This window comes from Spinacia oleracea, chromosome 2, assembly GCF_020520425.1.
Source record: "Spinacia oleracea cultivar Varoflay chromosome 2, BTI_SOV_V1, whole genome shotgun sequence".
Lineage (NCBI taxonomy): Eukaryota > Viridiplantae > Streptophyta > Magnoliopsida > Caryophyllales > Amaranthaceae > Spinacia > Spinacia oleracea.
The window spans coordinates 91,239,091-91,383,269 of record NC_079488.1 but is presented as its reverse complement, the minus strand read 5'-3'; the positions used below and the strand labels follow the sequence as shown (position 1 = coordinate 91,383,269).

The following is a 144,179-nucleotide window of genomic DNA, read 5'->3' as shown; positions in this document are numbered from 1 at the left end:
GTTTAATTTAATTTCAGTCGTATTTAAATTAATTCATGATTTTAATTTTAGTAAAATAATTAGAATAAATAAAATTTATTATAATTACAATATTCAAAATTAAAATCCAAGAAAATAATTTAAATTATCAATTTTAAAATTAATTAAAATTACGTAAACTGAAAATTTCAAATTAAAATTTCAAAACGATCTAATCGCAACGCAACAACCCCACGCAACGCACGCCCATGGGCCACACGCACACAGCCATCGCTGGCCATGTGCGCGCAGCCCATGCGCTGCCTCGCATCGCTGCTGCTCACCATCGCAAGGCATCACGCAAGCTGGTGCTCGCTGCGCGCGCCAGCGCTCGACGCACGAGCATGCTGCCGCAGCCCATCGCTGGGCGCAGCGCTCGTCGCATGTCGCAACAAGAACTCGCACGCCATCGCTGGGTGCAGCACTCGCCGCACGCACAACAAGCACTCGCACACCATCGCTAGGCGCAGCGCTCGTCGCACGCACAATAAGCACTCGCACGCCATCGCTGGGTGCAGCGCTCGTTGCACGCACAATATGATAGGTTATGATACATATGAAAATTCATAAATCATGCGGAAAAACCATAAAGCCAGGAAAGCATATTATATTCACATAATCATTTAGCATAGAATTGATGCATACATGTTGTAGCGTGCATTCCCTAGCTGCGCCCGAACCGAACAAGAACAAGTCTTTAGGACTCCAAATGTCGTCCCTCCGTAGATAGTCTAAGTACGTCCGGATCCGCCTCAAGTTAGACCAACTAGAATCGCCCTTAAGGTTACTAGGAATTTCGGCTAGTGTTTGCAAGTGTATGGTTAATTTTATTTCAAAAACTTACCCTTTGAATACTTTTATCGTCACTGTAAATAATGACCCTAGGCACTTATTTATAGAGGTATGGAAAAGGAACTGGAATCCTATTAGGATACTAATTAATTTAATTAGAATCCTGCTAGGACTCTATTTAAATAAACTTTATCTAATAGGTTTAGGATTTAATCTTTTATCGAATCCCGATAGCTTTAGGATTCGCACACGAGCATCGCACGAGCACCGTACACCCGCGCAGGCCTTGCGGCCCACGCTGAGCGCACAACGCTCGGCCCATGCTACTGTTCGCGCGCGCCCATGGCTTCGGCTGGGCCTGGCTTGCGTCGGGCCTGGTCGAGGCTTTGGCGTGTGTTGGTGATGCGTGTGGCTTGCTGGGCGATGGCCTGGCTTCGTGCTGGGCCTTCGTCTAGCGAGCCTCGTCCGATGCTAATTCGTATGATACGCTTCCGATTAAATTCCCGATTTCGGAATTCATTTCCGATACGAACAATATTTAATATTTCCGATTCCGGAATTAATTTCCGTTTCGAACAAATATTTAATATTTCCGTTTCCGGAATTATTTTTCGATTCCGATAATATTTCCGATTCTGACAATATTTCCGTTTCCGGCAATAATTCCGATTCCGGCAATATTTCCATTTCCGATAATATTTTCCGATACGTACCATGTTTCCGTTTCCGGCAACATCTACGACTTGGATAATATTTATACTTCCGATACGATCCATATTTCCGTTTCCGGCAATATCATCGTTTCCGGAGTATTCATTTCTTGCCTGTGACGATCTCAGCTCCCACTGAAACCAAGATCCGTCGATTCCGAATATCCATAGATGGAGTATTTAATGCCATTAAATACTTGATCCGTTTACGTACTATTTGTGTGACCCTACGGGTTCAGTCAAGAGTAAGCTGTGGATTAATATCATTAATTCCACTTGAACTGAAGCGGCCTCTAGCTAGGCATTCAGTTCACTTGATCTCACTGAATTATTAACTTGTTAATTAATACTGAACCGCATTTATTAGACTTAATATTATATGCATACTTGGACCAAGGGCACTATTTCCTTCAGTCTCCCACTTGTCCTTAGGGACAAGTGTGCATTTCCTAATTCCTTTGTCGCTCGATGCTTGCTCTTGAACATAAGGTAAGAGTTGTCATCCTTATTATGTCCAGAGGTGTTCCTCGGTTTCAGAGTTCAACTGATCAAATAAACAGATAATCATAGCCTATGATTCATCCGAGCACGGCCATGCATTTCACAGTTTCTAGCTCTCCGAGTGGCCTTGTACAACTTTTAAGCATCTCATCCCGATTTATGGGAGGACAATCCCAATCTTGCGATCTTGAGATTAGACTTCGTTTGATAGGTGATTACCTGAGCGTTGCCTTTATAGCCTCCTTTTACGGTGCGACGGTTGGTCAACGTCAAAGCAACCAGTTCTCAAACAAGTAATCTCAAATCACTCAGGTATTGAGGATTTAGTGTCTAATAATTTTAATGAAATTTACTTATGACAGATTTTCATCTCTTACAGTAAAGTTTCATAGGTCTGTCCGATACTAGTCTTCTCAAAGTAAGTATCTATGCAAATGATTATGACATTGCCATGTCCACATAGTTCAAGAAACAGAACTACTAGTCATCTTGCATTCTAGTCGTCTAACGTTTTCTATGCGTCCAATTTTATAGAAAACTCCGACCAGGGACCATTTTCAACTTTTGACATTTAAGTTCACTTGATAGACATTTCTTAGTCACAGGACTGGTCCTGACAGTCTATCTTGAATATTTCGTCAAATTGAAGGGACTCATCATTTAATACTAAACCAAGATTAAATGGAATATGAAAATACATTTCATATATGATAAATGTTCAACCCCATTGTTTTACAACCATGGGCCTCAAACCCATCTTTAAAACAGTTCATGGAATTTAAAGCTATGCTTGATTTCCAGTGCTACAACGTGAGTGTTGCTTCTCACTTGTTGCATAGGTTTAGTTATCACGCTTTGCCAATCTTAATATCATTTTCATCGAATGTTCTTCGAGATAGATGATAAGATCTTTTGAGTATGTTTACTTTGTGATCTAGTCTTTTCTTGCTTCAAGAGTGGTTCTACGCATTTTTCAATGAAGAACCATCAAGCCAACAGACATGTGATCTACACAAGTTCAGTGAAGAACTCTTTAACATAAACAACCCTGTTTTATTGCTTCTTAGGCAATAAGTACTTTTACTTCAACTGTATAGGTTGCTAGTGATGCTTTGTTTGGATTTGCTTATCCAAGCAGTTCACAGATATGTGGAAGACTTTCCAGATGTATCTTAGAACATAGAAATTAATATTTTAATTTCCCACGCAACAACTCATGGTCTCCAATGCATGTTGCCATTTCGAAACACGATGCTCTTTAGCTCGTCCTTGTCAATGGTTAACTCCAAAGGGTCTTTGCTTGATCCTTTGCCAGTGTTTATGCGTGTAGCATCAATATTTAGCATGTCTTTATTTCCTTGAATCAAGAACTATTCCTATGTACCTTTTCAAGTACCATAAGTATTCTTGATCTCAATCTAGTTGATCTTTACTTAGATCAATAGAGATTGGTATATGTTCGTCATGCCTAAAGTCATACGATACGTTTTTGGCGATCCTCATATTATATCATACATGATAAATTCTTTTGCAGAATAATTCCAATTGAATTCTATTCATGTAACTTTAGCTCATCTAGTTTCAGTAGATACTAAATCCAGCTAAATTCTTTGACATATAATATAGGTTAAGAATCTTACTCAGATCCTTTGATGTTTAACTTAGTAAATGCTTATACATAGTTCAAAAATTCTTTACTTAGATTTATTCACATGGGTCGAATATCTCCAATGGAGTATTTCGTGTTTGATTTAGTAAATGCCATTACTTAATCCAAAACAATAATATAAAATCTTTGTAAATAGATCTTAATACCCAGTATGTACTAAGTTCCGCCATGGTCCATCATTGATGAATAATCTCAAATCTAAGTCATTAGCATTTGAATGTTATTTCTCAATAGAGAGATATGTGTGTGATACACATAGGACCAATTAAGTTTTACGTACTCCCACTAAACTTCTTATAAATCTATAAGAATCATGTACATTTTATGAAACTAAAATACTTATTAGCTTCACTAAAATACAATTCCAATTCCCAATTGCTTGCTTAAATCTGTACTTAGATTTTATAAGCTAGCTTTCCTTTTCAAGCATTTATTTGGATCCACAAATCCTATGACATACCATGTACATAGTTTATTCCAACATTTGATTGAGGAATACGTTTTGTCATCCAATTGCTATATGTACCAATATGCAATCATTGCTTGAATTATAGACTTGAGCATTACGATTATGCATGAGGTTTCAACACAATCCACACCGTGAATTTGCTTGTAACCTTTTAGCAACTAATCTAGCTTTGTGTTGTGAACACAATTTCATGTTTGATGGTTTTTATCCTTAAAACAAACTTGCAACCAATAGGTGTGAAACTATTCTTGCAAATCAACAAATTTTCAATTTTGTCATCAAAACATTGAGTATGTTTTATGGCCTCTAACCATTTAAAACATTTGGGTCTATATATGGCCTCTAACCATTTTAGGGAATCTGGGTTTCGTCATAGCTTTCTTACAGGTCACAAACTCATTAATAGTTTGACTGCAAGTTGTAGGTTTCTTTACTATTTAATAGAAGAATCTCATAGTTTCATTGACCTGATCTCTATGTTTCTTCACTATCTAATAGAAGAATCTCATAGTTTCAGTGACTTGAATTCTATGCCTACTTGGGTATAGAACATCAAACAATAGAATATCAATAGCCACTTGAAAGTCCTTTGAATATTCTGTTCTCCTTGAAGCACTTGTAAAGTCTTCTAAGAGATGTCTATTCTTTAAAGCCACTTGTAAAGTCCTTACAGAATAAGTTCGGATTTTCTGAAGCACTTCGAAAAGCCTCCGGAATGTCCGTTTATGTTTGTTGTTCGCCTCGAAGACTTTCGAGGTCTATTTTCTCCCACTTGCCATTTTGGAAACGAATCTCCAAAAGGACATCATTTCGAGCAAACAAACATTTTGTTCTCAAAAATTCGTGGTAGAAACAATACCCTTGTGTCTCATTTGAATAAATCACAATGAAACATATATCTATACTTGGGCCTTAGTTTGTCGAATGACAAACACTAAGCTCCCACTGAGTTTTGCAACTCTCTAGATATATTTTATGAAAAGTTATTCTGAAATTACTTTTCAATAGCTTTGACGAATTTGGTTTAGTTTGGTGGTAGTTGAGCATTTTGTTTTAGAAATTATAGGAAAAGTCTTTATGATTCATCATTGATCGAATCAAGTACTAATTGAATTCGATCATTCCAACGTAGATATGCCATATCTTATGGAGTTAGATTGTGAAATTACAACACACAATCATTGATGATCATATTTGGTCTCAAGTAATCATCAACATGATCTAACCTAGATCTTTATGATTTCTTGCCAAGTGGATTTTATACTTCTGAATCTTTGAACTAGCCAAACAGATTCAACTTATATCACATTTGAGTAAATAAACCTATATTCACTCAAATCCATGTGAAATAATAAAGTCATAAAATCTTTCTTTAGCTTTGACCTCTATTGTCTAGGCGTTCTAACAATAGTTCATATCTTTTGTTACTTTCAACAAGTAAGACTAGTTGTCTTAAATTGATTTAGAAATCAATGAACTTTCAAAAGTCCATCAAAATAGAGCTTTTGAATGTTAACTTGTTGATATGGTCTAAGCAACAATGCCAAAGATTAGTGGAACTCAAATCAAGGGGTTGATTTGAACCTAGTAAAGTTCCTTAAAGAGTTGTTTGTTTTAATCAAGCATATTGACTCAACCCGTAAATGACCATTTTATTCAAATAAACAAACAAACAAACAAGAATTGTTTTTGTTCTTCTGAATGTGAGTCTTTCTGTGTTTGAAGCAGAAATTTAGGTATGCTGATTATGGAACAAAATAGCCATTAAGTTCCAGCCTTGAAAGGACTTAAAACAAACTATATGACCCTACAACTAATGTAGCATTTCCATGCTTCATTTCCCACTTGTAGGCCATTAGTGTAGCCTAGCTTCCATTGTTTGAGTTATTACCGAAGTAAGAACCTCAAGCGGTATATGATACCAAGGAAGTTTGATTGCTAGGTCACTACTCTTTAAACATAAACTTATAGGTAGAACCGGAATCGTAAATTCCTTTCATTTGTTCCTTTGTTTTCCTATTTCTTGTACCCTTTCTTATAGTCTTAAGAATTGAATTCTATAGTGTTGACTTTTATACTTTGTTATACATGTTTGCTTAGTTGGGCTGGCCTTGTTGCCACCTTCCTCTTTACAGATTTGGCGCCAGTTTGCTTAGTTGGGCTGGCCTTGTTGCCACCTTTCTTAGCATTCCTCTTCTTTCCAGATTTCTTGAACTTGCCCCCACGCACCATAAGCACATCCTGCTTATCACTTTTGAGCGTCTTTTCAGCGGTTTTCAGCATACCGTGAAGCTCAGTGAGCGTTTTGTCCAGACTATTCATACTGTAGTTCAGTTTGAACTGATCATACCCGCTATGAAGAGAATGGAGGATGGTGTCTATAGCCATTTCCTGAGAAAATTGCTGATCCAGCCGACTCATATTCTCAATGAGTCCAATCATTTTGAGAACATGTGGACTTACGGGCTCGCCTTTCTTAAGCTTGGTCTCAAGAATTTGCCTATGAGTCTCGAATCTTTCGACTCGAGCCAGATCTTGGAACATATTCTTCAACTCACTGATGATTGTGAAAGCATCTGAGTTGATGAACGTTTTCTGCAGATCCGCACTCATGGTGGCGAGCATTAGACATTTCACATCCTTGTTGGCATCAATCCAACGATTGAGGGCTGCCTGAGTGACCCCGTCGCCTGCGGCTTCGGGCATCGCCTCATCTAGGACATACTCCTTTTCTTCCTGCATAAGAACTATTTGCAAGTTCCTTTGCTAGTCAAGGAAGTTTTTCCCGTTCAACTTCTCCTTTTCGAGAATTGATCGAATGTTGAATGAATTGTTGTTTGCCATATTAAAAACTACAATTGAAAAGAATAAACAAATAAATAACCATTCACAGTTTCTCTTAATAAACTTAAATCCTAGCATACATGCATAATTCAATGTTTATTAAGCATTTTATTCAAGTTATTTGTTCCGGCAGGTGTGAATAAAATGATTCCAAGATCCTAAAATCATTGAAGAACTAAGCACAGTTTGTCGACTTAATCCTAGAACATCTTAGGTAAGCAAAAGCCTTTTGCTAATAGTCTAGAAACTATTCTTGGTTGATAGGTACGTCTAAGAACTTATTAGGTAAACCTATCGATTTTGCCACGACATAAAAGGACTCCTTACTTATATCGTTGAGTTTCACCAAAACTAACATGTACTCACAATTATTTGTGTACCTTGCCCCTTTAGGACCAATAAGTAACACCTCGCTGAGCGAAAACTATTACTAGATTGATGTAAAGGATATCCAAGCAAGTGTATATTTTGGCATGGCACCTTATAACTCAATTTTTAAGTTTGGAACTTAAGGCTCTTACTATGTTGGTTAGATTTTAAGTGAACTAAAATCCTTAATCATGCAACATAATCAAGCTTTTGATCTCATGCATTTTAAGACATATTTAAAAGCAATAAATAACTTAAAACATGCATAAGATAAATGTGATCTAGTATGGCCCGACTTCATCTTGAAGCTTTAACTTCAAAGTCCGTCTTGAAAATCTCCGTGGGAGGCACCATTTTCTTCAAATAGGATAAGCTATAATTAAAACTAATTACAACTATTTGATGGTACGCAGACCATATTTGAATTGAAAAACAACTTTGGTACTTTAGACCATTTACATTCAAATTAATGGTACGCAGACCATATTTTCTATCCTATTTGGGCCATACTAGTCACTTCATAACCTGCAAAACAGTACATATACAATATATACCATTCACCCATTCATTATCATGAATGGCCCACATAGCTGGTTAGTAAAACACATTATGCATCACGTAAACATTTGCAGCAATTAATCAAGGGCACCAATAATCTACCAATTATTCAGTCCTTATTAATTCTAATCAAGTTGTTTTAACCTTAAGGATTTGTAGACCTAATCAAGAGTTTATGACTAAAAGCGCTCCCACTTAAACCAATAAATTCATATGCTTTACTAATTTTAAACATAAAAATGTATTTCTAGTCTAACCGGAAACATACAAATTTAATTAAAATTTAAAGCTCATATAAATGTATAATTGAATCCAAAAAGTTTAATTTAATTTCAGTCGTATTTCAATTAATTCATGATATTAATTTTAGTAAAATAATTAGAATAAATAAAATTTATTATAATTACAATATTCAAAATTAAAATCCAAGAAAATAATTTAAATTATTAATTTTAAAATTAATTAAAATTACGTAAACTGAAAATTTCAAATTAAAATTTCAAAACGATCTAATCGCAACGCAAACACCTCACGCATCACACGCCCATGGGCCACACGCACACAGCCATCGCTGGCCATGTGCGCGCAGCCCATGCGCTCGTCGCATAGCTGCTGCATCTCCATCGCAAGCCATCGCACGCTGTGGTGCTTGCTGCGCGCGCGCCAGCGCTCGACGCACGCGAGCCATCGCTCGCTGTGCGCGCTCGCCAGCGCACGCTGCGCGCGCTCCATCGCTCGCTGTGCGCGCGAGCCATTGCTCGCTGTGCGCGCGAGCCATCGCTCGCTGTGCGCGCGAGCCATCGCTCACTGTGCGCGAGCAATTGCGCGCGTTCAACGTTGGGCGCAGCGCTCGTGGCACGCGAGCTTGCGCTCGCTGCGCGCGAGGCTGCGCGCGCTTGCGCGAGGCAAGGCGCATTGTGGCGCAGCTCGCTTGCTGCCCACACGCGACTGCCATGGCTTGCCTTTCGCCCATGCCCATACGTCCATAGCTCGTGGCCCACGACACAAGGCAGGGCTGCTGCCTTGTGCTCGTGCACCATGCCTTGCTCATTGCATTCGTGCCGCATGGGCGACGAGCTCCCTTGCTCGTCGTCGCATGCCCGCACTATACAACACCCCTTAAGGGTAACACGAAGCGTCCATTGCTTTGTGCGTGCAAGTTATATGAACGAATCGCATAAAAATTTAAAATTTATTGTTATTCCAGTAGGAACACGCACAAGAGGGGGGGGTGAATTGTAATTAGAACTTTGATAAAGTTTCTTGCGGAACTTAAGAAACAATCAAGGAACTGAGAATAGAGAAGACAATAACAACAATTGTGAAAACTTCTTGACACTAATCAAGAAGAGAATTCTTTTATTATAGTAATGCCTCGATTACAATAATCTCTCCAACACAAGTTCCTCTCAAACTTGTGTTCCTCACAGTAATCTACTCTGATTACAGCTCTTTCACTTCTCTCTCTCAGACTTAAACTCTAAGTCTCAACAAGATAACTCTATCCTTACTAATACCAAATACAATTCGTGTTTGGATAACTCTAGATATTAATGATGCTTTCGTGTATATATGTCACTTAGGAACTTAGGATTAACTAGGACACAAACTGTTTTTAGAAAAATCTTTGACAATGCGTTTTTAGGAAAGCAAGAACTCTTAGAAAGTTTGTGTGTTTTTTTCAGAAAACTTCTTGGCCTTATATAGAGTTTTGTCCTTAGGGTTTGTTCCCTTCAAAAACTCAACTGCCAACAACTGACACTTTGATTTTCACGTCCCTAGTCTTGAGGAACAAGGGGAGACCACTTCCCACACAACTTCCTCAACTGCTGGACGTGTTTAAGACTATGTCAATCACTGAAAAATGTTTATTTATTTTGTCAAAATATTTAGGAGAAGTTTTAGGAAGATAAAAACTGTTTTTATTTAAATAACAGAATGTGATGAAAATCTTATTTTTATTAAACAGGAAAAGATATTTTATTTAAAGTATTTTCCTTAAAACTGTGTTGCTTGATATTTTGACAAAAACACACGAGTAATCCAAGTTCCTCTAGTTCCTTATATACTACTTAACATATTAACATATTACATATAATCTAAGCAAGATAAACTACCTAGACATATATGTCTTTCCTTTGGTGAGGCATTCAACTCTGAAGCTTCACTTGTTCCAGCTCAGGAACATTAATGAGTTCCTCTTATGTTTAAATAGGAACTCGTGGCCATGAGTCTGTAATAGTTCTTGTGAATATTCGGAACTCTTGTTATGTAACTGTGTTGCTCCTCTTGTAACTTCAAACTGGAACAAATACAACTTCCAGCTCTGGAACTCCAGTGACTGTTCCAAGTGTATATCAGGAACTTCACCATCTGATTCAAGTTCCTATCCTAATAGAAACTTGGGCATTTACCTGTTCAAAGTCATTTAGCAACCATAATCAGGAAGTTTGCAATATGTGTGTGTCATCAACCAAAACTTAGGAACAACAATATTCCCCCTTTTTGGTGATGACAACACTTGCAAACTTTTTACAAAGAGAGTAAGTACAAACAGGAACTTATACAGACTATTGTGAAACAGAACATAAAAATTGAAAAACAAAAGAGAAAGATTAAAGAGAAGAAAGAAAGAAAGAAAAATAAACTTACAGAGAGATTCAGAGAGATTGATGCAGGAACTGGGATTGAGTGTGCCTTGGAAGTTTGCACCCTTGACTTCCCCCTGTTGACATCAACAAAAAGCATAGCACGAAATATAGCCATTCCAAACACAGTGCCCCACGATCAACGTTTGGCAAGTTAAGCTAGCCTCAAAGTATTAAACCAACTCAGACAATAAATTGAAAGCAAGCAGTAATGATCAAAACTAGAAAGCACAGATAGGTGTAACCAAGCAAGTCAAAATAAGATGGAACAAATACCCAAGTTTGAAAATTATACAAACCAAAAGCAAATTAAAAAGATTGTTCCATGGCAAAAGATAAAAGAAACATGGGATAGGGTGATTAGGCTTGGGATGGGGAACCAGAACCAGCAGTTTCTTCTATCACAGTCTCCTCAAAAGATTCCAGATTGTTGATCTTGGTGAGGATTGTGGCACGAGTTGCATTGGCTTGTTCTGAGTAGTGGTGAAGAGTGGTTTGGAGAGTCTTGACACTGGTAACCAATGCACCTATGTGGGCCTGCATTGAGCTAATCCTGTGATCTGTTCCCTCCTGCAGTTCCACCAGACGAGCAACTGTTGCCTTCAGCTCCAATATCTGATCATCCTTTGTGTTCCAGGCACCCCCATGATCTTGAACATGTTCCTGTTCAGATGGAACACGACGAGCTTTGGACTTTTTGGAGGATCTGGGTGTCCTTTTTCTTGGCCCAACAGTTTCAGGCAGTTCCTCTTGATTCAGTGGAACAGCATCCTCCTCTATGGGCATCTCCTTGACATCCCCTTCCTCATTTATTTCCATGAAGACAGGCCCTCTTTTCTTGTTCTCCTTCATTGCCACCCTCAAGCTCTTTCTTTTTCCTTGGGATCCTACACTCTTCCTGTTCCCTCGAGATAAAGGGACCTCTATTTGTTCGAGTTCCTCCTCCTCCTCCACTTCTTCTTTAACTACAGTTCCTTCCTGATCTTCCTCATCTTGTTTCTCTTCCTTTCCAGCCCTAATGACTTTACCCTGAACCACTTTAAGATTTAATAGATGGAGCATTTCAAGTTGAAGGATTTGGGTGGATTTTAAGGGAATCACAAAGTATGGGCTAAGGTCAACTGAGAAGCTTTTGAAGATTTCTGTAAGAAGGGAGGAGTATGGAATTTTGAATTTGGGGATACAGGTGGATAAGTGTTTGATCATGATTGCAGGAAAGTTTATGGGAATTTTCCTTTCAAGACAATACATGAGACATGCATCAAACAGACTTGCTATGTTCCTTTTCTGAGTTCGAGGAACTACACCTCTCCACACAATATTAAACAGTAACTTTTGAAGAGGTGAAAAGCAGTTGTGTGAGGTGGAGGTGGATACTTTAGAATCTCCTCCAATGGAACCAACTATATCTTTCTCATCTACATTATCTATGGTCACTGTGATTTGACCTTTGAGCCACATATCAAAACCCCTATTGGGTGTACCAAACAGCTGTTCCAGATAAGAGGCATCAAATTCGATGCGAGTTCCATTCACTTTACTTGAACATACATTATCAACACATGCAAAGTTCTTGCAGAATTCTTTCATAGCTTCAGGAATTAAGGGGGATTTGGCATAGGTACTCAACAGACTTACCCATTTTTGTTGTTCAAGGATTTCCATCAACTCTTTAAATTTCGTGGCTTCACACCATGTTGAGTTGATTGCGAACCCCTCGACCAGGTTGTTTTCCTTTGCAGTGAGTTTCTTGGACCCTTTTGCTTCCCCCTGAGTTTGAGCATTTTCCTCTGTTTCCTCGATGTTTTCACCAGAAGCTTCCACTCGTCGTTTTTTGGATTTTCTTGTGGAGGATCTAGGGTTTGAGATTGGGGATTTCATTTCGATGTCAGTGTCGGTTTGTTCCCCCTGAGTGATTGCGAGCATTGGATTGTGGGATCGAAGAGGAATTGGCGATTGAATGGGTGAGGTATCCATGGGAACTGGAGATGAAGGGTTTCTCTTTCGTTTGAGGGAAGTGAGATCAGTGTTGTTGCTTGTGAGAACCATGGTGAAGGTTTTTATAGGTGAAAGGAGAGGTGATGTCAGTGGAGAAGGCGTGTGGGAGAGAGAGAAAGGGGGTTGCATGGATTGAATGTGGAAAGGGAAGAGTTTCTCCTATTTATTGCCAATGGAACCGTTCCAAACATTCTTTGAATATGGGTATTCGGTTTTGAATTTTAAAAAATAAATAAATAAAAATAAAAGGAAAATGTAGAAAAAAAATTGTGTTTGACTTTGACTTGCTTAATTTCGTATCTCTGACTTAACTAGTTTGAAAGGAACTGCTTACCTTGCTCATTTGGAGTGTGAGTGAATTTGCCACGATGGTAAGCTTCAACTATGTTTGCACACAAGATTTTGTGTTTGTAATAGTCTATATGTACCATGATTTTTGCTTTTGCCTTAGAGGAACTTCAATTTAGCAATTACCTTAGCTTGATCATTCCGAGTTCCATTCTCATTTTCTCATGTTTCTCTCTGTTCAAAGGCTTAGTTAAAATATCAGCAATTTGGTGATCAGTTTGGCAAAAATCTAATTTGATCAAGCCTTTCTCAACATTATCTTTAAGGAAATGGTGTCTAATGTGGATGTGTTTGACCCGGGAATGATGAACCGGATCTTTTGAAATACAAATAGCACTAGTGTTATCACAATAGATAGGAACACAATCATAGATAATACCAAAATCTCTTAGCTGTTGTTTTATCCATAGAATTTGTGAGCAACAAGCTGCAGCAGCTACATACTCAGCTTCAGCTGTGGATAGAGCAACAGTGTTCTGTTTCTTGGAACCCCAAGAAACCATGCATGGACCTAGGAACTGTACCAAACCTGATGTGCTTTTTCTATTCACTAAGTCACCTGCATAATCAGCATCCGCATATCCTCTTAGCTCGAAAGATCCACTTCTTGGATAGTATAGGCATAGGTCATCAGTTCCTTTGAGATATCTTAGTATTCTTTTCACCGCAGTTAGATGGGACTCCTTTGGATTTGATTGAAATCTTGCACATAGTCCTACACTAAAAGAAATGTCAGGTCTACTGGCTGTTAAATACAATAGTGATCCAATCATACCTCTGTATTTCGTTTGATTCACACTTTTCCCATTTGGATCAGTGTCTAATCTGGTAGCAGTTCCCATGGGAGTGTGATTTACTTTGGCTGATTCTAGCTCATATTTCTTTAGGAGTTCCTTCACATACTTTTGTTGGTGTATCATGATTCCTTCCTCGGTTTGCTTGATTTGTAAACCAAGGAAGAAATTGAGTTCCCCCATCATACTCATTTCAAATTCACTGCTCATCAAGCTTGCAAAATCCTTGCACAAATTTTCATTAGTTGCTCCAAATAATATATCATCAACATAAATTTGAACTACTAACAAGTCAGTTCCTCTAGATTTTAAGAATAAGGTTTTGTCTATTCTACCTCTTTTAAAATCATTTTGAAGGAGGAACTTTGATAATCTCTCGTACCAAGATCTAGGGGCTTGTTTTAGTCCATAGAGAGCCTTATCTAATTTGTAAATATGATTTGGAAATTCGGGATTTTCAAATCCAGGGGGCTGTTCCACATAAACATCTTCCTCTAAGAAACCGTTTAAGAAAGCACATTTAACATCCATTTGATAAAGTTTAAAGCCCATGAAAGCAGCAAAAGCAATTAAGATTCTAATGGCTTCTAATCTAGCAACAGGTGCAAATGTTTCTTCAAAGTCAATACCTTCCTGTTGGTTATAACCTTTGACCACTAACCTTGCTTTGTTCCTTATGATTGTTGCATGTTCATCTTTCTTGTTCCGGAACACCCATTTCAGCCCTATCACCTTCTGGTGCTTTGGTTTGGGTTCCAAGTGCCATACCTTGTTTCTTTTGAATTCATTTAATTCTTCTTGCATGGCTATGATCCAGTCAGCATCCTCCAGAGCCTCAGTGTGATTTCTTGGCTCAAATATGGAGAGGAACGCGTGGAATGCGCAAAAGTTCCTTAGTTGTGCCCTTGTCTGAGTTCCTTTTCTGATGTCACTCACAATGAGTTCCATTGGGTGTGACTTTTGATGCTTCCAAGGTTTAGGTTGAAATTGAGCTACTGGTGTTGTGGCATTTTCGTCAGTTCCTTCTATGACCTGAGTTTCCTGTTGGTCATTGTGGGGTTCCTCTGGTGTTGTTTCTGGATCTTCTTGGTTTTCTGCTTGTTCCTCTAGTACGGGAACTTCTTGATTTTGTTGAGCAGTTCCTCTGGCTGTGTGTTTGCTTGGTTGGAACTCCTCATCATTTTCTGCAGCACGAGATAAACCAATCTCGAAAAATTCTTGTTCCTGTACTATATCAGTTTTGTTAGATTCATCAAATATTATATGTACACTTTCCTCAACACACATAGATCTTTTGTTATAAACTCTATAAGCCTTACTATTCAAGGCATATCCTAGGAACACTGCCTCATCGCTTCTTTCATCAAACTTCCCCAAGTTCCTTTTTCCATTGTTGTGGACAAAACATTTGCTACCAAAGGCTCTAAAGTAAGAGATGTTGGGTTTTATACCTTTTAGTAGCTCATAGGGGGTTTTGTTTAGGATTTCTCGAATCATAACTCTATTTATAATATAACAAGCAGTATTGACTGCTTCAGCCCAGAAGTTCCTAGGCAGGGAACTGGCTATTAACATGGTTCTTGCCATGTCCTCTAAGGTTCTATTTTTCCTCTCAACAACTCCATTTTGTTGTGGAGTTCTGGGAGCTGAGAAATTGTGGTCCATACCTTGTTCCTTGCAGTATTCATCGAATTTGTAATTTTCAAATTCTGTTCCATGATCTGATCTTATATGGATCAGTTGATGACCTGTGGTTTTCTGAATTTTCTTTGAAAATGTAACAAACTCATCAAACGTTTCATCCTTGCTTGTTAGAAATATGACCCAAGTAAAGCGAGAGTAATCATCAACAATAACTAATACATATTTTTTTCCACTTCTGCTTTGAATTCTCATTGGTCCACATAAGTCCATATGGATGAGTTCCAATGGTTTTGTGGTGCTTACCAATTTCTTAGATTTAAAGGAACTTCGGACATGCTTGCCTTTTGCACATGCATCACACACTTTATCAGTTAGGAACTTGATTGAGGGGAGTCCTCGAACCAGTTCCTTTGATCTTAGTTTGTCAAGCAGAGAGAAACTAGCATGTCCAAACCTCCTGTGCCATAGTAGGGAATTTTCTTCAAGGGCACTGAGGCAGGTTAGATTGTTCCTGGGAACTGTATTGAGATCCACAGAATATGTGTTCCCTTTACGAGTTCCTTCCAAAATAACCTTCCCAGTGTTATTGTTTATGATTTGACAGTTTTCAGAAGTAAAACTTACAGAGTTTCCTTTGTCACAGAATTGAGAGATGCTTAGTAGACTGTGCATCAAACCCTCGACTAAAAATACATTTTCAATGGCGTAGGAACTTGACCTTCCAACTTTTCCAATTCCAACAATTTCTCCTTTCATGTTGTCTCCAAAGGTCACAGTTCCTCCATTGTAGGCTTCTAGTGAGAGGAATTTAGATTTGTCTCCTGTCATGTGTTTGGAACACCCGCTGTCGAGATACCACGAGCTGTTCCCCTTCACTAGAATCTGTAAAGAGATCAAAGGTTAGTTACAGGAACTCGGGTTTCCTCGAGTTCCTTTTCAACTATAACTTCAGACTTCTTGACCCATTTTTGCTTTACATAATTTATGTTTCTTTGATCCTGTTCCTTCATCTTGGAACACTCAGTACTTATATGACTTCCACTTCCACATGAGAAACAGACTTTTACACTAGGAAGATCCACATACTTTTTCTTATGACTAGTTTTATGGTTAAAGCCCAATCCTTCTGTTTTCTTAGATTGAGCATTCTCAATCCATTTGGGAGGAACTTTAGGTGGTTGTCTCTGTGCCCTGGCCATGGATAGTTCCCTTTCCAGTTTCTCTTTTTGTTCCTTTGTGGTGATCAGATCTTTGTTTAAATTTTCTAAGTCGATGTTAAAAACTCCCATGTTGATCTCCAAGGATTTTGTAGGATCTAAACTTAGATTAAACATCTTATATTGACTGAGTTGAACTTGTAGAAGGATGTTTTCATTTCTAATTTTTTCGAATGACTCATTAATAGAGGTATTTCTATCTAGTAATTCAAAGAACCTGCCTTGGACATCAGATCTAATATTGTTCAGATAATTTATGTGGTCTTTACTGAGTTCCAAGGCTCTATCACTTTGTGCTTTTAATATACTTAGCTTTTTGTAATCATCTAGAGTTTCTAGCAACAGTTCAATTAGTTTTGACTTTGAGAGACACTGAAGAGTGGAGGAACTTACTTCTTCTGATGGAACTTGATCAGTTCCTTCTGTTCTAGCCATAAGGCAGAGATTTGCAGTTTCTTCATTTGGTTGTTCCTCATCGTCTTCTGAGTCTGTTGCTTCGCCCCATGCAGCTATCATGGCCTTCTTGAAGTTTGGTCTGTTGAAGGTAGACTTGTTAAAGAGATCTTTGACCTGTTCCTTCCCTTTTCCTCTGGTCTTGTCGTTCTCCCACAGAGGGCATTCACGAATTTGATGATCAGTTTCTCCACATTTGAAGCAACCTTGCTCAGTTTTGGAACTAGTGATTTTCTTGGCAAAGTTCCTTCCTTTCTGGTTTCCTGGTTTGAAGTTCCTATAGAGCTTTCTCATTCTTCTGACCAGCATGGCAGCCTCTTCTTCATCTGGTTCAGATTCATCGAGTTCCTCAGCCTTTAGAGCAAGTCCTCGACTTCTTGAGCTCTCAGGAACAGCAGCTCCAAGATGCAATTCGTGTGTCATCAAGGAACCAGCAAGTTGTTCAATGTTGAACTTGGTAAAGTCCTTGGTCTCAAACAGTGCAGTGACCTTTGTTCTCCAACGATCATCTTGTGGCATGCTTCTTAGTATTTTTCTTACCTGTTCATCTGTGGGAATGATTCTACCAAGAGAAACTAATTCATTGGTTATGTTAGTAAATCTAGTGAACATTTCTTGAATAGTTTCTTTTGGAAGCATTTCAAATCTTTCATATTTAGACATCAAAAGGTCAATTTTGGAACGCTTAACTTCATTAGTTCCTTCGTGGGTTACTTGAAGTAGTTCCCAAATCTGTTTTGCGTTCTTGCACCCCATGACTCTGTTGTGTTCATGAGGTCCAAGCCCACAATGCAAGATTTTGACAGCCATGGCATTCATCTCATATTTATCAAAGTCTTCTTTAGAAAATTCAGACATTGGTTTAGGAACTACCTCGTTTTCAGCATTGGTCTTTGTTACCTCGAAGTCTCCAACTTCAATTACACGCCAAACTTGGTAATTTTCAGCTTTGATGAATATCTCCATTCTATTCTTCCAGTATGAGTAGAACTTGCCATTGAACATAGGTGGCCTTTGTGTCGAGTAACCTTCTTCCAGTTTCTCTTGTGAGTTCATACTTTCAGGAACTTGACTCAAACAGGGTTTCCTGTGTTTTAGTGAGTACTGGCTCTGATACCAACTGTTATTCCAGTAGGAACACGCACAAGAGGGGGGGGGGGGTGAATTGTAATTAGAACTTTGATAAAGTTTCTTGCGGAACTTAAGAAACAATCAAGGAACTGAGAATAGAGAAGACAATAACAACAATTGTGAAAACTTCTTGACACTAATCAAGAAGAGAATTCTTTTATTATAGTAATGCCTCGATTACAATAATCTCTCCAACACAAGTTCCTCTCAAACTTGTGTTCCTCACAGTAATCTACTCTGATTACAGCTCTTTCACTTCTCTCTCTCAGACTTAAACTCTAAGTCTCAACAAGATAACTCTATCCTTACTAATACCAAATACAATTCGTGTTTGGATAACTCTAGATATTAATGATGCTTTCGTGTATATATGTCACTTAGGAACTTAGGATTAACTAGGACACAAACTGTTTTTAGAAAAATCTTTGACAATGCGTTTTTAGGAAAGCAAGAACTCTTAGAAAGTTTGTGTGTTTTTTTCAGAAAACTTCTTGGCCTTATATAGAGTTTTGTCCTTAGGGTTTGTTCCCTTCAAAAACTCAACTGCCAACAACTGACACTTTGATTTTCACGTCCCTAGTCTTGAGGAACAAGGGGAGACCACTTCCCACACAACTTCCTCAACTGCTGGACGTGTTTAAGACTATGTCAATCACTGAAAAATGTTTATTTATTTTGTCAAAATATTTAGGAGAAGTTTTAGGAAGATAAAAACTGTTTTTATTTAAATAACAGAATGTGATGAAAATCTTATTTTTATTAAACAGGAAAAGATATTTTATTTAAAGTATTTTCCTTAAAACTGTGTTGCTTGATATTTTGACAAAAACACACGAGTAATCCAAGTTCCTCTAGTTCCTTATATACTACTTAACATATTAACATATTACATATAATCTAAGCAAGATAAACTACCTAGACATATATGTCTTTCCTTTGGTGAGGCATTCAACTCTGAAGCTTCACTTGTTCCAGCTCAGGAACATTAATGAGTTCCTCTTATGTTTAAATAGGAACTCGTGGCCATGAGTCTGTAATAGTTCTTGTGAATATTCGGAACTCTTGTTATGTAACTGTGTTGCTCCTCTTGTAACTTCAAACTGGAACAAATACAACTTCCAGCTCTGGAACTCCAGTGACTGTTCCAAGTGTATATCAGGAACTTCACCATCTGATTCAAGTTCCTATCCTAATAGAAACTTGGGCATTTACCTGTTCAAAGTCATTTAGCAACCATAATCAGGAAGTTTGCAATATGTGTGTGTCATCAACCAAAACTTAGGAACAACATTTATATTTAAAATTAATGACAAATTAATAAATAATATTAATTTCATAATTTTAGGGCGAAAAATCGAAAATTTATTATTCAATTGATTTCCGATTGTCATGGATTCAAGTCTAGGTCATAAAAATTTAAAATTTATCATAAATTTACAATTTTTATGGTGGTTTTTAATCATAGGTTTCTAATTAAATTATAATTAATTATGAAAATCAAATTAATTCTAAATTATTCTAATTTTCAACAAATTAATCATAATTACAAATTAGATTGCATAATTAACAAGGCTAGGCATTCAAACTTGTTAAACATATACAGTAGGTCAATCAAAAATTCAAGATTTATCAACAAGAATCGCAAATATTTAATTTAACATCTTAAATTTACGAAATTTTGCATTCGAAAAACTAAAACCTTCGAAAAGTCATAGTTAGGCTTCGAATTTGAAAATTCTGGGTTCGGCAGAAAAAAACTATTTTTGTCAAAATTTTAGAATGCCTTTTATATGCGGAATTGACACAAAAATCACTCGATTTGGATGAGTAACGAAGAAACTGCCGAAAAACTGCGTACGTATAATTAAATAAACGCAATTTGCAATTAATTAACAATTACGAAAATTAATCACCCCTTTTAATTCTTGCAAATTTGTAATATTTAACCATGTTCATGCAATTTAGATTATGAAAATAATAAGGGGCTCGTGATACCACTGTTAGGTTATGATACATATGACAATTCATAAATCATGCGGAAACAACCATTTAGCCAGGAATACATATTATTTACACATAATCATATAGCATAATTTAGATGCATACTCTTTGTTGCGTGCCTTCCTTAGCTGCGCCCGAACCGAACAAGAACAAGTCTTTAGGACTCCAAGTGTCGTCCTTCCCTAGATAGTCCACAGCATGTCCGGATCCGCCTTAAGATTGACCAACTAGAATCGCCCTTAAGGTACTAGAATTTTCGGCACTCTTAGGTAAGAAATATGGCTGAATTTTTCTCTCAAAACTCACTTTGAATACTTGAATTAATCTCTGAAAATATGTGACCCTAGGCACGTATTTATAGAGTTATGGAAAGGGAATTGGAATCCTAGTAGGATACGAATTAATTAAACTTAGAATCCTATAAGAACTCTAATTAATTAATTTTATCCTTTTAGGAATAGGAATTTAATCATATACTAATTCTAATAGTTTTAGGAATCGTGCATGAACACAAACTCACACACACACACGGCAGCCACGAGGGCCGCCCATGCGTGCGTGCGAGCAGCAGCCCACGCAGCGAGGCCATGGCCTTGGTGCGCGCTGGGCCTGCCTTGCGGTGGGCCTGGGCGCTGCCTTGGCTGGGCGCGCGTTTGGCTTGCTGGGTGATGGCCCGACTTCGTGCTGGGCCTTCGTCCGGCAGGCCTCGTCCGATGCTAATTCGTACGATACGATTCCGATTAAATTCCAGGTTCCGGAATTCATTTCCGATACGAACAATATTTAATATTTCCGATTCCGGAATCAATTTCCGTTTCGAACAAATATTTAATATTTCTGTTTCCGGAATTATTCTCCGATTCCGATAATATTTCCGATTCTGACAATATTTCCGTTTCCGGCAATATTTCCGATTCTGGTAATATTTCCATTTCCGATAATATTTTCCGATACGTACCATGTTTCCGTTTCCGGCAACATCTACGACTTGGATAATATTTATATTTCCGATACGATCCATATTTCCGTTTCCGGCAATATCATCGTTTCCAGAGTATTCATTTCTTGCCTGTGACGATCTCAGCTCCCACTGAAACCAAGATCCGTCGATTCCGAATATCCATAGATGGAGTATCTAATGCCATTAAATACTTGATCCGTTTACGTACTATTTGTGTGACCCTACGGGTTCAGTCAAGAGTAAGCTGTGGATTAATATCATTAATTCCACTTGAACTGAAGCGGCCTCTAGCTAGGCATTCAGCTCACTTGATCTCACTGAATTATTAACTTGTTAATTAATACTGAACCGCATTTATTAGACTTAACATAGAATGCATACTTGGACCAAGGGCATTATTTCCTTCAGGTACCAAAGACAAAATTCAAACTATGCATCAATGTAATACCCCAATATTTTATGATTTTATACTATATATTTTATAGAGAAAATGAAGTTATAAGTATTAATAAATGATATTTCCTTTTTAGTTAGTCTCTTTTAATATTTTATTCAGAAAATTTAAAACACTATTTTATTATTAGTAGCACTCTTGTGGGGAGTTATAAATACCCATAAACCCTAATTATTTTGTAAAAAGACAGGTATCTTGGCCTCTGCCGTTTCTATTTCTCAATCCAAGATCCTTGTGCATGAGTTAATTAGCATCAAATTCATCTTCTTTACCTAATCATCAAAATCACCAATTGCATCACATAAACACCTCACGCTGATTTCCTCTAATCATAAATTTGATTTCCATTAGCAAACCCCAAACAAACTACACTTCTATGATACGTCCTTCGATCTACTTTTTATCGACAATTCTCCTTTCGATGAGTTTCTAAGCCATTCATCTTTATAAATTGTTGTTTTTCGTAATAGGAAAAACTCTAACGCCGGTTGAGTTTGATACTCGAAAATGTCACCTCAGAAGGTAATCACACGTACTTAGTCTATTCGAATTATCTGTATATGTAAATTGTAATCACGCACACTTAGTCTCTCGAATCGGTGTGTGTATCATTAGTTGTTATCATGCCTATTCTTTAGAGATTTTATTTATATTTATCGTTGGAATTGTATTGAGTATACCTGTTGTTTATCTGATGTTGGATTTGTTGATGTCTTACAAAAGTGCTTATGTGTTTGCAATTATCATGAAAATAGTTAGTTGTATGATACTTTTGTGCGATAATCACAGCAATTTGTGATTCTTATGCTCTATAATAATGGTCATAGTTATATTGATTTTGTTATTATCATTTAAGGGAGAATATCAATTAACTATGAAGGACTAGCTAGTTTATCTAATAAGTATTGAGGACTTAGTCGCATGTATTTTTGGGATTGTTTAGAAGTTTTATTTGGGTATTGATGTTGTTCCCCGAAAAGGTTTGAGATGTTTCATAGACAAATTATGTCGTATAATATTATTTGGGAGTCTATGCTGTTTTTGAGAAGTATAGATTATTAACCAGGAATGGGTATTGATCATATGGATAAGATTATTAGAAAATGTTAGAGAATGATTATTATATTTTTGGTTTGAGGCTCGGCGTTATACACCTTAGTCCATGACATGTTTGGTAAGGAGATGATAACCATTAGTAGAGGAGCAAGATACAATCTTTATTATTTTCTTTATATCTCCAAAGTGGGATTTGGTCCAAAAGTGGCCTTGACTCAAAGAGTCTTTCTAGTAGCTATTGAGAGTTTCAAGTTTTTATACTTGTTGGTTTATTATTCGAATTACCCATGTCCAAGGCTAGGTATAGAACAAAGAGCAAATATGGCACCTATTGGTTTAAGTAAGTTTAGTAGAGGAAAAAGATTATATCAATATATTGAGGTTCAGTTGAAAGGAAGATCTAGAGTATCTATAGGCTATGGAGCTAAGTATTCTTTTGGGACTATACTTGAAATGTAGTTTCATACTACATTGTTTAAATGAGCATTTATTATTCTATATTGGTATGTTTTTATTTCAGGTGATTACTCAGCCTTTTGCTGACGTGTGTGTTTATTTGCTATGTGTGTTTGCGGCCATGTCTTTTTCTTATGGTGGCCCTGCGACGATCCTTTTGGAATTTGTCCTCTATGGTGAGCAGTCAAGATGACTGGAGCAGATTGATCGTGAAGGATTGCAGTTAGAAGTTAAAGGAGCTCAAAGTGTTACCGTTAGTCTTTTATAACAGTTACGTAGTTGTAAATAGATCACCTAGTAATTGAGTTGTAATAGTTTGAGTTTTGTAAGCCTTAGCACTTGACAATGTGGTCAAGTGTGGCGGTGATACCTCCGATTTAGTTATAAGCTTCCGCAAAATTTATTATAAAGCCTTTTATATTCTTATTTATTTATAGTTAGTATATCGGGGGTGTTACAAAATGGTATCAGAGCCTATTCGGTCTTGAATTCACACAGGGATCTTCATATCCCAGTGTTTGGTTCGAGTTTTAGGATTAAAATGACTAACTAAGAGTTAAGCTTAAAAGTTATAGGACAAGCCGTTTAATTTATAAAGTATCTCTTTTTATGTGTTAGTTATGTGTTCCTTGTGATGTGACTATTTGACTAGCTTTAAGTTCGGGGACGAACTACCTTTTTTTTTAAGGGGGATAGAATGTAATATCCAAAATATTTTTGTAGCAAAGTTGGTATAATGTTTTTTTTAAAAGCTTTTGAAATTAAGTCACAAATTAAGTTTTTCTAACTTAAGTTCCGGGAAATACTTCTTTTAAAGAGGGTATATTTTATATTCTATATCTTTCTAATTTTAAGTTTCGGGACGAAACTTCTTTTAAGGAGGGTAGATTGTAATACCCTAAAAAAAAAATTCCCAACTTTAAGTTTCGGGACGAAACTTCTTTTAAGGGGGGTAGATTGTAATACCCCAATATTTTATGATTTTATACTATATATTTTATAGAGAAAATGAAGTTATAAGTATTAATAAATGATATTTCCTTTTTAGTTAGTCTCTTTTAATATTTTATTCAGAAAATTTAAAACACTATTTTATTATTAGTAGCACTCTTGTGGGGAGTTATAAATACCCATAAACCCTAATTATTTTGTAAAAAGACAGGTATCTTGGCCTCTGCCGTTTCTATTTCTCAATCCAAGATCCTTGTGCATGAGTTAATTAGCATCAAATTCATCTTCTTTACCTAATCATCAAAATCACCAATTGCATCACATAAACACCTCACGCTGATTTCCTCTAATCATAAATTTGATTTCCATTAGCAAACCCCAAACAAACTACACTTCTATGATACGTCCTTCGATCTACTTTTTATCGACAATTCTCCTTTCGATGAGTTTCTAAGCCATTCATCTTTATAAATTGTTGTTTTTCGTAATAGGAAAAACTCTAACGCCGGTTGAGTTTGATACTCGAAAATGTCACCTCAGAAGGTAATCACACGTACTTAGTCTATTCGAATTATCTGTATATGTAAATTGTAATCACGCACACTTAGTCTCTCGAATCGGTGTGTGTATCATTAGTTGTTATCATGCCTATTCTTTAGAGATTTTATTTATATTTATCGTTGGAATTGTATTGAGTATACCTGTTGTTTATCTGATGTTGGATTTGTTGATGTCTTACAAAAGTGCTTATGTGTTTGCAATTATCATGAAAATAGTTAGTTGTATGATACTTTTGTGCGATAATCACAGCAATTTGTGATTCTTATGCTCTATAATAATGGTCATAGTTATATTGATTTTGTTATTATCATTTAAGGGAGAATATCAATTAACTATGAAGGACTAGCTAGTTTATCTAATAAGTATTGAGGACTTAGTCGCATGTATTTTTGGGATTGTTTAGAAGTTTTATTTGGGTATTGATGTTGTTCCCCGAAAAGGTTTGAGATGTTTCATAGACAAATTATGTCGTATAATATTATTTGGGAGTCTATGCTGTTTTTGAGAAGTATAGATTATTAACCAGGAATGGGTATTGATCATATGGATAAGATTATTAGAAAATGTTAGAGAATGATTATTATATTTTTGGTTTGAGGCTCGGCGTTATACACCTTAGTCCATGACATGTTTGGTAAGGAGATGATAACCATTAGTAGAGGAGCAAGATACAATCTTTATTATTTTCTTTATATCTCCAAAGTGGGATTTGGTCCAAAAGTGGCCTTGACTCAAAGAGTCTTTCTAGTAGCTATTGAGAGTTTCAAGTTTTTATACTTGTTGGTTTATTATTCGAATTACCCATGTCCAAGGCTAGGTATAGAACAAAGAGCAAATATGGCACCTATTGGTTTAAGTAAGTTTAGTAGAGGAAAAAGATTATATCAATATATTGAGGTTCAGTTGAAAGGAAGATCTAGAGTATCTATAGGCTATGGAGCTAAGTATTCTTTTGGGACTATACTTGAAATGTAGTTTCATACTACATTGTTTAAATGAGCATTTATTATTCTATATTGGTATGTTTTTATTTCAGGTGATTACTCAGCCTTTTGCTGACGTGTGTGTTTATTTGCTATGTGTGTTTGCGGCCATGTCTTTTTCTTATGGTGGCCCTGCGACGATCCTTTTGGAATTTGTCCTCTATGGTGAGCAGTCAAGATGACTGGAGCAGATTGATCGTGAAGGATTGCAGTTAGAAGTTAAAGGAGCTCAAAGTGTTACCGTTAGTCTTTTATAACAGTTACGTAGTTGTAAATAGATCACCTAGTAATTGAGTTGTAATAGTTTGAGTTTTGTAAGCCTTAGCACTTGACAATGTGGTCAAGTGTGGCGGTGATACCTCCGATTTAGTTATAAGCTTCCGCAAAATTTATTATAAAGCCTTTTATATTCTTATTTATTTATAGTTAGTATATCGGGGGTGTTACAAAATGGTATCAGAGCCTATTCGGTCTTGAATTCACACAGGGATCTTCATATCCCAGTGTTTGGTTCGAGTTTTAGGATTAAAATGACTAACTAAGAGTTAAGCTTAAAAGTTATAGGACAAGCCGTTTAATTTATAAAGTATCTCTTTTTATGTGTTAGTTATGTGTTCCTTGTGATGTGACTATTTGACTAGCTTTAAGTTCGGGGACGAACTACCTTTTTTTTTAAGGGGGATAGAATGTAATATCCAAAATATTTTTGTAGCAAAGTTGGTATAATGTTTTTTTTAAAAGCTTTTGAAATTAAGTCACAAATTAAGTTTTTCTAACTTAAGTTCCGGGAAATACTTCTTTTAAAGAGGGTATATTTTATATTCTATATCTTTCTAATTTTAAGTTTCGGGACGAAACTTCTTTTAAGGAGGGTAGATTGTAATACCCTAAAAAAAAAATTCCCAACTTTAAGTTTCGGGACGAAACTTCTTTTAAGGGGGGTAGATTGTAATACCCCAATATTTTATGATTTTATACTATATATTTTATAGAGAAAATGAAGTTATAAGTATTAATAAATGATATTTCCTTTTTAGTTAGTCTCTTTTAATATTTTATTCAGAAAATTTAAAACACTATTTTATTATTAGTAGCACTCTTGTGGGGAGTTATAAATACCCATAAACCCTAATTATTTTGTAAAAAGACAGGTATCTTGGCCTCTGCCGTTTCTATTTCTCAATCCAAGATCCTTGTGCATGAGTTAATTAGCATCAAATTCATCTTCTTTACCTAATCATCAAAATCACCAATTGCATCACATAAACACCTCACGCTGATTTCCTCTAATCATAAATTTGATTTCCATTAGCAAACCCCAAACAAACTACACTTCTATGATACGTCCTTCGATCTACTTTTTATCGACAATTCTCCTTTCGATGAGTTTCTAAGCCATTCATCTTTATAAATTGTTGTTTTTCGTAATAGGAAAAACTCTAACGCCGGTTGAGTTTGATACTCGAAAATGTCACCTCAGAAGGTAATCACACGTACTTAGTCTATTCGAATTATCTGTATATGTAAATTGTAATCACGCACACTTAGTCTCTCGAATCGGTGTGTGTATCATTAGTTGTTATCATGCCTATTCTTTAGAGATTTTATTTATATTTATCGTTGGAATTGTATTGAGTATACCTGTTGTTTATCTGATGTTGGATTTGTTGATGTCTTACAAAAGTGCTTATGTGTTTGCAATTATCATGAAAATAGTTAGTTGTATGATACTTTTGTGCGATAATCACAGCAATTTGTGATTCTTATGCTCTATAATAATGGTCATAGTTATATTGATTTTGTTATTATCATTTAAGGGAGAATATCAATTAACTATGAAGGACTAGCTAGTTTATCTAATAAGTATTGAGGACTTAGTCGCATGTATTTTTGGGATTGTTTAGAAGTTTTATTTGGGTATTGATGTTGTTCCCCGAAAAGGTTTGAGATGTTTCATAGACAAATTATGTCGTATAATATTATTTGGGAGTCTATGCTGTTTTTGAGAAGTATAGATTATTAACCAGGAATGGGTATTGATCATATGGATAAGATTATTAGAAAATGTTAGAGAATGATTATTATATTTTTGGTTTGAGGCTCGGCGTTATACACCTTAGTCCATGACATGTTTGGTAAGGAGATGATAACCATTAGTAGAGGAGCAAGATACAATCTTTATTATTTTCTTTATATCTCCAAAGTGGGATTTGGTCCAAAAGTGGCCTTGACTCAAAGAGTCTTTCTAGTAGCTATTGAGAGTTTCAAGTTTTTATACTTGTTGGTTTATTATTCGAATTACCCATGTCCAAGGCTAGGTATAGAACAAAGAGCAAATATGGCACCTATTGGTTTAAGTAAGTTTAGTAGAGGAAAAAGATTATATCAATATATTGAGGTTCAGTTGAAAGGAAGATCTAGAGTATCTATAGGCTATGGAGCTAAGTATTCTTTTGGGACTATACTTGAAATGTAGTTTCATACTACATTGTTTAAATGAGCATTTATTATTCTATATTGGTATGTTTTTATTTCAGGTGATTACTCAGCCTTTTGCTGACGTGTGTGTTTATTTGCTATGTGTGTTTGCGGCCATGTCTTTTTCTTATGGTGGCCCTGCGACGATCCTTTTGGAATTTGTCCTCTATGGTGAGCAGTCAAGATGACTGGAGCAGATTGATCGTGAAGGATTGCAGTTAGAAGTTAAAGGAGCTCAAAGTGTTACCGTTAGTCTTTTATAACAGTTACGTAGTTGTAAATAGATCACCTAGTAATTGAGTTGTAATAGTTTGAGTTTTGTAAGCCTTAGCACTTGACAATGTGGTCAAGTGTGGCGGTGATACCTCCGATTTAGTTATAAGCTTCCGCAAAATTTATTATAAAGCCTTTTATATTCTTATTTATTTATAGTTAGTATATCGGGGGTGTTACAATCAAGGCCACCATAAAACAACCTATACTCAAACACCTACAATCTCGTATGGAGAAATCACCTCAATTTCTCCTACAAAAGAATCAACATTCAAAATCCACAACCCTTTCCTTCATAAAACACCCCAAACACTCAAAAACCAAGTGGTGCATCTCAATCACCGAGTCAAACACTCCGTTTCTCAAAGCCATACAAGTCCAACCTTGAGACTATAATGGATAATTATCTTGCCCACCTCGAGTCGGTTAGAGTTCGGGTTATCTCTGTCTGAGTCGATCCGGTATTCAGTTTAAATTGGTTCATGTTTAAAATGGTTTTTTTTACCGTTTTGACTTGGTTTGGTCGAGTTAGGTTCAAGTAAGTCTCGGGTTTACTGCGGGTAACAATCATGCTCGGATCGGATAAGTCTTAGGTTTAGTTCAAGTTTGGATCAGTGAGTCTTAGGTGTGGGTCAAGTCCAGACCGGACTCGTATTTGGATCAATTACGGATTGAGTTTGTGCTTCAAGTTTTGATCGTGTTAGGGTTGTATTCTTGAGCTCTATGGATCGAGTGATTCTCAAGTTTACGATCAACCATATCATTTTATTATTATTTAAACTTTATACCGAATAAATATTTTTAGACTTTAATTAATTCGTCTCCAAATTATTTAATATGAAACATAGAATAAATTTACATATATTGAATTGAATTTACGTTATTAATAGTTTGATATGGTTTACTTGAGTCAGATTAATAACGAGTAAATGGAACCGGGTTCAGGTTAAATCAGATATAATTTTATCTCGGTAGCTTTAGGTTATTGACTTATCGGGTGAATTTGGATGGATTTTTTGGATTTCAGCTATAATTGGGTCAGATTGACAACAATTCGGTTCAATTCGGATTCGAGTTGACACCGATCGGGTTAAAAATCGAATATCAAATTTAATTGGTTCAGGTCGATTACTATTGTAATCAGATACAATCGGTTTTCAGATTGCTATCAGATCGGATGCGGGTTCGATTTTGTTCGGGTGATAATAAGGTTGTGGGTCTCCTTGGTTGATAGTAATTCGGGTTCGAAACTTGCACTAACGGGTTAAATCATATTACAGGTCAATATTGATTTGGATCGGGTCGGTTTTAAAATCTCCATTTTTCGGATATATTTGATTAAAATTTCTGTTGATTTTGATCCGCTTCTCGGATCGGATAACTTTTTGACCGCCCTCCGGTAGAGGACTACATTCTATGATATACTTCCTCCGTTCCACAATAATTGCATAGTTTCTTATTTACGCACTAATCATCAATCAACTTTGGCAAATATTTTTTCACTGTTGTTGTGTAAGAAAAAAACATAGTCAAGTGAGATCTTGTTAAATTCGTATTAATGCAAAGATTCCAAATATCAACTTTTTATAATTTTTACTTATACGCATTTAGAGATATTAATGTTTAAAGAAGTATATTGAATTATTGATATACGTGCAAATAGAAATGATATCGTTTGCGGAACGGAGGAAGTAGGATTTATAGTCAAGCCCAAAACCCTTATTTTGATCATCTCTTCCCTCTTTCACTCAACTTTTTATTGTAGTCTCGAATCAATTACTACAATTTTCGTAATTTCACCATCTTCAAATTGATGCAGCTGTAGCAAAACTTTGAATTATTCCAATTACATCAATCAAATCGCAACAGAGTCGTCGAAGGCAGCAGAACTTTTTGTAGCAATAACAATGGAGGAAGAAGAGATAGAGAAAGCCGTGCTTGCGTATTTGAAGAAGAAAGGTTTCAGGCAAACTGAAGTCGCCTTTCAGGAAGAACAGCAACTTCAGCAACAACAAAAACACCCGCAACAACAACAATCGAAAAATTCGTCGTCGAATTCTCACACTGACCCAGATGTCGCCAAGCTCATCCTCACCTTTACCTCCGAGTACTTTCTCTCTCCTTTGACTACGAGTACTTGTTATTACTACTGTTGAGTATTTATTTTGCTGATTTCTTCTGATTCGAGCTTAATTTTGTTTTGTATTGGTGATTTGGGGATTTGGGTATTATTTAATGTGCAATTTAAGCTTATTTTTAGGGCATGATTGATTTTTTTCCCGTACTATCAATGCGAAATTTTGAATTTATCTGCTATGCATTGAAGAAAATTGTAAATTTAAATGTGCATTTGAGCAAGTTGGGAATGAAGGTAAATGTGTTTAATACCTCCAACAGCGAAGAATCGTCTTTGTTGACAACCACCGGTGTTAATATCTTTGGTTTATGCAGTCGACCCGTCTTATTGTAACTAAGGCTGTGACGATGTTGTTGTGGGGTGGGGTTGGGGGTGAATTTAATCAATTTATGAAGATGAATGGTGGAAACTTCTGAAGAGTTTTTTGAGTTTTTAGGGGAACATGGCTTATTTTACAAATTATGTGCACATTTCCTTGAAGGTAGGGATTTTCTGGTTGAGGGTGGGGGGTGTTGGTCACATAATCTTTTCCTTGTGATGGACAAACATACGGTTTTCTATCTACCCTTGATTTGGTGTGTGACAAATCTGCTGTTTTCAGAATTGGGAAGCATTGGCTCCATTGGAAATAAATAAAAAGAATTTAATCAATTTATGAAGATGAATGGTGGAAACTTCTGAAGAGTTTTTTGAGTTTTTAGGGGAACATGGCTTATTTTACAAATTATGTGCACATTTCCTTGAAGGTAGGGATTTTCTGGTTGAGGGTGGGGGGTGTTGGTCACATAATCTTTTCCTTGTGATGGACAAACATACGGTTTTCTATCTACCCTTGATTTGGTGTGTGACAAATCTGCTGTTTTCAGAATTGGGAAGCATTGGCTCCATTGGAAATAAATAAAAAGAATTGTTGCTGGCTAAGGGTAGTAGAATCAGACATCCGGGGATTATTTTGGACATAAAGCCAAAACTAGCTACGAAGTTAAATAGTTTAGTTGATGTTCTAGCTAAGATAAGTGTTGATTTAGCTGACATGTTGCCGCTAGTTGATGTTCTAGAAAATACAAAACAAGCTGCTAATAAAACTGTGTAGTAGTAAAGTAGTAAAATGTTGCTTCTCGTCCAAAACAGGAAAAAGTTTGAGCTCAATCGTCTTCTCCCTCTTATGAGCTCTGGCGCACATTACGGGTGCTTACTAACATACGATCGCCTCCATAGATGGCGAAGAAAAGAAGGTAACTCCTGTTGTTGCTACTCCATTGCCTGTGGAAGGAAATACTCCATTGAACTCTCAATTAAATGATACCAATAATGCTCAAAATGGGGCACAATCGATGAACTCAGAGGACATGATGCCCAGAACAGATGAAGAGGAGTTGATTCTCTCGTCTTTGGTTCATCCATCAGCTGGTAAGATCTCTAAAGAGCTTCATGCTGCTATATATTGACTATGAATCGTGCTCTAGGATTGACTGGTAATGGAACTATGCGTAGTAACTTGACCTCACAAATTGGGGGTAAATTTTTGGGTATTGTTGATATTGTTGGAGATCTTCATAGGCAGAATATCTCTGTAACCTCTATTGAACGTTATGAACGTTAATAGAAGATTGCAAATGGGAATTGATGAGGGTGCTACTAGCGAACCTTGGAAAAATCTCTTCACAAGTTCAAAAATGGCTGCAAAAGGAGCCTCTCTGGACTTTGTTGCTCCTCTGGTAAAAGATGGGAAGAAAGTGGCCCAACTCCGCAATCATCAATGGTTATGTATGTGGTGAGTGATTCACCTTCAACTTCTTCTGTAAAGAGGTTAGAAGTTTATGGCTGGGTGCACTTGTGACTCAGCCACAAGTGTTTTTCCATGATGATGGGTATTTCATACTCAAGTTTGTGAATATTGAAGAGAGGAATCAGAGTATTTCAAGTGGCCCTTATACTTGTTATGGGAAGCCTGTTATAATCAAACCATGGGCATCAAATTTCAACTTCTATGAAGAAGTTCTGAAAGTAACTCCATTGTGGGTGAAATTCCCTAACCTGCCTCTAAATTGTTGGGGTAGTGACTCCCTTATAGAATAAGCAACTTGCTAGGAGTCCCTCTTTTTGCCGATGAGTTCACTTCAAGGCAGGACAAGATATCATTTGCTCGGGTTCTTATTGAAATGGACATCACAACAACCTTGCCTGATCATGTATGGATTGAAGAATACATTGGGAGAATGTTCAAGCAAACTGTTTTTATGACTGGAATCCCTTATACTTCCCACTGCTGGCCATGGTTGTGCGAAGGCTCCAAAACCACCTACAACAAGGCCAATAGTTAAGAAGTTATGGTTGCCTAAAGCTATTCAAAAGCCACAAGAAATGGTTGCTAGTGTGCACACTCCACCACAAATGCGTGTTGTCCCTCAAGCTGAGTGGAAAATTGTTACTTAAAGCTATTCAGAAGCCACAAGAAATGGTTGCCAGTTTGCACACTCCACCACTAATGCGTGTTGTCCCTCTAGTGACCAAGCTGAGTGGAAAATTGTTACTTAAACTAAAAAACCTGCAAGAATGAGAACTATGAGTTCTAACAACCCTTTCATGAGATTTAGGATTCAAGGAGATCACTACAGGTATTATTTCTTCAAATTAGGAGGTCTTAGATCACCTAGCCTCATATAGTAATACTCCTTTTGATGAAGGTTAATCTCTACACCAGGAATGTGAGAGGCCTTAATGATCCTATTAAGGCTTCTGAGGTAAAATACCTTGTTAAATTGAATAATATTCATGTTATTGCTCTTTTAGAAACTAGAGTTAAAGTTATTTAGTTCTCTAAAATCTCTCGTAAATTTGGTAGACAATGGTGTTGGGAAGCTAATTATAGTTTTAATCCCAGAGGGAGTATTTGGTTAGGGTGGCCATACTTGGAGGTGGACATGAAGGTTTTAATCTGTCATTAGCAGTTTCTTCATTGTGAAATTAGAGATAAATCTGGAAATGTCTCTTATGTCTCTTTATACTTCACAGTTGTGTATGGTCTTCACACCATTGATACTAGGAAGGGTTATGGCGCGATTTTTTGCATGTTCTTCCTAGTATTGGAGCCAACCCTTGGCTTATTTCTGGAGATTTCAATTCTCCTATTTCTGGTGATGATAGAATTAATGGAGCTCCTATTTCTGCTAATGAAATTAAGGACTTTGATGACTTTATAGTGGTGCTGGGTTGTGCACTCTTAAGAGTGTGGGTCATTACTTCTCCTAAGGTCCTGGTATGGGCAAGACTGTTAGTAGGATTGGCCGGAGCTTGGGGAATTCTGACTGTATGCATATGTACAGTGGTGTAACTGTTGATTATACCCTTCAATATCTGACCACCCCCCTTTGCTGATTAATTGCCTTCTTATAAACTTGAAGGTGGTAGACCTTTCAAGTTTCTTAACTTCCTTGTAGAGAATAAACAGTTCATTCCTCTTATTGAATCTGTATGGTGGCGTAGCAGAGTGCAAGGTTCTCATATGTACAATCTATGGTGGAAGCTAAAGCAGGTTAAAGCTAAATTGAAGACTCTCTACAGAGAAGAATTTGCTGGCATTTCTGATAGGATCACTCAGTCAAGTTGACTCTGTCCAAAGTTCACTGAAGTCTAATCCTACTCCTGATGTGCCGTCGCAAGAAGTGGCTGTTTTGATGACATTCGAAAATGGATGAGAATTGATGAGATTGCTTTGAGACATAAATCTAGGATTCAATGGCTGCAAACCGGTGATTCCAATCAACAATTCTTCTTTTCTTCTGTGAAAAAGAGAGGAACAAATTGAATCGAATATATGTACTATTTGATGAGCATGGTAATAAACTGGTGGATCTGAGAAAATTCAGCTAGAGATTATCTCTTTTTATAAATATTTGCTTGGTGCTGCATCTCTTGGCGTTGTCGATGTTCCTACCTTATGAAGTGGTGCCAAGCTTTGATGCTAGGAGAAGTCTATGCAAGGATATCACTTATTAGAAACTGACCTTGCTTTGAAGGGTATTGGTGATGATAAGGCTCCTGGTCTTGATGGCTTTAATGCATTATTTTTCAAGAATTCATGGCATATAATCAAGGCTTTGTTTATGAGGTAGTTAAAGAGGTGCTTAGCACTAATACTTTGCTCCCTCGATATGAGTGCACTTCCATTACCTTAATTCATAAGGTGTCTAATCCTTCTAAACTCAAAGATTTCAGACTAATTGCTTGTTGCAATGTGGTTTACTAGCTTATTTCTAAAATCTCGACTTCGAGGATGCATGTAATCATTGGTGATGTGGTCAGTGAATTGGCAATCTGGTTTCATCTTACAACATTCTTCTTGCTACAGAGTTGATCAAGGGCTATACCAGGTCTCATCTTTCCCCTAAGTGTCTCTTAAGGGTTGATCTGAAAAAGGCCTATGACTCTATAGAGTCGTCCTTCATTAGAGATTTCATGCTTGAACTTGGTTTTCTGAATGTATTATTGCCTAGGTCACTACATATATTGTTGTTTTCAAGAGCTGATAGTATATCTGTTACTATGTTGTTTGCAGCCTTCAGCTTGTGGTCTGTAGGCAAACCTAGGTAAAAGCAACATCTACATTAGTGGTGTGGGTGCAGAGGAAAAGAATACAATTACAATGGTGACCTGTGTTAACATTTCCATTTCGTTAACTTGGTGTTCCCCTCTCCGCCGAGAAGCTAGCCTACCATGATACCATCAATGCAAACCTTTAGGAGGCGTTTGGTTGGGGGTCTTCATCAAAGGGAAAGGGAATCAACTAGTATGATTCCCTTTGTTGTTGTTTGTTAAGCATGTTTTGTCATTCCCTTTACCCTTTTTTCTGATTCACTTACCCCATAAATCCTTTACATTGAAAACAACCCCCCCAGGTATTTCGATTCCCATTCCTTCCTCACCACCCAAAATCGTTGACCACCATTGACCAACATTATAACACAACCGCCACCATCTGAACCACCTTCACCGGCGACCCATCCACCTTACCCCACCCACTCACCTTCTCCCTCGCCGCACCGCCGCCTCTCCATCCACCTCGCACCCACCTGATACCACCATGAAACCACCACGCAACCACCCCTCACCACGAGGAAACCTCCACACAACCACCCATCACCACCACGCAACCACCACCGTCACCCGAAACTCCAACCCGACCACCAACCGCCACACATCGTCCACCCAAAAAACTCCACCCATCGTCCAAAATACCCGAAAACCATGAAATATTACCTTTTTATCTTAATCATGGCTTCAAATGGTCAAATTCGACCATGAAAACTCCAGATCCGGAGTTTTCATGGTCGAATTTGACCATTAAAACCTCAAATTAGTAGAGAGAAATGAAGGTGAAGGCGGTGGCGCGATGGTGAAGAAGGGGAGGCAACGCGATGGTGAAGAAGAGGAAGGCGGCGTGAAGGGGAAGGAGGCGGCGTTGTGACTCTGCGAGGGTGATGATGGGAAGGCCGCGACGCTGCAAGGGTGAAGAAGGCAGCGAGAGAAGAAGAAGCCGGCGCTGCAAGGGTGAAGAACACGGCGAAGAAAGCGGCGGCGGCGGCCTCATGGGGTGGAGCAGAAAGAAAGAGATGTAATAAGGAGTATAGAATGAAAATAACCCAAACAACTCTTTAAATCAAAGGGATTCATTCCCATTCTCTTTCTTTCCCTTTCTTGATTCCATTCCCTTTACCCCGTGTGAACCAAACGCCCCCTTAATTGACAAGGTGGTGGGTCATTCTACAGTAGTCCAAGCACTTATCTTACATTGTCACGCTTCAGCTAGTCCAAACTATCCTACTAAGCTTGCAATCTTTTGGCGTCGGATCTTCATTCTCCCATAAAAAAAGCCATTAGAGAGATCCAGAACTACAGTAGAATGACCCATTAAGGAAATTTCTTGTTGCTTGGCATTCACTTTGCCTCCCTAGATGTGCGGGTGGACTGAATCTAAAGGAAATGACTATTGGGAACAAAGCAGCAATGGCTAAGCTCTCGTGGGCCTTCACTCATAAAAAAGACAAGTTGTGGTATAGGTGGGTGCATAGCTACTACATTAAAGGCATAAAACTTTTTTCACGCAATGGCCTTCCTCAATGTCATGGCCATTTGAGGAAGATATTAGAGTCTATGGAGTTGGTGGATGCTCTTGTTGGCTGCAACTTTGCAAAGATGGGAAATTTTCTACTAGAAGCATGTAGCCTAAGGTCTTAGGCATCCATGAGAAAGTCAATTGGAGAAGGGTGGTTTGCAACAATAAGGCTACCGCAAAAAGCTTGTTCATCTGGTTATCCGGAAGAGGTTGCCTACGTTAAATAGGCTGGTTACTTGGAAAGTGGTTACTGTTAATTTTTGCCCTCTTTGTTCTAATAGCCAAGAATCTATTCAATATCTGTTCTTTGATTGTAGCTACACTTATGAAATTTGGAGTAAGGTGTTGCAAGGCTTGCAGTTTTATAAGACTCCTCATTTTGATAATGAGGTGCAGTGGATTATCAAAGCTTCCAAGCGTACCGGAGATAGATGTAAGCTCGTGGCGGTGGTGATGTTTTTTGCTGAGTGTATCTACAACATATGGATTCAACTAGAGCTGACAATGGGTTGGGTTGGGTCGAAATCAGGTTGACCGGTTTATAAACGGGTTGAGATTTTCCGACCCAACTCGACATGTTTACTTAAACGAGTTGACATTTTCAACCAAACCAACCCGGCTATAAACGGGTTGAAGTGAAGTGGACCCATTTAAGTTTTTTTGTTTCTCTTTTAAGTGTCAATTGACTTGACTGTATAATTGCGGGGTGATTTTTTTGAGCTAAATCCTCATAGCAAAAATTAATACTCCAATATGTATTTGACATGAATCAAAATGTCAAATAATCATGGCAAATTTGCCAAAAAGGACCTTTTATAGCCCAAATCTTTCGAGAAAGGACCTTATATACTTTTTTGTGAAATCACACCTTAAGGTAATTTTTTTATTTTTTGCGAAAGACAACCAAAGGAATTTTCCGGTATTGATTGAGCTTTTTCGGCCATTGACTTGCACGTGAGCAGCACGTGTGGCTTTATTTGCTAACCACACCCAATTTCCCTCCAAAATTCTAAACTTTAAAACCTAAAGTTGAAAAAAAAATAAAAAAAAATTCAAGTTTGAAAATTCAAGACTCGGTAAAATGAATGTCTTTAGCCAATTTAAGTCACACGTGTTGTTCACGTGCAAGTCAATGGTCGGAAAAAATCAGTCAATGCTGGAAACTTCCCTTAGGTTGTCTTTCGTAAAAAAAAAAAAATTGACATCAAGGTGTGATTTCACAAAAAAATTATATAAGGTCCTTTCTCGCAAATTTTGGGTTATAAAAGATTAAAAGGTATTTTTTTGCAAATTTGCCATTATTCAATGTTGAAGGAAAGAATGAGAAATAAAATATTTCAAATAACATTCTACAGATGTATATTACATACTTGATTGAACTTAAACGGGTTAACCGAGTTGTTTTCGGGTTGACTCATTTAATTAAACGGGTTGAAAATCTTGACCCAACCCTTTATTATTGGGTTAAGTTTGGGTCGGGTTGGTGGGTTGAGTCAGGTTTTGCCAGCTCTAGATTCAGCGCAATAATAAAGTCTTTAATCAGAGAAGTAGGCGTCCAACTGATGTACCGGAGGACATCAGATTCAGAGTTGCTTGTAGAGCTATTGATAAACATGCTCAGCTTGTTTGGTCTTGTTGTGTTTGCTACGTTTCTATTGCAGTTAGCTTGATGCCTTCGGTTTCATTTTGTAACTGTTGTTTTGGAAGACTTGTGGTACCAGCTTTGCTAGTTCCATTCTTTATTCTTTTTGTTATAATATCCTTTACTTGCCCAAAAAAAAAAAAGTGTTGCTTCTCGGATATTATCACCCTTAAATTCTGTAGAGTTAAATGGTGCAATAGAGACACCAATCCTTCCACAGGTGAGCTACTCCGCTATTGCTAAAATATACCATCTTTTTATGATAGAATATCATATGAGATAGAGTTATGTTATATGATATGTGATAGAAGTTTATAGAGATTTAGAAAATCTACGAAGTGTAGGATATGTAGTTTGTAATATAAATAGAGACATATGCCATGAATAATATGAGACATCAATAATTTTCCTATAATTTAGCATTGTTTAAGAGCCTAGGGCTAAGGACCGTCTACAAAAAAATGTCACTTTGATTATCCCATCGGCAGGATTTATGGTTAATATAATACTCTCGATGTGAATAATTGGTAGAAGTTGAGTTTGTGTTGTGAAAAAACTCGTACTAGGTGATCACGTCCAACTCGAGTACAAATCTAAGTTTATTTTGCTTCGAAAAATCAATGAAGGGTTTCAAATTGGTTTTACTCCGAAAAATCAATAACGGATTAAGCATGATTTCGCTCAAGAGAAGAGAAACCGGCGGGTGCGAAAAGAATGACGTTCTTATTATGTTGAGATTTAGCCGAGTTCCAATAGAAAGGAGTTCTCGTCAAGAGAGATAAAAGAAAGAGAAAAATTGCAGGTTCGAAAAGAGAGGCGTTCTTGCTCGAGAATTATTTTTATTGAAGCCGACATCATTGGGTTGTGTATATCAACTTTAACATAGAAGTTGCAGTTTATCTGATTGATCTAGACTAACGTAGAAGATATTTTTAGGTTTCCAATCGCAATGTTCGTGAAACTGTCGTTACAATTGCGGGAGGGTTTTGAGGATAACGTAGTTATTATAGAGGATAGAATATCATATGAAATAGAGTTATGTTATATGATACTCCCTCCGTCCCAGATTAGTTGTTACACTTACCTTTGCACAAAGTTTTAGGAGATAAAGATTGTTTGGTTGTCAATTGTTATTTAATTGAAAAAGTAGATGTGATAGGAGTTAGTGGGGTATTTTTTTAATTGAATGAGAGAGGGTGTAGGGACAAAAAAAATTTGGTGGGAAGAGAGAGACAATATAATAATTGTGGGGTCATTCCTAATTTAGAAGTGTAACAACTTATAGGACGGAGGTAGTATGAGATAGAAGTCTATAGGACTTAGGAAACCTACGAAGTGTAGGATATTTAGTTTGTAATATAAATAGAGGCATACTTTGTTACCCCGACTTTTCATTTTACCTCAAACACCCGTGTTGGATCCTCGACACTCGGACATGGGTATGGACACTTTAACACTTCATTTTGGACCAAAATCATGCAATTTTTTTCACAAAATAGTCGTGTCGAACACTTTGACACGTACTCGTGTCCAATATGGGTATCTGAGTGCAGGTAACATAGGAGGCATATGCCATGAATAATAGAAGACGATAAAATACCATTTCCCCATAACAATATCACTATGTCCAAGTAAAAATGACTCAATAATTAGTAATCTAGGACTTAAAATCATTAATGTAAGCAACATTTCTGTTACCATTGGACGTATGGTGTCTAACTATTGCAAAGATGAATGAAAGTACCTAGCAATCTAGCATTGATTTCCTATTTGGTGTGCCTAGATAATTTACTTGTCATGTAACATGTTTGAGCCCTTGGGGAGAATGAAATCTGCTTGCAGATAAAATTACCTTCCCCCTATCCCTCTTTTAGAGGGGGGCGATAGATTCCTGAAATTTTTGCGTGTGGTATATTGTTCTGTGAATTCTATCGACATGTTTTACACCTTTGTTCAGCGCTAAGTGCCCCTTTCTTCTTGTCATTTCCTTTCCTATGAGATTAATGTTCGCCATTTTGCTTATACCAACTATGAGTTGCAAGATCACACTAACCTTGGCATTCATGTGAAAATTAGATGGTAATACTCCCTCCGTTTCGAAATAATAGAGACACTTTGACTTTTGACACTATTCACAAATTTCAATTTGACTATCATTTGTGATTTATGCGCAAAGAAAAATATAGTCGTGTGAGATCTTGTTTGATTCGTCTTGATATGCACTTTCCGAATATCAACTTTTTATAATTTTTACGAATACAAAATTAGAGATTAATGTCCAAACATTTACATAGGCAAGCGTGAAAAGGTAAATTGTCCCCATTATTTCGAAACGGAGGGAATACGTGCTAGTGTGCTATGCTGCTATAAGGTCTTTGATTTTGTACATGATTAATAATTTTTGGTAGATGAAGTGATGAACATGACATTGTTGTTGTCTGTCTTCTAATTACTATGTTTACGTTAAGTCAAAAGACCATTTCTATTTTACTATTCAGTATAAAAGAAAAAGGGAAGTTCATATAAATCCTTACCTTTTGTTCTTGCCAGGTCCGAGAGCCTTCCTGCACAATATTATGATGGGTACAGCAAGTTAAGATCATGGGCCCACAATTCCCTAGATTTATACAAGGTGATTTTCATCTTGTTTTACTTCCCACAAAATTCTTGCACTTTATCCGGAGTTGAATACTTGCAGATATTGTAAGCCTTTTATTGAACCAACTTTTACCAATTCCTTATTGTCTTCCTTTGTACTTGCTCCAAGTAGAAGTGCAGGGTTATAGTCAATTTCTTTGAAGAGTTGGCTTTTCCCCTGTGTTCTATTCATTGTATTCCCCCCACCCCCACCCCCCCCACCCTCGGAAAACTAAAAATCAACGACGTTCTTGAAGGGTTATAAATAAAGATTTTTTTTCCCCTTGTTTTTTTACTGAACAGCATGAATTGCTTCGGGTACTTTATCCAGTATTTATTCATTGCTTCATGGATCTTGTTGCAAGAGGCCATCTACAAGAAGGTGAGATGTCAACTTATCTTCATAATATCCTTCAGCTGCTCAATGCTTCTTGTTTGAAGAGTTCGCCAAATGTACGTGATTGTGGGAGTTTTCTTTTATTTGTGTTATTTCTACAGCCCGTAGTTTTTTCATTACCTTCCGTGAAGATCATGAAACTATGCATGAAAGAGATCTGCAGAAGCTCGAAGGAGTTCTTTCACCCTCTCATTTGAAGGTTAACTGCAGTTTAAAACTTTCAAACAAATCATTTAGTTTCTGATCTTTTCTATGTTTACTGAATATTTTATCCCCTACTTTTTCTTTTGCTTTTGATCCCCTCTGTCCAGGAGATGGAGTTTGCTCACACTTTAAGGCAGAGCAAAGTAAACATCAAGATCTGCCAGGTTCTTTCTTGACTTCTCCAAAGCGAAATTCATTGCATATATTTTTCTGTGTTACCAGTAAGCAACTTACAAATGTTTCTTGCATGGGAGGATCACCCTGCCTCTCCTCCCCCTAGTATGAATGACGAAGGCATGATACTTCTGCTACTTTGAACTTTGAAAGTTAATCACATCATGGAATGAAATATGTTGTTTGTTCCTGCAATTACTTCTAAAGTTACTAAAATAAGAGTCTGATAAGATCAGATATTCCGTAAGTATTATACACCTGAATTAATCATGTCAAACTTTCTTCTTACCGTTGAATTTTATGAAAAATGGGCCCAAACAAATCAAGTAGAGACATTCTGATTTTTATTTTATTTTTCTTTTGTGGAAATACTTTCCTTTGATTTTATCTTAAAACCATTTTTGCAGTACCTGGTGTAATTCAGCATTTATCCGAAAAGTAACTAAAGGTTGATTATATTTCAGCATCTATCCTAACTGACAATACTGTTTTATGAAGTTGTGAAGTTTTGCATGCAAGTATTAATCCAAAAGATGATTCTAGATCCATCATTAGTTTAACGATAGTATTACCACAAACTTATTAAAAGTTTGGAATTTCTGTAAATCCTATATACTTTATGCATGTCTCTCCCTTCTCTAAGATGCCTAAAAAGTAATTGTAATTTATGTCTCTTTTTTGGTAAGCCATAAGTAAATAATAGGCAGTTTGTTTGACGAATATTTTTGTATAAAAATATATGGTTTATCTTTCCTAAGATAAAAGTAAAAAGAAAAAGCTTCTTAGTTAACAATACAAATTACAGTATAATTATGTCACATAGAAGCTAATGTAGTACTACCTCCGTTCCTAAATGTTCTTTACGCTTACTATTTGCACGGTAATTAAGAAACTTGTTGATCATGTGATGGTGGGAATAACAAGTGGGAAAATGGATGGTTATAAATTGTCCAACAATACAAGTCGATGAAACTTAACATTAAAGTATTGTGAGTGAGTAAGTTATGTTTTATTTCAATAATAAAAAATATTGCAACTTGTATGTTGTGGTGGGACAAATAAGGGTGTAAATGTAAATTTTATATGCCAAAAATGGAACAAAGTAGAGTGTAAAGAACTTCCAGGAACGGACTAAAACGGAAAGAGTAAAGAACTTTCAGGAACGGAGCTAGTATGTAAAAACAGTGTAAAACTATGGGAAAATAAAAAAAACATGCCTACTTAAGCTTTGTTCACTTCACCTGGACTGATTTTTCTAGTTTCCGGTCTGGTTTGGTTCCTCCTGATCTGTTCTGGTGTGGTCAGAATGTATTCTTTGTTTGCTTTTTGCTTTTCTGCTCTGGTGTGGTCTGAATTTTTCTAGCCTGGTCTGATTTTTCTGATGTGGTCTAATAAGGAATAAGAATAAAGTGAAGAGAACATAGCCTTGGGCTTCTTCAATAAATGCATGTTTAGAGGCTAACAGGCAATAGCCGCAATACATTAATCTACAAATCAACCTCTTAGACTACAATACTTTAACTTCTGTACAACTTTAATACCAAGTCTAAAATCATAGTTTGGGGAGCCAGCAAGCCCCTCCTTAGTTCCATCAATGCAGCCAAGATTTCCTTAGTGACACGATGGATGTACTTGTGTACAATACTTGAATACTTGAGATTACTGCTGGCCAAATCTCAAATTGGATTTCTACTTTTGTCCGACCACCCATGGTTGAAATTATCAATGGCAATTTACCAATTTTATTTTTCATTTTCTTAAAAGGAATTCTGATCAACCATTGCTCCCATATGGCCAATTAAGTTGGATAAATTGGTTAATATTAGTTTCAAACTTTTGCTGTAGTACTCTCATGAGCTTCTCCTCCAGTATCTACTTAAAATTCAGTCAATGCTTGGAGTTGTAAATGAGCATATCAACTTCCAAGGTGCGGATTTCTTCTGTCTTTACTTTTTGTTTCTTTTTTACATTTAATGGCATGTCTGAGGCATTTGCATTTTGATTCACAGTTTGCCCCGGCCAGCCTGGAATCATATCTGATGATGCTGACGCTGTGACACTGGTTGATGGTGGCCAAGATGCGGCGAACTTGATAAATCAGAAAGAAATTCAGTGGGGGGTAAGATATCAAGTTCATAATCAACACTCGAGTCATAATTTTATGATGCTGAAGCTATGAATATCAGTCTGCTGGTTCCCTCAACTTAATCTGAAAGCTACAAACTAGCAGTTATTAAATTATCACATATTACCTGTTTTTTGTTTCTTTTCAAATCTGAGTGGGGGTTTAACATTGTAGACTCGTCAAAGTCGATATACCAATTAAAACCGTCATGGTGGAACAAGCCAAACTAGGATGGACATCATGCAAATGCAGAGAGTAAATGAAATTGAAGCTCCCCCCTTAATTCTTCCCTCGAGTATTTGGCAAATTTTTGTTTAGTTGAAAATGACATAATACGTTTCTATTAGTTACTTTATGGAGACATGACCTATTCTAATCAGAAAGTCAGTTTTTTAAAAATTAAAAGTACAGTGTCCCATATAGTGGATTGTGTTTTTGTTTAGCAGTTGTGCGACTTGTACTTAATTACTACTCCCTCCGTCCGGGTATACTCGCACCGCTTTCCTTATAAAGCCGTCCCGGATTACTCGCACCCTTTCTATAAATGGCAAACTTTTGTTAATATTATACTTACCCATGGATACTTACCCATGGATATTATACTCGCACCCGTGTGATAGCTTATATACCAAAAATATCAGTATTTTTTTTATACTTACGTATATTATTTGGTTCTTCAAGATGCACATGTGCACATTCCACTCATAGTTGAAGCTTTCACAAGTTATCCTGTAGTGCCCTATTGACTCATGGAAACTCCATTGGCAAATCAATCAATGTTCAACATAATCATGTAGTGCCTTTTCTTTTATTTAGATGCTGGAAGATTCAATAGAGGATCGCTTGGAGAAGGGTGGAGGTTTGCTTTTAGATTCTGATAAGGTAGATGGGGAAAACAAGGAAGGAGAGAATGAAGAAAATAAGGTGGTATTGCTGCTTCTTTGAATCCACCTCTTGCAATGTATGTATGCCTATACTTCGTACTGATAAAAATCTGCGTGTTTAATGTATAGAAAAGATCTGCTGACGGAGGAAAGCAAGCTGCACCAGTGAAAAAATCCAAAAAGGATAAAGTTGGAGGCGCTGGTGGAAAAGCTGCACGTCCAGAAGTGATCACTCCATTGGCACCAAGAGTCAAACCAGAGCTTACTTTGCCTGCAATGTATGCCTCATATATTAATATCTAGCTCTGCAACATACTTGGAAGCTCTAGAGTCATTAAAATGTATGATCTGCTATAGACAGAAAAACATAAGAGAGAGTTAAAAGTTAACCTCTACTTCTTGTTATTATTAAAAGTATAACACATTGCTGCAGGCCAACTGAAGTTGAGCATTCTATCCTGGAAGACCTCCGTAATCGTGTGCAGTTGAGTAGTGTGGCCCTGCCATCAGTAAGCTTCTACACATTTATCAATACACACAATGGGTAACTTCTTTGGCCTAATATCCTTGATAAATTAGTTTGTTGTTTCTCTTATTTCCTGTTCGCAACTAACTTCGGACCAACTTTGTGTTATATTTCTTAGTTTAAACTGTGCATCAATTTCACATGATGGATCCTTGGTTGCTGGTGGATTTTCAGATTCTTCCTTAAAGGTCTTATGGTTTGTCCCTAGAATTCCTGCTTCTTTATGTGAAAAAGCTGTCTGGTTGTGCTAATAAGAAGAGTTTATCTTATTTAGGTTTGGGACATGTCAAAGCTTGGGCAACAAATGGATAATAGTGAGTAATTATGCAGAATCTCTTTTATTTTTCCTGCTTGCTTTCACTTAGATAATGTCATCAACTCATCGTCATGCTTCCTTAAGAATTTGTTTCCTTCCATTTTCTGGTTGTAGCTGCTTTACAGGGTGAAAATGATACAGCTGGAAATGAACATATGCATAGTGCAAATGGTGGAAAAATACCCTATACTTTGTTTCAGGGTCATTCTGGGCCTGTTTATTCAGCCTCGTTCAGTCCTCTTGGCGACTTTATCCTCTCTTCGTCAGCAGATTCAACTGGTTTGTTCCTGATAATATCCTATATTTATCTGTGTCGTTCTTTCTTCTGTATGTTATGGATGTTGCATTTACCTTTAATTTATGAGCTGCAGTGCGGCTTTGGAGCACAAAACTGAATGCCAATCTGGTGTGCTACAAGGGTCATAATTATCCTGTATGGGATGTGCAGGTAGATTTCTAATTCTTGATCTATTTATAAATTGCTAGGCTTCAGTATCTGAACTTCCCCTTTGTTTCTCACTGTACTCATGTCTTTACTCTTGCTCTACTCCATGGTTGCAAATTTCATTTATATGCACTGATATCTCCTTAAACCGAGTGGTTTTATTCTTGCAGTTCAGCCCCTATGGACACTATTTTGCTAGTTGTTCTCATGATAGAACAGCAAGGATCTGGTCCATGGACAGAATACAGCCTCTGAGAATCATGGCTGGGCATTTGTCAGATGTTGATGTAAGTACTTCAATTTTGTCTCCTCTTCTCTTTGGCGGACATGGTTCCTTTCAGTTTCATCTTCTATGGCTTATTATGTGTTGTATGTTCAAACCTTGTAGTATTAACTAATTAGGAGGGATTTTTAAATTTAGTCGGGATTGTCTTGCTAAATTGAAGAAGAGCATCTTTTTCTCATGAAGCTCTAAAATTCAGGCGCTTGTTTTCATATTTGAATATGCTTACATGCCGTATTCTGCTTTTCCTATCTCATGAAATTGATGTTGCATTTACTTCGTTTTCAGTGTGTCCGGTGGCATGTAAACTGTAACTACATAGCTACTGGATCTAGTGATAAAACAGTTCGATTATGGGATATTCAGAGTGGGGAGTGTGTTAGGATTTTCATTGGTCACAGGAGTATGGTATTGTCTTTGGCAATGTCGCCTGATGGTCGGTATATGGCATCTGGTGATGAAGACGGTGCAATCATGATGTGGGATCTTGCTAGCGGTCGTTGCATTACCCCGTTGGTAGGTCACACGTCATGCGTATGGTCACTTGCTTTCAGGCAAGTATACTTCTCTCTTCTCAGCCGTGCTCATTTAACTGTGTGAACCTATATCTATTTATGGCTCAAATTCACGTATGTCCATGTACCAGTGGTGAAGGCTCACTTCTTGCCTCCGGATCAGCTGATTGCACAGTAAAACTGTGGGATGTCAATGCAAGCACAAAGACGCCAAGATCTGAGGAAAAGTAAGTTCATCTGGAATTGGTAAACAGGTGATTTCTAAAAAATTTAGAAGAAAAGGAACATACTATATCTCAGTTTACCTGTTTTCACGTGTAGGACTGGGAGCTCAAACAGACTCCGGTCGTTAAGGACTCTTCCTACCAAATCGTCGCCAGTTTACTCTTTGATGGTAATGTTGCAAGTTTTATAATGTCTCTTACGCGCCTTGTTCTCTTCAACTTATATGACCTTATCTAAATAAGTTTCAGGTCATATATATAATGTCCTATAAGTTCCAATAAGGTTTTATAAGTTCCAATGAGTAAAATATGTAATACTATGATTATTATTACCATTATTATATATTTCGTATTTGACTATTATTAAGTTGTTATATTAAGTAAAACATATTTATATTGTTATAAATGATTTGTTATATAATTTTAATATAAGAAATAAATAATAATTACTTTATTACTTTATACTTCGTAGTTGTTAATATTATAAGTATTTTGATTGCAAAAGTTTAGATATAATCTAATAAACTTTAAATAAGATATAATAATGTCGTATGAGGTTTTATGAGGTCTTATAAGGGTTCATACATAATTACATTTAGATAAGGTCCTATAAGTTTAGATAAGTTTACTTCTGAAAAGTTCAAGTATCTCGAGATGTGATTCAACTACTACCATTATCTCTGATTATGGTCCTTTCTTTTGCTACAGTTTTCGAGAAGGAATCTGCTATTTGCTGCCGGGGTTCTTTCTAAACGCTCATGAATGGATTAGCAGATTATGTTAGCAGTAGTAGTTTACAGATAAGCTTAGATGCCCGAAAGAGCAATTGGATGTCACAGTTTATGAAGGCATAGGTTGAGCAGCTTTAGCTGTTAAGAACTGCTTAGGTTGAGTTGTTTTAATGTGGAAATGAAGTGGTCGTGCTCTTTTTACTCTAATTTCTTCTTCTGTTCAGTAGTTGATATGAATTATTCTTTTTACCAAAACAAATACTTCGTATACTTTTCCGGGTTTTATTTTGCTTGGATCATTTTTCTTTTTTGGAAGTTGCATATTAGTTGCACTATTTTCTTTTATGGTATGTATTCACACACCATAATACATAATTTATATTTACCATTAATACCTATGGAGTACTTTTTTTTCTACCTAATTTGTTTGTGCAAGTAAAAAAAAAACGGTGGAAAAATGAAATATGACACTATAGTCAGATAAGAGATTAACCGCATATAAGTCTGACGTTTAATCCTAAAACCAATTGGTGATAGGTGAAGTAGCCAACTAATTTTATATGTTAATCAATGCCTCTTTATTTCTTCAATTTGAAATCATTAGTCTAATACCCACCTTAATTATACTCTTAACACATTTTAATGACTCTTAAATTATCTTTTAACTCATAGCTTTGGGGGCACTCCCTACTGAATATAAATCAAGCCACGTACATATTCTAATTCTAATTAATGATTGTTAGTTGCTTGATTGGCAATTGGCATCATGTTAACTGTTAAGATTCAACATAGTCAAATCATATAAATAATTAAGCAACATATGATTAAGGTCCACTAATCATGTGGCTCATGAACACTTAGTACTTCATCACTTAATATATAATTGGGTCGTCTTTACTAATCTAAACAATTAGTATGATCTAAGTCAGAGAGATGAGTGCCTTGTCAACCCGATTTTCTATCGAGTTATTAACTTTTTTATGAGTAAGGTTAAAAAGTCGCATTTGTATTGTTTTATGTTCAGTTTTTTGTTGTTTATAAAATTAAGTACCAAAATATGAAAATCACCAAAAGTTTTGTTGGTGATGATAAAGCTCGTAAATTGCGGCAATATTTAGTTGTCGCAATTTTACGTGTCAGAGTTTAATTAGTACATATAGGCGCTACATACGATATGCGTTATCATAATATTTTTCTATCAATGCAATATTTTTACTATGAAAACAAGTAAATAAGGTAGTCGATATGAAAAAGGAAACAAATTAGAATATTAATATTATCCAACTTTTTTTTAGTTTCCAAAATATGGAGTTAAATATTTTAGTTTCCAATCATGACACATGAGCATGACATGTCATCATTGTGACACGGCTTAAATGTTGCATTGTTTATAAAATTAAGTACCAAAATATGAAAATCACAAAAAGTATTTTTAGTTTTTTGTTGCCAGTTTTCAAAATCAATATGGTTACTACTCTCTCTGTATTTTATTACGAGTCACACTTACCGTTTTCGGCCGTATTTTTTATTATGAGTTACACTCTCATTTTTCATAACTTTTATACCCCACCTTCTAAGTATTTAATATATCTAATTTTCGAAGGACCACCACTACAATTATTCCCTCTCAACTTTGATTAAAACACTTTCCCCACGTCTTTTTTCTATTTTTTTATTACTCCCTCCCCACTTACTTTATTATTTCTATTACATTCTATTCTCCTTCCTTAATACGTGTGTCGGTCAACATGTGACTCCTAATAAAATACATAGGGAGTATTACGTAGTTATGCCTACTTTTTAGTTAGGATCAAATCATATTATATGGCTTTCAAAACCAAAAACTGAAAGTTGACCGTTATACCAAACGAGCCCTAATATGTTAAACTGTTCAATTCGTTTGAATACTTTTTTTTTTTGACATAGGCTTAATTTTGCATAAATAAACGAAGTTTACAAATTACACAACTAACTTACATAACAAACTGAAAATAAACTACTTAACACGAGGAATGCTACATCGCTGGTGGACAGCGACAAAAAGCGCCCATACCCAGGGCAAAATGGTATTTTCGCTACCTGAGTTGAAAAGTCAAACAAATTACTAAATATCGGTAATATGACAGTAATTGATACAACAATGACAGTATTTATGTAAATGATGATAATACTTATATAACCCTTGTATACATATTTTTATTTATTCATTGAATATGCAACACTTTTATCCGTTCATTTAAGTGATCCCTTTACTTTTTCTATTTCATTACACTTGTATACATAATTTCCTTTTTTTGGTTGATTGTGACAGTATTTTAATACAACAATGACAGTATATATATAACAATGACAATACTTATATTATCGATGACAGTATATAAGAAGTTAGCAACACTTGTACACATTTATTTAAGTGTGGGACATCTTTCCATTTTTTATTTTTTTTTAAAGTGGGTATGGGTCTTTTTTATCGCTGGTGGACAGCGATGTAGCATGCCTCTACTTAACACTACAAGGATAGCTAATTCTTCTCGGATGGTCTCCCGGTTGTTGACTTGACTTTGTTTACATTGCCAAACTAGTAATAGCATGCCAAAGCCATTCTTGATCGTTTCCTTGTAGAAGACTGAGATGCTGGGAAACTAAACTGGAGGTTCCCTTAATAACCTGAAACACTTGAGACCTAAAGAAAGAAGTAGAAGAGTAACTAGGAGTAGTATTTCATAGATTATTTTTATTTGTTTTTTTGCATATGATTAATCAATTAATTATTTGTTCTTAATATGAATGCAAAAGTTCAAATAGGAGTAACTTTGATAAGATTAGCTTTTTCGGCGGACTTCGAGATTGGAGTAACAATTTTTTTTTGTTTATAGTGGAATAAAAGTATCATAATTAGCTTTTAGGCAAAACTTTTAACATTTTTACACTTACACAACACATTTTTTTTCTTTTTCAATTAACAGCCTAGGGTTGTGTTCTATTCACCTGATTTCCACTTATTTTTTCTGAACTTATCTGAACTTATTAGAACTTATCAAAACTTATTTTAGTTATAAATTGTAGTTGGCCCACCCTTATTTTTCCTAAACTTATCTTATCTGAACTTAACTGAACTTATCTGAACTTATTTTTCCTGAAATAAGTGAAAATAAGGTGAACAGAACAAGTCCTTAATTCAACACAACCAATTAAACAAATGAAGATGTGGACAAAGTCACCAAAGCCGTCACTTAATTACAATAATCTGCCAATTTTATATTTTCAATTGACAATGATAGATAATTTATTTATTTTATTATGTATATTTCCAAAGTTACAAACCGTGTACAACATTTTGTCACATTCGCAAATATTTTATTTTAAAACAAGAAGAAAGCATATTACACATACGAGATTGTGATTAAGTTCAATCAATTAAACACATTATTGGATACCACATGATTAATAGAAGATTACTTGAATAATTGATCACTTTCTGCTGTCCGGCCATGAAAGGGGGTTTAAATTTATATTAACAAAATGCAAATTTTGGAAAATAAAATACAGAAAAGAAAAGAGAAAATGGTAAAATAAATAGAATTAGAGAAGCGGGGCAGAATTCAGAAAGCATTGAAAGAAATAGGCAAAATTGCTAAAAGGGGCCTTTTATAAGCCAGAATTTGCGAGAAGGGACCTTTTAAATTTTTTTTTGTAAAAACACACCTAAATGTAAAAATAATTTGCGAAAGACAAAAAAAAAGAATATTCAGGCATTGACTATTATTTGCCGGCGTTGACCCTCACGTGATAGTCACGTGCTGCTCTTTTTCACTCTTTGCACCCCTTTTCCCTCCAAATAGAAATCACAACCCCTTTTCCCACATTTCACGTTCTCCTTTCTCCTTCCTCTGTTCTTCTTCTTCCCCCCACCCCATGCTCTAAAAAAATTTCAATCCCTCTGCAAAATTAAGTTGAATAACGAATACTGCAAGCATCTCCATCAAGATTTGAGTCTGGGCACGAATTATCTGGTAAGAATTCCTTCTAAATTTGTGGAATTTGAATGTCGAAAAATTAGGGTTTTTTCCCCCAATTTTGTAAATCAATTGAATCGGATGTTGTTGATTACTTGTTGCAGTAATTATGGCTCCATGGAATGAAGTGAAATGTGGGTGTGGGTTTCCTGTAGCCAAGAGGATTGCTTGGACTCATGAAAACCCAGGGAGAAAGTTTATTGCTTGCAAATTCTACAATCCTGAAACTGGGCAAAGGGGGTGCAACAAATTTGATTGGCTTGATGAAGATATTGTTGAATGGCAAAGGGATGTTACTAATGTGCTTGTTGCTGAAAAACATAGGCTGTCCACTGATCTTGCAATTCTGAGGAACAGATTTGCTTGCATTGAACAAGAGAAGATTAGGCTAGTCGAAGAGGTTGACAGATTGAAGAAGAACAAGGGCATGATGATGGGTGTTTTGGGGTCTAAGAAGGCTGGCTTGGGTCAGAATCAGCTAATGGGGATGATTTGTGTGTGTGCAATTGTGTCTGTATTATTTAGTTTCACTGTAATCAAGGTACTTGGGTAGATGGTAGGATGAACTTTGTTTAAGGAATGTTAGGCAATTAGAAGCTAGGCTTGGTTTAATTCCTTGTTGTAATGCCTTTATGTTTAATGCATTCGTTGTTGTAATCAAACCATTGTGGTTTAGAATGAATGAAAAGTTTGCCTCCTTTATTTTGCCAAAATTATTTGTTTTGTTGGTATGAATCTTCCCGTATTTTGTTTCCGTATGTTGTTCCCGTATTTGGTTAAGTTGATGTTTATTTTTGTAGCCGTCGAGTTGAATATATTGTGTCGTGTTTAAGGTATGTTTAATATAATGTGTCGTGGTTAAGTTGATGTTTATTTTGTTTCCGTATTTTATTCCCGTATTTTGTTTCCGTATTGTGTCGTGTTTAAGGTACTTTGTTTCTTGACCAAAATGAAATGGACTTATATAAGATGACAAATTGGAGAGAAATACACTTTTATAACTTGTCAAATTGACATAATCTTACAAAAGTAGTCAAAATGACTAATGTTGACTTTAGCATACCAAAGTTGACTTCAGTTTCATGACCAAAGTAAGAGCTATAGACAAGCAAGCAGAGACAAGCAAGCAATCAGCAATTGTATTCATTTAACTTACAAAATACCAAAAACTAGGATTCCAACTGACTAACAACTAATCTAATCTATTCTTGTTGTTGACTTGGGTGAAGTTGAGGAGCACCTTGGGAGGATTGAACCACAGAAGGTTCTTGAGCTGCAATCTGACCAGGGGTTGAAGCTGCGACTGTTTCACCAGGTGGTGCAGGCATAGCACACTTAGGTTTGTAGTGTCCAAGTCCACCACATCTGCTACACTTGTTTTGCCTCTTTGCTCTCTTAACAGGCTGCTTGTCTTCATCCTCTCCAGCTGCCTTATGCCTCTTGTGCTTGCTTGGCCTACCTGGCATTTTTCTGTAAGGTGGAGGCAATGGACCAGGGTAGGGTGTTTGATCCCATTGATTCTGACTAGGCATGCCTTTGAATGGTGGGGCATAAGACTTGGCATAAGTCTGAACATGATAGGCAGGGTGGATGAAGTCTTCGTAGTTTAGCCTCTTTGTTTGAATACATGCCAATGCATGCCAGCAAGGAATTCCCATAAGACTCCATCTGTAGCATCCACATACTTTGGACTGTAAGTTGACAACAAATGTGTCCTGGTCATGGTCCACTTCGAACTCATGTAAGTCAGCTTGCCTGATTCTCATGTTATGCACTTGCGTAAGACCTTGCTGAACCATCTTAACAACAGAAGGCATAATGACACCCTTAAATCCCTTCAGTCCCTCCCTTTTTGAATTGAATCTCTCCATGACATACCTCCTAACCCACTCCATCAGCTGTAGGATTGGTTTTGCCCTTGCCTCCCTCAACACATTATTAAAACTCTCACAGCAGTTGTTTAGTAGCATTCCTGACTTAGAAGCAGTGCTAAACCCATGTCTAGACCAGTGAGCTATGTTGATGGCATCCAAGTACTTAAATGCTTCTTCATTCAGCTCTTTTATGGCTGCCATGTGAGTGTTGAAATGGTGCTGGCAACAACAGATGCATTGTGTTAGATCAATGTATAGCAGACAGACAGACATACCACAATATGCAGACTCAAAGAAAGCAAGTACAGAAAAAGAATACCTTTGTGGAAGATCTAGCTGCCTTCCAGAAATGCTCTTTGTACACAACACCAGGAAACTTGCCTTTGAAGTTAGCCCAGATATGCCTACAACAGTATCTGGTCTCTGCATTTGGCAGAACTGTTCTGAAAGCATCAAGCAAACCCTGCACACCAGGCAACCATGAATGCAATGACCAAGTCAGATGTGGAGATAAAGTTAAAAAAAAAATTCTAGACTCGGGTTTGAAATCGGACACGATAAAGTTAAAAAATGACAAATATATACAATTTTGAATAATTCTAGACTCGGGTTTGAAATCGGACACGATAAAGTTAAAAAATGACAAATTATGTCCAATCTTGAATAATTCTAGACTCGGGTTTGAAATCGGATACGATAAAGTTAAAAAATGACAAATATATACAATTTTGAATAATTCTAGACTCGGGTACGATAAAGTTAAAAAATGAAAAAAATTAGGGGAAAGATTGTACCTTCTGTCTGTCAGACATGTAGGTCACTTCTTCCTTCTCGTGAACCCAAGTAACAGAGTCAGCCACAGTGATGATGTCAGCTCTCAAAAGCTCCAAGAACCAGGCCCAAGTTTCAGCATTTTCAGTCTCCACTACAGCCCAAGCCACAGGGAAGATGTTGTTGTTCCCATCCTTCCCAACTGCAGTCAACAAGATACCTGGGTATGATCCCCTCAAATGTGCCCCATCAACTCCTATTATTGGCCTGCAGCCAGCCATAAACCCCTCTTTGCAAGCTTGCAAACACACATACAACCTCTGAAACAATGGAGGTGGGTTTTCTATGCCTTGTACCTTCACCACAGCTGTGCTTCCCGGATTATACTTCTTAATAGCTGCTGCATAATCCCACACCTTTTTATACTCTAAGCTAGCATCCCCAAAGATCATTTTCATAGCTAAAGATCTACTATAGTAAGCTTTGTAATATCCTATTTCAGATTTCACTTCCCTCCTTGCTCGTCTTATGAATCCCTTAATTTTTGTGTTAGGTTCATCCCTCCAATCCTCCAAGTATCTCTCAGCTAGGTACTTTGAGGTAACCTTAGGGTTATCAAACTGCCACCCACAAATATGTTTTGGCCTAATACTCTTTATTTGCCAACTGTTCTCACCCTTTAGTTTTCTACCATGGATCTTAAATCTGCACTTCCTCTTCTGCTTACACACACACTGCACAGATCTACCACCCTTCACAGGACACCCACATCTGTTTGCACAATACACAGAGACTCTATTGTTGTTGTTGTGCAAGTAGTAGTAATTATACCCTTTCTGGATGGCATTGTACCTAATTGCCTTCCTAAGAACAGTGTTTGATGGAAACTTCAACCCCTTAAACAATTCAATTGGCACTTTGAAATCTACACTAGGATTGAAACAAGGGTAATTAGGTCCTTCATCATCTGATCCTAGTATGCTAACAACCTCACCATCACTGTCATTAAGCTCAACATCATCACCACCAATTAGCCCACCCTCAATACAGTCTTCATCTTCTTCCCTTTCTTCCCTTTCTTCCCTTTCTTCCCCTGCTGCTTGCTGCAGTCCTCCTAAAGTCCTTTCAACTCCCTCAGTTATCTCATGGTCCACATATTTATGGAACAAGTCATCATCACTCTCATCTTCATAGTCACCCTCACTCAGCAAGACATCACTGTCAGTATCAGATTGACCCTCATCAATTCTCTCCTTAGTTCCTGCAGCATTTCCCTCACTCACAGTAGCTCTTCCTCTCTCTTCATTCTCAACAGCTGTCTCCTGATCTCCCTCACCCCCAGCTCTTCCCTCAACCACAATCTGATCAAGATTTTCAGCTCTCTCTTCACTCACAATAACTCTCCCCTCACTCACACCAGCTCTCCCCACACTCACAGTAGCTCTTCCCACAATTGATTTGGATCTCTGCCCTTTTTCAGCTCTCACTTCACTCCCAAATGCTCCTCCCTCACTCACAGAAACTCTTCCCTCACCCCCAGCTGATTTGTGTTTAAGCAGTGCCTCCTTTTCAGCAAGTGTTCTCTTAAAAAGGGACACTGTGGGAATTTTTTGTCTCACTGCCTGTTCTAGTAGTGGGGAAAATTTGGGAAATTTGGGTGTTGAATGAAGGGGTATTGTTGAAGGGGGTGGGATTTCCCTGGACAGATTGGATGGTGGGAGTGATTTGGACTGATTTGTGTGTGGAGGCAAGCTTTTAAAAGTGTGGCAATGTGTGGAGTGTTGACTGGAATTAGGGTTTTGACTAGTGCTGCTGACTGTACTGCTGACTAGATTCACCAGTGGGGCCCCCAGTGATGAGTCACCACTCACAGAATTGCTCCCTCCACCACTTGATTGGAGATCACTATCACTATACCATTTGACATGTGTAGGAAAACGACTCCTATCATCATACTCCTTCTCACCATGTACCACATACAATTGGTACGACCCATCCTTCTCGGGTGCACTCAAAAAATCGGGAATCTCAACATCACTCTTGATCTCTTTCCTTCCATTCCCATGTAAACTACACCCTCGCCTCCTAAACCAAATCTGACCTACTTCTTTGTATCCCAATTCCCTCCTAATCCAATCTGCAAATTCAAAGTAACATATCTCCTCCACATTTGTATGCAATGACATACCAGCCTTAGGATTATCACCCCTCTCATACGTAGTTTTGTTATTTCTAGATACAAATTGCCCCCCGTGAAACAACCTAATAGTAACAGGCTCCATCAATTTAAACCAGCTTTGTTCTACGTGAATCCTACCGTTAAACCTGATGCACATACAACGACACACTACATTCAATTTCCTATTTAATCACAGCTATGCCAACACAAATTCAACAATACAAATTCCAGTCATTCATCAAAATGTGCCAAAATATCCTAATTAATCAAGCAACCAGATTAATGAGGCCCAAATTTAACAACCAGAATAAATTTAACAAACATAAACCACCACATTAATCACCCAGAATCAATTTAACATAAACCACCACATTAAGAATCAATTTCTTGAATTTTCACATTAAACCCTAATCCCAATTAATCGAATTTTTAGGAATACTTAGTATAATATTACCAGCAATTAACAAATACCAATGAATTATTAAACTAAGCCCTAATTTTTACAGCATATTCAAAGTTAAAATATGGTAATTCACCTGTCCTTGTGGATCAGTCTGTAATTTAGGTAGTTGTTGACTATTGTCTCGTTCCTCTTCCTTTTCCTTGATGATGACGCCTTCCCCTTTCCATTTTTAGCCATGGAAGTACAGCAGTAGCAGAGAAGAGCAGAAGGTGCAGAGATTTTTGACAAAAACGGGAAAGAGAAATTCAGAAAATTTGCCCAGAAATGGAAAAAAGAACATGAATTTAAGTAGTTGGACCATTGATGATGACTTACTTGTGCTTATTGGTTGAATTTTTTGAACTTCATTGATGACGCTTCATTAATGAAGACCTCATTGATGGCGCAGACCTCATTGATGGCAGAAGAGATGAAGAGTTTCCCAGAATTTTTTTTTTTAGGTATCAAAGGGTTTATATACCCTGATATTTTGGAGGGAAAAGGGGTGCAAAGAGTGAAAAAGAGCAGCACGTGACTATCACGTGAGGGTCAACGCCGGCAAATAATAGTCAATGCCTGAATATTCTTTTTTTTTGTCTTTCGCAAATTATTTTTACATTTAGGTGTGTTTTTACAAAAAAAAATTTAAAAGGTCCCTTCTCGCAAATTCTGGCTTATAAAAGGTCCTTTTTAGCAATTTTGCCAAAGAAATAAGAAAAAGAAAATAGGGAATTTATGAGCTTATCCACCTACCTGACAAAAGCATTTACTTTTTCTTCTGCGAAGCTATGACTAAATTTAGCTAGAGGATGAGCCACCTTATTAACAGTGACGGAACTACTTCGTACTTCTATAACGTTGAAGAAACAAATACTCTGTAAGAATATAATTGAGAACTAAGAGATCTGTTATAACCAAGCACTGTTCACTTAAGTCATACTAAACAAAACTCAACCCCGCACATAAGACACCAAGTATAAATACCAAAAATTTTAATAAAACTAGAGGCCGGTTCTTTGAAACAGTCGGTCTCTTAAAAGTTTGAATAACAAACCAGCTTTAAAATTCAATTTAAATCTAAGAGACCAGTTATTCAAACACATGGTATCTTAATTTGAATTATTTATTTCACCACCCACGTAAACCCATAGAAAATAATTGTACTCCATCAGTTTTCGAATATTAGTCCCTTTTGGAATCTTGACACTATTCACAAGTGAAGAGAATCTTCTAATTTCTTTTCAATCGTATTTCAAAACATATTCATGTGAGATCTTATTTTGTTCGTCTTAATATGTAGTTTAACAATATCAAATTTTTATATTTTTCTAACATAAGTACTTGGAGATAATTACGTTTAAATATTAGTTGAAATGAGTTGAAATGTCAAAACATAACTAATATTTAAGACGGATGGAGGAATATTTTTGTAGGTACTTAATCGTAATATAATGCTACTTATTACTTTTAGAACAATACATTTTTTAAATTGTGCGTTGTGAACGATGGTAACACAACACCCTAAAAATCCTGGATATGCCGTTATTACCATCCCGCATTCCCGCTTAATATGAAAATTAAAATATAATCAAAACGGGCCAAAACCAGAGGGTTTTTTTTTTTTAGGGAAGCAAAACCAGAGTTCTCATTCTTCCTTTCTCTCCCCTTCTTGTTAACTGGTTAAGGTAGTGTTCTCTTCACCTGAATTTCACTTATCTTATCTTATCTTATTGGCCCTGAACTTATCTTATTTTATCTTATCTTATCTTATCTTATTGACCATTATCTTATCGTATCTGAACTTATTGACCCTTATCTTATCTTATCTTATCTTATTGACCCTTATCTTATCTTATTGACCATTATCTTATCTTATCTTATTGAAACTTATAGTATTACCTTATGTTATATTTACCTCACCTTATCTTATTTGATCTTATCTTATCTTATCTTATTGGCCCTGTACTTATCTTATTTTATCTTATCTTATCTTATTAGCCCTGAACTTATCTTATCTTATCTTATCTTATTGGCTCTTATTTTATTTTATTTTATCTTATCTTATCAGACCTGAAATAAGTGAAAATAAGGTGAATAGAACAGAGCCTTACTTTGATAAATTTTGTCAAAAATCACTTTGATACAGTCATAGAGACCTGCACTACCTAGCTTGCTACATCCTCTGCTTAATGACACTCTTGCTGGATATTTTACTAGTATGTACCCGTGTATTAGCACGGGATATTAATTACGGAGTAACGTAAGAATATTATTAGGAACCAAAATTACAAAGGGGGCTACAGAGTATAATTCTAAAAAGTATTACTCCCTCCGTTTTCTTTTTAATTAAGCCCTTATTTTTTTCATCAAAATCAAGGTACCCATTGAATTTAGGATATACAATTAGAAGTACTTCGTAGAAAATAAAATGTGTAATAATGACATGCATAAAGTAGTTTATGTGAGAGTAAAGTGGGGAACTCATTATAAAAATAATTCAGATATAGCTAGAGTACATGTTAGTATTTGGGTTGAGGAAAACAACTTTTGCGTATGATATACGAAGTAATATTATTACAGAGTAAAACCTTTATTCTACTGATATTACTCAATAGGTACATCAACATCATCCAAGAACTATAATATAAGAAAACATTTTTTATCCCCTATCTATCATAAGAATTAGAAAGTGCAATTAGTTTGTAGAATAGTCGCACCAATCATTTTCAAACGTGAAAAAATTCCTCATAATGATTATTAATTTATACTCAAGGATGTAAATATAAGAGACTATTCTTATATGCACGCGATGCGTGCGAAATTATATAAAAAACTTAAAATAGTATTATTACAACAAACCACAACAAATATTAGGCAAGAAAATATTCGCAAAGTTCATAAGACCAAAACATGAAGGTCATACTATAGGTTACTTTTGCAATCTAAGTTCATATTCAACTAATCACAACAATTACATCAATCAAAAAATCTGTTAGTGGCCAGCATCAGACCCTTGTGCATTACATTGTTGCAGGCCCTGATCCCCACCTTGCACCATCTTTAATGACAACTTGTTACCTTCCTTCTAGTAGCTGTTTAACATCCAATGATATCATCCTGGCTTCCTTCCTTCTTCCAATTCAGCTCCTTGGAGATAACTAAGTAGACCTTTATTTGATTGATTGTAGCAAATTTTGTGAAGTCAAAACAATGAAAACGTCAGGTCAAAAATATGACAATGTTAAACTCTCAAGCAGCTAGAAATTAAGATTTCAATTGTTTCAAGTGTCACCAAAACTTGATCGAGTGTCAAGGTGAGCAAGCACAAAAAAAAAACCCTATGAAGCTAGGTGGAGGCCAGAGGATGCTAAAAACTCAGTAGCTTTTTTATCCAATCAGAATCAAATGCCAAAAATGAAAGTTTGAGCAAAACCCTATTAAAATCTTCTTGAATAATGCCCAAATTAGGAGTATTAATCAAGATAGATTTACTGCAACATACACAGTGAAATACAGTAGGAGAACTCCCATTTTTAAGTTCATTTAGATGCTTCCTTCATGTATTGTCCTGAATTGTTAATAGGAGAAATAAATATAATTTTAGGCTTTTTTTTAATTGAATAGTAATCATGAATCCTAGAAATCAAGATATTAAACCAACTAATGAGTAACGGTCAAACACATTAAGTACACAACTGATATGATCACTCCTTACATGAGAAAACATCCAAACTTAGCATCAAAACTAATTGTAAGAACCAAAAGCTAAAAGGTTCAAGACAAAAATAAGGCCCAAAAGTTCTGGCATACAACAAACCACTAATTTAATATGGACAAAAAATATTGAAGGCCTCTAGGCTCCAAAGTCAACGCAACAAAGAATCCAGCTTACCGTGAAGGATGTTATGCAGAGATCCATTTGATGCAAACTCATAGGCAAGAATGCGTAGGTTGCCATCAACACAATAACCAAGCAATTCAACAAAATTGTCATGTTTTAGCCTTGAAACCATAGAAACCTGCAAACAGAAAAGTCAAATAAGCAGCTGAGCGTTAAGCAGATAAATACAGCAGGTATAAATTTTCAAAATGATTTCAGAAGTTCTGAACCTGAGCTAAAAACTCGGTATCTGGTTGTTTGCAACATCCAGTTTTTAAATTGCTGTTGCACGCCCATTTTAAGCACTCCCTCCTTGATAGCAGCGTCTGTGTTGAGCTTAAACGGGGCAGCACACGGTTAAACAACAACCAATTAGACGTCAAATTGAAGAGGAATAGCAGAACAAACGCAACAAAGTAAACCCAGAAAAAAATATTATCTTAAACTGACTGAACCGACTCGAGTTTTTACTAATTCGGATTCGGAACCTATTTAACTGCCAGTCTGCCACCAACAATTCAGAAAGATTTGGTATGTATATCACCATGAGTTGGCCAACCTACTTCTCCTACTATGATTTACATGTCAGGGTACCCAGCTTTGTTCAATGCCGACACTAAAATATAAAAATTGGCATCAAACACATTAGTGTAAGTCACAAATCCAAAGTTTGGAATAGTGATCAATAACAAAAAAAACACAATGCAAAAATTGTAGTTCTCTCACTATTCAGTTCAGTTCAATCAAGGGCTTATTTCAACCTAAAAACATTGTCCGAGCATAAACCCTAGCAGACAATCAGCTATTCTGTTGTATTGGATCTCAAATCACATCAAATTCACTTGTATCAGACAATCAGCTCTAATATGACACCGGTTTAAAGTTATCTTTGAATCTGAAGCCTGAAGTTTGTTGTTTGACACCACTACCACCTCCTAATGTGAGTTCATCTCATAATTCAAAATTGTTCAACAATTCCACAAATAAACATCAAATTCAATAAAAAAAAATAACCATTCTTGTAAAAAAATTACGTATACTCGGACCTTTCATAGGAGCCAAGCTCCAGACCCGTTCCCTGCACAAACCTCCATACTCCCATTCCCTGCATTCGCATCATCAACCGACCACCGTTGATTCATCATCATTGGGTACCTCAGTCCCAGCCAACCCTCTGATTTGAGGCCCCGTGAATCATGTATCCCAGCTAAACCTGATCGTTCAAAATCATCAAAATTTCAACATTTAGCAGAAAAATTGAACAAAACCCCCCTTCGAAAATCATTTTTCATTTTAAAAATCTCAAAAGTTAGTCATTTACCAATTATAAGAAGAACTTTCACGTGTCCATGGCCGTATGTTCTATAGAAAATCCAGGCACCATTCAAACGCATGATTCTTCAGCTAAAGAGAGAGAGAAAAACGCAGAAAATTCAAACATATCATCGATGATAATTCTGAGAAATCACACAACTTGATCGAAATCGAATTGAATTGAAGAAGCTAGGTCCATGATTTCAAGAATTCGTAACTTAATTTCAAAATTAAAACTTGTGATTTCAAACCCTAAAATGATAAAACCACATCTCAAAAATGCTAAACAAACACAATCAACAACAGTGAACCCAATAAAAAATCAGATTAAATTCCAACCAAAAAAACAAACAAAATGAAGCATTAATCTAGGAAATGAAAGAAGATAAAGAAAAGGGGAACAAACAAACCAACAGAAGAAGTAAATCCGAAGAATTTCGATTTCAAATTTGGGGAAAACAAATCAGGTGATTTGGGAGAGAGATTCAAAGGTTTCAATCAAATTACAGAAAATAAAGCTTACAATATTAACTGATTTCGCCACAGCTTCCTAGTCGTCGGAAAATCAGAGTTTCCGGTTTCCAATGTTGGTGAAGAAACAGCGGTGCATCTCCAATTTCTCCGTCGAATACAGAAATTAATTTCCAACCCCTATTAGTTCCGATCTTTGACCGCAATTTGATGAATATGCTTGAAATCGATATTCTTGAAGTTGGAATTTAAACATTGCAATGCAATTGAATAAGCAGAAATTTTCGGGTAGGGTTTACAAAATCCTGCCATTTAGGGGTGATTGATTGAGGGATATCCATTAACGATTGAATGAAGGGTGATTGAATGAGCAATTTAGGGGTGGTTGAAGGAAGGATTTCGAAATTCTGCAATTTAGGGGTGATTGAATGAGGGTTTTTGAATATTTGGAGAGAGATTCGAAGGGTTTGATTTTCTGAGTGTTTTCGGTTCAGAGTGTTTTCGGTTACTAATTGAATTGGGATAGCAGTTTTTTTTTAATTAATTTGTTTTTAATTACCAAGGCCTTAAGGGTGTAATGGATTATTTTAAGGTGGACAATTCTGTAAATTTAATGGGGGACACGAAAAGTTAATTTACAAAAACGACCTCTGCTTAATGACACTCTTGCTGGATATTTTACTAGTATGTGCCCGTGCATTAGCACGGGATATTAATTACGGAGTAACGTAAGAATATTATTAGGAACCAAAATTACAAAGGGGGCTACAGAGTATAATTCTAAAAAGTATTACTCCCTCCGTTTTCTTTTTAATTAAGCCCTTATTTTTTCATCAAAATCAAGGTACCCATTGAATTTAGGATATACAATTAGAAGTACTTCGTAGAAAATAAAATGTGTAATAATGACATGCATAAAGTAGTTTATGTGAGAGTAAAGTGGGGAACTCATTATAAAAATAATTCAGATATAGCTAGAGTACATGTTAGTATTTGGGTTGAGGAAAACAACTTTTGCGTATGATATACGAAGTAATATTATTACAGAGTAAAACCTTTATTCTACTGATATTACTCAATAGGTACATCAACATCATCCAAGAACTATAATATAAGAAAACATTTTTTATCCCCTATCTATCATAAGAATTAGAAAGTGCAATTAGTTTGTAGAATAGTCGCACCAATCATTTTCAAACGTGAAAAAATTCCTCATAATGATTATTAATTTATACTCAAGGATGTAAATATAAGAGATATCTTAGTATCTTGAATTTACAACTTTGACAGATCTTGATTTGATTTAATAATATGCTCGCTTAACATTTTCCTTCAAAAAAAGAGTAAAAAGTAGCAAGATTGCAAAATACTCTGTAAATAAGACATCAACCAAGCAAATACCTTTAACGCCATTATGATGATCGTACCACCGATATAATCATGCACAGTTCCTATTGCCATAGAATTGTCACGAAATCCTGAAAGAAATACTATTTGCTAACTTTAAAAAGAAAAAAACCAAAAGATGAATTGAAGTGTCCAAATCAAATGTGTAAGTGTTATTAACTAAAAACTAACAAATTAAAGTACTCTGTATGCAATTACCAATAGCTAACTGCTGTTCCCGGGTACAGCCAGCTCTGGCTGTACCCCCCAAAACGACACACTCATATTGTTTGTTCATTTTTGTCGACTGTTTGTTCTTTTTTATTGAACTGTTTGTTCTTTCTTATTGTACTGTTTGTTCTTTCTTGTTGTACTGTTTGTTCTTTCATGTTGTTTTTTAAATTCACCATCAAAATTTCATAATTGTTGTATTTTTTGTTCTTTCTTCTGGATTTTTATGTTCTTTTTTATATTGTTTGTTCTTTCTTGTTTATTTGTTTGTTTGTAATAATCATATGGTTAATGTTCATAATTAAACTCTTCATTGATCTTTTATTCTTTCTTTTTGTATTGATTGTTCTTTCTTGTTGTACTGTTTGTTCTTTCTTGTTGTTTTTTAAATTCATTCATCAAACTTATTGTTTGTTCTTTCATTTGGCTTTAAAATTCATCATAAAATTGTTCATAATTGTTGTATTGTTTGTTCTTTTTTCTGGAATTTTATGTTCTTTTTTATATTGTTTGTTCTTTTTTGTTGAATTATTTGTTCTTTTTTGTTTATTTGTTTGTTCACAATAAATATATGGTTAATGTTCATAATGAAATTGTTCACTTCATTGGTCTTTTATGTTTTTACAAGCGCCTATATTGTTTATTTCCAAATAAATAAATAAATGTTCATTTCCAAAATAGTAAATGTTCATTCCAAATAAATAAATAAATGTTCATTTCCGAAATAGTAAATGTTCATTTTTGTAGTTTATTTCCAAATAAATAAATAAATGTTCATTTCCAAAATAGTAAATGTTCATTCCAAATAAATAAATAAATGTTCATTTCCGAAATAGTAAATGTTCCTTTTTGTTGTATTGTTTGTTCTTTCATGTTGGCTTTAAAATTCATCATAAAATTGTTCATAATTGTTGTATTGTTTGTTCTTTTTTCTGGAATTTTATGTTATTTTTTATATTGTTTGTTTTTTTTGTTGAATTATTTGTTCTTTCTTGTTTATTTGTTTGTTCACAATAAATATATGGTTAATGTTTATAATGAAATTGTTCACTTCATTGGTCTTTTATGTTTTTACAAGCGCCTATATTGTTTATTTCCAAATAAATAAATAAATAAATGTTCATTTCCAAAATAGTAAATGTTCATTCCAAATAAATAAACAAATGTTCATTTCCGAAATAGTAAATGTTCATTTTTGTAGTTTATTTCCAAATAAATAAATAAATGTTCATTTCCAAAATAGTAAATGTTCATTCCAAATAAATAAATAAATGTTCATTTCCGAAATAGTAAATGTTCATTTTTGTACCAGTATATTAATGTTCATTTTAAACAACACAAAACGACATCGTTTTGGATGGGGGTACAGCCAGCTTTGGCTGTACCCGGGTATAGCCAAAAAATTGCGTGCAATTACTACTCAACGGGTATTGAGGATCAAGATCGAACACATTTACATCACCACTGTGATATTAGACGCTTCTCAAAACACCTTAAAAAGTTGGTTGTAATACTCACCCATATAAATCAATTGGTCGCAACTGGATTCAATTCATTAGGAATATTACAGGCGTTATAATTAGACAAATACCTGCATAGTAAACTAAAAATGGTAAAAATTATAGGAGTAATAAGTAGACAAATATCCGCATAGTAAAGAAAATTATTGCGACAATGAAAGGTACAATGCAAATAATTGAAATAAAATAATACCATAATTACCTACAAAATTAAATTGACTGGATATAGAATTCATCATACATTGAAGAATGAGGAGATGATTATCCTATTAGATTAGTTTTTTGTTGGAAGTTAGTACTTAGTAGTGGGAAGGAAACGGTGGAGTACCGTTTTGTTATAATATAGAGGGGTTCAATTCTTAGTTGGTTATTGCTTAGTATAATTTATTTATTCTTTGAAACTTATTGTTTAGCATTTCTTAGGATCATTTTTTTTGTTTTTCATTATTAAGGGAAGTTACACGGTTATTGTTTTTTAAAATGTATTTTTTTTGGAGGGATTTGATTGTTGTTTGAATTATTTAATGAGTTTTGGAGGGAGTGTACAGAATTGCTCTATTGATATTTTAGAGGTCTCACAATAGCCAATGACATTTTTATCATTATATAGGATATAGGATATGATAAACTATCATTTTTTGTTAGGGTTCAAAGGGTGTTTTTTTGTTGTATTTTATTATCATTAGTGTATTCATGAGTTATTAACCGGCCCCTTTCTAAATTGCGATTTTCTTAATGCTATGTTTTTAGAACTAATGAAGTAATGATGTAATAAACTACTCAGTACCTGTACTAATCTATCTATATACATATTATTAAATTTCTAAGGTAATCCATGACATCTCTCCACGTGTCACGATGAGTTGGCAAGTGACATGACATTGTAGCGCCACGTCATACGCACAAATGATTGTTTATTGTGTCATCACAAAAAAAAATGTTGCTACCATCTTTGAACACTCATGAGTTCATGACAGAATATGTTAATGCTAAGTTTTATCCATCACTACAACAATACAACTTGTGACTATAAAACAACTAAAAAGGAAAAAAGTCGTATAAAAATTTAATGCCCAAAATTATGTATTTGAGTAACAATTTATGATAATAATTTTTTCTTAGTTTCTATTCTTTTACTAATCAAATCATATATCTTTTCAACAAATTTATTTAGATGAAACATAAAACCATGACATTAACATAAAAACGAATAGGGAAAAAATAATGTTGCGCTTTCTTTTAACCAATCAAATGTGTTTATTTTCCTCTAAAATGTATAACACTTTGAAAACTCAATATACATGCAATTGTAATTTATTTATTTTTTAAATAAAGTATTACAAAAATAAAGTTTTATACAAATAAAATTACACAAAAATCTAGTGCTGGTTAACCAATTTTATTCTTAAACTACATATATAATGAAATTCATATTATTCTCAAGTGCATATATAAAGAAATTCATAAGTAAATTTAAAATGAATAAAAAATTAAACTATGTGTAACACTCCGGGACATCATCTGGGGCACTAACTAATTTCTAATATAAATCTTCTCTTTTCCGTTAAATAAAAATTGCCAATGAGTTTCATCTTACATAAACATGACGACATTTTTATAAGCTTTGGTGGAGGCCAATTTGAATTTACAAACAATAAAATTGTTGACCTACATTTCAATCTATACTAATATATATATTAAAAAACGTCTATAAGAAAATATATGTCACATGTGACGTTCTATTTATGAGTTGGTCAAACATAGTTTGCGTAAGGTTTGAACCTCTGACCTTGAATTTAAAGGATAAAACTTTTACCAGTAAACTATTACATTTTTCATGTTTTGATTGCAAAAAGAAAAATAATAAGTAATGTGAATGTTATTAATATAGTACATGATGGCTCGGGGACAAAAACTAGTTAAGATATTACATTGAGTTTTTCTGTCATCCTACTGACTTAAATAAAAAATACAATTTGACATACACGTAGTTTTAAGATGGTGAGTTGAATTTATTAAAATAAGATAAAAGTGAGGTATTGAGTTAAATTAATAGTGGGTGAATTATTTTATGTAATAAAAAGAATATGTGAGTAAGTATGGGGACCACAAGAGGGAGAGAAAGATTAAATCATTGGAAATGGAGATCATGACATACCAAAAATAAAAAGTGCATATTTTAATTAAATGCGACCGATTATGGGAAATATATCTTTTATTTAAACACGGGGGAGTATATTACAAAGATCTTACTCCCTCCGATTTCTTTGATGTACCCAGCCACTCTCTAAAAAAAGGTACTAATTAATTTTTTTTTTTTTTTTGGCAATCATTTCTACTATCTTACCCCTTTTTCTCATAATAATTACACATTTTTATTATCCCTCCCCCAATATTTTGTTAGGAGTCACAAGTTGATCGATAAGTATAGTTGAATTTGATATAATAATGATGCCAATGGAGTAATTGACAATAAAAAAAAAATTAAAAAAATATATAAAAAATTGAAGTGTAGTTACAAAAAATGGAATAATTAATTATTTAAGTGGATTCATAGGAAAGTAAAAATTTATAAATGATTGAGGAGTAGGTGTAAAAGTTACAAAAAATGGATTTGTGACTCCTAAAAAATACTGCCGGAAGTAGTAATTGTGACTCCTAAAAAAAATAGGGAGGGAGTATTTCTTCTGTTTAGAAATAGTTGTACCGCTTAATTTTCACGTTTGTCAATAAAAAACTTTGACCATTAATATCTTTAATTATCTATTAGCAAAAATAAATTTATTTTTGATAATTTGAAAAGTAGATATTGAGACTAATCCGGCCACTTTTTTACATGAAGTCCAAATCCAATCCAAAAAAATTTGGATTTGGATATTTGAGACCAGGTCCGAACTTTTTTTGAGTTCGATCCATGTTATTTTCTTAAGTCTAAATTCGGTCCAATTCGTTCCAACATTTTTTTACAAAAAAACTTTTAATTATAATTTTTTTAACTCAAATGGTTCGTACATTACTGAACAATACTCTTACAGGCTAACTTTTCTGACACATAAAATAAAATATACGATTATTAAATATTGGGTACATATGAGATACTTTAACACCTATAGCTCAAGTCACTCTTCCATAAAGGGAAAATAAATAGCCAAAATTCAATTAAACAATAGATATAATTGCAAATATTTAGCCGAAAAAGGTTTCAGTTCTTAAAAAAACATAAATTTTAAAGTATATTAAAACTCAATGATCAACGAGAGAAAGCGAAAGAGAAAGAGGGTGAGGGAATATTTTTGCGTTATGGGTTATATATATATGGAGTGTAGCATTTGATTGTTATTTTTCCCATAGTAAATAAACACCCAAAAATCACATATTCACTATAGTTTTTAAATTACATATGTATACGTATAAACAAAAAATTTAAACATTGGACTTAATTGGATTTTTGGACTCCAAAAGACTGAGTTCAAGTTCAGTCAAAAAATAATTGAACTTGAAATTTTTAGTCAAATCCCGATACATACATTTTCAAGTCCGATCCAGTCCGACAAGTTTGGATTGGACTAGATTAAAGTTTGGACTTTTCTTAGTCCAGTTATATATATACCCCTAGAAGTATTAATTTATTAAACCTCTCTTGCTTTTATTTCCACTTTTTCTTTTATTACACTCACTCATCACTAATCGAAACAAGAGTATACATTAAATGGACTAATCTTTTATGCACACAATGCGTTCGCAAATTTTAGAATGCATATATATGATGACATTAAGAAATCAAACATTTCTACACGTAGAATAATTACCTCTTTTTTTTACCTTCATAAAGTATCTTAACCAATGGTTTAATATCAATTTCAAGATTTCATCACAAAATGACTAATCGTAAGTTAAGAAATGTTTAAAAGATCTATACCAATCCAATGTGTGATTTTGTTGTTGAAAATAATAAATCTCAATAACACAATTTCTGTTTTCATTTTCTTAATTTGTGCATGGATTTCGGAGAAAATATATATACTCAACATGTATCGGCACGACTTCAAAGGAAACAATGGTGGAGTTTTGGGATGAAATCGTTTGTTTGATTACTCTTTCTTTTAGAATTGTTATTACCCCTATTACTTTTAAACACTCTTACAGCAGATAACTTCTACGTTAAAGCGGGGTAAATCTATATTATTAAAGCGGAATAGTGGTTAATGTGAATGCTCCAAAACCCCAATTCTCAAACCACAACTACTCCACGTCATCACCCTTAATTCCCTTAAATTAAGCTTAATTAAATAGGAAACTACCAAAACATGAAATTAAAATATCAACAAGAAGGAAAAAATACTAAAAGTATTAAAAAGTTGGTCAGTTTAAATAATAATATGAATAAAGAAGGAAACTAAAATTAATACTGTATTTACTAATTTTATAGAAATCCCGTGCTATGACTAGTTTTAAATATTTTGATTTAAATTTAAAAGGTGATAGACAATATTTATTGCATACCACCTTTAAATAAGAATTTGTATTAAAATTCTTTGTTGACTTTTTGCTATCACATACTCCCTCCGTCCCCTTTTTTTTCTTTACGTATTCAATTTCGGGTGTCCCATTTTGTTCTTTACATTTCCTTTTATATTATCACATAAATGCCAGCCTGAGTATTCTATCAAAATTTGTGTCCACAAATTATTTTAAATTTATTGGGCATTTAATCTCTCACACTTTTTCATTGGGGCATTAAATATTTTCCATTTTTTCAATGTCAGTTGTTTGATAAAAGTGAAAACATTATAAATAAATGTAAGTTTCCTTGTTTAAATAAATAAAAAAAGAGGAATCTCAATGCACATTAATTAGTCGCTAAATCGCGTGCATAATACCAAACGTAAAGAACAAAAAGGGACGGAGGGAGTAGACAATAAGGAAGATTTTATGCATGATATTATTTGGTTTATCTAATTTGCATTAAATAATAATTTTTTTAAATTATTAAAAATTAATAATTTTAAATTGTAGTTGTCAAAGGTATTTTAGTCTATTTTATAGGGTACAACAAAAGATCATTTACGAAAATGACATAAAAAATTTCCTTATAGAATAGAGATAAACACACAGGGGAGAGATACATCAAATTTGAAATCATATATGATAAGTTGTTGACTCTCATACTAATATTGGCCATGATTTATCTTAAATGACAAAAACATTTGTTCTACTTCGTAACAAAAATTCATAAAATTAATATAGCAATATATAATTAAAGAAAAATAGATGCATTTTCAGATCATGAAAATTGCCTACACTTATGTCAAAAAAAATAGTTGCTAACACACGAATTAAACAACTATTTTGCGTAGATTTCTTATGATACCCAATATAACACATATGTACAAGACCGTCAATGTCAACATTGAAAAATATAAGTATACAATGATAAGGTGTGATTTTTTAAGTATAAAGTATAACTACCGAACATGACTATTTAATTAATTAGAAAGTATAACTACGTGATAATAAGTTGATTTTATACATAAAATGGTCGTATATAAGTTTTTTTTTCTTTTCACAGGATCGTATATAGTTTTTATACCCTAATTTTTTGTTATATTTCATTTCTCTTTTTTATTTACTCATCATCTACTACGTAAGAGTTAAAAATGTATACAAAAAAAGTAAAAAAATATGGTACTGAGTAATACATTTGATTTTGTACACGGTACACCTAACTCTAAAAGTACAATGAATCGGCGATATCCTACGGGTATGCAGATCTATGGAATGAAACCTAAGATTGAAAAAGCTAGAGTTGACAATTAAAATGGAGGGTGGAACGCGGGAAGTACACTAATCTACTATACAAGAGTCTTGCAAAGTCATAGATTCTCCTAACATCATTAAGCTAATAAGTAAGTGGGTATTACCTATAATGCAATTCTTCTTGTTCTTTTCTCACAATTCTATTTCATCCAATTGGTGAGAAAGTGGGATCATTACAAATTCGGGTGGGCCCCACCCACTTTCTACCATTATAATTAATTCCTCATGTCATGTTTGGTATCTAAACCCATCAATGTTATCACAAAGCTAGGTTGCGGAGTAGATGCTATGCCAATGCCACTATATATGATGAAGGTGACCCTAGGACTCTAGGAGGGAACGACACAATCAATTTTAAGATAGATGTGCAATACTTAGGATTATATCCAAGGAATGTTGTCAAACTCATATCTATCTATCCCATTTTCTTTCTTTTTTAATATGCAAACAACAAATTAAAATAAATTACTCTTCTATTAGACCATCTTAGCCTTACTTAACCATCACACAATGTCTAATAGCAATATGATAGATGTATAGAGATGGGTGTCTTGTTATGTAGTCAACTAACATACCATTGTTTTTTTTACAAGAATTTGCAAATAACAAAATATAATATTAAATAAAAAATACCATTTTTGTATTAATGATAATTATGTTCAAGGTTGTGGTAGCTATATATGATGCTTGCAACACTAGCTAGCTGGTTAAAGGATATAAAAAAAAATTGAAAAGTTAGTTGAAACTGTAAAACTAAAACTGATATACAGTTGAAAGTTAATCGATAAAGGTTAATTAGTTGATCACATGAGTTGTTTCCTTTTTGACAGCAACGTTGTTTTTAGTAGATATGATAAAGAGGGATAAAAAGCAATATTCCAATTCAATATTTTAGAAGAAACATATACAAGATAGCTTCTTGATGTACACGTTTGATAAATCTCAACTCTGGTCTTATTCGACGCTCTTTTACATCAAAAATAGGACCAATAACATAATATTTTTTTTATATAAAAAAAATTTGAAATGATATCTTGAAGGGTATTTTTAGGCTTTAATGACATAAAATGACATCACATGAATAAATTAGATGAGTATTGGGCCTGGTTAGGGTTGGGGCGGGTCGGTGCAGGTCAATAGCAGGGCGGGTTAATAGCGGATCACTTAAATATGTTAATGGATAGGGTTAGGGTCTAGGACGGGTCATGGTCAAGACTAAAATATGTTAATCAATTAGTCATAAGTTTTAAGCCAAAACCCTAACACTAAATCATCATTAAAATCATTAAAACCCTTAAAATTGAAGCTTTATTTAATAAAACAAATCTAAAATTGATGTCCTTCAATAAAAAATAGTCCTCAACAATCTAATCATCAATATACACAACCTTGGTGTTCATAACCAATCCCAAGTATAATAATCAATCAAGATCCAATATTAATCATAATAAAAATCCATAATTTAAAATAGAGAAGAAGAGGAAGAAAAGGAATTATACCAAGCCAGCCTATAGCACGACACGATTACTTTGGTTGATGTAACCGGGCGCAAAAAGAGAGCAAAAGAACCTGAGGGTGGTGCACGGCACAACACAACGATGTTGTTGTTGCTTGTGCGTGCACGCGGGTGTGCGGGCGGATCAGCAGGGGAAGGTGAGCAGCGTTGGGCGCTGGCTCGCGAGAGTGTGCGGCGATGAGGCAGGCAGCACGCAACAACATCGAGGAAAGTGTTGCGCTGCTCGGGTTGGGCGCACAAAAGGGAAGAGAAGAAAGGGAGGGAGTTCCTTGGAGAAGATTAAAGAGAGAGGAGAGAGAATTTGAGGGTTTGTAAAATATGTGGGATTAAGTTCCTGCAAAATAGGAGTAACACAATAACCCCTCAATTGATGATTCATCTCAACAATGTATTTCCCTCTCTTATTTTCTACCTAGGCCTAAACCTCCTTTTACAGGATAAACTAGAAACTCACGTCTACTAGAATTATATTTGCTCCTCAAGTCTAAATAATTCTAGAGATTGTTACATACCAAAACATATCTAGTTTCCTAATTACAATTCGAATTAAACTAGAAAACAATATATAAATCAAATAAGAATTATATTTGACTCCATTCCCGTTTCATATTCTTGTCAAGTTAACTAAGTTGCATTTAATTCCTAACAAAAGGCATGCAGTTAGAGGCGCAGTACATGATGTTTTAATTTTGTTGTATCTTGTTATGTCCATTTGATCTTCTAATACATGCCCTTGGCAGGATCTGGTTGCACAATTCTGTCGACTCATATATTTTATTTTAAAGATTAATAATTCTCCACGCAACTATGCTCTACTCCATTAGGTAAACTATGATATCAGTCAAACTACGTACAATTACACCAAAATAAAAGGGAACTTCCTTTTCTGAAAGCAACTATTAGTGTTACTCTAATCCAAACTTTCTTAATCTTTCTCTTTCACATTAACTCGGCTCTATATAATTATAGGATAAGATAACATCATTAGATAAAACAGTCTGAAAAATGACAGAAATGTTGTATTATAGTACTAGTAGTAAAATATGGAGTAAATAGGTCTGGAGGTCCCTAAACTTTGTCAAAAGGAGCAGTTAGGTCCCTCAAGTTTCAAAAGGAGCATTTAGGTCCCTCAAAATGGATGAAAACCGCTGCTTTTTGACTTCTGTTACTAACGTCTGTTAAATGAATTAAAAATAAAGGCAAATTAATATAAAGGGCAGAAAAGGACAAAATAACAGTTACTTTTACATATTAACAATAATTAAATAAAGGGAAACCCTTTTAAGTTAGCTTTTTACAAAAAACTAGCAGTTCAAAGTATTTAACAAGGCCATTTGTACCCAAATTATTCAACACTTAATAAAATAAAACAAAGGATCAACGCTTCCTACTAATCAAATCCCCCAAATTAACACACCCAACAAGCATAGGTTAATCAACAACATTTCTCAGAGACAATTTATCAAACACCTTGTGTGCACACCCAAGTAACTTACATTTCCGGTAAAATTCATCCGAGCTCAAACCCATAAACTCCATGCATCATCATCATCTTCAATCTCATGTTTAATCAGCAAGTCAGCAACTCATACATGAAATCTAACGAGCCTACGACTAATGAGGCAATATTAGGTACTTCCGTTTTTCTACAGTCTAATGAGTGTCAATTTGTCTTAGCGTTAGTGTAAAATGTGATACTTTACAACTAAGGTGTGTTTTGGGAGCTTTGTAAGGCCGTAAGGATTTGCATCTCCACCATGTCAATATGTCGTACTTAATTTTAGGATAATGCAACACCCTTATGGGCTGTATATAAGGAGCTAATACTTGCTATCACATTTGGTATCATAGATTGGTAGGAGAAAAAGATAATGAGCCTCTGAGTGTTGGCATCACACCCTTCAATATAATCTGTTTAATTTTGCAAATTTATTTCTATTGTGGGTTTGCCTTGTCTCCGTTTTTTAGGCTTAAGCATTGAGGGCAATGACAAATGTGAAATTACAATGGAATTGTTGGAGAAATCCAGAAATTAAGAAAGAGAAGCAGATTGAAGAGAATCCATAATAAAAGATGAGAGAGAAAGAGAGAGAAAAAAGGTAGAAGAAGAACTAGTGGTAGTAGCAGACATCTGGGAGAAGAGAATTTGAAACTTTAGAGTTGTGGAAGAACAACAATTAGCTGAAGTTTATGGCGATAATTGCTGAAAATTTGGAGTAAATTTGCTTGGGTTACTCACTAAATTCGATTTGATTAGGAAGAGTTGTGGAAAAACCTAAAAAAGGGGAATATAAAGGGTGAAACGTGTAAATGGAGAAAAAGCCATATGAAAAAGCTAAGTAAGTTGAAAAAGCTAAGTCATAATTAAAATCAGTTGTTTTCATTTATTTATACACGTGTAAATTAATTTTCTTTTTCTTTAAAGCGGTTTTATTATTATTTTATTGAACTTAACAGAAAATGAAACGGTGTTAATAAAAGTAGCTGATTCCATCCATTTTGAGGGACTAAAATGCTCCTTTTGAAACTTGAGGGACTTAACTGCTCCTTTTGCCAAAGTTTAGGGACCTCCAGTATAGTTTACTCGTAAAATATGCTACCAAAAAGGTTATTTTATAAAGATGAAGAAAGATTGAAATTACAATTCCTTCCGTTTTAAAATAGTCGTGATTATTATCTAGTTTTCTTTTAAAATATACCATAAAATTACTGCGCAGTACAAATAAAAAAGAAAGTGATTTGTAAATCTACTTTGTAAAAGGCTAATCAGAAGAGACAAAGTAGTTTATATAACTATACTAGTAGTACTATTCCGTAGAATGGAGTACTCTGTGATTTTTATCATTATTGACTACGAAAGTGAATATATTGAATGTTAAGAGCAATATTGGCGCTAATTTTAAGATGTAGTCTCATTAAATGTTAAGATAAAATCTTTCATTTTAAGCGGATGGGTAAGACAAAAGCCTAGCAAAAGTCTTGAAATATCAAGATTCTATTTCAAACGATTAAGCAAAGCAAATTTTATCTCAATTACTGATTTTTTCAATTTTATTATTTTCACAAGAATGAATACGGAGATGGAGTGAAAAATTAGGGTAAATCTAAAAGGATCTTAACCAAAAATTTGGTAAAATAACTTAAGTTTATTAAAAAAAAAAAAAGTCTTAAACTCCACTACCGAGTTTGAAACAATGTGGTTGAATTTTTAATTTTATTTGGGAAGGAATGTAGTTGAAAAATTTAGTTTAGCAAAGAATATTGAGAATAGCAAGTTGGTTGAAATCAAATTTGGATTTGACACTTGACAGGTGGTTGAAAGCTAGAAAAATTTAATTACTCCGTACAAAGAACAACTATATGCTTGCCAAACAATTCTACACTTATTAAAATATAGGAGAAATGAAATATAAGGTAATAAAATGCTTATCAATGACTGATCCTTTACAATTGTACATTGTGTTCGAACTTCGAAAATCCATTACCAAGTTGTACATGTTCATACAATTTTCATAACGTAATAAAAAACCATCTTACAAAACCGTAAAATACTAAAATGTGAATGCTCAAATGTGTCACCCTTTCATTTCTCAAAGGCACCTTGCAAAATAGTCTTCTATAGAAAAAACTTAAATGTACATAGCAAATTGTGTCACAATCTTTTGGTATCAACATTTTAATTATACTACTCCAAAAAAAAAAAAAAAAACTACGGTGGGTAATATGGTACTTTACTCTAATCGTCAACATCATCATCATTAATCCCATCCAATTGAGTGGTTGAGTATGTGGGGAACATGGTCAAAGTCAACGGTTCCGATTTAACCTTCCAAAATCAGCAAGCTTCCTAGATCGATTCGCACAAAACGACGCCGCTTCAGACAAGTGCGGTTTATCATTATTACTATTGTTACTTTTATTGCAACTGCCAAAATTACTTTTCCCGGTCGTCGGAACCCTAATTTCGCCGGAGAAACTCGGCTCAATTCCCCAATGATGCCGACTAGCAGGGGAAGCCCTAACCAGCGGGCTCAAGCAGAATGCGAAATTCGCCACATTATTCGCCAACCTCGCTGGACTCGCCTTGACTCGTCCCGGACTCGGACGAGTCATCGCCTCTCTTTCTCTCTCCTCCAATTCCTCCCACTCATTCTGCGGCGACATTCCCCGGTTACTACACCGAACGAACTCCGTGGGTCCAACCTCTGAGTTCGTCGTCGAACTGGCGACGCTCGATTTAGATCGGAATAGCTTGGAAATAAGACCGAATTTCCCGGAGCTCTTCTTCTTCTGAAACGTGGGGCCCACTTGCGGAGTGCTGTAAAACCGCTGAATCATCGGCAACTTCTTGATGCTAGTGGTGGTGGTGGTGGTGGTGGTGGCGGAGGCGGTTAGGTCGGATTTACGGCGAGAGATATACGGAGAAACAGACCGAGGAAAGATCAACGGCGGCGGCGGAGGCTGTTGCTGCTGATAAAAGCGATGATTATGAAGCTGAATAGGGTTAGGTTTAGAATTATCAGGAACGGATTTGGATTGAGATTGCGATTCAACAACAACAAACAAGCGTTCACGAAGACAAGAGGCGCAAACGCCGATTGTACTACTGAAATCCGACAAGTGTTTCTTGCACCTCATCAGACCAAATTTATCTCTCCTCAAATCCTCTCTCTCCTCCCCTCTCCTCTCTAATGAACTGAATTCTTTAATATGTTCAACTGAATTCTCTAATATGTTGACATTTCCTCTCTGTACATTTCTGGAAAGTTGAATATTTCTGGGTTACAGAGATCTGAATGATGGTGAAATTTAAAGAAGAAGAAGAAAGGAGAAGATTCAAGGTTGTCGTCTTCTCCTGTGGGTTGTTTATTAGCGCTTTTATATTGGGGGCAGAAGGTAGTAGTAGTAGTTGGGGTTATAGTTGATAGTTTACTCCATTAGTGAATTTAATTATGTTTGTCAGGAGTAATTAATTTAGTGGTGTTGTTTTTGTTAATTTGGAGTGAGAAAGTTAGGTTCGTATTGGGTTTGACTTGTGTGATTTTACTTGTGCTACTACGGAGTATTTGACTCAATAATAAAATTGTTGTTTTCTTTACTTTTGGAGTTTTGGAGGATTCAAAGGACCCCAAATAACCATTGCTTAAAGAATAAAAATATGATATCTTGTGGTTTATATGGTAAGTGATTTTTAAGGGGTCTAAGTGCATTGTGTTTTTATTTTTAATGATTGTGATTAATTGAGGTTAATGGGGGCTTTTTATTCAAGGAATGATAACATTAGCTAGGCTCTTAAAGTGAGACATATCACATATATATGAATTTTGACATAGAAAATCAGTGAAATAAAAGTACGACGATGGAAAATAAATGAAATGGTGTGGATTTGTGGAATAGTGTTTCTTACTCGTCAATTATTATTTTTTTATGGTGGAGAAAATTCAGACAAAATTATAATGATTCTGATTAGTGAGACATGATTTTGTGATTTCATGATTTATTTCCTTTTCTAAAATTATTTATTGGTATGTTTGGATTCACTAATATTTTATTTATTTTGCCAAATAATGCATTGGGAGAAAGATTTTTGCACATGTCATGCACATGTCATGATGTTTTTTTTTACTTAGCTACTAATTACTATTTTGAGTCATATGTCAAATGAAAATGGATCCTTATCATTGTAAGGTTGTGCAAAGATTTCTTTTGTTATAACTAGTAAAAGAGTCAACTATTTTTGAAATAACATTGATGTTGATATAAAAATTGAAGGGATAATGAACTAAGTAATCAAGTATTGAGAGTTATAAGAATAATTGATACATCTCTCTTTGTGCTAAAGTAACTAGTGTTTGGCCCGTGCTACGCTGCTACGCACGATATATTTTTTTTAAATCAAATTAAATAATGATGTTGATATAAAAGTTGAAGGAAAAATGAACTAAGTAATCAAGCATTGAGAGTTTTAAGAATGTTAAAAGTTTTTCAAATTAAACATTTAGAGAGAGTTGTACAAAATAAGTTAAAATGTGTATAAAAATAAAAGAGATTTTAAGGTAGTAACAAGTGGCATGCAAATACTCCCGTTTAAAAATATTAAGATAGATTAGCAATCTCCTTATTTGGAAATTATCCATCATTATTAAAAACATTTTCCTCATATACCATCACATTAACTTCTCACCCCCGCACCATGTCGCATTTTATAACAAATAAAATGATTCTAATAACTTTATACTTCCTATTTATGTTGATTAGTACACAGTATTTCTTATGGGGTATGATTTATGTTGATTAGTGTGAAATGATTTGTTTCCTTTTCTGAAAAAAAATCTTGATAATTTTGGATTATTTCCACGTACTCCGTATATTTTATACTTTATACGGAGTATTTATTTTGTTGAATATACACAAGGATAGAGATGAGTGCACAGATTTGAAATGTTGTTTTTACTGAAGTACCCTCTACCATTTTATTTACACTAATATAAACCTGGTCCATGCTAACTTAGCGTGAACCAGGGCAACGGAGTAATTTTTATGGGTAACATATGTAACTGTCACGTGACAGTTATTTTGTAATTTTAAATAGTAACTATATGCGTATTACAGTAACTATGTGTTTTAAAGAGTTACTATGTGTTTTGAAGAGTTTTAATGCGATTTGTGTCTAGTCCACTTTATATACGTTTTAAACTTTTTTATTTTTCAAAATTTCAGATCTACATTCTGTTCATTCTCTTTCATTTTCTCTCTCTTCATTTTCTCTTTTTTCAAAATTTAGCCCAAATTTCTAGGTTTTGTTCGATTTTTTTCGTAATTATCTTATAATTCTTATGATTGGATCTATTTGATGATGAAAAATTGGAGGAAGTAGTAGATCAAGAAGGAGGTTCGTCGTTGCCGAAATCGAATCGAAGAATTTGCGCTCGCCTACAAATCTTCGCAAGAATTTTTAGAATTCACATCTCGGTTTGTTGTTTTTTAAAGAATTTTAAGTCTATTTTTATTTAAAATTGAAAATATTTTTTGTTTTGAAGAAATTAATGTTTGTGTTTTACCGAAGTATCGTTTTCACTTCGCGAATTCGATCAGTGACTTCACGATTTTAAATAGTAACTATATGAGTAATGCAGTAACTATATGGTTTAAAGAGGTACTATGTAATTTTAATGGTTACTATATGTGTACAATAGTTACTGTATTATTTTAATGGTTACTATATGTGTACAACAGTTACTATATGTTTACAATAGTTATTATTTTGTTGAGTGATTCGAAATGTTTGTTGTTTTGTTGAAATTAGGGTTAGTGTTTCACATAGTTAGTATATAAATGATATAGTCACCTTTAATTTATGTTGCGAATTAGTGTTTTTAATAGTCACTGGAATGTTCGTTGTGTTTATGTTAGTAGTAGTTTTTAGAGTAACTATACTTTTTTTAAAAGTAACTATAACTTTAAAACAGTAACTATGTGTTTAAGATAGTTATTATGTTATGAACAGTTTATAGTGACTTTTTGATAAATAATAGTTACTATACGATTACATTATGTACTATGTTATTTAAAGTATGTATTTGTCCGCTTCTTAGATAGTGACTATATGATTATAATGGTTACTATATGTGTTCAATAGTTACTATATTTTAATAATAGTCACTATATGTTTTATATAGTTGCTATATGGTTTATATAGTTACTATATGGTTTATATAGTTACTATATATTTGATATTTGTATAAGAAAATAATACGAAGTATCAATCACATGTTATTCCAGGTCCTAAAGTTGCACTATCTAGTGACGAATCTTCAAAAATACTTTACAATATCATTTATATAAGAAGAAATAATGTCTTAAATTTAGAAAAAAGAGACAAAGGCTGTGAACTTTAAGAATTGATGCAGCAAAGCAAAGAGGTAGAAATAGTGTTTGTTGTTTGGGTGAAATTAGGGTTAGTGTTTCATATAGTTAGTATATAAATGATATAGTTACCTTTAATTTATGTTGCGAAATAATGTTTTTAATAGTCATTGGAATATTCATTGTGTTTATGTTAGTAGTAGTTTTTAGAGTAACTATATTTTTTAAAAAGTTACTATAACTTTAAAACAGTAACTATGTGTTTAAAATAGTTACTATATTTTTTAGAAAGTTATTATAAATTTAAAACAATAACTATGTGTTTAAGATAGTTACTATGTTAAGAACAGTTTATAGTGACTTTTTGATAAATAATAGTTAATATACGATTACATTATGTAATATGTTATTTCGAGTATATTTTTATCTGCTTCTTAGATAGTGACTATATGATTATAATGGTTACTATATTTGTACAATAGTTACTATATTATAATAATAGTCACTATATGTTAAGCTAGTTGTTGTGTGATTATAATGGTTACTATATGTGTACAATAGTTACTATATTATTATATTAGTTACTATATGTTTGAAATAGGTACTATGTTTATTTTATCATGATGTGTTACCATATGTTTATTTTCTTTAATAGTTATTGTACGTTTTATATAGTTACTATATTTTTGGAATAGGTACTATGTTAGTTTATTATGTTATGCGCATGTTTTTATGTTATTCTATATTTTTAATGATATAGTTACTGTATTATGGATAGAGTTACTATATTATTATCACATCAACTATGTCTGCAACTCTGTGACTAAATGACCATCAATAATATTTATAGGTATTATATCTTGTATTATAGTAACTATATGTTTGGTATAGTTTTTTATGTATATTATAATGTTCTTTTCATGTTCTTTGTTGTCTTCTATGTTATTAGTAATAAGAGTTACTATGTTATGATCACAACAACTATATGATCATAACAATAACTATATCTACAACCTTGCTCGTATATGACTATCATTAATATTAAGAGTTACTATATCATGTATAATAGTAACTATATATTTTTAATAGTTATTATCTTATCATTATGTTCTTTTTATGATCTTTCTTTGTACTCCATGTTATTATTAATAAAAGTGACTATATTATTTTGACAGTAACTATATGACTATAACAATAACAATAACTATATATGCAATTCTGCAAGTATTTTACCATCGTTAATTGTAAGAGTTACTATATGATGCATAATAGAAACTACACGTTTTACATAGTTACTATGTTATTTTTTCATATTTAAATGTTAAATTATTAACTTAGTTTAAATATTATTGATTCAGAAATACAAAGATGATGCACCCAGAATTGAAATTGTGCAAAGAATAAATTCTGCAAGGAAAACAAAAGCAGGAGGAGAAGAAGAAAATCCTGACAACAATGGAAACCAATAACATGGTAGAGGAAGGACATGATGTGTTGGTGGAAAAAAGAGACGTGGTCCACGTGGACGTGTCGATTAGTATTTTTTAGTTCAAAAAACATTTGAGTTTAACATGGTTTATTTAATAGATGCAAAGAATTAGAATTGCGTGGCTAAAACAACTAACCAAGTAGTTAATGTTTTCTTTATTATTGTTCAAGAGTTATAATTACTGTTACTTTTGATATAGTTACTCTTTTATATTTCAGTAATTATGTGATATATAATAGAAAAAATTACTATATGACCTCTAAAACATCTATATCATATTGTTTATTTTTATAATATAGTAATTGTTTTACAGCTAAAGTTATTTTTCTATATAATATAGTTAATCTTTGGATAGAATAATTGTTCTCATCGAAATTACTATATTATTATTATTTATTTCATAGTTACTATTCTAAAAATATAGTTACTTTACAGAACCTATAGTTTCTATAATTTACTCTTTTTGTCTGCAAGAATGAATATATAGTAGTAATTGTTTTACAGTTAAAATTACTTTTCTATATGATATAGTTACTCTTTGGATAGAATAGTTATTCTTATCATTATTATGTTCATAGTTATTATTCTGGAGATATAGTTACTTTACAGAACCTACAATTTCTATAATTTACTCACTGTTAGAATTACCTAATTACCCTAGTCCATGGTAATCTTATGGTGGATCGGGTCCATGCAAGTGGAATTGCTACCATTTTGAATTAATTGAAAAATCAATTTGAATCTTTACACTACTACAAAAAGTGGCTAAGAAACCACACTAAATTGGCCTAAGAAACCAAAAATAGTATGGTTTATATCTCAATGGTCTCTTTGCATAAGAAACCATACTTTTAGTGTGGTTTGTTAGACTCAACAGAAAAACCAGACTTTTAAGAAACATGGTTTCTTATAAGCCTTTAATTTTCAAAATTATTAAGGCAAAGAAACCAGTTTTCTTATGTAAAAAGGTTTATTTGGTGGAGACAAAGAAATCTCATATGTAAGTAGTGTGGTCTCTTTGATCATTAATTTTTTTTTTAAAATATTTTTTTGGAAGTTAATTTTCCTTATAAACCGCCCATAATCTACAATTAAACTACCATAGCAAGATTAATTGTAACAAAGTGCCAAAATAATAAAAAGAAAAGAAAACTTCCGAAACATAAATTCCAAAAAAAACTTCATTCATTTCATACAGGGTTCTTAATCTACATAATTAATACGGAGTACCCAAGTAATTAAATTGAAAATACAATAACACATTATACATCCATCTCAAAAATACTGAAGTATATGACTATCTGAGTTTGATGATGCTCAATATAATCTTAACCTCCACTAATTTAAGTATTTAACTAATTATCAAAAGAACATAAACTAATGACTCATCGTGTCCCTTTGATTTTCTCTCTCTTCCGGAGGCTGGATATGAAACTGATGTATGTGCTGCACCATTGCACTTCCCCTTGTGTCTGTATTCTCCGGCCTGCATGACGTTTAAACAGAGATAATCCAGAAAATCCATCAGATATAAGTACCAACGAAGAAGTAAAGAATATAGACATCTCTATCTCACAATGTCTCACGCTTATTATGACATTTACCCAGTAAATTATTTAACCAGAAATTAACTTATGTCCAGAAATAAGTTCTCAAATTAATTACCAAAAGAAATAACTAAACATAAAATTTAACATGCAATCGAGAAATAATAAGTATAAAACCAAAATTGTTTACTACGGCGTATGATTCTATTGGACTATTGGAGAACAATAATGCTTAGTAGAAATTGGTGCGTTCATTGGTAATTTGGTATTTTACAGTTGTATAACCTTGTTTACCCAGCCCAAAAACTCAACAACATCTATTTCCAATTCCCATTATCGATTCAAAAGAATTTACTTTCAAACCAAATTAACACTTTAATAAAGGATCATCCATCTTACATCATCAAATTTACAATGCAATTCCTAAATTTAATTTAAAAACAAATCATTTTAAAATATAGAAAGGAATCCAAGAGTGGTTTATTACTAACTAGTTAAAAAAATCAAAACTTCTCAGCAAATTGAAACGGTTATTAAAAGAAAAGGGGAAATTAAAGAGGAACCAGCTTGAGCTTGACAATATTCAAAACTTTTGTAAATTCCTATGACAACGAAGAATGCAATTTTTTCATCCGCATCTCTATAAACTGCAATTAGTTTCAAGTTTAAACCCAATCATTGTCATGCTATCTAGTATGGACTACTACCAACCTTTTCAGATGATCAAACAGAAAGCCGAAAATGACTGCAACATTGAGAGAGAGATCTTTCCCGGTGAACCAGAGAGGATGAGAGAGAGATGAGTGTTTGAGAGTTTAGATTGAGACTGAGAGGATGGCGGCTAACCTGATGGTTTAGATTTAGGTTTAGGTTGTTTTTTACTTCTTTTTCAAAATAAAAAATAAATTTAAAAATTTCTTTTTTTACCACTTAACCGAGGGGTCAGAACCGACATGTTTTAGTCTACTTTTATTAAAAAGCCATTGATGTTTTCCTAAGAAACCATATTTCTTTAATGTCTCGTATCTTATTACTTCTCTAAGTAACCATGTTTTAAAATTATGTGGTTTCTATATATAAGATACCTTTAAAGTGTTTTAAATGGTTTCTTATTAGTGGTTTCTTAGCTACTTTTTGTAGTAGTGTTATCATTGAAAAATATATCCTATGGGGAAAGATTTCTGATTTACAATACGAAAAAGAACCAATCCTTTTGAACGCAACGAAGTACATTGTCCTTGTTTTTCTTGATGAACCGGATCTTTAGTTCAAGTTTGGATGGAGTCAATGGATGGAGCTAGTGACTCATGTTAGTTAGCACGGAATAGTTCATATCGGGTCAATTTTTCAATTTTATTATCTTCTTTAAAATTCTAATGATGTGAAATTTCTTTTGATGAAATTTAAGTCTAGCTATATTCTTACTTTATCAACAATAACAAAAATTACCTTATCTATTACGTTATACTAAAGCAGACACCAGAAACGTCACATGTCACTTCCTGGTGCAATTTTTTCCCACCAAAACATTATTTTATTTTAGGACAAATTGTTTTTTACCACCTAAAAAAGTCCAAAAATTGTTTTTTACCACCTAAAAAAACAAAAAATGTATTTTACCACCTAAAAAATAAGTAAAAGTTGTATTTTACCACCTATGAACGGGAAATTAAAGAAACCGTTTTATGGATCCACGATAACGGTAATATTTCAGATTTTTTTTCACTTATTCCCGCGATTCCATGTATTTACTTTGTTGCCTTCTCTTCCCCGTCTTTGTGTTCTTCCCTTCTGCTAAATCTTTTACCCAGATTTCCTCCATTAATTCACGAAAATAAAATTTCTCAAATTCAATTACTTTTTCTGATCTTTGCAAAGGAGATACAAAAGATTATTTAAGGTATTTTTTATTTGTGTCAAAAATAATATCTTATCAATTCGTAATGAGTAATTGAAACGATGTTAATTGTGTCAATAAACCAATTCGTGTGTGTAAGTGATTCCGAAACATGATGTATGTCAAGAAATTTTTCGAATTTATGATTCCATGACTTAAGTTAACCCCTAAAATTGAAAATAAAATTTAGGGTTCATAACAATTTTGAATTGGGGATTTATTGAATATGAATTGTTTTTTCAAATTAATGTCAGAAAATGCTAATTGAATTTATTATGAACTAATTAGTATCGTTTTTTTATGTCAATTATAGGGGATAATGTCTGCAAATAAGCAGTAGCAAATAGCAAAGCATAGCATAGCAGATAAGCAAGCAACGTTCGTACATCAGAAAGTAAAAATTATGCTAGGAAAACTAATGAACTTGTGCTTGAACTATCGAAATGACAATTATCATGGGATAAAAAGAAAATAACAACCTGTTTGTTTCTCTTATCAACGGAAAATTATTTTGCCTAATAAAACCAAATTTTCTCTCTTATTAACAGAAAATTCAGTTTGTCTGTTTGTTTCTAATAAATAAACTTGTTGAAGCAAAACAGAAGCAAATCAAGTAGAATAGCGTAGCATAGCATAGCATAGCATAGCAAATCAGCAAATAGCAAAGCAAAATCAAAGCTAAGAAGCAACAGATAGCAGATTCAACATAGCAGATGCAAAGCAACAGCAGAATAGCATATCAACAAGCAGTAGAAATAGCAGATTTCAAGTCAAAGCCACTCACATGAGTAGTTGGTAAAACGGTTTCTTTAATTTTCCCGCTTTTAGGTGGTAAAACACAACTTTTAGTTTTTTTTAGGTGGTAAAATACAATTTTTAGATTTTTAGGTGGTAAAAAACAATTTTTAGATTTTTTTTAGGTGGTAAAAAACAATTTGTCCTTTATTTTATTTTAATTAAAAAAAATAAGGACATTGCCTTTTTAGGAAACTAAGATAAAAATGAAATAAAAATATAATTCAATTACCATAAATGTTACTCCCTCCATTCCTAAATGATCTTCCTATTTGGTGTTTGGGGTGGAAAATAAGAAAATGGAATCTTGTAATGATTGAGTGTAAGAGTAATGATTGAGTGTTAAAAAGGAAATAATAAATAAATGAAGAAAAGTAATAAAGAAATGAAGGAGAGAGAAGATATGGTAATAAAAAAATCATAAAAGTGGGGTTGGGTAGGTGGATGAGGAAATGTGAATGTATTAAATAAGGGATGGTGGGAAAATTTATGGTAAAAAGTAATATCCAAAAATAGAAACAGGAATATCAAATAGGAACGACATTTATAGAAACAGGAAGATAAAAAAGGAATGGAGGGAGTATTACATAATATAATATCGGAGGAAAGTTGAATCATTTTTCCTTTATAATATGATTTTATTTTTGTATTATTATAACTTTTTTATCTAATAATAAATTTAAATGATATCGATGAATTAACTTTTAATGTTAGTCCATTTCTAATGTTAACATAATACTACGTACATGGTAAGTGGAAATGTTAATTAAAATAACAATACATGGTAAATATACTAATACTAGAAGTCCATTTATCAAAATTGTACTCAATTCAAACTATGTTGCATTTGACTAACTCAATTATGCTCAGGTCTTTTCAAAAAATTAGTCTCGGGTAAGTCATTCTGGTTTGGTTAACTTTCTTAGATCGATCTACAAGTATACCACTATAATCCTTAACTTTGTATTGTAATACGCAAATTTAGTTCATTTGAATATTGTTTAAACAACTTTGAATTTATACTTTTTCGTACCACAAGATGTGCCACGAGGAAAACTCCTAATCCGGTCCAAAACAACAGCAGAAGTAGCCATGAGATGATGGTCATCAACATGAATATCAGGCAAGGACGGAGCTGGAAACGAAGGGTGTTTCGACTGCAAATCCACAAGAGTGGCCTCATTATAAGGCGCAACGCCAGAAGAAGAAAGAACACGAACAACAGCAGTGTAATGGCCATCACCAATCTTCCTACGACACTGCTTGATATTACGCTCTGCTAAATCAAGACCCTCATCAGCGTCCATCAAAGTAGGGGATCCAGCTGCCAAAGCTTCCCGCAAAAGAAGCATATCACCACCCGGCTCACTCCAAGTACGAATATCATTAACAATGCTCTCCTCCTGCCGTTGCCGCCTTACTGCAGATGTGCACTCACGATTACTTCTCGGACTAAAGGTCTTAAGGATACATAGAGGCAACACGAGAAGTTTAACCCAATAAGAGACACCCTCAAGCCTGGAAATAACCCTATCAAGCGCGCCTCTCAAAACCCGGGAAAAACCCAAACGACATTTAGGAGGGATGGATTTCACTGTGCAAAGCCGTTTAGAAAACAATCTGTCCAGAAGAGTGACGTTAAAAACACAATCCTGTTCTTGCACCGCAGTATCCATTCGAACATCAGAAGCAAGACACGGTTTAGAAAAACCATTGAGCACAAACCGAACAACACCATCCTCAACAACAGGCAGGGCCACAAAATCAGAACCATGCCGACATTTAGCACGAAAGGCATGCGTCTTTAAACAATCCCCACAAAGCCAAATCCCCATACGGCGGAAGGTCAACTCAGCTTCAGAAAAAATAGCCAAGTCAGTGGTTAGAGAGTGTCGTGTGACCACTTGAGCATCACCCTTACAATGACGATCATGAAGATGAGTGATCAAAGAGCTCTTAGTAAGCCCATTTCCACCGCCGTCTTGACACCCACTAAGACCCACAAATGACAATGAAAACGCACCACACCATTAGGCATTATGGAGAAATGGAAAATGGATTTTGACAACTCCAACCCCACTGCCAATCGGCCCACAATTCATAAACACTATGCAAAATACAACACTCAATAATAACCACGTAAAACACCACTCGACACCCACGATACCACTGCCAAACACCAAAAAGCAACACCAACGCACCCACTGCCAAACACACCCACAAGACTCACAACACACAAGCTGCCGACTGCCGGCCAATACTCCACACTACCGGAGAACACGAACCTGCCGGATAATACTCCACACTACCGGAGAACACGAACCTGCCGGATAATGAACGCTTGAATACTATACTCGAACCTGCCGGATAACAACGCACGAAATTGCTAGAAACTGAACACCTTTTCTGAAACTGAACGCACCAAACTGCCAGAAACTGAACGCTGATTCCGTCACAAAACCACCGTCACTTCACCAGAATTAATATTATTATTATTATTATTATTATTATTATTATTATTATTATTATTATTATTATTAACCGTATTAATATTAATATTATTATAAATTAAAATTCATTTTTTTGTTTAACCACGCGGACTTCTTTGTTTTGAGCTTAAATCATGGTAGAGACTTTTGCGTTTTAAGTTCCACCGTGGACAAAGTTTAAAACGCAAAGTCTCTACCATGGTCTATGGACCAAACTCAAAACGAAGAAGTCTAAGTTTTTAAAAATTATTTTTTTAATATATGAATTTTTTTAAATTTATGAACCAAATTCTTTAACGTTTAAAAATACATTAACTAAATTTATTACCCAGTTTGAGGAGTGAGATGGGGGTAAAAATGGAGGAGAGAGGAAGGTAATATAGACAGGATAGACCTGATCAAGATGAGCCCGACCCGAAATTTTGCGGGTTTGGGCAGAATTTTCCGGCCTGGTTTTCGGGACCAGCCCTGCAGCCCGGCCCGGCCCGAATTTTTAAATTTTTTGGGCGGGTTTGGGAAACATAAAAGTACACTGTTAAGTTATAAATTTGGCCCGACCCGAAATTATCCTAGAAAGCCCGGTACTTTAGACTCGAAATAGCGGATTTTCGACATAATTTTTTGGCCCCAATCTTGTCCCGGTCCGACATAGCTGGTTGATTTTTCATGCCACGGCCCTGCCCGAATCCGGTCCGGCCCGCCATTTGATCAGGTTTAAGACATGAGTATCTTAAAAATTAGATAGGACAGGTGAGTAGTAAATTGAGCGGGGTTTAGGCTCCGCTTATTAAAATTAATTGGAAAAATTACTTTTAATAATTCAACCTTTCGACGATTTTCCGCTAATAATCCAACCTATCAATTATTATTTAATAATCCAACCTTTATACCCTGTCAACTTTTATTGCACCCAAATGACCGCTTACCTGCTAACAAGGTCGCCCTCCCACTTTCAGAAAAAAAATAAAAAAAATAAAAAAACAATAATATTTTTTATTTAATTACTTTTAAAAGAAAATCATCCTCTTTCCCCATATGACCAATTTCACCGCATCCATCACTCGTCAACAACCACTGCCGTCGTTCGCGTCTACAATCACCAACACCTGGGTTCTATGAATTGGCGCCGTCCACGCCTGCAACTTATTCCTCTCCTCGTTGTTGCTTCACCTGGGTCACAAACACTCCATCCACAACCACTGCCAACCTCCAACACTGGCTGCTAAAGCCCACATTCTCACAAGCCTAACAGAAATCAAATTGGGGAAATATTTAGGGTCCATGTTCAAACAATGTGAGTCAAATTTTGAACAATTCTTATACGCATTTAGGCATGAATTCAAGTATTTGGTGTTTAATTTCAATCAATTTAATCTACTTTTACAATTTGTATAAGAAATTGATATTAAGAAAATTAAATTGAGGGGAAAAGTCATGGTTTATGTTTTGGGTGGATTGGAGGAAGAGTTCGGCAGCGACAGTGGGTTAGGACGTTAGGTGGCTTAAATGGGTTATGTCATGTGTTTAAGAGTGGAGATTTTGGAGTTTGTGGATGACTATTTTCATGGTGGCTGACTATTTCTATGGTGTTATGGAAAAGAGAGAGAAACCGAATAGAAGAGTAAAGAAAAGACAAAAGAAAGGGAAAGACAAAAATGTTATAATGGATTAATGGCAACATGCCACGTGGGCAGATGACCTGTTGCACCGGTTTTTTACCTGATGGGTGCAATAAAAGTAGATGGGGGTATAAAGGTTAGTTTATTAAATAATAATCGATAGGTTGGATTATTAACGAAAAATCGTTGAAAGGTTGGATTATTTAAAGTTATTTTTCCAAATTAATTAAATTTTTTTTTTGGGTTTCCTAATGTTCATTGGTGTGCATCTAGAGATCTACTATTGGTTGTTTTTGTTTGGTTCATCTACAGTTCTACACACAGAATAATGTGGTGCGACTGGGACATTGAGCCCAATCTATATACCGCAACAATCGCTATTCACTGGAAACCGGGAGTGTTAGCACATTCCACAGCATCAGCTGGGTCCATCTTCCAAAAATGACGAACATTGTCTGACTAAAACGATCATCTCGCCATTTCCCCCCAATCCAGTATGAAAGATTCTTATATTCCCTCCAATCTGAAATAAAGTCCCCTGATTCACACTCTTTCTCTCTCCTCCCTGCAGCAGTGACGCTTCTCCATTGAATTTGTAGAAAATTCTGCAAAAATTGAAGAAAATCAAAAGCCAAAATGTCGGCGATTTGTAATCGCAGTAGAGTGTCGTCGTGTTTGATCAAACGATTGAAGTATCATATTGCGATGGTTTCGAATCGCAGATCGTTTACTACTTCTGAAGGTCATCGTCCTGCTATAGTCAACAAGCGTAGTCTGGACATTCTTCATGATCCTTTGTATAACAAGGTCTATTTCCCTCTCTTAGTTAATTAATCTTCGCAATATTTTGGATTCTGATGTTTGATGTTGATTATTAATAGTTTTTTGTTATTATTTGATTGATTGAGGCATTTGCATTGAAGTATGATCAGTTATAATTGTTGCGATCTTGCGATTCGTTTCATTGATTTATTGCTGATTTTTTTTAGAGGCTTTTATGTGAATTTATGTTGATTCAGATGTGTTCGTTTGATTGAGGAGTAGGTTTGTGGAACTTGTCATAACTTGGAATGTTGCAGTTGATTGATCATTGATACTACAACAAGTTGATTTAATTCGTGTCACTTAGTCACATTATGCTTGACAAGGTTAATGAAAATCGCCAAAGCTCCCTCCATTTCGTACATGGAATTTTAAGGTTCTAGTTAGTGGAGGATTCAGGAATTTAGGAATGGTGTGTCACAATTGACTGCGTACTAAACAAAACTAAAAAAACAAAAGAAATATACAAAGCAAAGTAAACATCATGTAATGTTAGCATAATGTTATATCTTTCCTCATGAAGTTCTCTGCATCTATATCTAAGTCACTGTTTAGATGTCCCTTGATTTTAGTTTGTGTAAAAAAGAACACTAGAACCGTACTTATTATTGTAACCTAAAATCATATACCTTCGTCTAAATTAAATTAATACTTGGTATGTATTTATACTAAAAAATGAGTTTTCCAATACAACTATTCACTTTTTTTGTTTTTGCAACACAAAAGTATTGCTCTTTAAAGTACAATTTTGGTTTTTGAATAAACATAAATAAAAAAACAAACGGGGAAGGAAAAAAAAAATATATTTAAAAAAAATGAAGGGAGAATTTATATAAATAAATAAATAATAAATAGGGAAGGTAAAAGAACAAGGGGGTGCTGACATGCAGTAAAAGAGGACGTTAAAAATGATTTTTTAAAAAGGTGCCAAAAGCGTCGGGCAGAATCTAACACGTGTATTAAAACAAAAGTAGAAAAAGAATCACGGATGTCCACTGGACCAACGGATGCTTTATGTTATTATCTACACGCTAATGTATCTATTCTGTCTTTAGACTTTTTGTTTTAAAGTTCGAGGAATGTTTTGTCACGTGACACACCATGCCCAAGTGTCACGGTCTCGAGTATTTTGACACCGAATCATGCGGTGCACTCTTTCCTATGGGACGGCAAGGGCAGCAAGTATATCTCAAGGCTTGATGGGCCACGAGCGGGAGCGGGTGCTTGGTTCAGAATGGTCACACTTGTCTATTGGCGACAAGAGTGAGGGTCGAGGGTCGATCGGGGCACTTATGTGTGCAAACAGCACAAGCAGGACCGACGACGAGAATGTATCTGTTTTTGGAAAGACTTTGTAAGTATTGAAAATCTTAAGAACGAGCGATGTCACAATATCTATAAAGGCTTACAGCAACACTAGTAATTAAGCAAAGACAACTTCTGATGAGAGGTCTTGATCCATACCCCTCATAGAGGTTCATTTTGAATTAGCTTTAAACTTTTAGTGAACACTTGATTGACAAAAAACATAATAATTTATTCTAATGCCTAGAAAACCATTAGAAATGTCCTAGAAAGAAATATATAAGCAAAATACAAGTAGAGGAAGATTGAATACTAACATCCTCCCCTACTTAAACCGTCGACTCACAAGAATTATAATAGATAAAAGAAAAAACTCTTATCCTAAATTATGCAGTCTCTTTTGCGCCGTTGGTTGATGGCCGTTGCTGAAGTTTTCTTGAATCTTGGTTGTTGGGTGAGCTTTTGGAGGAGTCTTGTGAAGTGTTTCTTCTTGGAGTTGATGCTCCTTATGAATCCACATTTTCCTTGCTTCTGGTTTCTTGCTCGATGCTGTTTGGCGCGAGCTATCAATTTGTATCTTGTTTATGATGCCAGGTGCATTCTTCTGGGGCTCTATCACTCGCATTGCAGAAAGGTATAGACCCTTCTCTTTTGCATCTGTAGAAGTACTTGTACTTCGGACGAGACAAGTCTGTCCGCCTGTTACAAGCAAAGAATTCAAGTGAGGCATTACATTTTCTTTCCTGGTGCGGAGGAACCAACACAAGGTTGAAGTCGTCCATGTTAACGACAATGAAGTTTATTTTTCTTTCCCACTCTCCCAACTTTGTTTCCTCCTTTTAGCCATAATGTGAATCGGCTTGGCTTTAGAATTGACGAATTTCATATTTCCACCTTCTTTCTTGAGGACCAACCCCAATCTCCGGGCTTCTGTTTCGTGACAAAGTTGTGAGAGGCGTCGGTGTCTAACATGGCTCAAGCTTTCCTCCCATTCACTAAGAGGTCCACATACGTCAGGTTTGTGGAACGTTCTCTTATCTTCAGGGTCTCTTTCCCTATTATATATACTTCCTTCGTCCCTTAATACTCGTCTCGGTTTGACCGACACAGAGTTTTAGGCAATTTAATTGACTTATTAATTTATTCGGTGGTAGTTAATAGTGATGTATTTTTTAATATAGTTAATGAGAAATGTGTCAAATAAAGGGGTGGGGTTGGGAGAGGGGTTAGATTTTTTAATGTTTCTTTAGAAAGTAAGAATATATGTGGGTACATAGTTAAGAGAGAGAAATAATATAATATTAGTAAAAGTATGTCATATATAGAAACGGGGCAAGTATTAAGGGACGACTTTATATGGAAAGTGAGGCGAGTATTAAGGGAAAGAGGGAGTACATCATATAGACAACACCCATCCCCCAGGGCTCTTCGTCGTCGTTGCATGCTTCTTCTTCAGTTTCTTTCGAGGCTTCTTCCACGGACATGGCGGACAACTTTCTCTGCAGGTTATCGATCTCTCCTTTGTGCTTGCACTCACACCATTTGTGTGGGCCTTGACATAGCAAGCAGTTAAGCCTACTAATATTTCCCGAGAAAATGTTGACCTAGATTCTCTTGTTGATGGGAAGGTGACGACCGAGATTTCTACGAGTCGCCTCCTTTATTTCTTACACTCTTGGGTGAGCTTGCAGTCGGCCCCTCCTAGCTTGTAGGCGCCCCCCTTGATTCTTCTTCTATCGATGGCCCTTTTTTGCGTAGTAGTTCATTAGTTTCTCTGCAACAGTCATAGCGTCCGAGAGGGTGTCAACCTTCGCCTTCAGAATTTCACGCTGCACCCATTCTTTCAACCCGTGAACAAAATTGAACAATTGATCCTTCTCATTTATGTCTCAGATGTCCAACATACAAGCCGAATATTCTTTCACATAGTCGCGGATGGAGCCTTTGTGGCGGGTCTCATGCGGCTTCATATGTGCGGTGAACTCGGTGTTCTCAGGGTAGAACTGTTCTTTGGGTTCCTTTTTGAACTCCTCCCATGTGTCTATCTTGATCTTCCATCTTTGATTGCTTTCTGCGCCTCCTTAACTTTGTCTCATTTGACAGTGCATGGTCGTAGTATCAGTATTGCTCCATGTTGAAGAGTAAATTGTCAACTTCCTTCGAGTCTCTGGCCTCGTTGTAGTCTCGAGGCTTTGGAGGTTTGATTTTCATCACACCACCTCCACCTAAGTCTTTTCGTGCAACGCGCATCAGGGACGCGCACTTGTCTAGTGTTTCATCAGCTTGCCCCTGAACAAAGCTAAGTTGTCCATGAAGCACCTGTTTCTCTTACATGGTCGATCGAGTCTTTCGATTTGTTTTGCTTGGCCAATCACATTCCTAGAGTCGAGTCCATCTTTCTAACTTGCCCTCTAGCCAAGCTAGTCTTTCTTCGGATGATTCCATCTTGGGTTGTTTACTCGGGTCTCTTGATGCCTAGGGTTTGAACCTTAGCTCTGATACCAACTGTCGCGGTCCGAGTGTTTTGACACCGGGTCGTGTGACACGCTCTTGTCTATGGGGCGGCAAGGGCGCAAGCCTCGTGTGGAAAGTGTATCTTAAGGCTTGATGGGCACGAGCGGGTGCATGATTGATTTTGAATGGGTACTCTTGCGTATTGGTGACAAGAGCGAGGGTTGAGGGTCGATCGGGGCGCTCACCGACAACGAGAATGTATCTGTTTTTGGGAAGACTTTGTTGAGTCTTGAAAAACTTAAGAGCGAGCGGTAGCACAATATCTATGAATGCTTACAACAACGCTAGTAATTAAGCAAAGACAAATTCTGATGAGAGTTATTGACCCATACCCCTCTTAGAGGTTATTTTGAATTAGCTTTAAACTTCCACTGAACGCTGGATTGACAGAAACATAATAATTTTTATGTAATGCCTAAGAAACTATTAAAAGGTCTTAAAAAACAATAGATATGGAAAATACAAGTAAAAGAAGGTTGGATTCTAACACCACGGTTGGTTCCGCCAATGGTTGTTGTGCATGGATTAAGAAATATTTATATCTAGAAGAAGAAAGGGTCAATTGACTACTATATCACTCTATTTAGGATCCCTTCTTTTCATCTGAAAACCTTTATTTGAACTAGTTTGAACTTATATTGCCGGATGTGAACTTAATTAAGTTGTGCCTTGAACTTGGGTAGCTCTGGTCTAAACTTACTTGTGCTTGTCCTTATGTGAATTTATTTTCCTTGAACCTTTAAGGCGAAAGGAGCAAAGCCTAATTACTATATTAAATGATGATAAGCGAAGAAAAGAAGGGTAAAATTAAACACATCACCTTAGATATTGTGATAAGAAAACAAGAGAAGGGTACAATGACTGTGAAACAAAAAAAGAAGTATTTATATGGCTTCTATTCTGAAATGGAGGGAGTTACCTACATATCATATATAGTTTGGTGAGTACTGAGTTCATGACAAACTACAGAACTTTGTACGAGATTACACCATGGTTAAGTACCCATGCTATATTAAAAATTATTTAGCTTTGGTTTTGTGATAAGAGATGAGAGTGCGACACTACTTGATTTTTTTTCTGATATACTTGATAAATTTCTTGCTAATTTATTCTATTCGAAGCTGTTGCACATTTCCTAGCGATTCTTCAGGATTTCCCAAAATTGATTTTGTGATATATGATTGTCTGAATAGTAGGGGACTGCATTTTCCATGACGGAACGCAACAGGCTCGATCTCCGTGGACTTCTTCCACCAAATGTTATGACTACTGAGCAGCAAATTGATCGATTTAGTCAGTTTCTATCTCTCTATTAGTTTCTCATTTCAATATTTGTGGCTCTTCGTATTTTTGTAGCTGAAATGATTATAGCTTTTTACTATGCTCTGATGTTTCTGTCATTTTCATTCATGATCATTTGGTGGTTCTTCGTTGCTATACTATCTTTTTCTTTCTGTCCATGTCATTTTCTTATAAAAAAAGAGAATGCTCTCTATTGAAAGTGGAAAATGTAGTCCTGCAGAGATGAAGATTTGACCAAGAGGCCTGGTACAAGTAATATAGATCAGTGTCAGTGTAGTAAATCAATGGCACAATGATAGAGCCACCTAGTAATGTCATGAAAGTCATCCCCTCTTACATTCAGTGGATCATAGACTAACTCAAGATCCGTTATTTTGGCGAACATAGATGGAGTGCACACTACACAGCCTCTATAACTAATGTGACTTCTTTCTCCAGTATTTTGAGGCTTCTTACTGAAAATATTTCAATTAGAGCTGGGAAGAGCTGAAATGCGCTTTGGAAGCAATTTTAACACTCCAGGGTGCTAGCAAGCATACATATGTTAGTGTTCCTTGATTTAGTGTTACCTAATTCTATAACCCCCCATGAACCGCGAACCAAAAATGATGAATTATAACATGAAAGTGATGCAATTTTGGCTTAATTTAACAAATCAAGTAGCAAATTGCAAGCCATCATCCAATCCATACTAGCAAATTAGGTAACTATTATCTGCAGCAGTTTTGTATAAGGTTTCCGTGTCCTTATACTGTTAGATTAGATTTTACCCTAAATCTTACGGAAATGAGTATGGTTTTTAGTACAGCATGAGGAATCCATTTTCTTATGAAGTCACTCGGGAGACACCTTATTGTGTTTTTTACGATTTCTGTCCACGAGGTTCTGTTTTTCTGGCTCTTATGAACTGGTGGTATTGCGAGGTATTCTTGGTTGGCAATCACAAAAAGACCCCTGTTTTTTCTTAGAGAACTTTTATGAGTACAAGTTGGTTATATGAAGCAAACTTCAGTAATTCATTTCAGCTGTGACAAAATTGACTAGAAAAAGTATAGGAGTACAGGAAGTCTATTGCTTTTTTCTTCTTTTTATTAGTCAAATGCTAACAGTTATTCAAATTTTTACTCGGTGAAAATGTTGAGGTGGAGTAATTCAGAGGTGGAAAGAATCATAAAAACTATTGAACGGGGAAAGTTGTCCATTTTGATCCACCGTCCTTGATTTATATGATGTCCTTATGATGATGGAGATCTGGAAGTATCCTCTTAATTGTTCTCTGATCACCAAATGTTTGAGGTTTGGTCCTTGGATGGTGCTTGAAATCTCGGAAGCAAATAGTTCAATTGTCTTTCTTTTTGGATGGAAGTATGGAACACCCTGATGTGACAGTTCCTCTTTTTGCATTACAGGACTTCCTCATGAATTTGATCAAGTTTGATACTTGATAGGTCTTTGATTTGCTCTTTTTGAGTTTCAATGTCACTGCATTTGCATGATGTTTATGATATGCTGTGAAGATTTTTATAGGTCCTTGTGAATTGACAGTATTGTCACAATATTGTGCATTAGTGAGTATGGTTCTTGTTACACCAGGTGCATATGACCGTTTATGTACTAGGTCCATTCAATCAAATATACCAAGAATGTAGTCTGTGCTGTGTTTGCATCCCACCAAACTAGAAATTAGTTTTAAGCCTTATTTCTCAATATCACATCTTCGGCATACCAATAAACGGGCTATCCTATGTTCTATCCAGCACGTCTTGCATTACTTTGATTCTGGGTACTGTTTGCTAATTGCTATGGATGGTTCTTTGTGCCCCGAGAAATGCTTGTTATTAATTACTTACTATTACCAAACAGTGGCGGACCTAAGGAGACTTGAAACACAAGCGAAGGATGGACCATCTGATCCCAATGCTTTAGCTAAATGGAGAATACTCAACCGACTACATGACAGAAATGAGACTATGTACTATAAAGTGAGTGAGTACCCTTGTTATATATTCATGTTGTAGTATTTACATGCACTCAAGATTTTCTTTGTCACAGACTATTACCAGACGACTATAGAAAAAATAATGTTTACATTTTTTGGGGCTATCCAAGTTTGTCATGAAAGCTAAGTAGCTAACTGGTGAAACGGAATGATGTTTTGGAGTTTTTACTCCCGAGATTTGACATTGTCCTTGTCTTTTGTAGCCTAATCATGATCAGATCGAACACTGCTGTAGTCCTGTTACCTGTTGAGTTATTCATTTCAGCTTCAGCTCGATTGAGCTGAAATTATTAACCTGAAACTTGTTAAATATTACTTCATAATATGTTTAATCATGATCGGATGCTGTTGAAATATTCATTTCAGCTTCAGCTTGTTTGAGCTGAATTGATTAACCTGGAACTTGTTAAATATTACTTCATAATATGTTAAGCTTATGAATTCCATTTAACTATAGCATATCCACATGGCTCCATAGAGTGTGAACAATGATGTGCTGATCAAAAGTGTTCAGCTGACTAGTTCTTGGGGAAATCTATCCTTGTTGGCTTCCTCTGTAATTTTGAATAGACCTCTTCATTTGTTTTGGCTTAGGTTGAAATATTAAATAAGAGAAATTTGGGCCTTCCAGTATTTTGATCACTTTAGTAAAATCTGAATCTGCTACTCAAGAAATTAACATCAAAGAGGTTGTCTCGTAGAAATTCTTGCATATTAGATTATTTGCGCACTTGACTTACAAAGCATTCAAGTTGACACCTGATCGTTAAGAAGCATGGCAAACAAAACATTTCAATTTACTGCTGTATCTGGTTGGTCACCGATGCTTGGATGATTTTAGAAGTTCTGACACTCTTTCTAAATGTTTGTTCAGGTTTTAATTGCAAATATCACAGAATATGCTCCTATCGTGTACACTCCTACAGTTGGCCTTGTCTGCCAGAATTACAGAGGGTTATATAGAAGGCCACGAGGAATGTATTTTAGCTCTGCTGATCGTGGAGAAATGATGTCAATGGTATACAACTGGCCTGCGGAACAGGTATTTCCTAATGACATAATGATCCCAGATGCAAGAGTCGTCATTTCATCTTGATCATTCATTCTGTATGAAAAGTAATATTCTGACACTTAACTGAGATTTTTCCAGTATGCTGATCTGTTATGCTCTATCTCTATGTCACTTCTTATGTCCTTTCTTTTCCAAGTTAGGATCAACTGTATTTTTGTTAGATCAAGATCTACCTTATTTTTTGTTTTCATGCACCAGTTTTTTGTTTCACCTGTAGTATGTGAACTCTTTCATATTTGACAAAAACAGACAACTGACTGCAGAATCAAAATTCTGTCATTAACGGCTTACCTAATATGGCGAGAATATAAATCTGTTTCAAATTAGCTTGTTATCAAAATACATAGGTTACAGGATCGGATTTCAGCCACTATGCTTGTAATGTTCTGAATAAATTAATCTCTATAAGTTGTCTTCAGAGTTAAGCAGCTAGGAACAAGTGCAGACGTATTTTTGTGCCTAATTTATCTATTTTCACAATATAGCATTTGATTTCTCAACTTAATTGTTCTTGCCACATTTTGTTCTCATGGTTTTATGCTGATAGAGTCCTCTTGTTTTGCAGGTCGATATGATAGTTGTTACTGATGGTAGTAGAATTTTGGGACTTGGAGATCTAGGAATTCAGGGCATTGGAATAGCAATTGGGAAGTTAGATCTATATGTTGCTGCTGCAGGGATAAACCCACAAAGAGTAATTCCTTGACTTTGAGTTATGTCACTCATATATGTCTGAATATCTCCCCCCTGAATCAGGCTGTGAAATTAATTGTCTCACTTTTCTCATTTTCTATCCTTTTGTCTTCTATGTCCTCTACTACTTAAAATTAAAACCTTCTTCATAAAATTTGTGTTAAACCGGTAATGGGAATTTTGTTTTAGATGGAGAAATTGATGACATGTTATAGTGTTATACTGTAATGGCGATGCAATAGAATTTCACGCTTGCTAAGGCACAACTTTGACCAATCATATCTTGGATCATCCATTAGTAAAAATTATAAAAAGTTGATATTTTGAAAATAATACAATGAGACTTGTTTAGCAAAGCAACATTTACATAATAACATTTAGTACAAAAATGTGGTAAGTTTCTATATAAATAGTGTAAAAGTAAAAAGTATTGCAATTAAGTATTGATGTAAGTAATGTAAGTAAAGAAAAGAAAAGACTCGTTTTGGCAAAGATGTTCTTCCTGTAGAAATTTGGCGGTACACCCATAAAAAAAATGAAATTATAAGAATAGAGCTTGTGCGCATTAAAAGTTTAAATTCATTTTTGTATGGATATTGTATTGGTGGAGTCAAGTTTTAGGGTTTGAGTGACACTTAAGTTTCATTGTTCTAAGGTTACTTGCCGCATGATAGCTTGAGGGCATAAGATTTTGACATTGCCCTCTTTTTGCATATGGATGACATCCCCTCCTTGATGCTTTCTAATATATTCCTTATGTCTTTTAACTTAGAGAAAAAAGATTAGGAGGGTTTTGTTTTCCTGTTATCCATAGCTACAAACATTTTTTTAACATTTTCCTTTTTTTGAAATTAAAATCTTCCTTTTCCCTTATAGTTGTATTGAGTTTTAATTTGTCAAAAAACAAAGTTTTCTCATACCAAGAAAAGCCATATACGTTTTACATAAACTATCCTGTATTTAAAAAAGCGGATTCTACTTTTACATTTGTTTTGAGAATTTGCGTTGCCCCGTTTCCCATATTCTTTACGTGCTAGGTTGGAAAAACAAAGATTTTGTGATTGGATGTTTTCTTCTGCATTGCTACAGTATTGGGTGCTGCATTTAGCTTCTCTTTGGGCACATACCTCAAATGGGCCCCTGTTGTAATGTTTCTGTCCCTTGTTTGTTGCAATTTCTTATTTGTTAGAAAGCAACGGCTCCATCTATCATTACATGCATTCTCAAGGATTCAGTACTGAGTATAGATATTTCCATCCAAATGTGTGGCTCGACAATATCTTTTATTGTTTGTTTAACTATTGTCATCTTAGTATTTCCAAATCTTTTTCCCATGGGTTGCTAGGTTAATCTTATTCAGTTGTGCTTTATATAGGCTTTTAACTTTTTGAAATTTGAACATGTAGAGCGTATATTAATTTTCCATTCTATATTTCCAATGGAGTAAAAGATTCACTGGTTTTTACTTGGATTATAATGGGAAAAATTAAAAAGTTCATTTCTCCCCACCTCGCCGATGGGAGCTTCATTTGAGGCGTTGGAGTAATTTTGTTGTACAGCAATTAATTACTTTTCCTTTCAGTCCCAACTCCCAACTCTTTGAGTGAGTTCCATCGACAATAAAAATACAACACTTTAAAGTGAAGCCCTCTCCTTATTGCTCTTTTTTTGGCGAGCAGGTATTACCAGTGATGATTGATGTGGGAACCAATAACGAGAAGCTTCTTAAGGACTCTCAGTGTAAGGATAATGTTATTGTGAATATCTGTTTGGTAATTTAGTATATCAGCCACAATTCATTTGAGATGTGTTTTGTTCGTATACATGCTTATCATGTGCCTGTCTTTTCATATCTAATGTCTGTTTTAAATGGTGTCCTGAGTGTAGCAATGTTTCTTCATGTGAATGCTTTCACAATCAATATGTGAAAGGGCGCTGCTTTTTTCGGTTTGTTTTGTTGCAATAGGTCTTTGCTTCTTTGGTGAAATTTCCTAGATTTCATGACACTGTCCAGTATTTTCTACAACATGAACATGCTTTAATCTTTCAAAATTTCTCTTTAAGATCAAGTATGCTGCATTGACTTCTCTTTTTAAACAATTTAATTTTATATGCTCCCTAAAATTACCGCCGTATGTTTCACTATTTCCTTCTACAAGGCCTCAAGAAAGTCGTTTGCTCGCTGATTCGTAAAAGAATGTATAAAGGGTTGTTCTGTTGGTATATGTTTATGTTTACCACATCTGACTTTTGAAAGTCATAGACTTACTACAGACACCAAACGCGGGCCACTCACCCATATATAAAAGAATGCTGCCATAAAAAGCTCACGCCTTTAGTTCCAAGTGATCTAATTTCGCGAGTAGGGATTTACTGCTTTACAAAATTGGTGGACCTTGTTACTGCTTATAATCTTAAACAGTCAGTTTTATTTTTCTTTTATGTGCGTGTGTAAAAATAACCCCTTCATCACAAAAGAAATTTGAATATACATACGCCAACATTAATTCAACTTCCTATCTATTTTCTTGGTAAGAAGTCCATACGAGAGATTAAAGTATCATGTACTACCACTATTAACACTAAAACTACTACTCCGTACTGTAGTTGTTACAATAGTGCCTTTTATTTTAACTACGAAATTTGTTCCTCTCTAGAAAATGTTTTTTGTTGTTTTTTCTGGAATTAACCTTTTAACTGGCTCCCATTGGTTAGGGGGTAAGGTTGTGTACATCTACCAGTGACAGGTTTTTTTTTGTTGGGCTGTTGTTTCTGTTGTACTTGTCAAAGTGACAAAGTGTGATAGCATATGAGAAATGTGAATGTAACGATCTTTTCTTCCTTTTGGCAGATCTGGGAGTGCAAGAACACCGTCTTGAGGGGGAGGAGTACCTTGCAGTCATTGATGAATTCATGGAGGCTGTTTATACGCGTTGGCCGCATGTCATTGTGCAGGTCAGTTTCTTTATGCTATTAATATCAGCTGATGCAAAGCATTGCGAAACCTGTTGTTTTTCTGTGGCATTTTCACCATATCACCACCTTATGCTCTCTATTTTGCAGTTTGAAGATTTCCAGACTAAATGGGCTTTCAAGTTGTTACAGCGTTACAGGCATAATTACAGAATGTTTAATGATGATGTACAGGTATGAGTATGCTGTTATTGGTGACTGTGTTTTCACCTTGAAGTTCTTCATAATGTTTATTAGTTAGAACATTTAAGGCTCAGTTTGCAATCCTGTTGTTTTCTATGTGATATCTGTCATATTACCTTGCTATTTACCTTTTTTAGGTGGTCAAATCTTCAGAGTTTAGAGAGTATCACCCTGTAGTTAATCATTCTCCCTTGGTTGTGTTAAAAAACTTGGGTTATCTCTCTCAATATATGTTCTAGTTTCTATGTGTACTTGAGATTTCTAAGGAGCTCGTCTCAAAATTCGCCCTCGTTACTTTTCCCAAGTCAAATAACCTGGATGTATGAAAGAGATCTTGATTGCCTCTCTGGAAAGGAAATCAACTTGATGGTGGCTCTTCTATCCGTAAAATTATCTCATTTTCTTAAGGCAACGACATGACTACATGAGTAATATCAATTACTTAATGCTGGGACCCTATGTTGCTGAATATTATGTCACATTCCTCTACCTTCCACTCCATATTTTTTTTTCTCATCCACTGTGTCCTAAGTCTGTTTTCTATTTTTTATTAAGTACAATCCAGACCGTCATTAGGCTGGCTTATACGCTATCTCAATTATTCAGGATTTTTTGTTTCCTCTGTCCTTCACATTATTTTTCCCTGAACAAACAAGTAAAACTAAAGGTATGTGGAGCGCAGAATCATCCTTTACAGGTATTTAAAGATGTTCAGTACTACACGTGAATAGTTCATGCCAAAAAATTTATGTATTGTTCTCGAAGGTAGGAGCAAGCTTCCTAAGTAGACTCGTTACTGCTTTTGCTTAATTGTTTTTTTAGTGGTACTTTTTAAAAGGTTTGATCTTGTCTCAGTTGTCTTAGTCGTTCCTTTTTTGCAGCGATTAAATTGCAAGCATTTATGCTTATATCTGATTCCTCTGTTGTAGTTAATATGTCAAAAAATTGTGAAGAATGTAATCCTCAATATTTCCTCCAGACTAGAATGACAATCTGGATGGTTGCTAGCATGTTAGCATTCTATGTAGGTGCTTTTCTAAAAGTATTGGTCTGAAACATTTAGAATTTTCATCATGACAACTGAATCTAATACTCTTATGTCTTAAGCCCGAATGGACTTGAATTAGTAGATTCTTGTTAAGTTCAATTATCCTTTGATAAACTAGATAGTCATTTTTTGTGATATTGAAGATACTGTATGTTGTCTTAAATTAGGTACCGATTGAACAAATTGGAGACATGTGGTCATTGATTATTTTATTGTAGGGCCTTTAGGCCCTTTACCAAAATTCATTTATTGCTTAGATATTGACTTACAATTGACTATCCCTTTTGTCAGAGGTACATGTTTGATTGTCTTTTGACTGGAAACTGCAAAGACCGAGTAACATGCTTGATACTCTCTATTGGAAACAGGGGACAGCAGGTGTTGCAATTGCTGGGCTTCTGGGAGCTGTAAGGGCTCAAGGAAGGCCAATGGTTGACTTTCCTAAGCAAAAAATTGTTGTTGCTGGGGCTGGAAGGTTCACTTGTCTTACCTTTTCTCTGGACTTGAGATCCTTTGTAAAGTTAGCCTGCAGTCATTTTTTCTTTGGTGCATAATGATTGATAATTAGTATTCTTTGTTTACATTTCTTGTTATTTTACTGTGCCCTGTACCTTTCTGCTGAATATGAAACCTTGCATGTTTAATAAATTTGTATGTTGGATGGTATGTCAAGTTTCAGCTCGTATGCAAATATGCTTGTTGGGATGGGGCTATTGTCACAGTTAAAGGAGTAAAGAGAAATGTTATAAATCACACCTTGTTATCTTGTCAATGATACCCTTTGTAACTTTATATCTGATTTTTTTTAATATATCATACTTGAGGGGGTGGGATTAATTGCAAAGTGGTCGCATGCATGTTCTTAGCTCTGAGGATTTTGTTTGTAGAAGATCAGAGTATATTCCAAAGAATTCTCATGAACCTCCCAATAGTTTCTCATGTAGTATTGGAGGATTTCAGGAAGTTTAGAGCAAATGATAGTAAGCACTAAGCAGGAAGTGGATTGTTAGTTTAAAATTTGAAACTTGTCCAGAATCATAAGCTAGAGAATTTTAGACAGAACGCATATTTTGAATTGAAGAAAGAAATCGATGGGTGGTAGTGTGGTACCTCATTTCTTTTCCTTGGTCCTTCTTTTGGCTTCAGCATCGTCTATCTCCTCGGAATCCTCATCTCTTTTGTCTGAATGAAACCTCAAACTTTTGAGCTTGTTTTAGTGGCTTTTGTCCGTTTTTTAGTTAAGATGCATATTTAAACGTGTTAAGTGAAATAAAATCATGACTCCTATGGTCATGTAAGTGGTTCTCCAGCAATTGACGTTTTGATTTGTTGATTCTGACAGTGCAGGTGTAGGGGTTCTTAATGCTGCCAGGAAAACAATGGCAAGGATGTTGGGGAATAACGAGGCTGCTTTTGAAAGTGCAAGGAGTCAATTCTGGGTGGTTGATGCAAAGGTATGTAATCAATAATGTTTTAGTCTGATAGTAGCTTTGACTTATTCCTTGATCGCTTCTTCAGGATCCAAGTAGCTTTGACTTGTGACGAACGAGTTTATTGTCTTTTGTCTTAATTAGTACAATAACGAAATGGTCTTTTCAGCAAAGCCATGTAATAGCTAGGCTGTCTAGATGCAGTGTTGGACCGTTGGTAGAGCTAACCGCTCCTCTCCTGCTGCCTTGTCTCCTGGGGACTGGGCAATGGGAATAGAGATGTTATATAGGCAGAGGAGGAAATAGAGGGATGGGACTCATGGGAGTCTTGAGTAAATGGTGTTTTACTAATTGTCATACGAGTTCGTCGAGCTGGTAGGTACATCCTACGCTACGGATGCTCCGTGTTCTTCACAGAAGTGGTTGAGACGTAAACACATGTCACTTAGGCTCCGTTTGGTTTGGTGTAAAATGTTTTCAGTGTAAAATGATTTTCCATGGAAAATATTTTTCAAGGGAAAACACAATTCAAAACTAGTTTTCCTTTGTTTGATTCCTTAAAGGAAAATGGGAGAAGATGGTGAAGTTTGAGGGGACGAAGGGAGAGGGGGGTAAGGAGGAAAAGAGGAAAGTTGAAAAATTAGCTTCCCTCCCTTTCAAATGGAAAAGATTTTTTCACCTTTGAGGGAGTTATGGAAAATTGTTTTCCATCCCTTGCAAAACCAAACAACGTAAAATGATTGAAAAGGGGAAAATCGTTTTCATGGAAAACGTTTTACTCCCTACCAAACGGAGCCTTGAGGTTATTTCAACTACTGATGGGGGACATGCAGATATCATACTATCATGCTTTATCTATATGGTTACATACATGTAATGGATCTAGGATCATGTGTCATTTTAAGCAGACCATACCGGACCTTCCTTTTCACATTCTATTTTCTCCTCCTTATGTAGACTGTGAAAGTGTGAAGTGCTTCTGTGGTAATTTTATGGGTAGCCAGGAGCTCCTTGATATGAAATTTAGTTTTGGAACAGATAAGGAGAAAATAAATTTGTTGCATCTCTCTTTATCAGCTATTATTTGTGTCACTGGTTTGAAAGGAATTGCTGAAATTTTCTCCAAGTCTTAGTCTGGGAATGATTGATGTGCTTGACTTCTCTTCAAGCTCAAAGCACTGTGGTTCTTAAGGGGATGTACTGCCAGACTATGTTACCCGGACTCAGATACCCATATCGGACATGGGTACGTGTCTAAGTGTCCGACACAGCTATTTTGTGAAACAATTGCATGATTTTGGTCCAAAATGAAGTGTCCATATCCATGTCCGAGTGTCGAGGATCCGACGCGGGTATTTGAGGTAAAATGAAGAGTCCGGCTAACAGAGCTGCCAGATGTATAGAGGAACTGGGGTCCCTTGAAAACCTGTACTTCTTTTGGAGTATACCTTCAACATTACCAGTTTACCACACAAGCACCTTGAAAACCTGTACTTGTTTTGGGGTCCTTTACCCCCACCTCTATATTTCTTTCATTTTCTTCTTGTAAGAATATTGTTTTTTGTTAGTTATGAAAGAGCTCACATATCAGCTGAACTGTTGTAATCATTATTTACTTGTTAACATTTTGATAGTCAACAATAATTTTGATCAGTAAGACTATGCTAGGATTTTGATTTCATGTCCTCGGTTGGGAAAGTATGGCGGTCATTCGCCTTTAAGAACACAAATAAAAAATTCTGGTTATGTTTCTTTGTTTCTACTTATTCAGTACTTAAATTTTCTTATTTTCTTTACCACATTGGTGAAGAATTAGAAGCTGTTGCCACTGTGTTACTTTGTATTGTGTAGATTATTTATCGTAATTTACAACAACAACCACCAAGCCTTAATCCCAAAATGATTGGTGTTGGCTAACATGAACCGTTATAAGGAACTGTTAATTATTCATTGTAATTTAATTGGTTATATTAAGAGCTTTAGCTTTCAGCTAACAGAAACTGTGTAAATGATTATGACTAAGCTGCTCTATTATGCATATTAGGGACTGGTCACGGAGGAGCGTGAAGATATAGACCCAGAAGTCCGCCCATTTGCGTGGAAGGCAAATGAAATTAGCCGCCAAGGGTTAAAGGAAGGGGCAAGCCTGGTTGAAGTGGTTAGTGAGCTTCTGTCCCACTGCTTACAACTTACAAGTTACAAATTGTGCAATTTGTTTACAAGAATTTATAACCCTTGAAAAGTTATAACTTATTTGGTTGTTGTTCAGTAATCCCCCTTGTCTTACCTTGTTGTCTTGCTGATTCGAAAATCATTTTGGAATTATGAATTTGGGTTCCATCTAGGATGAGACATTCTTGAGCAAAATATTATTCCTTTTCATTTATACCAAAATAAAATTTTCCCCCTTGCTCACTTAATTTGTGGTATTTTCTTCAGAGGAATAATTATATTTGTAGTTCTTGAAAGGGTTTATGTTACTTGAATTTGCCAAAAGTGTTGGATTCATTCATGGTGTCCGACATAGCCACGTCTAGCTTTTCCCAGGTTTTCAATTATTGGTGAAGGATCACATAGCACACCCATATTTGAGATGTGCATGATAGGGCAGGTAAAGGATACATCCTCATCATGCAAATCTCCCCCCCCCCCCCCCCCCCCCCCCTTCCTCTTCTTCATAGACGTAGGAAGCTTTGTTTAGTGTGAGTAGTATGTGTAGTGTCGTGCCACTCGGAGGCATGGGATTGTATATTTGTATGCCATATAGTATTTTATTTAATTAATAGAATGAGTTAATCAAGTTTTCCCCAATTTTTTCTTCTTCCCCATTTCTAAAATTCTGATTTCCAGTTTATAACAGTATTGGTTAGCAATTAACACTGAAATCTGAAGGTCTTCCGGAGTTAAGTTCAATACTTCTTGCTTCATGTCCAGACGTCCAGTATATAACCACTTTGAAAAATACACATGCACTGCATTTCAGACACTTCCTATTTCTCAGTGCAAAGCACCTGATTTTGACACGTGATATTGATGACTACTCATTTTCATTGCGTTTTACATCTTGGTCTATTTGTGAAACAGGTCCGGCAAGTAAAGCCTGATGTACTTCTTGGATTGTCTGCGGTTGGGGGTTTGTTCTCAAAAGAGGTATGGCCATATGACAGGTCAACTGATCTCTTTTTGTTTTCCTGCTTAAGATTATTGTTTTCTCACCCTTCCTTTCTCAACCCAGTTCATATCAAAATTCAAGCTGCATATTGCATGCTGCCAATTAATGCTTCATATAATAAGATAAATAAAAGTGACTTGCTATTTACCGCAAAAAATTACGACCAACCGCCCAATTAAATGACAAATTTGCACACCCCTCCCCCCATCTCTCTCCTCTTTCGTTCATTATCATTACCCCATTGCCTCAAAGAGGCTCCCACAAGAAGCGGGGTAAGGGGGGGTCGGACGTACGCAACCTTACTCCTGCAATTGCAGAGAGGTTGTTTCCAATTGACCCAAAAGCAATAACGGGACGACCATCTTCTACTTCATGAAAAGGAAGCGAAGAGGTTTTAAGAGCCATTTTGATTTAGTCCATTACATCCCACAGCCAAAAGAACAAATGAATCTTTGGCCCCATCTCTCTCCTCTCCCTAAATAAAAACATAATTCTTGGCTCAAGAGCATCCAGATCGATATTGCCCATCTGATAAGCCAGCAATATCAACTCATGCGTTATAAGATTTTATTTGACAATTTTTGTTTGTTTTTATACTGATTTTTTTTCTTTTACCAAATGATCTTAATTTTAAGGTATCTTATGTTCATATCAAGGTTTTCTTTTTGTCTTCACCCATTAAGTTCATTCCTTATTCCTTTTATTATTTTAGAAAAAGTTCAATCCTTTCATTTTTCACATCAATCCTAGTTGGTATGTGTCAGTATTTGTTAGTTTACCTCTGATGCAAACTCATCCTATTCCAGTGAGTTTCTTTGTAATATTTTTTCACTGACTGCCTTTATTATCATCATTGAACATTTTCACCACTTCCATTCACTTAGAGGCCTTAGAGACATGATCATATGAGATTTCTTTTAACGACTTGCTGTGTAATTATATACCTTCAATCTGAGGGAAATATCCAAATCATGTTTCTCACTTTCTCATCTTCCAATTACTTCTATTCCAAAAATTATTTTGTTAGAACTTCTTCCTTCTTGAAACTGACCAAGGTTATCACGATCCTCCTTGAAGATCTTACTACTCGACTTTCAAATATTTGTGCCCCATTTTAATCCAAATCTGTATTTTGATTGAACTCCATCATCATAATCATAAGCTTTGGTCGTCCTAATTAATCAAACTTCGTGGTTTCCCCTTTTAACATCCAGTGTTAGCTAGGCAGCTTCCTGAATCTCTTTATAGGTGGATAAATTTGAGACAATGGTGATTGTTGTGCGGCGTAGCGTATGCGGAATTAACTTGTATACCGGCTTGGGGTTGTGTTTAAAGAGGTTTTATTCGCATAAAGATGGAATGCATGTAACTGGCCTCATGCTTCAAGAGTTTTCCAAAGAAGAAAAAAAAAAATTGAACAATATTCAGTTTTTTTTGCTCACGATTATGTGTCACTAGTTTTATACATGGCTTCTAGTTGCTGCCAGAATCCATCAGTATTCTCCTCCAGAAGAAAAAGATTGCTGTAAATTTTTTCGCAGTTTCTGATTGGGATTCACCTATTCTAATTGTGGTTAGGTCTTGGAAGCACTTAAGGGCTCAACATCAACGAGGCCTGCAATCTTTGCAATGTCAAATCCTACAAAAAATGGTGTGCTTTTATTTGTACTTATGGTTTTTGTTATGCTTTGCACTTTTATTCCCTTTTTTCTTCCCATCAACAGCAGAATAGTTTGTTCTTCACTCTTGTTATTACTTGCTGCAGATGAATAGATGATAGTCAGTTTTGTCATATTTCTTTTTATTTTTCCCTAATGAACAGCTGAATGCACCCCTGAGGAAGCGTACTCTATAGTAGGTGACCACATAATATATGCAAGTGGAAGCCCATTCAAAAATGTGGATCTTGGTACGTATTCATTTTATTTGATTTACTCAAGTTTTATAGTGATGTTAGTGCAGTGTATAAGAAACAAGAATCGTTGCACAAGAGGGAAATACCTTGTAAAAACGAAAAGTAACCAAAAAGCATATGCATGCAGTGTTAGGGGCCTCATAAAGGCTGCTGGAACTTTCAGAAATTTTTTGTAGTCAAACTTAGAATGAATCTTTACCTTTTATTTCTTATTCTATGGAGTATAGGGCCTATAGGCTAGGATAAGGCTATGTATATCTGAACCGTCCCTGCCCCCATCTTTCCTTGCATAGTTATACTTGTATCATTATATATTTATATGGGAATCTTGTGATAGATTGATGACTAGAAAATCAAGTAAATATTCTTTGATATCATGCGTCTTCAGATTTTCTCTTCTCTTTCCCTTTGGTTCTAGTTATAGCATATCAATTTTTTCAACAGAGACTACTACAGAATGCCATTTTCTCTCCTCCCCAGTCCCTCAAATCTTAAGAAATATAGCTCATATTTATTTGGGACATGGACAAATGAGTAGAGCATTTTTGATGAAACATTTTGAATTTGGTAGGAAATGGCAGGATTGGGCACGTTAACCAGGGAAATAACATGTACCTTTTTCCTGGGTAAGTTGCACTTATAGCTCGCTCCTTTCTCATTTTTTTTTTTAATAAAAAAAGACTCCATTCTCTGATTTCTTAACTTTCAGGATTGGACTAGGTACCCTTCTCTCGGGCTCTGAGATTGTCTCAGATGGCATGTTACAGGCTGCTGCTGAGCGGTAATAATTACCATTCCCAATAAATTTCTATTTAAAGCTTGTCTAGTTTGTTTTTTGCCTTGTTTTGGATCTACAGCTCCAATCTCAGTCTATTCCCTTATTTGATTTATTCATCATAATGTATCCGAGTCACAATCTGGGCTTTATAGATTATATTAGATCAAATACATGTTCAAAGTAGCATATTAACAGAACCTGATTGCATAGCACATCAGTTATTGTAGAATGGTTTCTTATTATTTCTCCTTGGGGCTAGAGGTCATCTAACTGTCATGGCTGGTCCTTGTGACCCTGCGGCTTAGTTGAAGGTACCGGAATGTGGATGCTAGCTTCATTTTTGCTACACTATTATCTGCTCTTTAAAATTCTCAACCTGGTAATAACAGCATGCTGTGAAGTACAGAATCACACTTTTATTGTTGAAGAATGCTGATATTGGTTTTTGGATTTGCAGCTTAGCTGGATATATGACCGAAGAGGAGGTGCTCAATGGTGTTATCTATCCTTCCACGTCAAGGTTGATTTTGGAGCATATAGCTTTCTAAATTTCCATTCATGGCATCTTTTTTCACATTTCTTCTGGTGCAGAATACGTGACATCACTAAAGAGGTAGCCGCAGCCGTAGTGAAAGAAGCTATACAAGAGGACCTTGCAGAAGGCTACCGTGGCATGGATGTTAGGGAACTTCAGAAACTAAATGAGGTAGAAATAACCAACTTGAACCTTGTTTTTCATCTGTCCTTTTAGGAAGTTCACGTTTGGCACAAGACTTATTGTGCTTGTGCCTATAAAATGTGCTCGTATAAATTATTAGGGAATGAAGTTGTTTTAGTTGGCATCTTGGAATTGGATCATATTGTAATGACTTTATGACTTCCTTTCTATGATATCTCTGTCAGCCATTCAGTTGATATCAACGGCTCTTTCAGTAACTGAGAACTTATGTTATGTTTGCAGGAGGAAATTCTGGAGTATGTAGAGAACAACATGTGGTACCCAGAATACCCTACGTTAGTGTACAAGTAGCACTGAAACCATAATTTAAGTGCAAAGGAGAAAATGCTTATTGTATTAGACACTGGAGAAGCAGGCGCTGCAAGCCTGGCTTTCGAGTTTCGACACAGTTGTCATCTTCTCCGATTTGTATAATTGTATTGCTTGTTTGAAAGGAGCGACTGTCTTTGGACTGTGGTCTCTTATATTCTGATGTAGTAGTGATTTCATGCCATTCTTGCTTCTCCATTCCATTTCAAGTCCGTTTTTGGGAACATGGCTTTGAACTGTAGAGGACGCCAAAGTCGCCAATGGTGGCATATTAATTGTATGTAAAATGTTGGTTATCATAAGAGCTACCACATATTACTTTATCAGGCTGTGTTTACCTATAGCTTGTGTGATGAGCCACCCTATAGAGAATACGTAAAGATTGTCTAGAAATAAATTGTCATCAACAATCGATAGACAATACGTAAAGATTGTCTAGATTGACATCCGATAGAGAAAAAGGCAAAAAAAGTGAGCTGGATGCAACTCCTATTTACACTAGCAATTGGAATTTACTCGGGGGAAAAATTACTTTAAATAATCCAACCTTTCGACGATTTTCTGTTAATAATCCGACCTTTGGATTATTATCTAATAATCTAACCTTTGCACCCCATTAACTTTCATTGCACCTAACAAGTCACCAACCCGGTATAGCAGGTCACCTATATACGTGTCATGCAACCATTTGTTATTTTTATATTAGAAAATAATTAATATTTTTTTTTTCCCTTTACCTTCTTCCTTTTTCTAGTTTTTTTCTTTCTTCTTTTCTTTACCCTTCCTCCTTGTTTAGTCGCGGCCTCCACCAGAACTCTAACCCTTAACCAAATCCATTATAAAAACCATTTTTTTCATTTTTAATATTATTTCTTTGAATTACATTAAAAAAAAAAAACTTCCTCATCTCCTATATCCACCACCGCAACTCCTCCTCTTCCGCTTCATCATCATTCCTTCTTTATTCTTCTTGTCAATCACCAACAAGTTATGCCTCTTCAACTAGTGAAATTTCTATTGATTTTTTTTTTATGATTAGTAAAAAAATTAATGAAGGATTACTCAAATAACTAAAGAGAATTTCAATTGAAATTTTAGTATGAGGAAACGGATTTGTAGATCTTGATGAGGGTGTGGTTATATATCTGCTAGATTTTGCCGCCCCACTTTGTAGATGGTTTTGATGGTGGTGACAGAGCTAGGGACATTCCGAGGTGAGGGGTATTAGCAGTGGTGGTTGATTTTGGGTGTTAGTGATTGTTTGTTGGTGGTGAAGAATAGACGGTGGGGAGGAGAGGTGAAGGAGAAAGATGGTTGGTTTAATTGGTTGGGTAGTGGTTGTGGTGGTGGTGCGGTACAGACAATAAAAGGATGGAGAGAAATTTTTTGTTACATAAAGGTAAAATTAATTTTAAGAAATATAAATAAAATAATTCCATCAAAAAGGAAAAAAAATACAGCAATCAGTTTTGAGGAAGGATGGGTTCTTTTTAGAATAAATAAAAATAAATAAATAAAGGTGATGACTTGTTGTGCCGGTTGCAAGTGGTTTAGGTGCAATAAAAATTAATAGGGTATAAAGGTTAGATTATTAGATAATAATCAAAAGGTTGGATTATTAACGGAAAATGGTCAAAAGGTTGGATTATTTAAAGTAATTTTTCCTTACTCGGGCACCCATTGATTTTGCTGCCACTTAAAAGACCAAAACAATATTCAATGTCCATCCTCTCATTCCCCTCACTATTATGTTCTCTCATTACCATACATTCAACCAACCAATTGCGTTATGTTTTCTCATTGTGGTGATTGGGGCTGAACTTGGTAGAGAGGATTGCGTGTTCGATCTCCCGCAACAACAATTGGGAGGGATTTGAACCTATTCACTCAAAACTCGCCTTGAATTCGGATTAGCCTTAAGGGTGAATTGGGTGGTAACACCAAAAAAAACAATGCATTCAACCAATGTAGCACCACCGGTGCCTCCTCCTATACACCCTCATTAAACAACTACTGGGGACTAACCCACCTCGTTGACGTCTAGGCCACTTGCTATGGTAACCAATATTTATTTATTTATTTTTATATTCGGAAAGTATATTACAAACTTTTATATAAGGTGGTTTTGCACAAAAGACCACCTTATAATTGGGTTGGGGTCGCAGGTCAAGTCGAATTGGTTTTGGTTGCGGGTCAATTCAATTGTATCCTATAAAAACTTCTTTTCATGCTCGTTTCCCATCATTTTCAATTTCAAAAACACTGTTCACATTTGAGGAGAGAGAAAGTTATGATTTTTCATCTACACGTGCCAATTCTTCTTATGCTCGATTTCTACTGCAATTCCCCCATTTGTTCTTCAGTTCTTCGACTCGAACTCTCTGCTTTATCTTCGTTTCTTCAATTTCGTTACTTTTTGTTTCGATTCAGCTTTGATTTTGTATTTTTTTTAGGGTTTTCACTTCTTTTCAACTGATTTTAGTTTCTAAACTCGTTTGGTTGTTATTTTATTACGATGATACTAGATTTTTAGGGTTTTACCTTATTTTGAGTTGACGTTAAGGTTTTTGCGCGATTTTTAGGGTTTTACCTAACTTCACTATGCGTTTTTGCGCGATTTGTTCCCAAGTTCTGCGATTCTTACTCGAATTTTCAATTACGTAAGTTTATGTTCTTCTCTCTTTTGATTTAGCTTCATTTTGGCTTATGCTAGTAGATTTTTAAGTTTTTACGTTGTTTTGAGATCATTTTAGTGTTTACCTAATTCTTTTGTGTGTTTTTGTTTCGATCTGCTTCAAAATGCTTTACTTCTACTCCTTGATATGATTTTATGACACTCGAGTTGTTTTATTTTGGAATTTTGGTTATTTAGTTATGATATTAGTGGTTTTAGTTTTGATTTGTTTAATACTTTAATACCTGGTAATTCATTCGATTTTAGTATCAGTTACTTATTAGAAGTAAATCGCAATTTGGATTATACACCCCATTACACAGTGCTCACTATGCACTCTAATGAACATTCATCGATCACCTAATGAGCATGGGAATGATTTCAATGTACGCTTACAAGTTGAATATTTTAATATAAATTCTTTGGATTTGAACTTATGTTCATTTACTATATGTTCTTTAGGTATAAACAATATATTCTTTATATTTCAACTAAATGTTCATTTAAAAATAGGGTGCATAGGAAGCATTGGGCACCCGGGTGCATAAACAACATTTTGGAAGTAAATAGTATATTAAGGCTTATACTACCACCACAGTATCACCACCAGCCGCATCAACCACCTCACTACCGCCCTTGCCGCGCAGCGCCGCCCAGCCGCGACCAACCTCCCTCCTTTCTCCTCCAACACACGCAAGCAGTCTTCCCTTCTCTTCTTGTGTAACACCCCGACAATTCTCTCTTTTCTAAAATAATCTTTTAATATAAAACATAGAGAATCATCAAGGCATTATCGCCCGTGTGAAAACGTAACGGCTTATTCAGAATTTTGCAGCGGAAAACATAAAACCAACTTTAAGTTTATAAATAATCGATTACAGGTTTAGTCCCAAAAATTAACCAACGAAAATAAGGAAATATAAATAGTACGACAAGTTTAAAGTCCAATTAAACAAACCCAAGTCAACTTAGCAAATCAAAACTAAATACAAGCTCTCTATTCCCGATCCCAATGATGCATCATCTTCAAACCTGCAGATGGACAATGCTTATTGATCCTTAGAGACTGCTCACCAAAGATTGGGTCATCACAGGATCAATAAGGCATAGCCATGATCAACATGCACAAGCAAAAGCACGTAATCAGCAAAGCTGAGTACTACATACTAAATCAATAATAATCCTAACATGATTCTATTAAACGAACAACCCTAACATGATTCTATTAAACGAACAACCCTAACATGATACTAATGAACACAAACAAGGGCAGACAAAACATGATAGTTTGACGACCATACTTGACCAGACTAGACTAGGCTAGACTTTTTGCAATAATATTATTTTAGTTGAAATAGACAATGGACCGAGTTGTCCGTCCAGCAGTCTTCACTAAGGAAGACGAGGTACGGGCGCGACTCCGTAACCTCAGAGACCTGCGATATCGAGGAACATTTGAATAAAAATAGAACACGGTGATCAATCCGGTCCCAGAAAAGGCCATGGGCTACCACCATGAACCCCAACTCCTGTTTGTCCGTCACTTTAGACGTGCACGGTCTAAAGCTATTGCTACTCAGTTTCACTTTACATGATTTACAAATTGAGATTCCGTTATGACTCAACAATCACATAAGGCATGCAATCCACATTTGTTCACAACTGTTTTTATCTTGGAATTAAGTAAGTGATCACAAAGGCATCAATCAAGACTCATTCCAATTTATCCAACCTTTCCTTTAACCATGATCAACCCCTGTATATGGGTGTAAAGTTTCAACTTACTAAACAAGGTCCACCGCCCTCATAAAGTAGTGAAAAGCTAAAAAGGGAACAACAACCAACATATATAGAATAATCTAGCGTTCCCAACCAACATGTTTGTATCAATCATCCATACTAACATGTTACAATTCTCATAATGCCATATAAGTTCAATATGTTCGTCCAACAGTATTAAACATGTAATTTCAACACAACCAAGTTCGTCAATAATATCAACATAACCAAGTTCAACAACAATCTCAACACAACCAAGTTCACCAACAAATTCAACATGAATTCAACAATTAGCACACATTCCAAGCACACAGGTATGTACGTACCTTGTGTAAACAAACTGATAGGCCACTTTAACACTTTCAAAAGTCGCCTAAAGAGAATTCTCCGCCTAACAACAACCAATAAAATTCCCAATCAATATCCAACAATTTACAGCAATACTAAAGTACTCTAAATAGACCCTAAACATATTTCGAACCATCCCAAATATCGAAATTTAACTAAATATCCTCCAAGCATAATAACTATTAAACTAATGATCCCAAATCGTTCCAAACTCCAATAAAACATCCCTTTTAAAATTCCAGCAATATAAAATAGTTTAAAACTTCGCCAAACCATAATTAATATGCTTAAAATCGTAAAAAAAATAACCTTAATAATTCATAAACATCATACTATGATTTTAAAACTATTAAAACCTTAAATATTCATGCTTTAATAATTAAAAATCATTATTTCAATGCAATCGCATAATCTGAAAATTAAATTTACTATTTAAACATAATATATAATCTGAAAATATAATTTAATCATAATAACTTATAATTTAAATTCAATAAACATGAATTAAATCACTAAACTAATTTAAACCCTAACTTATATATTAATCAACCAAAACTGAAAATAATTAATTAATAACATCAACACCAAATCTGAAAATTATAATTTAACTATAAAGATTAATAATTTAATTTCAAGAAACATAAATTCAAATTAATAAACTTAATTAAAAGATTTAAATAACTTAGGGTTTAAGAAATAACCAAAAGGAGAAAGAGAGAGGAGTTGGCCGGCGGTGTGAGGCACGACTGAAGGTGGCGGCGTCGCGCAGTGGGAGCAAGGTGGTGGTGGTTGGTTGCGGGAACCTTGAGCGAGAGAAGAGGGGCAATTAAACCACATGAAAATAAATTAAAAGAAAATCTTTAACCAACAAAAAAAGAAAGAAAGAAGGGGGAGGCTACCGTGCGGTGGCCGGCGGCTGCGCTGGCGGCGGTAGGGCTGGCGGCGAGGACAGACTCGCGGAGTTCTGTGCTGCGCGAAAATCAACAATGGGAGTACGATTAAGGAAGGACGAAAAGAGAACGAAAGAGAAGGAGAATGAAGAAGAAGATCGAAGAAGTTACCGGTGTTAGGGATCGCCGGTGACTGTGGCGGCTGGGACGGCGACGTGGAGAGCAAGGCAGAGGCACCACCGTGAGAGAGAACTGAGGGAAGGAGGCTTGGTGTTTCACGTGAAATAGAAAGGGAGGGTTTTGGTTGCTTTGGGTTTTACGTGAATTAGAGTAAGGGAAGGAATGGATTTTTATTTTGGGCTTTTCCCATGTGGGCTAGGATTAGGATTTGGATTTTAGTGTTTGAGTCAAACCGAATAGGATTGTTTTTCCGAATTCAAGTGTTTTCCTAATTCGAATTCTTTTTAACATAAAATTCTAAAATTATTTTTGATTGCACAATCGCTAAAATGTTTAGAATATATTTAAATAAAATTCAATATACATTAAATATATAAATATAATAATGTTCAAAATCGTTAAATATTTAGAACGTACTTAAAATAAAATAAATATACGTTAATTATATATTTATTACTTAAAATTTATAGATTCTATTTAAATATAAATAATATGCGTTAAAATATATTAATAAAATTTATAAATTTACGGGGGATTACAATCTACCCCTCTTAAAAGAAGTTTCGTCCCGAAACTTGACACGAAATTTCCCACATTTTCCGAAAAGCTTTTAACTTATTCTTACTAGAGAAGTACTTGTGCCACCTATATGCACTCTTTTGCCAACTCAAAGCTGTTTGTGTTACTCATGAACACCTTTTCTTATGCGGAGAATCTATTTGCTTTGCATCAACTTGTAAAATTTGCTAAAATAAGCAATAAAATGCATAAAAAAATCCATAAAATAGGTAAAAAGCGCGAATTTCTATCGCATTCTACCCCCCTTAAAGAAAACGAGTTACGCCCTCGTAACTCACCTCAGGGAATAGCTAATCAAAATTCTCTTTCGACGAATTCTATCCTCAAAATTCCTATTTCACTAAAACTACCACTATAGACTTTTCACAACATATGACGAAACAAAAGAACAAGTTACCACGAATTAAATAATGCTTAACTTGCGCGGAGTTAATAGAAAAGTACCAGAATCTATATCGGCAGATCATTCATCCTCATTCTGATTCATCATGTACAACTTTCCTGGAGCCTTATTCGGGTTGTTGTTATCATTTGCAGGCTTATTATAGTTCTCTTGATTGTTTTGTGCCCCTTCAGGCTTTTGACCTCCAGACTGGTTAAACCTCACTTGGTTTCCACCTCCATTACTATTTTGTTCCTTTTTGTGCTTAGTGAAGCACTCATACTCCCTATGCCCCCTTTTCTGACAATAGTTGCAGGTCACTAGTTCTACTTTGCAGTTCTTACCAGGGTGATTGCTACTGCACATCTTGCAATGATGCACTCTCTTAGATTGGTTCGAGTTGTTGTGGTGCCCCTGATTGCTTCTTCCTTGAAAATTTCCATTTCCACTCTCATTCCTATTCACGTTTCTATTCTTCTTGAAATTCCCTCAGTTTTTCCCAGAATCTAACTCTTTTCTTTTCTCCCCAACAATATTTTTCTTGTCCCTTCTAGACTGTAAGCCATGAATATGGGCGGTTCTCTCATACACATTCTCTAAAGGTGTAAAGGTTTCTCCACCTAATCCCAACTTGATCTCATTGGTCAACCCTTGCTCAAACATCTGAGCCTTTATCTCCTCTGTGGCTACAACCTCAGGTGCAAACTTCGACAGCGCTATAAATTTGCTATAATATTCAGCGATGGTCATACTCCCCATCCCAAGGTTTATGAATTCCTGTGCTTTTCGTTCTGTTATAAAAGGAGGATAAAACTTTTCCCTCAATGCAACAACAAATGAGTCCCAATTAAATCCCTCGGCAGTACTTAGCCTAGTTTCATTCTCTCTCCACCACAGATCGGCTTCATCTTTTAGGTAAAGGACAGCTTGACCTACTCTCATACTCCTAGGGCAACTCACAGCCTCAAACAGTTTCTCAAACTCCCTAATCCAATTTTCTAAGAAGGTAGGGTCTGATTGCCCCTTGAAGTATGGTGGTTTAACCCTAGCAAGCCTTTTAAACATTTCCCCTGCAGAATTAGGGCGCTCAGTTCTTTCCTGAGTCAGCTTTTCCGCCAAGAGGTGAATAGCAACGGCTAGATCATTGTTGTTGGCCATTCTAGAACGCGACCTGCAATTAGTATACTCTACTTTAGGTTCGAACATCACCTATACGTCATCCCATACAATTTAATACTTGAATTGACCATAAAGATCGCCTCAACCAACAATGTTCACATTAATACACATCATTTATGAAGTCACGACAATCGTTTACGAAGGTGCAACGATCGTCTACAAGATGCAATAATCATTGAACAATAATCATCCTCAATAATTTACGAAAGACATTCACACACTGCACATAAGGCATAACATTTTGAATCATATTGGTCATGAGGGTCTAGATTGGCCCTCACTTCCTTTATGCACTCAAATCATTTAATATTATTGTGGCAATTAAATTGATCCACAATTCACACTGAGTATGCAACCAATAGGAAAATTAATCCATGACGTGTTACCTAAAGGTTGGGGTATTATGGAATCCTCAAAATAGAATAAAGAACAATTCCTTGAGAACTTTAACTTTTATTGCTAACTCCATAAAGGTTTATTACATCCTTCAAAATAATAAAGAACATTTCAAACTTCAATAAACTTTAACCTTAAACTGTTGTAGCTTTGCTACTTATTCTTTAAAACATAAAAGAGCTAATTAACTATTTGTGGCCTCTTGCCTATCCATTGCTCCTGAAAGCTTTCGGAGTGAACTTTAGATCTCAAGATCATCGAACTCTTCTTCAGGGTCTTCATCGGGGTCTTCCTCAGGGTTTGCATCTTCTCCCATGTCTTCATCTTGATTAGGCTCACTTGCCATCTCCTGTTCACTTTCGAGCTCTTCATCTGAATCACTAGAAATCTCAATTGTTGGCTCATGGGCCGCTGGGTTAGGATTCTCTGTCTCAACATCTACATTCTCATTCTCCACAGCTACATCATTTTCCTCTAGGTCATTATTTACACTTACTCCCATAGGTTCTTCTGTAACTGCATCTCCAACATGACTTCCTACGATTTTACCGTCTCTAAACCCACTTTCTGCCGCCTCAATAATGGTGGTCAGAATTTCTGAATCATATTTCCATCTACCATCCCAAGTTCCATACTTAGCCAAGTTTGGAGTTCCATTATCAGAATGCATGTCTTTAAACTTTTCCTTGAGTTCTAGGTATGGAAATTTGTTAGGTAAGCAATTAATGATAGTGGCTGCTATGGTATCCTTTCTCATTAAGATAGGTTGCCCTTGAACTTTAGCATGATATTCACATCCAAACACAATTTTCTTCACGTAAATGTCAGGGGTTTCTATATCAAGTTTCTCGAAGGATCCTATGTTGGTATACTTGGAAAGAAACATTTTATTCCTGATATAAACAATTCCATGTCTCACTAACGATTTTCCAACCAAATCATAAACAAAGTTCAATAATGCAATAAGTTTGGTGGAATCAAACAATTCTTTATGCACATTTAAATGTAACATTAAACAATTAGCACACGCACGTACATAACAATCAATTTCTTATGCTAGCATTGACTAGCTACTAATGCACATATAATTCTATCTTATATGCCCTTCTTATACTACCCATCTCTCATAAACTAAATCAATGAAATAATTTAAATGACGAAGTAAAAGAACGATAATATATGAAAATTATAACATAAAATAATAACATAAAAATAAATATGAAATAAATAAAGTAAAATAAATTAAGGAAATGCGTAGCGAATAAATTCGAAAATAAAGTTTTTAATTCGAAAAAGATTTATATTTCCTAAATAACGAATTCTAACTCTTGGAGCAACTTTTTTTAAAAAAAAAATTGAACTTCTAAAGATTTGTACTCATTTTTTTTTTTTGAATAATAAATAATAAGAAAAAGAATAAAAATTTCGAAAGTCACTTTAATTCGAATAAATAATTTGATTTCTAACTTAAATAAGAAATATTATATACTTTCAAACAAGATAAAAGAAAATCGCCCCCCCCCAAAAAAAGTACCAATTTTTGAACACTATAATACGTAGAATCTCGATTTTTAAAAAATTTATTTTAAATAACTAGATAGTTAGGCGCCTAAAAATTTATTAAAGTAAAACCTTAGCTTCTAGATACCACTTTGTAACACCCCGACAATTCTCTCTTTTCTAAAATAATCTTTTAATATAAAACATAGAGAATCATCAAGGCATTATCGCCCGTGTGAAAACGTAACGGCTTATTCAGAATTTTGCAGCGGAAAACATAAAACCAACTTTAGGTTTATAAATAATCGATTACAGGTTTAGTCCCAAAAATTAACCAACGAAAATAAGGAAATATAAATAGTACGACAAGTTTAAAGTCCAATTAAACAAACCCAAGTCAACTTAGCAAATCAAAACTAAATACAAGCTTTCTATTCCCGATCCCAATGATGCAACATCTTCAAACCTGCAGATGGACAATGCTTATTGATCCTTAGAGACTGCTCACCAAAGATTGGGTCATCACAGGATCAATAAGGCATAGCCATGATCAACATGCACAAGCAAAATCACGTAATCAGCAAAGCTGAGTACTACATACTAAATCAATAATAATCCTAACATGATTCTATTAAACGAACAACCCTAACATGATTCTATTAAACGAACAACCCTAACATGATACTAATGAACACAAACAAGGGCAGACAAAACATGATAGTTTGACGACCATACTTGACCAGACTAGACTAGGCTAGACTTTTTGCAATAATATTATTTTAGTTGAAATAGACAATGGACCGAGTTGTCCGTCCAGCAGACTTCACTAAGGAAGACGAGGTACGGGCGCGACTCCGTAACCTCAGAGACCTGCGATATCGAGGAACATTTGAATAAAAATAGAACACGGTGATCAATCCGGTCCCAGAAAAGGCCATGGGCTACCACCATGAACCCCAACTCCTGTTTGTCCGTCACTTTAGACGTGCACGGTCTAAAGCTATTGCTACTCAGTTTCACTTTACATGATTTACAAATTGAGATTCCGTTATGACTCAACAATCACATAAGGCATGCAATCCACATTTGTTCACAACTGTTTTTATCTTGGAATTAAGTAAGTGATCACAAAGGCATCAATCAAGACTCATTCTAATTTATCCAACCTTTCCTTTAACCATGATCAACCCCTGTATATGGGTGTAAAGTTTCAACTTACTAAACAAGGTCCACCGCCCTCATAAAGTAGTGAAAAGCTAAAAAGGGAACAACAACCAACATATATAGAATAATCTAGCGGTCCCAACCAACATGTTTGTATCAATCATCCATACTAACATGTTACAATTCTCATAATGCCATATAAGTTCAATATGTTCGTCCAACAGTATTAAACATGTAATTTCAACACAACCAAGTTCGTCAATAATATCAACATAACCAAGTTCAACAACAATCTCAACACAACCAAGTTCACCAACAAATTCAACATGAATTCAACAATTAGCACACATTCCAAGCACACAGGTATGTACGTACCTTGTGTAAACAAACTGATAGGCCACTTTAACACTTTCAAAAGTCGCCTAAAGAGAATTCTCCGCCTAACAACAACCAATAAAATTCCCAATCAATATCCAACAATTTACAGCAATACTAAAGTACTCTAAATAGACCCTAAACATATTTCGAACCATCCCAAATATCGAAATTTAACTAAATATCCTCCAAGCATAATAACTATTAAACTAATGATCCCAAATCGTTCCAAACTCCAATAAAACATCCCTTTTAAAATTCCAGCAATATAAAATAGTTTAAAACTTCGCCAAACCATAATTAATATGCTTAAAATCGTAAAAACAATAACCTTAATAATTCATAAACATCATACTATGATTTTAAAACTATTAAAACCTTAAATATTCATGCTTTAATAATTAAAAATAATTATTTTAATGCAATCGCATAATCTGAAAATTAAATTTACTATTTAAACATAATATATAATCTGAAAATATAATTTAATCATAATGACTTATAATTTAAATTCAATAAACATGAATTAAATCACTAAACTAATTTAAACCCTAACTTATATATTAATCAACCAAAACTGAAAATAATTAATTAATAACATCAACACCAAATCTGAAAATTATAATTTAACTATAAAGATTAATAATTTAATTTCAAGAAACATAAATTCAAATTAATAAACTTAATTAAAAGATTTAAATAACTTAGGGTTTAATAAATAACCAAAAGGAGAAAGAGAGAGGAGTTGGCCGGCGGTGTGAGGCACGGCTGAAGGTGGCGGCGTCGCGCAGTGGGAGCAAGGTGGTGGTGGTTGGTTGCGGGAACCTTGAGCGAGAGAAGAGGGGCAATTAAACCACATGAAAATAAATTAAAAGAAAAGCTTTAACCAACAAAAAAAGAAAGAAAGAAGGGGGAGGCTACCGTGCGGTGGCCGGCGGCTGCGCTGACGGCGGTAGGGCTGGCGGCGAGGACAGACTCGCGGAGTTCTGTGCTGCGCGAAAATCAACAATGGGAGTACGATTAAGGAAGGACGAAAAGAGAACGAAAGAGAAGGAGAATGAAGAAGAAGATCGAAGAAGTTACCGGTGTTAGGGATCGCCGGTGACTGTGGCGGCTGGGACGGCGACGTGGAGAGCAAGGCAGAGGCACCACCGTGAGAGAGAACTGAGGGAAGGAGGCTTGGTGTTTCACGTGAAATAGAAAGGGAGGGTTTTGGTTGCTTTGGGTTTTACGTGAATTAGAGTAAGGGAAGGAATGGATTTTTATTTTGGGCTTTTCCCATGTGGGCTAGGATTAGGATTTGGATTTTAGTGTTTGAGTCAAACCGAATAGGATTGTTTTTCCGAATTCAAGTGTTTTCCTAATTCGAATTCTTTTTAACATAAAATTCTAAAATTATTTTTGATTGCACAATCGCTAAAATGTTTAGAATATATTTAAATAAAATTAAATATACATTAAATATATAAATATAATAAAGTTCAAAATCGTTAAATATTTAGAACGTACTTAAAATAAAAATAAATATACGTTAATTATATATTTATTACTTAAAATTTATAGATTCTATTTAAATATAAATAATATGCGTTAAAATATATTAATAAAATTTATAAATTTACGGGGGATTACATCTTGCTTCTTGCTCACGCCAGCCACCGTGTTGCACCTCCTTCGCGCCACCAGCCACGCTGCACCACCGGCGCGCTGACCTCTTGCTCTGCTGCCGCCGTCCTTGACTGCCGGCCAGCCACCCTTTTCTCTTTCGTTTGGTTAATTCATAAAAACCCTAAGCTAATTAAATTTTTTAATTATGTTTTATTTATGTAATTTACGTTTTATTGAATTAAATGTATAGTTTTTATTATTCAATTATAAATTTCAGATTTATTTGTTTTATGTAATTTAATTATTAAATTGCAGATTACATAATTTATTGAAATAAGAGTTTGATTATTTAAAGCATGAATTTTAAGGCTTTAATGGTTTTAAGTCATGGTAGAATGATTATGAATTATTAAAACTATTATTAATTATTGTTATAAGCATGATAATTTGGTTTTGGGAAAGATTTAAACGATTTCATATTGCTGAAAGTTTAAAGAAGGTGTTTTATAGAGTTTTTAATGAATTTCAATCATTAATTCAATAATTGTTATGCTAGGATATTAAATATCCAAGTTTTGATTTTGGGGAAGGTTCTAAGTATGTGATGAATCATATTTATATAGGGTATTTTAGGCTCATTTAGGTTGCATTTCTAGGCATTTCTCTCATTTTTGTTGCATTTAGAGTCATTATTGCATAAGTCGTCGTTATCGTACTCTATTACGCTCCATTTGTGTTTTCTTTGATATTTCAGGTGATTTTACAATCATTTGGATGTTTCTGGAGATTTAGAGGTGGGTCAAATGGCTATCGGATGGTTCGTATTGAAAACGTCGTGTTTGATCGGAAAATGAAGTTTTCGGAAATGATTTGCGGAAGTTCCGGTTCACTTAGCTTGAGTTATTCGGCCATCGAGGCAATTCGTTATTTTGGATGACATGAAGCTAGTTTCTGATGCTCGCCATAAAATCTTGGTAATGTGGGAAGCATCATCGCAACATCGTACTTGAATCGTGCAATGTGGCCACATCGAAGTGCTTTATGCCCATATCTAGAGCTTTGTGGCCGCACCCAGCCCGCAGCACCCCGTCGCTTCACTAAACATCGTCTGCCATGCTCACAGCGAAGTGCTGCGCCCACAGCGAAGTGCTGCGCCCACAGCAAGAAGTGATGCGCCCACAGCAAGGGTTGTTGCGCCCACATCTCACTCACGCTTCACTAAACAGTTGCTGGCTTGCCCACAGCGAAGTGCTGCGCCCACAGTGCGTCCAGGCCGACGAATCCATATTGTGTATGTCTCTCATGCCATCGACCAATCGTTGACGACTTCTATTTTTATTTTCTCATTTATTTATTTATTATTATTTCAGAAATAGGAAGCCTATAAATATTGAAGGGAATTATATTCCTAGGGCTCTTATGTTATTTTTCTTAGAATTCCTTGAACGTTTATTTTTATTGTCGAACGCTTTTCTGAATTCATTCATTCATCAATCTAAGGTAATTTCATAATTTCTTTTTCTCTAATTCAAATTTATTATTTTTCGTTCCTTAGATTAATTCGTTCGTTGATTATGAATTCCATTATTATTATTCGTTTCATGATTGTTAAATTAATTATGAGCGAGTAGTCTTTTTCTAGGGCTAAGTAAGGGAAGCCATGTTTATACCATAATCGTTATGCATTAAAGTTCGTTAATTTATAGATTATGATTGAGTAATTCCAATTGATTTGTTCTTAATCGTTGATTCATGTTATCGGCCAATTTCATGGATTAATTATCTAGCTAATAGGAATTAGAATCGAAAGATCGTGTTTTTAGAGGCTTTGTACAATTGGCAATTCTGATTATGTTAGCGATCGTACTGCATATGTTGAATTGAAAGTGTTAAGACCCGACCGTAGGATTAGCATGTACTTTAATTACTCGATCTGGTTTATTCGTTGTCGAATTGAATTGTGTTATTGGATTGGTATAAGCATGGTGAACCGAACAGACGCCCTAGACCTTTAATTCATTGATAAATTACGCATTTTTATTATTGCTTTAGCTTTAGTAGTTAATACTCAAACTCAACTTTCGTTATTGAAATAGTTCGTATAATTGGGCAAAAACTAATAGAACTTGTCTCCCTGTGGGATCGACCCGTATTTGCTAAGTATCTGCTAACAACAGACACCGTGCACTTGCGGTATCACTTTTTAACTCATCAAGTTTTTGGTGCCGTTGCCGGGGAGACGGCTAGATTCTATTAGTTTTAGTTTGATTATTTGAATTGTTTCCATTGTCTCATTGGAACTCTTAGTTCCAATTGAGGCAAATCTCACTGCGTTTTCTTTCGTTGTTGTTTATGCCCAGGTCTGCCAGAAAGGGTACCTTGGTTCCTCCCGATCCCGATCTCGGAAAGACCCTTCGTCAACTAAAAAAGCAACAGAAAAAGAAGAAGCAGTCAGGGCCCCAAGACTCACAGACTCCACCGAGTCACACGATGTCTAAATCCCTGAAATCATATGGGGTTCCTTCCTCGAATAGTATTCCGACTGGGCTCACAATGCCAACTATTGATGCAGTCAACTTTGAGATCAAGCCCGCTCTAATCTCCATGGTTTCACAGAGTCAATATGGTGGCCATCCATCTGAGGAACCCACCAACCATTTGCAGAGGTTCAACCAACTGTGTGGTACTATCAAGCATCAAGGGGTCACTCAAGACCAATTGAAAGTCATGTTGTTTGGTTTTAGCCTTCGTGATAAGGCTCAGACATGGTTGAATGATGTCAAGGAGACAGAGTGGAGTGCTATTTCACAGGCCTTTCTAGAAGAATTCTTTCCACCCACCAAGACTGCTGAAATAAGGCATAAGCTGACTACATTCACTCAAGAACCTGGTGAATCACTTCGAGAAGCCTGGGATAGATTCAAGGCTTTGCAGCGGTCGTGTCCGCATCACAACATTGAGAAATGGTTCTTGGTTCAGATTTTCTACCATGGTTTGGAAGATGAAACAAAGAACACGGTTGATTCTGCTGCTGGGGGTGTTTTTCTTGACAAAGAAGTGGATGCAGGTTATGATTTTCTTGCCAATTTAGCTGCCAACCATTACAGCACCACCAGATCCACATCTAAGAAGGGAAAATTGGATGTCGATGCTTATGCTCTATTGTCCTCACAAGTGGCAGCCTTGAACCTGAAGATCGATTCTTTGAAGGCTCCTCAGTCTAGTACACCCCCAATGAGTATCAATGCTATGTCTAGTGTAGCTCCAGTGACAACTTCTTACTGCGAAGTATGTGGCATCCAAGGTCACTTTGGTCATGAGTGCTCTTATAGTTTACAGGATACTACGCAATTGGAGCAAGTGAATGCTTTTCAACAGAGACAACCCAATGACCCATACTCCAATTCATTTAATCCGGGTTGGAGGAATCATCCAAATTTCTCATATCGGGGCAACAATGTTCAGAATCCTCAACCCCAACAACAATGGTCGCAACCACAGTTCCATCCACCTCAACCACATGTTGCTAGGCCTCCATTTCAACAAGGAGCCTCACATAATGCTCCCCCGGGGTTTAATAGACCCCCGCACCAAGGCTATCAGCAACAACCTCCGCAGAGCAATGCCACTCCAGAGCCTAACATGAGTGATTTGTATAAGCTCATAGCGAATATGCAGAAGACCTCAGAGATTGCTCAAAAGAACCACGACAAAAGCATAAAGGAGTTGAAGAATCAAAATAGAATGTTGGAGAACCAAGTTGCTCAACTCGCTGATACTTTGTCAAAAAGGCAACCGGGTAAACTTCCAGGGCAATCTATGTCGTCTCAAGATCACACTAGAGAGAGTGCTTGTGCCATTGTTCTTCGGAGTGGTACTACATATGATGCCCCCTTGGTACCTACTGATTTTATAGATATTGAAAAGGGGAGAGAGGAGGCTAGAAGGGCTAAGGAAAGAGTCGAGGAGAAGGTTATTGATGATTCTCTCCCTTTTGTTCCTCGATTGCCATTTCCACATCGACAATATAAGTCAAAGGGTGATCATCAGTCTGGTGAAGAGGCATATGTTGAAAGCAAGATTGTGGATGTAGGGGTTGAAATCCCAGGTGTTGAGAATGAAATAAAGAAGAAGTAAAGCAGGTAGGAGAAGGTTACTGATTCTCCCCCTTTTGCACCTACACTACCATTTCCTCACTGAATGCAGAAAACAAAGGTTGATCAACAGTTCGGTAAGTTCTTGGCTATGGTCAAGAATCTCGAGGTAACAATTCCTTTCATTGATTTAATATCTCAGATTCCTATGTATGCAAAGTATTTAAAGGAATTAATCACTAAGAAAAGGGATCTTGGTGGTGTAGAGAGAGTGGCTCTAACTGAGGAGTGTAGTGCTATGTTACAAAACAAGTCTCCTCCTAAATTAAAGGACCCCGGTAGTTTCTCAATCCCTTGTCATATAGGTGCTTTATTCATTGATAAGGCTCTATGCGATTTAGGTGCTAGTGTGTCCGTCATTCCCCTCTCTATTTATAAAAAGTTGAACATGGGAGAATTAAAATGTACCACCATTACTCTTCAAATGGCCGACCATTCTATTAAATACCCCTTAGGTGTTTTAGAAGACCGCCCCGTGAGAGTAGGTAAATTCTATATTCCCGTAGACTTTGTTGTGCTTGACATAGCAGAGGACAATCAGATTCCGATAATCTTAGGAAGGCCATTCCTTCATACTGCAGGGGCAGTTATTGATGTTAAGAAAGGGAAGCTAACCTTGACTGTAGGGGATGACAAGGTGGCCTTTAGCTTGTCTCATGAGATGAAAAGTTCAATGCAAGAAGTGTCGTGTTCTTTGATTGCTTTTAATGCTAAGTTGCCTAATTCTTATTCTAGAAATCTTTCAAATAATGCACTTGGCTTGAAAGGGTTTGCAGGTGATGATGATCCTGGAGATGCAGTTGATGCTAGTCCAAAAGTTGGAACAAGAGATTCGGTACTCGAAGGCACCGGGTTTGGTGCCCCTAATCGGTGAAGTTGTAAGTTTTCTCTTCCCCTCACTTTGGTTTTACTGTCGTGTTTTGTGCAGTGGGGACACTGCATCATTCTATCTTGGGGGAGGGATATTCTATCCTTTATTGCTTTCTTAGTGTAATTTTATCGCTTTTGTAGGTGTTGTACGCTTTGTACCATCCATTAGGGGTGGGAGTTTACGTGCAACGAAAAAAATGTACTGCTTTCCTAGTATTATTGATTAGTTTAGTTGTTTTTCTTTACTTGCATTGCATTCATATTTCCTTATACCCTGCATAGTGAATTTGACTTTCAAACCATGTTCGGACTCTTTTTGACTCTTTGGAGCTTCTCTTGAACTTAGCTATGATTCTGAAATTCTGTCGGTTGTGCTATACATTGATAGCTGCTTGGCATTGTGTGAACCAATTGAATGGTATGCGGTAAGATGTTGGTCTCGTATCAAGAATAGCTAGCCAATTATCTTGTAGGTCACCTTACTATGTGTTTGTGTGATTGATGTGACTTGTTATCGTATGTAATCCCCCGCAAATTTAGAAATATTATTTATATATTTTAACGTATAGTTAATTATATTTAAATAAGAACTTACGAATTTTAGAAATAAATATATAATCAACGTATATTTATTTTATTACATTTTTAATATTTTTAATGATTTATGAAATCAAAAGTAATTTTAGAATTTTTCGTTGAAAAGAAATCGAATTACGAAAATTGATTGAATTTAGAAAACGATCTTATTCAGTTTTGGATTCGAATCATAAAAGCTAAATCCTAATTCTAGCCCACTTGGGAAAGCCCAACATTAAAACCCAAAAACTCAAACCTCCCTTCCCTTACTCTAATTCACGTGAAACCCAAGCAAGCATACACTCCTCTCCCTCCTTCAATCTCACGTACAACAAACCCTCACAGCCGTTTTTCTCTCCTCCTTCACGCCGTGCTCCAGCTGCCGGTCAATCACCGCCCGCCGCCGGTAAGCACCCCTCTGCTTCGACCTTCTTCTTCGTCGTCCTTCTTCCCTTTCGTTTCTCTTTTCTTTCTTTTGTTTTTCTTTTTCGCTCCTCCTCACTTCGTTGTTTTGTTTCTCGGGTCAGCCACCACCGCACGACCACCGTGCCTTGCTGCCGACCATCGTTCTCAACCACCACGGCAACCACCACGGCAACCACCACCGGTGTGCTGCACCGTTGATTGCTGCTTTGCCCAGCCGGCTCTCCTCCTCTCCCCTTTCTTATTTCGAGTGCTACCCACCACCAACGCACGCCCCAGCGCAGCCACCACCCTGCTCCACCATTGCGCCGCCATCCTCCACGACCATTTGTGTTGCTGCCGCGCAGTCCACCCCAGTCCACCGCCGGCCAACCTCTTCTTTCTCTTCTAGTTTTTGGTTAATTCTCAACCCTAAACTAAATTATGTTTTAGTTATGTTTTAATTAAATATGTTTTATTAGTTTAATCCATGTTTCTTGAATTAAATTATAGTTTTATTATTAATTTAGGAATTTCAGATTATATACTTTGCATAATTAATAATTTAATTTCCAGATTTATATAATTGAATTAAAATAAGGATTTTAATTATTAAAACATGAATTTTTAAGATTTTAATAGTTTTAAAATCATGATAGAATGGTTATGAATTATTAAAATTATTATTTTTATGTTCTAAGCATGATAATTTGGTTTTGGGAAAGCTTCAAACGATTTCATATTGCTGAAAATTTAAAGTATGACGTTTGCGAAGAGTTTTCAACGAATTTCAATCATTGATTCAATGATTATGATTCTAGGAAATCAAATGTTCAAGTTTTAATGTTAGGGAATGTCCTAAATATGTTTAGGATGTATTTAGAATGCTTTGTTATGGTTGTGAGTGATTAGAAGTTGATTGGGAATATTTGTTGGTTGTTTAGGCGGAGAATTCTCTTTAGGCGACTTTTGAATTATTAAAGTGGTCTTGCAGTTTGTTTACACAAGGTACGTACATACCTGTGTGCTTGGAATGTGTGCTAATTGTTGAAACCATGTTGAATTTGTTGTTGAACTTGGCTATGTTGATAGTATTGTTGAACTTGGTGATGTTGATATTATCGACGAACTTAGTCAGGTTGAAATTGCATGTTTAATACTGTTGCATGGTTATATTGAACCTATATTGCATTACGAGAATTATAACATGTTAGTATGGATGATTGATGCAAACATGTTTGATTGGGAACACTAGATTACTTTGTATATATTGATTCAGATCAGTTGATTGTTGTTCCCTTTTAGCTTTTCACTACTTTATGAGGGCCGAGGACCTTGTTTAGTAAGTTGAAACCTTATACCCATATAGAGGGGTTAATCAGTATTAAAGGAAAGGTTGGATTTAATTGGAATGAGTCTTCTTTGATCCCTTTATGATACTTACTTAATTCCAAGATAAAAACAGTTGTGAATACATGTGGTTTGTATGCCTTATGTGATTGTTAAGTCATAACAGAGTTTCAATTTGTAAATCATGTAAAGTGAAACTGAGTAGCAATAGCTTTAGACTGTGCACATCTAAAGTGACGGACAAACAGGAGTTGGGGTTCATGGTGGTAGCCCATGGCCTTTAATTCGGACCGGATTGATCACCGTGTCCTATTTTTATTCAAACGTTCCTCGATATCGCAGGTCACTGAGGTTACGGAGTCGCGCCCGTACCTCGTCTTCCTTAGTGAAGCCTCTAGCTAGAAAACTCGGTCCATTGTCTATTTCAACTAAAATAATATTATTGTTATAAGTCTAGCCTAGTCTAGTCAAGTATGGTCGTCAAATTATCATGTTTGTCTGCCCTTATTTATGTTCATTAGTATCATGTTAGGATGATTCGTTTGGTAGTATCATGTTAGGATTATTATTGCTTTTAGTATGTAGTACTCAGCTTTGCTGATTACGTGCTTTGTTTGTGTGTGTTGATCATGGCTATGCCTTATTGATCCTGTGAGGACCCAACTTTGGTGAGCAGTCTCTAAGGATCAATAAGCATTGCCCATCTACAGGTTTGAAGATGATGCATCATTGGGATCGGGATTAGAGAGCTTGTAGTTATATTTGTTTTATTAAGTGATTTGGTTTGTTAACTTATATTTGAAAGTTGTCGTACTATTCGTATTTCCTTATTTCCGTTAATTGGTTTTGGACTTAATATGTAATCGATTATTTATGAACCTAAAAGTTAGTTTTATGTTTTCCGCTGCAAAATTCTGAATAAGCCGTACGTTTTCACACGGGCGATAATGCCTTGATAATTCTCTATAGTTATATTTATAAAAGGGTTGTTATAGAAAAAGGGAATTGCCGGGGTGTTACATCGTATGATTTTGGCTTGAGATTCATTAGTAGTTTAGTCGCAACTCACGCATGCCGCCTATGACAGAGGCCATTATCTTAGGAAGCCTTCAGACAAATTTAGAAACATCAGTTCCTGCCTTTCATACCCATGTTGTAGCCTTGTCCGTTTATTGTTTTAACTCCACAAATTGAGCCCTATTAGCCCCGTTGGTTACTTGTCCCGAGTCTAGCTTGGGGGAGCTTCGGTGTTCGTAATGGTTTCGTTGATGTTGATTGATTGGCACACTAAGCCAATAGTTCGTGGTTCGAGGCTATGTTTGGATTTGTGGTTCGGAAATGATGTATATTATTGTCGGCACCCAAGCTTGTAGCAGTTAGCATTAGATTTATTTATGTACTTTCGATTTTCATTCTTTAGTTTCATTTTCAAAAAAAAAAAAAAAAAAAAAAAAAGAAAAAAAAAAAAGAAAAAAAATTGAAATATCAAAGAAAAATCAAAAATATGTTTTTCGTTTTTTGTATATAGTTTGAAGGCAAGGAAAGGGGATTGAACAAAGAAATTGACATTATATTATGTTTTTTTCCCCTTGGTTATATATAACTTGGTTGATTGTTCGGGTTTCATGGTTTGATGGAGTTGGATTTTCGGCATTATCACGCCGACGCATATAGTTCACATTTGCTCCCCAAGTTGGACTTTACTCTCACTTTTTCCCAAATTATATCCTACCCTTCCTTTTCACCTAGCCCCATTACAAGCTTATTATAAAGACCTCTTGATCGGCATGTTTTTTTTGTGAATGAGCGAAAATTGTTTCTTGCTATTGTCATCTTACCCCGCGTTGCATCATATATTCATATTCTACAAGGTATGCGGCGACGACTAGCTTGATTGAGAACGGTTTGTGGCTAAGCTTGGTTGTTTCAACTGTGGATCATGATGCTTTGTGGTTCTATTTGTATCCGAGCTAAATTTCTGTCTTAATAACTTTGTTTGATTGTTTGCCCGAGAGTTGAGTAGGTTTGTTCAGGTTCAATGAAAGTCATGTGCGTCTCATTTCTCTGTGTTCGGTCTAGTGTTGCTTGGGGACAAGCAACAATTTAGCTTGGGGGAATTTGATGAATCATATTTATATAGGGTATTTTAGGCTCATTTAGGTTGCATTTCTAGGCATTTCTCTCATTTTTGTTGCATTTAGAGTCATTATTGCATAAGTCGTCGTTATCGTACTCTATTACGCTCCATTTGTGTTTTCTTTGATATTTCAGGTGATTTTACAATCATTTGGATGTTTCTGGAGATTTAGAGGTGGGTCGAATGGCTATCGGATGGTTCGTATTGAAAACGTCGTGTTTGATCGGAAAATGAAGTTTTCGGAAATGATTTGCGGAAGTTCCGGTTCACTTAGCTTGAGTTATTCGGCCATCGAGGCAATTCGTTATTTTGGATGACATGAAGCTAGTTTCTGATGCTCGCCATAAAATCTTGGTAATGTGGGAAGCATCATCGCAACATCGTACTTGAATCGTGCAATGTGGCCACATCGAAGTGCTTTATGCCCATATCTAGAGCTTTGTGGCCGCACCCAGCCCGCAGCACCCCGTCGCTTCACTAAACATCGTCTGCCATGCTCACAGCGAAGTGCTGCGCCCACAGCGAAGTGCTGCGCCCACAGCAAGGGTTGTTGCGCCCACATCTCACTCACGCTTCACTAAACAGTTGCTGGCTTGCCCACAGCGAAGTGCTGCGCCCACAGTGCGTCCAGGCCGACGAATCCATATTGTGTATGTCTCTCATGCCATCGACCAATCGTTGACGACTTCTATTTTTATTTTCTCATTTATTTATTTATTATTATTTCAGAAATAGGAAGCCTATAAATATTGAAGGGAATTATATTCCTAGGGCTCTTATGTTATTTTTCTTAGAATTCCTTGAACGTTTATTTTTATTGTCGAACGCTTTTCTGAATTCATTCATTCATCAATCTAAGGTAATTTCATAATTTCTTTTTCTCTAATTCAAATTTATTATTTTTCGTTCCTTAGATTAATTCGTTCGTTGATTATGAATTCCATTATTATTATTCGTTTCATGATTGTTAAATTAATTATGAGCGAGTAGTCTTTTTCTAGGGCTAAGTAAGGGAAGCCATGTTTATACCATAATCGTTATGCATTAAAGTTCGTTAATTTATAGATTATGATTGAGTAATTCCAATTGATTTGTTCTTAATCGTTGATTCATGTTATCGGCCAATTTCATGGATTAATTATCTAGCTAATAGGAATTAGAATCGAAAGATCGTGTTTTTAGAGGCTTTGTACAATTGGCAATTCTGATTATGTTAGCGATCGTACTGCATATGTTGAATTGAAAGTGTTAAGACCCGACCGTAGGATTAGCATGTACTTTAATTACTCGGTCTGGTTTATTCGTTGTCGAATTGAATTGTGTTATTGGATTGGTATAAGCATGGTGAACCGAACAGACGCCCTAGCCTTTAATTCATTGATAAATTACGCATTTTTATTATTGCTTTAGCTTTAGTAGTTAATACTCAAACTCAACTTTCGTTATTGAAATAGTTCGTATAATTGGGCAAAAACTAATAGAACTTGTCTCCCTGTGGGATCGACCCGCATTTGCTAAGTATCTGCTAACAACAGACACCGTGCACTTGTGGTATCACTTTTTAACTCATCAGTATGCTTAGGATGTATTTAGAATACTTTATTATTGTTGTGAATTATTAGAAGTTGATTGGGAATCTTTATTGGTTGTTTTAGGAGGAGAATCCTATGTAGGCGACTTTTGAAAGTGTTAAATTGACCTATCAGTTTATTTACACAAGGTACGTACATACATGTGTATTTGTGAATGTGTGCTATTGTTGAAACTATGTTGGATGTATATATGAACTGGTTTATGTTGAATTTCATGTTCAATGTCGTTGAATGAATGTGTTGGGCATAGAACTTTATTATAAGAATTATAACATGTTAGCATGGATGATTGGTGCAAGCATGTCAATTGGGAACTTTATAGTATTTTATATATTGGTTTAGATCAATTGATTGTTGTTCCCTTTTAGCATTTCACTACTTTATGGGGGACGAGGACCTTGTTTACATTACACCTATATAAAGGTGGTTAACCATTGTTAAAGGAAAGGTTGAATTAATTGGAATGAGTCTTGATTGATAACCTTGTGATCGCTTACTTAATTCCAAGATAAAAACAGTTGTGGATACTTGTTGATTATATGATTTATGTGATTGACGAGTCATAACAAAGTATTAATTGGTAAATCATGTAAAGTGAAACTGAATAGCAATAGCTTTAGATTGTGCGTCTGAAGTGATGGACAATCAGGAGTTGGGGTTTATGGTGGTAGCCCATGGCTTTTTCTGGGACCGGATTGATTACCGTGTTCTATTTTCTTCAAAAGTTCCTTGATATCGCAGGTCACTGAGGTTACGGAGTCGCGCCCGTACCTCGTCTTCCTTAGTGAAGGCTTCTGGTTAGACAACTCGGTCCATTGACTATTTCAATTAAAATAATATTAATGTTATAAAAGTCTAGTCCAGTCTAGTCCAGTCTAGTCCAGTCATGTGTGGTCTTCAAGTTAATATGTTTTGGTTGTCCTTACTTATGTTTTGTTAGTATCATGTTAGGAATATTTATTCATTGATTTAGTATGTAGTACTCAGCTTTGCTGATTACGTGCTTTGTTTGTGTGTGTGTTGATCATGGCTATGCCTTATTGATCATGTGATGACCCATTTTAATTTGTGAGCAGTCTATAAGGATCAATAAGCATTGTCCATCTACATGTCAAAGATGATGCATCATTGGGTTCGGGATTGGAGTGCTTGTAGTTTAGTTTTAATATTCTAAGTTGATTGTTTTAAGTGGACTTTAAACTTGTTGAATTTGTTATGTTGACTTTGTTTTTCGTTGGTTAGTTTAGGAGTTAATTCCGTAGTTGACTATTTATAAACTTAAAGTAAGTTTTATGTTTTCCACTGCAAAATCCTGAATAAGCCGATACATTTTCACACGGGCGATAATGCCTTGATAATTCTCTATATTTATATTAAAAGGTTATTTTAGAAAAGAGGGAATTGTCGGGGTGTTACAAAGTGGTATTTTTGAGCTATAGGTTTTATATAACTTTCGTGTCTACTTTCTAAGTTTTTAGGCGCCTAATTAACTAATTGTTTACTTAAAACGAATTTCGTTGAATTAAGCTCCAAATAATTGAATTAAATGGATCGAAATATTTTCTTCATTTTTCAAAGAGTCCGAATTTCTTTTATTTGTCCTAAATCTGAAAATTTATAAATTCGGAACTTTCTTTTTGGTTCGAATTAATGATTTTCTTTGAATTTATTTAAAATTATTCGAGTTAGTTAATTCCTTTTTCTTCGAAATTATTTAAAATTATATGAAAATTTAACTTCCCTTTGTTCAAGTTAATTAATTTCTTTTCTTCGAATTTATTTTAATTTATTCGGAATAAAAGGGGGGGGGGGGAGGAGGATACCAAAGTGGCCTACACAATCATCACTATTATCCACAAGTTGGACGCATGGAACAAGTCAAAGGAAGATAGGGATGACGTGGCCACGAACTGCCAAAGCAGTCAGTTTTTCTCTCCCATTTAAGCAGTTAAGGAAAATAAATCTCACTTCCCATCAACCGCTTTACAACTGCAACATACCAAGAGTATAAATATGGATTAAAATGGCAGAGTGAGGACAACATCAACAACAACAACAACAACGTTTCTTAAATTCTAATCTTTCCTTAGCTTTTTATCCTTGGTTTATAGTTAGCTCTAGGTTTAGTAGCCTAGTAGTAGCATAACGTAGTTTCCTAGAATCCTCTATGTTTTGAAAAACTCAGGGTTACTAGCGCCAGTGCGTCCTTCCAAGAATTCAAGCATGCAGGTAACATTCCTCGCGATTTATTGTTTGTCCAATTTTTACTACACATTAATAAATGATATTTATTAAATTTTGTTGTTGTTAATCTTAAGAATTTCATTTCGCACTTATTACTCACTATTTGAGTTCAACTTGGTAGTTTCCTACGAAATTACTTGTTCACGAGAGACTCTACATAAAAAGGTCAGTTGTCCTTAAGAGCAGTACCCTTGGGAACCTTGATCACCCTACATCATAAGGTGATATTATACTTGTTCGCTAGCTTATAGCGTCAACAAGTTTACAACCACAGTGGCAGAGATAATTAACAACTTAAGAAATCTCTTGTAAATACACTGCATAATTTTTCATCTTGAATTATGTCTCCAAAGACTGAGAAACAGAAGAGGAAATCCGCATGGAGGACAATGATCAGAACAATGACATCTCCTCGGAAAACCCTCATAAACCTACAACTTCAGTCCATGAGGACAATACACTTCCTTTGTAATACCCCGTATTTTTATTATCTTATAAATATAGTTTTAATATATTTATAACTAGATTTTAGCCCGTGCGATGCACGAATTCTATTAAATTGTTAAGTTAAAATAAAACTCTTATACATACCAACTGCTATATTTTATATATTAGATTAGAATACGGTTTGATTTTAGATTGATTTTCATTTTAGATTTAGTTTTTAGAGTGTTTGATTTTGGATACAATTTTATTTTAGATTTTTTTCAAAATTACCACCTTATAAAGTCCAAATTTTCTAACTTACCACCTTATAAAATTTTAATTTAAAATTACCACCTTATAAAATCACAAAACTTCAAAGTTACTACTTGTTAATGGATTCTGTCAATTTTTCCCTTAGCAATTGGTAACTTTGAAGGTTTATTTATGTTTTTCCTCCAAAATTTACATTTTTTGGTTTAAAATTACCACCCTATAAAATCACAAACATTCAAAGTTACCACCTGTTAATGAAAAAATTGACAAAATCCGTTAATAGGTGGTAACTTTCAAGGTTTTTGATTTTATAAGGTGGTAAGTTTGAAAATGTGGACTTTATAAGGTGGTAATTTTGAAATTTTCCTTTATTTTTTAATTATTAGAGTGTTTTATTTTTGATACAGTGGTATATACGTAGTATTAGTAATTAATTAATAAAAATATCCACGTGGAATTGTGGCACTTGACTTTTCAAATTAATAATAGTTTCAAAATCTTATTTTTCATTGGCCAAAACCATTAGATTTCCTACGTAGCGCTCTAATATTGGATTAGTGTTTGATTTTGGATATAATTTTATTTTAGATTAGTTTTTGATTTTGGATTGAATTTTATTTTAGATTTATTTTTTAATTGTTAGTGTTTGATTTTGGATGGAGTTGTATATATTATTAGTTAATAATATCTACATGGCAATTATCTACGTGGCACTCAATTTTTTAATTCAAAAATAAATTAGAAATCTTATTTTTCACTGGCCGAAACCATTAGATTGCCTACGTGGCGCTATAATAATTCAAAAATTATGCCTCATTTATATATGTATATTAGATTTAATTAAGAATTTTATTATTGAGTCATATAAATTAGGACAAATTGTTTTTTACCACCTACAAAAATCGAAAAATTGTTTTTTACCACCTAAAAAATTAAAACTTGTATTTTACCACCTAAAAAAAAATTAAAATTTGTTTTTTACCACCTAAAAGCAAAAAATTAGATAAATCCTTTATGTATGGCTATCTAATTCAACTTTCCACCAATTTTTGACACTCCCTATATGATTTTCCTTAACTCTTTCACCCTTCTTGCTTTACTTTCATTAAAGTTTTTCGATTTTGTGAATTAATGGTGGTGAAAAATTATGCAAATCCGTGAAACATAAGTAAGTTGGGGAAGTGAAGAGAGTTAAATACATGAAATCATGGAAGAATAGAACATATAAGAATTATTACCGTTATTGTCGCCCCCTACATAGGGGTGAGCACGGATCGGATATCCGATCCGAAATCTGATTTCGGATCGGATATCCGAATCCGAAAATTGTGAAATTTGATATTTGTATCTGATCCAAAAAGTTTCGGATATCCAATATCCGATACCCAAAAATTTTCGGATCGGGTATCCCGGATATCCGATATCCAATTTCTTAATGTTTTTTTAAAAAATGTAACTTTGTTTTCCATCAATTTCTCACTTTTACTTGTAATCTCACCGTTCACTATCCAAAACAAAGAAATAAAGTTCCTTATTATGAAATGGAGATCTGTAATTCAAGAATACATAAATTCTTACTTTGTATAAAAAATAAGTACAAGAGCTAATTGTGCCCTAGTGTTAAACAAGCTCCTAGTGTTGCTTACTTTTAAGTGTTACGGAGCATATACTTCATCAATTGTTCACATTGTAAAAATTAAAAATAAATTGCATTAGATTTTATTTTTATTTCGGATATTTTTCGGATATCGGATATCCGAAATAATAAAAATCAATATCCAAATAGGTATTTGATATTTGAATTTTCGGATCGGATATCTGATCCGAATTCAATTTTCATATCGGATATCCAAAAAATCGGATCAGATACGAATCGGATTATCGGATATTTGGGTTTTCAAATAGTTTTGCTCAGCCCTACCCCTACATAACATTTTAATACATTTTTCCATTTTTCAGGTGGTAAAAAACAAGTTTTAAATTTTTGTTATGTGGTAAAATACAAGTTTTAGTTTTTTAGGTGGTAAAAGACAATTTTTCGATTTTTTTAGGTGGTAAAAAAAAATTTATCCTATAAATTATAAAGAAGATTTAAATGCATTTTATATTTATTAATTTCATTAAATGTATTTTAGAAAAGAAAGTTCCAAATATTTTCTAAGTGGAAACCATTTTTATAAAAAGGATGGAGAGTTTAAAAGTGGAAAAAGATAACAATTAATCATTAAGGGTAATAAAATATTTTCATTACGGTTTTCTAATCCTAATTGAATTCCCAAGTATGGAACCCTATTTAAACCTTAGAGCATAAGAAAAACTTCACCTTAAGTATTGAACTCTCTCTCTCTCTCTCTCTCTCTCTCTCTCTCTCTCTCTCTCTCTCTCTCTCTCTCCCCTAGATGCCCTGCCGCGAGCCGCACGCAGCAACAACCGCAACCCACCACAACCATCCCCACGACGCTGCAACCACGTGGGTGGTGCATTTCTTCCTCTACTTTCTCCTCTTTTTGTAACTAATTGATTTTATTACAAAAAAATAAGCTTTGTTAATTTAATTAATTTTCAGATTATGTTTGTTAATTAGATTAATTATATTTTATAGTTTTTATGTATAAAAATTCAGATTTATTAAATTACTGAATTGTGCATGTTTAACCCTAAAGGTTGAGATTTTTAATGTGTTAAATGCATGTTTGACCTAGGATTTGAGCATGGTAATTAATTATGGTTAACAAAGGATTAATTAAGGTCTTAATGATACTTTAAATCTTAAAAGAGTTGTTGAACATTTATTAAAGTATGAATAATTATTAATTTATTATTTAGTTTAGGAAAAAGTTTTGATTGAAAGATTACTTGAGCAAAGTGGCACATTTGAGAACGTACTCAAGGTACGTACATGTTTAGATTATTCTTATGTGTGTAGTATCATGTACATGAAGTTATATTTAATCTTGTAGCATTATGTCATATGTGAATGTGGTGGTTACTTGATTCAAGAAAAAGTTTATGATGCATATTATTGTGTAAATATTTAGTAGAGCATGTTTGTCATTATTTTAATACTAGTCTTATATGCACGCGATGCGTGCGAAATCATTAAAAAACTTAAAATTGTATTGTTACAACAAATATATCACAATGAAAAATCAAAATATAAATCCGGGACATGAACTCAGTATTTCAAAAGCTTATTGATTTTATCTTGCATCAAAACAGGCCAAATATTCTATTTCCATCTTTACATTTTCCTGTACCGCAGTTGAATTTTTGCTCGCCTGTAAGTTGAAATTGTGTATAGCTTCCTTGTTGATAAAAATGGAGATGTTTAGTGTAAATTTGTGATGCTTAAAGCTTTTACTTGACTGATCCTTGATTCTCCAGCAACATAAATTAATCATTGAGATGATAAGAAACCCCTAATACACTAACTACATTCCTATAAAATCTATTGAACATTCGACAACAGTGAGTTTTCGGGTTCTATTGAGATCCACATTTTCATTTGATCACTAAATCAAATCTTCAGTAATCTTCAGTAGGCTTGTTGCCACCAGCCTTCTTTGAGAGAAGAAGGTTGTGGAAGTTGGGCATCACACCTCTATTAGCAATGGTCACATCACCAAGAAGTTTGCTTAGCTCCTCGTCGTTTCTTACTGCCAATTGAAGAAGTGCCCCCAAAATTCGAGTTTTCTTGTTGTCTCTTGCAGCATTTCCTTCCAATTCCAAAACCTACACCAAAAAATAGAACATGCAGATCAGCAATTATCCGTTGATTTTGTACATATTTCAATCAATTCATGCAATTTCAAGCTAATTAACATTTGCAAACCAAAATCCATTGCTTAATCATGGCTAAACAACAACAACTGAACAACATTAAATCAATGCCTGGTTATACGATCATCTCAAAAATGCTGGAGACCCTAGATTCAACGTGGTCAATAACAAACAATAGGCATCTGAAATTAAAATACTCAATCAAAAGTTTAAACAATCGCAAAACAAAGTTGAATTCACAAACTAATTACACCCT

General features: G+C 35.3%; 5 protein-coding genes, 1 long non-coding RNA gene and 1 other non-coding gene across 8 annotated transcripts; 4 read left to right on the top strand and 3 right to left on the bottom strand.

The window, feature by feature from the left end:
• The first annotated feature begins 30,036 nt into the window (after positions 1-30,036).
• On the top strand, positions 30,037-48,086 carry LOC110778086 (transcription initiation factor TFIID subunit 5). The gene is made up of 19 exons (XM_021982644.2): positions 30,037-30,444; positions 40,782-40,863; positions 41,172-41,250; positions 41,367-41,464; positions 41,577-41,633; positions 43,489-43,570; positions 43,653-43,762; positions 44,585-44,692; positions 44,782-44,930; positions 45,086-45,196; positions 45,297-45,366; positions 45,453-45,492; positions 45,609-45,773; positions 45,866-45,942; positions 46,110-46,226; positions 46,511-46,776; positions 46,869-46,964; positions 47,059-47,131; positions 47,670-48,086. Exons 1-19 carry the CDS (start codon positions 30,245-30,247, stop codon positions 47,721-47,723), a joined length of 2,034 nt encoding a protein of 677 aa, XP_021838336.1. The 5' UTR covers positions 30,037-30,244; the 3' UTR covers positions 47,724-48,086.
• Positions 48,087-51,346: 3,260 nt separating this feature from the next.
• On the top strand, positions 51,347-52,400 carry LOC130467081 (uncharacterized). The gene is made up of 2 exons (XM_056835542.1): positions 51,347-51,705; positions 51,813-52,400. Exon 2 carries the CDS (start codon positions 51,818-51,820, stop codon positions 52,259-52,261), a length of 444 nt encoding a protein of 147 aa, XP_056691520.1. The 5' UTR covers positions 51,347-51,705; positions 51,813-51,817; the 3' UTR covers positions 52,262-52,400.
• Positions 52,401-59,727: 7,327 nt separating this feature from the next.
• LOC130467080 (uncharacterized) lies at positions 59,728-63,243 on the bottom strand. The gene is made up of 5 exons (XR_008927251.1): positions 62,692-63,243; positions 62,176-62,258; positions 61,085-62,067; positions 60,867-60,993; positions 59,728-60,142 (listed from the first exon to the last, which is right to left on the bottom strand). It is a non-coding gene; the product is annotated as an uncharacterized lncRNA (long non-coding RNA).
• Positions 63,244-76,668: 13,425 nt separating this feature from the next.
• LOC110777830 (uncharacterized) lies at positions 76,669-78,146 on the bottom strand. Its single transcript, XM_056837313.1, has one exon. It carries the CDS (start codon positions 77,745-77,747, stop codon positions 76,917-76,919), a length of 831 nt encoding a protein of 276 aa, XP_056693291.1. The 5' UTR covers positions 77,748-78,146; the 3' UTR covers positions 76,669-76,916.
• A 12,990-nt stretch (positions 78,147-91,136) lies between these two features.
• On the top strand, positions 91,137-113,388 carry LOC110777831 (NAD-dependent malic enzyme 65 kDa isoform, mitochondrial). Of its 2 annotated transcripts, none has more exons than XM_021982419.2 (19): positions 91,137-91,618; positions 96,649-96,745; positions 98,618-98,736; positions 99,628-99,795; positions 100,391-100,519; positions 102,198-102,258; positions 103,370-103,473; positions 103,582-103,665; positions 105,091-105,197; positions 106,065-106,176; positions 108,197-108,310; positions 109,237-109,302; positions 110,903-110,975; positions 111,147-111,233; positions 111,811-111,865; positions 111,949-112,020; positions 112,475-112,537; positions 112,609-112,723; positions 112,979-113,388. In XM_021982419.2, the coding sequence occupies exons 1-19, from the start codon at positions 91,448-91,450 to the stop codon at positions 113,045-113,047; spliced, it is 1,866 nt and encodes a 621-aa protein (XP_021838111.1). In that variant the 5' UTR covers positions 91,137-91,447; the 3' UTR covers positions 113,048-113,388. The 2 variants fall into 2 exon arrangements, with proteins under 2 accessions (XP_021838111.1, XP_056693290.1); XM_056837312.1 differs by having other exon boundaries at positions 91,495-91,618; positions 96,646-96,745.
• A 15,582-nt stretch (positions 113,389-128,970) lies between these two features.
• Positions 128,971-129,076, bottom strand: LOC130468326 (small nucleolar RNA R71). The gene has a single exon (XR_008928717.1). It is a non-coding gene; the product is annotated as a small nucleolar RNA R71 (small nucleolar RNA).
• A 1,243-nt stretch (positions 129,077-130,319) lies between these two features.
• On the top strand, positions 130,320-131,147 carry LOC130467621 (uncharacterized). Its single transcript, XM_056836186.1, has one exon. The coding sequence runs from the start codon at positions 130,320-130,322 to the stop codon at positions 131,145-131,147; it is 828 nt and encodes a 275-aa protein (XP_056692164.1).
• The last annotated feature ends 13,032 nt before the right edge of the window (positions 131,148-144,179 follow it).

Coding starts and splice junctions, on each gene's coding strand:
- LOC110778086 (XM_021982644.2), top strand. CDS start 30,245: ATGGAGGAAGAAGAGATAGAGAAAGCCGTGCTTGCGTATTTGAAGAAG. Junction 45,943..46,109: donor ATCCTGTATGGGATGTGCAG/GTAGATTTCTAA, acceptor TTATTCTTGCAG/TTCAGCCCCTATGGACACTA. Junction 46,965..47,058: donor ACGCCAAGATCTGAGGAAAA/GTAAGTTCATCT, acceptor TTTCACGTGTAG/GACTGGGAGCTCAAACAGAC.
- LOC130467081 (XM_056835542.1), top strand. CDS start 51,818: ATGGCTCCATGGAATGAAGTGAAATGTGGGTGTGGGTTTCCTGTAGCC.
- LOC110777830 (XM_056837313.1), bottom strand. CDS start 77,747: ATGAGGTGCAAGAAACACTTGTCGGATTTCAGTAGTACAATCGGCGTT.
- LOC110777831 (XM_021982419.2), top strand. CDS start 91,448: ATGTCGGCGATTTGTAATCGCAGTAGAGTGTCGTCGTGTTTGATCAAA. Junction 110,976..111,146: donor GTCAAATCCTACAAAAAATG/GTGTGCTTTTAT, acceptor CCTAATGAACAG/CTGAATGCACCCCTGAGGAA. Junction 112,724..112,978: donor AACTTCAGAAACTAAATGAG/GTAGAAATAACC, acceptor TTATGTTTGCAG/GAGGAAATTCTGGAGTATGT.
- LOC130467621 (XM_056836186.1), top strand. CDS start 130,320: ATGCAGAAAACAAAGGTTGATCAACAGTTCGGTAAGTTCTTGGCTATG.